This window comes from Electrophorus electricus, chromosome 3 (assembly GCF_041902795.1).
Source record: "Electrophorus electricus isolate QZ-2024a chromosome 3, ASM4190279v1, whole genome shotgun sequence".
In the NCBI taxonomy this organism is placed as follows: Eukaryota; Metazoa; Chordata; class Actinopteri; order Gymnotiformes; family Gymnotidae; genus Electrophorus; species Electrophorus electricus.
In genome coordinates this window covers 22,741,991-22,866,990 of record NC_137499.1, presented here as the reverse complement: position 1 = coordinate 22,866,990, position 125,000 = coordinate 22,741,991, and the positions used below count along the sequence as shown (strand labels likewise).

At 42.7% G+C, this 125,000-nt stretch overlaps 10 protein-coding genes and 1 long non-coding RNA gene across 16 annotated transcripts in view; 8 read left to right on the top strand and 3 right to left on the bottom strand.

Moving 5' to 3' along the window:
* Positions 1–10,407, top strand: part of usp43a (ubiquitin specific peptidase 43a) — a 34,178-nt gene extending 23,771 nt beyond the window's left edge. The window contains exons 7-15 of one of the 2 annotated variants that reach the window (XM_027021929.3): positions 513–675; positions 1,601–1,712; positions 2,699–2,802; positions 3,774–3,851; positions 3,990–4,119; positions 4,546–4,876; positions 5,284–5,442; positions 6,949–7,110; positions 7,439–10,407. In XM_027021929.3, the coding sequence (XP_026877730.2) occupies positions 513–675; positions 1,601–1,712; positions 2,699–2,802; positions 3,774–3,851; positions 3,990–4,119; positions 4,546–4,876; positions 5,284–5,442; positions 6,949–7,110; positions 7,439–8,388 (2,189 nt within the window). In that variant the 3' untranslated portion in view covers positions 8,389–10,407. The remainder of the gene's footprint in view (positions 1–512; positions 676–1,600; positions 1,713–2,698; positions 2,803–3,773; positions 3,852–3,989; positions 4,120–4,545; positions 4,877–5,283; positions 5,443–6,948; positions 7,111–7,438) is intronic. The other variant, XM_081710675.1, reaches the window with a different exon arrangement.
* Positions 10,408–14,584: 4,177 nt separating this feature from the next.
* grb2a (growth factor receptor-bound protein 2a) lies at positions 14,585–23,026 on the top strand. 3 transcript variants are annotated; one of them, XM_027021942.3, is made up of 6 exons: positions 14,593–14,782; positions 15,215–15,448; positions 20,719–20,816; positions 21,719–21,841; positions 22,209–22,377; positions 22,782–23,026. In XM_027021942.3, the coding sequence occupies exons 2-6, from the start codon at positions 15,371–15,373 to the stop codon at positions 22,965–22,967; spliced, it is 654 nt and encodes a 217-aa protein (XP_026877743.1). In that variant the 5' UTR covers positions 14,593–14,782; positions 15,215–15,370; the 3' UTR covers positions 22,968–23,026. The 3 variants fall into 3 exon arrangements, with proteins under 3 accessions (XP_081566798.1, XP_026877743.1, XP_081566799.1); XM_081710673.1 differs by having other exon boundaries at positions 15,199–15,448; XM_081710672.1 differs by having other exon boundaries at positions 14,585–15,448.
* A 2,918-nt stretch (positions 23,027–25,944) lies between these two features.
* mif4gda (MIF4G domain containing a) lies at positions 25,945–29,602 on the top strand. Its single transcript, XM_027021968.3, has 5 exons — positions 25,945–26,792; positions 26,958–27,067; positions 27,348–27,503; positions 27,663–27,755; positions 28,720–29,602. The coding sequence occupies exons 1-5, from the start codon at positions 26,714–26,716 to the stop codon at positions 28,945–28,947; spliced, it is 666 nt and encodes a 221-aa protein (XP_026877769.1). The 5' UTR covers positions 25,945–26,713; the 3' UTR covers positions 28,948–29,602.
* Positions 29,575–38,350, top strand: gga3a (golgi associated, gamma adaptin ear containing, ARF binding protein 3a). Its single transcript, XM_027021943.3, has 17 exons — positions 29,575–29,691; positions 30,253–30,337; positions 30,444–30,519; positions 30,613–30,711; positions 30,837–30,960; positions 31,056–31,159; positions 31,563–31,643; positions 31,848–31,985; positions 32,271–32,355; positions 32,538–32,648; positions 32,758–33,036; positions 33,149–33,231; positions 33,488–33,705; positions 34,127–34,380; positions 34,739–34,908; positions 35,733–35,843; positions 36,914–38,350. The coding sequence occupies exons 1-17, from the start codon at positions 29,652–29,654 to the stop codon at positions 37,022–37,024; spliced, it is 2,169 nt and encodes a 722-aa protein (XP_026877744.2). The 5' UTR covers positions 29,575–29,651; the 3' UTR covers positions 37,025–38,350.
* Positions 38,351–38,402: 52 nt separating this feature from the next.
* sumo2a (small ubiquitin like modifier 2a) lies at positions 38,403–40,543 on the top strand. Its single transcript, XM_027021946.3, has 4 exons — positions 38,403–38,511; positions 39,258–39,389; positions 39,833–39,904; positions 40,025–40,543. Exons 1-4 carry the CDS (start codon positions 38,491–38,493, stop codon positions 40,085–40,087), a joined length of 288 nt encoding a protein of 95 aa, XP_026877747.1. The 5' UTR covers positions 38,403–38,490; the 3' UTR covers positions 40,088–40,543.
* A 608-nt stretch (positions 40,544–41,151) lies between these two features.
* jpt1a (Jupiter microtubule associated homolog 1a) lies at positions 41,152–53,320 on the top strand. The gene is made up of 5 exons (XM_027021927.3): positions 41,152–41,393; positions 43,041–43,183; positions 51,192–51,301; positions 51,429–51,456; positions 52,579–53,320. Exons 1-5 carry the CDS (start codon positions 41,338–41,340, stop codon positions 52,716–52,718), a joined length of 477 nt encoding a protein of 158 aa, XP_026877728.2. The 5' UTR covers positions 41,152–41,337; the 3' UTR covers positions 52,719–53,320.
* Positions 53,321–57,584: 4,264 nt separating this feature from the next.
* zgc:174863 (uncharacterized) lies at positions 57,585–93,319 on the bottom strand. Of its 2 annotated transcripts, none has more exons than XM_081710668.1 (7): positions 93,094–93,319; positions 61,771–61,843; positions 61,277–61,591; positions 60,645–60,950; positions 59,658–59,783; positions 59,092–59,127; positions 57,585–58,590 (listed from the first exon to the last, which is right to left on the bottom strand). In XM_081710668.1, the coding sequence occupies exons 1-7, from the start codon at positions 93,316–93,318 to the stop codon at positions 58,484–58,486; spliced, it is 1,188 nt and encodes a 395-aa protein (XP_081566794.1). In that variant the 5' UTR covers position 93,319; the 3' UTR covers positions 57,585–58,483. The 2 variants fall into 2 exon arrangements, with proteins under 2 accessions (XP_081566794.1, XP_026877771.2); XM_027021970.3 differs by lacking the exon at positions 93,094–93,319 and adding an exon at positions 63,875–64,074.
* LOC145656959 (uncharacterized) lies at positions 69,240–72,910 on the bottom strand. The gene is made up of 2 exons (XM_081710669.1): positions 71,513–72,910; positions 69,240–70,900 (listed from the first exon to the last, which is right to left on the bottom strand). The coding sequence occupies exons 1-2, from the start codon at positions 71,626–71,628 to the stop codon at positions 70,000–70,002; spliced, it is 1,017 nt and encodes a 338-aa protein (XP_081566795.1). The 5' UTR covers positions 71,629–72,910; the 3' UTR covers positions 69,240–69,999.
* On the top strand, positions 74,471–81,750 carry LOC118242016 (uncharacterized). 2 transcript variants are annotated; one of them, XR_014122670.1, is made up of 6 exons: positions 74,471–74,485; positions 74,684–74,799; positions 76,772–76,953; positions 77,226–77,353; positions 79,036–79,582; positions 80,270–81,750. It is a non-coding gene; the product is annotated as an uncharacterized LOC118242016 (long non-coding RNA). The 2 variants fall into 2 exon arrangements; XR_014122669.1 differs by lacking the exon at positions 80,270–81,750 and having other exon boundaries at positions 79,036–79,663.
* LOC145656960 (uncharacterized) lies at positions 83,652–86,198 on the bottom strand. The gene has a single exon (XM_081710670.1). The coding sequence runs from the start codon at positions 85,857–85,859 to the stop codon at positions 84,963–84,965; it is 897 nt and encodes a 298-aa protein (XP_081566796.1). The 5' UTR covers positions 85,860–86,198; the 3' UTR covers positions 83,652–84,962.
* A 17,012-nt stretch (positions 93,320–110,331) lies between the features above and the next one.
* On the top strand, positions 110,332–114,094 carry LOC118242010 (uncharacterized). The gene is made up of 5 exons (XM_035530117.2): positions 110,332–110,422; positions 110,559–110,674; positions 111,237–111,554; positions 111,830–111,957; positions 113,399–114,094. Exons 2-5 carry the CDS (start codon positions 110,599–110,601, stop codon positions 113,543–113,545), a joined length of 669 nt encoding a protein of 222 aa, XP_035386010.1. The 5' UTR covers positions 110,332–110,422; positions 110,559–110,598; the 3' UTR covers positions 113,546–114,094.
* Positions 114,095–125,000: the final 10,906 nt, after the last annotated feature.

Sequence of the window (125,000 nt, the reverse complement as noted above, 5' to 3'; positions counted from 1 at the left end):
GCAGTGGAGGAGTGCTAGGCACCCTAGCCAACCTGCTCCAATGCGCCTCTCCTACTTGGGCAGGAAAGTGCAGGTCATGTGTCTGTGGAAGGATTTCACCACCAGGGGGCAGCAGTTACTGCCCCGTCTCCTCTCTGTGCCTCACGTCTGTGTGTGTGATGTGTGTGAGATATGTGTGTTCTGCCTGCCATGTACTGCGTTGCCAGTCATAAATCTCTCTGCAGGACCAAACATCCACCTTTGACTCAAAACGGAGATCATCGCTCAGTAACCGTTGCCAAGGAAACCTGCCGCCCCACTGTCTTGCAGACACAACCCTGCTCACTTTGTGAACAACAAGTCTGTGTTTCAGACAGGCTGCAGCACTCCCGCCCAGATTTGCCCCAACCCCTCGATATGTACCCTGGAGTTCTCCTTTTCTGACACACTGCAGAACGTCCCCCTGACACACACGTCCTCCGTGCTGGGCGACACAGTCATGGGTCTTGTGTATTTGCTGTTTGCTCTTTCAGGGTTCCATCACTCCCTCCCCTCTTCTCCATACACCACAGGGCCTGAAGGTCAAAGGTTACTAGCCTCCGGGACGCTGTCATCTGAGTTCCTGAACCAGGGCGGATCCTCCAGTGTCCTCATGCTCATCTGTAACACTGCAGGCAGTGGACAGCATGTGACTAGGTGATGGTTCAGAATGTGCTCACCAACACAGCACACACACACACAAAACCCAAAAGCTGTTACAGCGCACACACACGCCTGTTCACAGGCACAGCTCACTAAAGACATGGCAGACCTTGAACGTCGCTTGTCCCAGACTTTGTTGTACACACACCTTTGGTCGGTCGCAGAGGAACACGGCCGATCGAGGATGCACCTGTGATTCAGAAATGCTCCGTTCCAGAAGCCCTGCGGAAACGTTTCTCTGAGACAGACGGCTGGTGCTCCTCTGAAGCTCCTAGACATGTCAGGATGCACAGAGAGAGATGTGAGAGAATGTGGTGTGTGATGCCCCCTCATCAACTCCTCCCCCGGAGCCCACATGGCCTTTGTGTTTGTAATGTCGTTTCTGTGTGTGTGTGTCTTCCCTCATTACCACACCCCCATCCTGTTAGTTACTCTTCCGATCACCTGTTCCTTGTCGCAGCCCTTTTATGTACCTGTGTTGTCAGCAGTGTTTGTCGGTGTTTGATCCTGTGTTTTTCACACATTGTTTACTCTAGTATAGTTTGTCCTTGTTCTTCCTGTTTTTGTTTCGGTTTTGTTTCTGTTTTAATAAGCGAGCCGACGTGACGTCGTGCTGTAAGACTGGTGCCCGGTCCCTGTTTCATGTGGAATTCTCTCTGAAAGAAGAAAGCCAGTGTACAGAACAAGAGAAAGAAATGGTCATATAGATGGGCCAGATTATACTATATGTCTGATATGTGGGATTATATTGAGATTATTGGTTTAAGTGAAAAAAGGAAAGACTTTAAGGATAACAGATTAGATGTGGAATAACTAACTCTCTTCTTCCCTCCCCTGTCCTCCACCATCTCTCTCTGTCTCTCTCTCTCTCTCTCTCTCTCTCTCTCTCTCTCTCTCTCTCTCTCTCTCTCTCTCTCAGGTTTGGCCCTCCTTTCTTAATACAGGAGGTAAGGGGGGTGTCGTGGGCGGAGCTTCAGCAGAGTATTCTCAGCAAACTCTACTACTTGATGCTTAGTGGAACTCCGGCACAGGTGTACATACACACACACGAGAGGATTTAGAGCCAACCGCAAACATACACACACACACATACACATGCACGCACGCGCGCACGCACACGCACACACACACACACACACACACACACACACACACACACTTGAATGTAAAAATCGAAATGTAAATGCCTTGATTAACTATTTACTGTAGCCCAAACATTGCATGCTACACTGCATAGCATAATGGTTTCAGACTGTAACTTTGCATTGCTCCCAATTCCATATGGATGTTATTACAATGTCATGCTTCTTTGGCTGTTGCAGCTCACCTGCAACATGTTATGTTATCAGTGTTAGCTTGCATTCGTCAGACAGATTCAGTAACCACAACAAAGGGGAAAACACGGTTTGGTTTCTAGGGAAACTCTCTCTCTTTCACTCCTGAACCAGGCTTATGCCAGTGCTGTAGTCCATATTAAGCCATGCCCCCCAAAACAATGTCCTCCCAAAGTCATGGGAACCGGGAGCCCTGCCCCACAGCAACCCTGCCCATGTGAGCTCAGTTCGGCACCACCATGAGGTTGTGAGGTCTCTGCCACGCGGACCAAGCCGGTGGTTAGTGGAGGGTTCTACCCAGACGGGGCAGTGTCCAGTGTTCTGGAAAGTACATCCCCAGCGTCACACAGAAAAGCTTCGCCCCTCGCCTCCTCGTTGGAGGGCTTGTTAATACCCCTTTGTGCTCAGCTGGTGCTCCCCCTTACTGTTACTCCAGAGGTCTGATTCCCCACTGTGCGCCACAGGAAGACGAACTTCAATCTGTAGAAAAAAAACTGTAGGGGCCTATGTGTGTCAGAAACGAACACCACGGGCTGGGGAACGAACACCACGGGCTGGGGAATGAACACCACGGCAAACAGCACCGCATATGAAGAACTGGGGTGCCATTTATTTTGCATGCATAAATTCAAAGTTGTTTATGCTTCGTGCGTGTGTGTGCGTGCGTGTGTGTGTGTCCTCAGAACGCAGGCGTGCTCTTCCGGATACGCGTGGTTGGGGGATCGGCATCCTGCAGTTATCTGTCTCCTCACGACAACATGCCACTCTGCCACCCAGCTGTGGACAGGTGAGACTCCGCCCAAGCCCTCCCAGAGGGAGGGGCTACAGCTCATATCAGTGGAGATTAGTAGCATATTTACAGGCAGACCTATCATCCGTGTCACCACAATACAATCACTGCTGCGTTCTGCCATTCTGACACGCGTGTTTGAACACGTGTGTCCCAATGTTTGTCACGCTCCAGAAGCCAAAATAAATGCAGCTTTCCTTTGTCTCGTGCGTTATGGTGTCTGTTCTCTTCCATGGCAACCGCAACTGTGTGTGAGTGTGTGTGTGTGTGTGTGTGTGTGCATATGTGTGTGTGTCTGTTTTCTTAGCTTTCTCTGCTCCCAGCCACAATACACTGATAACATGTTACCGACTACAGACCCCAGAGCTGTAATTATCATTTCTACTATAATGGCTATTTTGGGATTTCAAATAGCACTTTATGGAAGAAATGGCCTTTGTACAGACAAATCCTACTTCTCTCTCTCTCTCTCTCTCTTTCCCTCCCTCTTTCCCCCCTCTCTCTTTCCCTCCCTCTTTCCCCCCTCTCTCTTTCCCTCTCTCCATCTCTCTCATTTTTTTGTCTCTCTGGTAGAGGTAGTTATTCAGCATGTGAAAAGCTGTTCTTGAAGTGTGTGGTGATTCAAATCTGTCAGCCCGTGAAAGTCGTACTGGGTGTTGTTTTGGAGATCCAGTCCTAATATCCTGGAGGAGATGGAAGCCCTGTGTCGTGACCCATAGCCTGTGTCACGTACCCTCACAGAAGTCACCTGACCCACAGACACTGCCCTCTTTCTGGGGCCAGCCCCTCTGCCTCCACTGGCCACAGACATAGTACCTCTGATCGCAGAATGACACCCAGTGGACACAGCGAGCATGCACGCCTCAAAAGTGAGGCGGGGTTCTCCAGGAGTCGAGGCAGAGGGGAGCGAGGCGGGGTTCTCCGGCTCCGCCCAGGCTGACCGCCCGCGGGCTCTTTTCCTGTTCCAGGGCGCTGAGGCTGTGTGGACCTGGGGGCTCTCTGCACATAAAACTTGTCATCGAATGGGACTCCAAAGTCAAAGAGCGGTGAGAGGCGGCCTCTCTCTCTCTCTCTCTCTCTCTCTCTCTCTCTCTCTTTCTCTCTCTTCCCCAGCTGTATCCACTGGAGGTGTAGACCAGGAATCATGTGGGCGTGTGTTTGTGTGTGTGTGTGTGTGTGTGTAGGTTGTTTGGCAGCATTCAGGAGGAGGTGGTGAAGGATGCAGACAGTGTTCGACAGCAGCAGCACAACCACCTGCAACAGCACAGCTGCACCCTGAACGAGTGTTTTCAGCTCTACACCAAAGAGGAGCAGGTACACACACACGCACACATACACACACACACAAACACACACACACACACAGTGCAGTCTGCAGTCTGACTCAACTGGCAGGCTCTACCCTAACCCTCATATATTCTGTATTTCTCCTAATCTGAGCTACATCCAGGATCCTACACTCCTCTTCCGTTACACACCTACACACTCCTCTGCCGTTACATTACACACCTACACACTCCTCTACCGTTACACACCTAGACTACTCTTCCTTTTACATTACAAAACTACACACTCACCTCCCGTTAAATATCTGCAGTCTCAGCTTCTGTGTTATATATTTGAAATACTCAAAGGTAATGACCTCTGTGCTTGTTCAGATGTGTAGGACACTTAACTTAAATGAGTGGGTATATCCGTGGATGTGTGCGTGTGCGTGCGTGCCTGCGCATGCGTGTGCAGCTAGCTCCAGACGATGCATGGCGCTGCCCCCACTGTAAGCAGCTCCAGCAGGGCGTGCTGAAGCTGAGTCTGTGGACTCTGCCCGACATCCTCATCCTACACTTGAAGCGTTTTCGCCAGGTGGCCGACAGGAGGAACAAACTGTCCACGCTGGTGCGCTTCCCGCCACACGGCCTCGATATGGCACCCCATGTGGCCAAACGCGCTCACAGCAGCCAGCACAGCCTGGACCCCTGGCCCGCCGCCTGGGAACACGGAGACACAGACTTCCTGTATGACCTGTACGCGGTGTGTAACCACCACGGGGGCATGCATGGAGGACACTACACAGGTAAACACGACAGACTGGATGCAGATGACTGCTTTCCACTGCACTCAGAATGGCTGGAGTGTGCTGAGGTGGAGGTGAAGTAGTGTAGATGCACCTCCACCACCTCACACACATCTCCATCAGCAGTGCCAAAGAGCAGCTCCTTCTGAGGCTTGCACGCTTGCTGTTTTAAAACTACGCATGTTTCTGTGACGAGGACAAAGCGTGGGAATTATGTTAATAATGACCTGACCTGAGCACATGGGTGATAGTTTGTGTGATGCCTCAAAAGCAGGTAAATTGGCAGTGTTTTTACCGAGAGTCACTGTGGGTGGTGTGCTATGCTTATACATTTTATATATATGTGTGTGTGTGTGTGTGTGTGTGTGTGTGTGTGTGTGTGTGTGTGTGTGTGTGTGTGTCCACAGCGTACTGCAGGAATTCTGTGGATGGTCAGTGGTACAGTTATGACGACAGCAGCGTGGATCTGGTGCCGGAGGAGGAGTTGTGCACACGGGGCGCCTACATCCTGTTCTACCAACGACGGAATGCCATCCCTCCCTGGTCTGCCAGCAGCTCTCTCAGGGGTCAGACAGCACAACAGCACAGTACAGCACAACACAGCTGTAACGACTTCCTTTAGGAACACGCGAGAGGCAGAATACATGCGCAGGGAGGCAGTTTATTAAATGAGGGAAACAATCACGGAGGGCAAAATCAGCAGAGGCAAAGGGGAAAACACAGAGGCGAGGTAACACATGAACGAGGCAGACGACAAGGCAAGGGTGACGACAGTAATAGCAGGCGTTATACTGACACGACGGACAAACCAGACTTACCAAAATAACCGACAACCTAGAAGACAAAACACAGGGTACAAATAACAAGGACAGTTAGGCAGTAAACCGACTCAGGTGAACAGCACAGCACAACACAACACAACAGGACAGTACAGCACAGCACAGAACAACACTACACAACAAACCATCACACAGCATAACACAACGCAACAGACCATCACACAGCACAGCACGACGCGGTGTAACACAATAGACTATCACACAACATAACACGATGCATCACAGCATAACAACACAGCATAACACAACAGACCATCACACAGCATAACATAATACAACACAACACTGCACAACAGAGATCCAAACACAACACAACACAACACATCAGACCACCACTTAACACAACACAACAGACCATCACACAACACAGCACAACATAACACATCACAACAAACACACAACCACACAATGTAACACAACAAAACACAGCAGACCACACAACACGAAAAAAACCACAATACAACACACCTTAAAGCAAAACTGCACAACATATCACAACACAGTATAACACACCATCACCCAACACAGCAGAATACACCACACCATGTCACAAAGTAATACACCACACCACACACAACATATCACAACACATTATAAGGTACCGTGCAGTAGGCAATAATGTTGTTGCCTGTGTGGGGGACTTGGGTTCTGCCCCCTGTCTGGGCAAATGCACCATTAAGAGTCCCTGAACTACACTCCTAACACTAGACTCCCAACACTAGATTTGCCTCTGTAACTTTACAATCGTATGTTACTCTTGGTAATACTATCTGCCAAATGCAGTATAATAATACAGTCAGAGTCCCAGGGCACTACCATAAAGGTGCTTCGTTTAACCTGCTGCTACTGTCAGCCAAAGAACCACACATTTATATATACAGTGCATATTATTATCACATATTATTAATTTATAATATTTTTTATTAACTGCAATGAATTATTCAGTATGTTGAGAAGTAATATGAAAAGTACAAGTAAGGAATAGTCAACATTACCCCCCATGCTAAAACTCTCATCCTTGTTATCCTTCTGCCACTCTACTGAACTGAGACCGTACTGAGACAGTACTGAGATCATACTGAGACTGTACTGGGACTACTGAGACCATGCTGAGATCATACTGAGACTGTACTGGGACTACCAAGACCATGCTGAGATCATACTGAGACTGTACTGGGACTACCAAGACCATGCTGAGATCATACTGAGGCTGTACTGTCAAAACGTGTGCAGGTTCGATCAGCTCGTCCATGTCGGAGCACTGGCTCGTGCGCCTGACCGAGGACAGTAAGAGAGGCAGCATGGCGTCTCACATCTCCTCCTCCTACCCCTCACCGATCCCCAACTTGCCCGAGCTGCCCATCTTCTACGAGGACGCTCCGAGGAACGACAGCGGTAAGCTTTGGGATTTTCCGTTGCAGCCTTTGGAAAATTCCCAGCTGTTCTGCCCTGACGGACAGACCAGCACTCTGGCTATAACATTATGTTGGGATTTTGCCATGTGCTAATCAGTTTTAGTAAAAATGTACAATATCAGTGTGAGTATGTGTATTTGTGTTGTTCTACCTATTTTGTGTGTATGTGTTAGTGTTGTTATCTGTTTTGTATGTGTATTAGTGTTGTGTTACCTGTTTTGTGTGTAAATGTTGTGTTATCTGTTTTGCCTGTGTATGTGTGTGCGTGCGTGTGTGTGATTGGCTCTAAATGGTCTCATGTCTGGCAGTATCGTTGGGAGGGTTCGACGTGCGGCCCGTGGTGCGAGTTCTGCAAGGCCGCAGCGCCAGTGTGAGAAGCCCCTCCAAAGCCAGAGACACTCTGAGGAAAGTTCTGCCCCTGAAGTGGAGCTTCAGCTTCAAAAGCCGCCACAAACCTGCTCCTCCTGCCCCCGCCCCCGCCCCTGCTCCGGCTGCTACTCCTGCCCCTGCCCAGCTGGTGGAGTACCTGGAGTCAGGCAGGAGGCCCCGGTGCACAAATGACAACATCATCACTTTGATGACATCATCTTTGAATAAGGAAGCCCCAGAGGGTCAGAAAGCAACCATCTCGGGAAGCGTCGGGCACCCCGACCCCCCGCAGGTCGCCGAGGGCCAGCGGCGTCCCGCGTCTGAGCCGGCCATGACTCAGAGGGGCAGTGGCAGTGGAAGCCTTCCCCGAGGGAGCACCAGGAAACCCAAACCGGACCAGCGGAGTTCCGGCCCAGGTGTCCCGGGTCTTAGGAACGGCTGGGCGGCTTTGGACCAGGTAGAGAGCAGTGGGGACGACCCGAAGGCTCAGGACAGCATTGCGGTGTACCTGAGGGGTGGCTTCGTCAGGAGAGACGAGGCCCGGGTGTCAGGCCAAGGCGAGCCAGGCCCGGACGCGGCCCGCAGGGCCAGGAGTCTGCCCCGGGCCTCCAAGAGGACTAACGGCATGGCTCGAACCGAGACCTGTCCAAGGGCGGAGCCGACCAATGGCAGGGTGGTTGGGGGCCGAGCTGGCAATATAAAACGCTCCCAGAGCTCCTCCAGCATCCCCCACAGGGCAGAGGGCGACCTGCGGCGCTCTGGCGTCTCCGGGCTGCCGCCCCAGAGTGTGGGCGCAGGGAGGAGTCCCTCCGCAGCCCTGCAGGGAGCACGCTACAGCAGCAGCGCCTCCCTGGGCAGGAGGAGAATCGTGCCTGAATCCAGCTTCTGACACTCTCCTGCCACACACACAGAATGCCTCATACCAAACACCCACCCACCTGACACGCTCGCTCCAGGCATGCTCGAACCACACGCCCTCACACCACACACACACAGACAACACTCACGTACGCGTGCATCAGCATGCCAAACATGGCAAACACACTCGCACGGATAATATTATACACACCCTTCAAAAACATACCAAAAACACATCAACACAGTGCTCTGAAGACACAACACGCACACAAATAAGAACATCACATGCTCTCACTGAACACTACACCACGACTGAATGAGAGAATGGCAGTGGCCGTGACGTGGCACAGACTTAAGGGAGCGTTTAGCTTTCAGACGTGTAGTGTTTCCAGAAGGCCAGAGTGACAGGGTACGATTACCATATATGTACAAAGAACAAACCAATAGATGAAGCTAAGAAGAGTTTTTTATAGTTGAGGTGAAGTTTGTTTTTGTTTTTTTGTAGCTGAGATGAAGTTTTGACACCTGAAGGTGGCTAAGGGAACTGCAGGGACCACCTGCAGCTCTGCTGAACTAGACATTTAACATGAGAATCTTTTCCTTAAAGGTGCAGTCCATATTAAGGTATTCTGACCTCTGACAGGACGAGATGAACACACTGACCACAGGAAGCCCGTACTTAACATTCATGCGCCACCCACGCTGCTAGATTGACAGAGTACTTCATAGGTTTGTAGAAATGCCTCCTTCTAATCAAAACCAGTGTCAAATGAGGTGAATGCAGAACAGGCCGAGCAGAGGAGCTCAGGCTGCGGACATGTGGAGTCTGTGGGCAGGTGTTTCTGGTGAGGGCTTCCCCGAATGTCTCAGTAAACGTTGGCAATGTCAAGGTGGATTCTCAGGGGAGGGGTAAGGCCAAAGGCGGCGTCCTCCTCTCTGTGCGTGGAGATTCCTCCATCGCCACGTAGAAACGCAATAAAGGGCGCAGCCCTCCCTGGTACAGGCAGGAGTGCAGCTGTGTTTTCATCAGTCTAATCGGTGTTTTGGTGTAATGAACGCAATAACAATTTGGATAGACATTACTGATTAAACATCAGATCCAGTTGAGTTTTATCAACTTTTATAGATGCCTGCATTCCTGTGATGTCACTTTTTTCATGTCCTTCAGAGTGGCCTTATTCTCAATGTGAAGGTAATCCAAATGACCTGATGGTGGTTGCGCACTTGGTACATGTATCCTAGTATTTTACTGTATTGAGCTGTAGTTTCTTGTTGCCTGATTCAGTTGCCTTGGGAAATATTGATGGATTATTCCAAACATGTTCACTTGCTTCTGAGAGTTCTGCTGTAATAAGTAAGGAGTTCTTTAGAACTCACTAGATTCTGTGCCAAGACGGGCTACCTTATCTACTGGGTTCATGGGGGTCACTGTTGTGAATGCTGAGGTTGAAGTATAAACTGTATTTCAGGGTAGTTGTAGTCTTTCGCCTTTGATGGTTTCTGAAATTTTGATATATATGCAAGATAATAATGTATTGCATGAAGAATGCAGATTTAGTAATGAAGCCTTTACTGATAGACATCACCACCACCTGACATCACCACCATCTCACATCACCACCAGCTGACATCACCACCAGTTTTTTTAAATGCTGAGCCCACAGGCAAATATTTCAGACTCTGGTCAGATGGGCTCTGGTGGGCTCAGTGAGTGCTAAAGCTGCTACAGTTCAGCCTCCTTCACTAACTGCACTTCACTGTGTCTGTCTGTTAGGTTTTGTAGAGCAGTATTTGTAGCTTAACTGGGTTAATCAGGATGCAAATATCTGTGTAATTAAAGGGCATTTTTATCCCTTTTTCCTTTTTGCAATTTTTGTTGATTCACAAGAAACGTTCTCAATGTTTACCAAAAGACACAGTTCTTTTACAAATATAGATGAAGGATTTATTATTATTCTTCTGTTTGGTTCCTTGGATTTGTTTCTTTTATATACAACTTTTATATGCAATTTGTAATGTCTTTGTAAATACTATATATATATATATATATATATATATATATATATATATATATATATATATATATATATATATATATAAAGGTTTTAAAGAAAGAATAGTATATTGATGATTGGTAAATGTCGATATTGAAGACAGCTAGCTAGATATAGAAATCAAAGAAATCAGAGATTTGAGAAATCAGCCACACACATGTTTACCTGTTCTGAAGATAAGATGGTTATATATGTTGGATATGACCATGTGTCTGGTAAAATGTTCAACTGTTTTATTTTTGTAAGCCTCTATTAAAGACACACTGTTGCCCACAACAATCTTTGTCTTTTCGGGAACAGTAAATGCCAAAACTTGCATAGTGCATTAAACATGGGTCACTACAGGTCACGGTGGGCTATAGTAGGTCACAGTTTCATAATCAAAATCAGTCCAGGAAACAGTACATCAGTCAGATAAGGCTCAGGTTCCAGATCAGTGACAGCACCCAGCATGCACAATAAAAAGGCAGATAAAAAGCTCAATTCAAACGCAGAGCTCAAAACAAGAGTGGTGATGCAAACCACAAATGCGCACAGAATTGCTCACGGAAAACGTTGGAGCAGGACTTTGCGGGGGATTTAAGACTGACTCAAATAGACTAACTGCTCAATGTGGGCGTCACCAGGATCCCATGTGACATGCACGTCGTATTAGGAGCTACTGTTCCTCGTATTAGGTATGTGCAGCTAAGAGAAAGTTATGCTAAGCTATAACAAACTTACAGGCTGTCACAACCTGCCACATACAGACCCACAGGGTACATATCCAGCCATGGTATTCATGAATCACCCACTAAAGGCAAGAAAAACCTTCCAGTCCAGTTCCTCCTCAAAGCAGTATAGAGAGGGCTGGATACTATATCCTGGCTGTGATAAGTAGGTGTTCATCTGCTTCGTTTTAAATCTTAACCATTGCAAGGAGCTGGCTGTCCCTGTAAAATGTCCCTACAACATTCTGTTCATCTGTGGCCTTTCTAATTATTTTGTGCTATTAAGGAATTCTTTTCTTTATGGCTTCATACTGCTGGGAGGGGGAAAGTTTCACATTTGACCTTCACCTTCCAATATTCCTCACTATGAAGCTGTTACAAATAAATGAATAATTCCACTGCTGATGGAGATTTGGCTTCTGGACACTGAAGAGGGATTTTCCTCAGGTCAAATATAGGCAAAACCTCATACATTGTACATATTAGAAGTATTTATTTTAAGTGTATTGACATATTTTAAGTGTATCAACAGCTTTATTTATAAAATTTAATATTTAATTAAAGTCAAATGAACACACTTAAAAGCCATATGTGATATAAAAATTCAGCATAAAATATCCTATATGTTCCAGCTATTTTAATTTGGGTGTAACGTTGCGGCCTGAGTGCCCAAGGGCGTGGTCAGGACGCACAGACTTCCTCAACATGGACGAACATTTATTGAAGTAAAACACAAGGGATGAAAGTGGCAATCACGTGTAAACACAAACAAACACTAACATTTAACACGATATTAAACAAACATAGTCATGACTGATACATATAGTTACAAACAACATGCTACATCAACATTAACACGTCAACAGTGACCAACACTTTGCACACTTGGACACAGGTTTATATATATTTAGATAAACAAGGTGCAGATGTGTGCAGGTGTGGTTACAAACAACCCTCCCACTGCATGTGGCGGGCCAAACCAAGTGACTGTGAGAGACGAGCGTTCCATGATATTGGGTGTCATGGTCGCCTCCTGCTCGAGTCCTCACCATGTCGCTGTGCTGGTGTTGTGTGTGTTTGTGTGTGCTACACACCACTCCCTTGTTAGTCAGCTGTGTGTTACACCTGTCGCTTGTTATTCATCACTAACGTGTATATTTAAGTGCTTGTCCTGTGTTTGACCCCATGCAAGCTGTTAGTAGATGTTCTATTGTGTTTCGAGTCCTGTTTAGTACTTATGACCTGTTGTCTTGTTTACATGTAGTGTCGCTGTTCGTGTTCTGTTTTCGGTTTTGTTATGTATAAGAATAAACGTCTGCGCGTGTTGCCATGGCCTGTCTTTGCATCCTGCCGCACCAACCCTACACTGGGGAGCAAAAAAAGGTTCAGATTTTGTTGCCCAGTGTTATTGAAACACATAAGAGTAGGTCAGCGAGGGCAATGAGGTGGAGCAGCTCCAGATCACGTTCACATCTCCAGTAAACACGTCCTTCATTTAGAAACACCAAGGCCCTCTGCAGATATCCATCAGACAGTCCCTCCTGTGGGCCGCTGTCAGGCTGGGGAGTCCTTCAAACGCATTTTCACAGTTTACCTATGAAAGTAAACCCCACATTTGAATAAGATCGCCTTTATGTGGGCATTATATTGTGAATATTAAAATGGATTCGAGGTCTTGCTGGATTGAGTAAAGTATTGGAGACTGCAGGCCAGCATAGTTATACAGGAGCAGAAACTATGTGATTTAAGTTTTCCTAGACCCAATTCTCTAACACACCAGATTCAGCTTGTGGGCTGTAAATTGCAGAGGTTTCCGTAGTGTATTGTGTTTTTATTGTGTCCACAGGAACACCGCTCAGTACAAAAATCCAAAGGGCAAAGGAAAAAATAAATAAAACCCATGCTTTTAAATGAAATTCAGAATAGGATCAAAAATTCTTGAGCAGATCATCAGTCATGAAGTATTTAAAACAGCAGAGGGTGCATAGATAAGTCTATCTTAAGGAATACAACTACGAATTTATTTCCAAAAATACAATTTAATATAGAATTATCACCTATAATTAGAGTCACAGCAGGTAAGATAATAGCTTATATCCTAAGGAGCATGTTGGGTTGTAGTGGATGCGCTCATATTTAATAATGCAATGCTGACACCTATAGCTGGAAAGGGGGAAGTGCGTTCGTCTGCCTTTTTAAAACGGAAAAAAAGAAAACGATATAGATAGGCCTAATAAACAAACAAAAAAAGCCTTTAAAAGAAAGCGCCTCCGCACTTTATTCAACGACTAATCATAAGTTGCTTGACTGTTTGTAAGATGCAAATCCGAATTTCACGTCGTTCTGAAACTCTTCATTCGTTAACACCGGGTGTCATGCTCATTACTCCAGTTAAAGGAAGCTGACAAAAACCCAACAGAAGATCACATAGGCCTACTGCCTAAACAAAAATTCTAATGAAACATAAAAACCTGTTTTTTTTGTCTTATTTACTATCTTTACTGAAATAAAAACGGTCTAATCTCCTATAAAACTGGATTCATGCAAAAAGAAAAAAAAAAGGAAAAAGGCTTTACAATTAGCCCTGGTGACATCTGACATCTGAATTTTGCTTGAGGTGAAAATGAAGCATAAAATAATCAGATTATTAAAATAGCCTTCTACAGGGACTTCTGGAATTTCATTAACGACTCCTGTGTCGGAGTAGTGGGCGTTTCGAAGGTTTGCTGGGCGTATCCAAAGGACAGTGTGTGTGTGTGTGTGTGTGTGTGTGTGTGTGTCTAAAGGTGCGGGTGTTGACAGGAGGAGAGTGCCAGCAGTAAGTGGAAGCACGCACGTAATTGCTGAGTGAGTTCGGGTGTCGTATCTGCCGTTCTCCTACAGAAGGACCTAGACTCTGTCCAGTCAGCAGCTGGAGGGCGTAACTAGAGCAGGTCCTAACAAGGACACATTTAACTGATGCCACAAGTCGCCATTACCTCTCCACTGTATTAGCAAAGCATATTATTTTTCCACTTAAGTCAGATCTTTTAATGACCTAATTAGTTTACAAAGTGAGACCAATCCAACATTTAAAAATCAGAACTTCACTGAGATACTGTATGAAGTTCTGTTCTTCAGGTTAATTAAAGGTAAAGAGTCCTTGGGCGCTGAAAGTGAATGTAAGATTCAACCGCGGTGTCGGAATTCGGCACAACATCGACAACCTTTTTGTATCATTATGTGACACCATAACTGACACCATTTTTGGCCCATGGGAGTAACCTTTCGGCACGCCCACATCCCCGCTTGTGACACCCACACTCCCCCTTTGTCACGCCCTCGCTCCCGTGCCACGCCCATATCCCCCTGTACCACGCCCGCACCCCAATTCTGGCACGCCCACGCCTCCCGTCTGCAGAGCCCTGTTCCTGGCGTGCAGTGGGAGTTGCGCAGACATGCCGCCTCTCTCCAGGGATCCAAAGAAAAGGAAGCGGAAGTGCGCGCAGTCTCCCTGTGCTGTGTCCGGAGCGCTCAGAGTCAGTAACGGCGATCACGGCTTGTGGATCCCTGCAGTCTTACCGCTGGCTGCTTTGGGTCGTCAAATGAAGACGTAGGCTACAATGAATCGTTTAATACTACTTCTGTGATGTTTTTGTTTTTGTAAAGTACAGACCAGTGGGTGAGTAACCCTTTTGGTTCGTTCACTAATTTAGCTGCCTAGTTAAAGTGACATTTTGATGAATTATCATTTTTCCCGGCTGATAAAGAGTAGTTATTTGCGAATGTATAAGCGTTTGCGATGAACGCGGTTCCCATGAATCGCTATTTGCTGCAAAGTTATATTTAAGTGCTGTGCCAAGAAAGGAGTGTATCGGTGTTAAGTGTGCATGTCGCAGCGGACACACACACACAGCCCGTCACGAAATGAGATCTGATGCTCACTCTGGAGTATTAACCGAGCAAGAGCTCTAACCCAGTCATACGGACCCCGAGTCCGCTTAAGACCCGCACTACACAGCGGACGCCAACCCGCACACCATCCACACACCGTATGTGTGGCTCTACGCCGCTGCGGGTGGTGCCATCTCGCTGTAGTGTCTTCTGTCCCCAGGATAAAGGCGGCTGGCCTCCCCGCGGATACGGACACTGGAGACCCGACCGGAACTGGAGGAATTCTCCCGGTCTGACGTTGCGTTCTACAAAGAGTGACATCATACGCAATCGCAGCGGGACCGTGCAGCGCTCGAGCGTCTGTGCCGCCTTGACCATGGAGGCGATTGCCAAATACGACTTCAACGCCACTGCGGACGACGAGTTAAGTTTCAAACGCGGAGAGACGCTGAAGGTAAGCTGAAGGCGACGCGCTTTTGCGTGTTGGAACTGCGCGGAATAAAGCACGTCGTGTCGTACGAGTAGACCGTAAGCTTTTGTGCTGTCATTAACGATTCCTACAGTTACCAAAGTGGAACCGTAGTTATCGATTATCAGTAACGTAAATACTAACTGTAGGCAGCTGTACCTACACACCGCACAGCCCAACAGTGTGCCCGTACGCGTAGTGACCAACTCCTGGCACATTTGCAGTCACTCGTGAATCTGACTCGGTTCTTCATCGACAGCACACCGCGTACTGAATTTGATTAACTTTATCTCGATATACCAGCCTCCTTAAGTGGTGCACACACTCAACATCTCTGTAGCCTACTGTAGAAATACTGCGACGAAACGCCCGTTTGCCGACACACTCAGCTTTAATCGAGGAGTGTTGTACCAGTGTCCCCGTGTGCGCGAAGGCCCTGTTTTCTGAATTAAACGCACGTTCTTGTACCCCCCATCCTCCAGCTCGCCTCATTTGGCCGAGACTCCTCTGCTGTTTGAGGCTTCAACGTCTGCCATAGTCTTCCACCCCTGATTGAATTTAGACTGCAGAAAGCTGCGTTGCTATTCCGTCCCCCCTGTTCTCAATGGTCCAGTCCGGTTTGAATCTTTAGTCTCCATAAAGGCTTTTAATTCGTCCCTTTATCGGATCGGTCTCCCTGAGGAGAACATGAGCTCTCCTCTCCTCCTCTGCACTGGGGGACCAGCTGGCATGGCTGCAAGAGCTGATTCAGAGAGGTGCTGTTATTTGGGCTGTGTTTCTGTACTCAGCCTCGTGAGGTGAAGGTGGGAGTGGAGGAGCAGGTGGGTGTGGGGATCCCTGCAGTGAGACCTCTGAGCTTGCAGTTCTGGAATATGTTCAAGCCTGACACCGCCCTGCACTCCACGCCAAACCGCCTTAATTGCGTTTCAGAAGGAAAGTGCTCGTTGGAGCTCCAGACCAGTCCCCGCGCTTCCATACCCATCTTCCGAGAGCATTCCTAGAGTCCTCAAACTTTCTTGGGCAGTTCTCTGAGACTCTAGTAGGAGCAGGAGGGTTCTGAGGTGCATGAGCTCAGTGGCTCTGCCAAGCTGGCGTTTGGGTGCAGAAGGAAAGGGCTTTATAGGGAAAGATTAGAACCTAGAGCTTGGCGACTAGCAGCGGAGAGCAGCATTAATGGATCTTCTCTCTTCTCATGCTCTCTTCCATATGACCGAAGCATTTTTCTTTGTGTGTTGTTACTGGTTCAGTGGTTACCCATTTTCACTCGCCGTGTTTGTTTATGCAAAACTGTAGATGTGTGTCTCTCTTTTTTTTTTCTTCCCTGTCTGCTGGTCTTTCAGCTGATTCCAAGCAGATTTCTAGCCATGAATTGAACCCCAGGTCCAGACACACAGCAAAGGTTGCAATGGATTATGAATTAACTTGAGAACTGTTCTTCAGTCCAAGATTACATTTGGATATTTGAGTTTTATTACGCATGTCAGACTGTCGTATCCTAAAGTTGTTCTCGTCCAATTCAGTTCACTGCAAGATAATTGCAAAAGTATTTGTAGCACATCACCACAAATTTACATTGGATGAATGTTAGGCTTCACTCAGAACGCAATCTTTCTCTAACTTCTGCCCGTCAGAGGGGTGCGTGGGATGGGGGATAGGGGGTGTGGAGGTAAGAAGGAAGTGGTTTGGGTGTGTTGTTTTAGCTCTGTGTTCAAGCCTGCTAAAGAAAACCACCAGTACCAAATTGTCCATGTGGTTGCAGGGAATGTCTGCGCACGCAGGCGCGTGTGCGCATGCACGTCTCAGTGCGGTGTGGGTGTGTTTAATGCGTGTGTGCGCGTGGAGGTGCACACACGTCTGTGTGGTGTGGGTGTGTTTAATGCAGGTGCGTGCATGCATGTAAGTGCGCAGCGCAAGTGTGTGTGTGATGCATGTAGCAGAGCACTGTGTAGCAAGCCTGGCAGACTACATTTCAAGTGCTGAACTGAATGTCTACTGAACTATTAGCCTGACTGAAATTTGTAAAATTCCTGTTAAATGAGCATCCAGAAATTGGGACGAGGCCGGAGAGCTTTGATTTTTTGTGGGTAAGCCCCTCCCTCTTCCTTAGGAAATACCTCTCAGACTGGAGCATGTCTCTGAAGAGGATCTGTGCCAGGTAGCGCTCTAATCACTGTGTGATGGCTCACCTCATTTGAGTGCTGCTTTGAACATTTCACTCTGAAACTCTACCAAACACCCCCACACACACACCACATGCATAGATACAGACAGAGAGAACAAAGTGAATGGTGAAGGTTTATCTCTGTCATGGTTTGGTGGGTTCCCTCGAATGTGCGCCCCGAGTTTCCACATTGGTGTTTCCTGCGTCCCAGAGTGTCGCGTTACTGGCCTACAGATGCGTGACTTTCATCAATTGGATGGGTTTCCTTTCCTGTTTATGCCTCTCTTAACTGGTTCCTGACTTCCAAACTGGTGTCCTTTAACTTAAGCACGCACTCCCACAGACCTTTGTCACATGTATATTAAGATGTGCCTACCATGTTTCTCCCGAGGTACCTGGAGAAAACGACACAGTTCAGGCCCAGAAAGTACCGCAAAGGCATGTCTCTGAGAGTCTCGCCGGTCCCCGAGAGAACAATGAGAAGAGGTGCAGCGTGGGTTGGTTCATTCTTTCCATTTCTGGCAGTAGGAAGACACCAATCAAGATATGACAGCTCAGATGTTACTAAACTAAGTATGTTAAATGTGTCTGTGTGTGTATGTGTGTGTGTATATATAGTGCTGTTTTAGAAGGGCCATCATTATTGGTTAAATGATGCTGGTATTGTAGCAACAGACAAACCTACTAGTTGAGTCAGCATGATGATTCATGTGTGATGATGGGGGCGGGGCTTGGAGTTGCCGTAGTTATGACTTTTCTGTGTTTTCATCCCGCATGACCTGATTCCTGATTGTTTTGGGGTTTTTTCCCCCTCATAGTGGCCTTGTTTTGTTTCAACATAGCTTGGGCAGGCAGACACTGACTAGTTTCCCACCGAGCGAAACACTCACGAGCCTCCAGCTCGCGGCTTTTCTGCAGATCGCCGGCTGACGCGTGCGACCGCGCCCTCCGCTGGGCGGAGCGTGGGCGAGTCGGACAGACCGTGCTGACGCGCCCCGCCGGTGGATCTCCACAGGAGAGAGAACAGAGAAGGGTGGGACAGGTTTGAGGGTTTGGTGGAGGGACACAGTGAGGCACTTTTGCTCCAACCGTGATCTCATCGCCGTCTCTCGTTATCGAGCAGGTGGACTGGAGTTAATCATGCTGCAAGGCTGCGGCTGGAGCTCATGATCAGCAGAGAAACACTAAACCTTTTACGGTGTTTACGAAACTGGCAATAGTACGTCATTATTCTGGTCTTCTTTGGTTATAAGTATAAGACTGTCATGCTGTCTTGGTTGCTAATGACCATTTAAATTTTTCCCTACAATATAATATCCCTTCAGTAATAACCCTACATGGTGATGTGAACACTCTTAGCAGGTTATTTTTTTTAAATTGTTAAATTTATTTATTTTTATATTTTCTATATTTTATTATTTATTTTTGTTCATTTATTTGTCTGACATTTGCCTTTGACGAGCCTGGTTGGAAAGTTTGCAGGTACCTGCACTTGTGTAATAGAAATTCCCCTCATTACCTTGGTGTATTTTCCAGGCCATTCAACTCACACACACACATATATATAACTCTGACCTCTCAACCTCGTCAGCATGTTTTTAATGGGGTTCCTTTTAAGCATGTGAAAGCCGGTGATCCTCAGCTGTGATTCCTTGGTTAGAAATGGCAAACTACTTTTCCCAGCAGCCTGTGGGACGGCCTAATGCCAGTGACGGTGCTTTGTTTATAATGCTGCCTTCACCAGTCATGATGAAGTGTTGCCAAGCTTCATTTTGATTGCCTCAACACATGTTTTTTTGTGTTCTGTTCAATTAATTAAGCTTCATGGCACATTTCTTACCCATTTGTAGCTGATGTGACTGGTATACTTCTAAAATGTATTTTTTATTTTTAAATAAATCCCCCAAACACTTCTCTTGCTCACTCTCTCTCATGCCTGTTCTCTCACTCTCCTTCAATTTGGTTCAGTCTCAGTTCAAATAGCTTTATTTGGTGTGAATTGTGATATGCAGCTATTGCCAAAGCACTGAACAGATATGCTTATATAACGAGTGGTAAAATGTCTTCCTGAAATCTTCTTTGCTGGAAAAGATGGTACTTCCTGCCTCTCTGCCCCCCCGGGACAGATTTTGCATATTTTGTCCATTTTCCTCTCCACCAACACATGGACCCTCTCATCACACGCAAAAAAACAAATAAACAAAAAAACCTGTACTTATGAGAGCATGCGACTTAATTATATAATGTACTTTGTACCAGTGTAGGGCTACTGTACACTGCCCCTCCACGGCTTGCTGCACTCGAGTGCTTGCCAACTTGGTTTGCTTATAATATCGTTGTGTTTGCCTTGCAAATGAGAAGAGATTAATGAGTGTTTGGAGCTGCACTAGGGAACAGGGTCAGGGACAACTTTCCAGAACAAATCCTTCCCTCTTCCTCCTTGGCTTAATGGTTTTTTTTGCATGCCGTGGCTTATAACGGTGGTTTTGGGTGAGCGAGGGCATGCCGACTAGCTGGCACAGTTACAGACAGTGCCTTCACAGGCGCTGTGCGGTATATTCCCATGCAACCCTAATGAAAGCCTGATGTTTCTTGTGATTGAACCAGATTCGGAAGGACAAGCGTATCTGGTGTCTGCTGTGAAGCCTTCGGGTCTTTGGGTGGGTTATTAGTGGCAGGCTTTCCAGTGTATGCGTGGTCATGGTCAGAGGAGTTTTTATGTACACAGGATGTTTGGGTTAAAGCAGAAATGAGGGCGATTTCCTGTGCGTTATTTATAGAACAGATTGCTTGGTTACGACACCACGACCATCCCTGCTGGCCCTAAAAAGCCAGGGGGGAAAAAGCAGAAAGTTTAGAGGGAGGTGCTAAACTGCAGCTTTGAGGGCGGAGCTAAAACGTTCTTTGTTGGGATAGGCTAAACTGCTATTTGCTGCGAGGGAGCGGCTCTGCTACAGACAGAAAATACTGTAAACACATGGACCTGTGGTGGGGAGTGATTAAAACCAACAGCTGGGAGCAATTCCTGACTGTAACTGTAAAAACCTCTGCAAATAAAACTAAAGCGCACAACTCTGCTCTCTTTGTACTCTAGGTGCTGAATGAAGAGTGCGACCAGAACTGGTATAAGGCTGAGCTGAACGGGAAGGAAGGGTTCATCCCCAAGAACTACATCGAGATGAGGCCACATCCGTAAGTGAGCTGCGCCTGGCGGGACCGTTGATTCGACGGGACTATGAACACAGCAGACCATAACGCTGAAGCCCAGCCTGCAGTCTTAAGCTCACTTTTTTTTTTTTCCCTGCTGCACCCAGTTTGTTCTGTTCCTTAAAGCACACTGAGTGTCTGATAGTCAGAGGTGAGAAAAGGGAGTCTGATTTTCCATTTAAATCTGGGCTTCCATCTACTTATGAGGCCCTCATCACATATCTTGCTTAAAAGTACTTTTGTGAAGTAGACACGTTATTATTATTAACATCAACATAAATGATAAAGCTTATTTAATAATTTAGTTAATTTTTATCAGGTTTTAATCTCTTTGCACCTCAGTGTTCGACTGTAACGGTTCCCAGGCTGCATCCACTTGGCTGTGCTGATATAGTTCCCACACCTTTTTTTTTTTTTTTTTTTTTTTTTTTTTTTTGGTTGTTTTGCGCTTTGTCTGTGGTGAGGGCGTAGTGTGAGGTCCAGCTCTGAGCTGCCTGCCTGTTTTCACACAGTGCCTGTTTTTGCAGCGTTAGATTTGCTAAAGACCTCTGTTAACAGCTAAACACACCGCACAGGTGTATAAAGGGTTCTGATCCTCACCCCATCAGAACTCGCCTAGCTCAGATGTGAAGAGGACTCCAGCTGTAATGCGACTGTGAGCATGCACGTGCATGTCACGCACTTTTACACTGCGTGTGCCACCGTGTTCTCCTTAACAAACAAACCATCGGGGCCCGGTTTGTCAAAATGGAGATCGAGATGTCTTTTGTGGGCCTTCGGATGGCTGATTTCAGCCTGCTTTACTGTATTTTGATGAGTGTCTGTGCCTGTGGCTCACTGTGACCTGTTTTATGTCCCATCCCCCCCACGCTCGTGCACACACACAGGTGGTTTTATGGGAAGATCCCGCGAGCGAAGGCCGAGGAGATGCTGAACAAACAGAGGCACGACGGTGCGTTTCTCATCAGAGAGAGTGAGAGCGCCCCGGGAGACTTCTCACTCTCCGTGAAGTAAGGCTCTCCGCTTCTGTCGGGTGTTAATTCGGTTCCGTTTTATTAAGCCGTATGTTGTTGCTGTTCAGCAGAAAGATCATTTAACGGTTCAATTAAATCAAGCATTTGTTCGGGCACTTCAATATGAGTAAAATGCTTGTGTAATGGCACAGAAATGGCTGCTGTTGCCAGTTCCCTGGTGCTGCTTTGAGTGCTGAAACTGGGCCAGCACTGTGAATTACTTTCCCAGCTTTCCACACGTGGCTGGAGACGCCACAGCAGTCGCACCGATTTGAGTTATTTGAATACAGTTTATTCTGAGCGCTCCAAAATCCTTCCCACCACGGTGGAGTGCTTAGTCCCGGAACGCGTGTCCTCTCCTCAGGTTCGGGAACGACGTCCAGCACTTCAAAGTGCTGCGTGATGGGGCGGGGAAATATTTCCTGTGGGTGGTGAAGTTTAACTCGCTCAACTCTCTGGTGGACTACCATCGCTCCACCTCGGTCTCCCGCAACCAGCCCATATTCCTGCGTGACATCGAGCAAGTGCCGCAGGTGAGTCCGGCCCATGCTGTAGTTGGAGATTCCGTCTTTCTCACTACTGTTAGCTGATAATAAAATTGGAAATCAGAACTCCTGTAGAACTGTTGTAAACCGATACCCAGGTGCTTACTGTTCCAAAGACTACCTTTACTTAGTGTTAAATTCTTTTACAGAATTCTTTTATGGAAATGAACAATTGTACATAAAAAAACACATTTTTTTCCCCCTGTGTTTTCCTAAAATTTGAAACGCTGACAAACAAATAAATTCAGAGAATTCCTTTTCCGACCAAGTTCCAAAGCTCCTATCAGTTTTATTATTCATTTTATTTTGTGATGAGTGTGCTTTGAATGTGGTCAGTCTGATGATACAGTGAGGAGGTTGATGTGTTACCAGGGCTCTGTGTGTTTCTGTAGCACTCCACGTACGTGCAGGCTCTGTTCGACTTCGACCCCCAGGAGGAGGGAGAGCTTGGCTTCAGACGTGGGGATTTCATCCAGGTGCTCGACAACTCGGACCCCAACTGGTGGAAGGGTGCTTGTCATGGTCAGACCGGCATGTTCCCCCGCAACTACGTCACTCCCGTTACTCAAAACATGTAACTCCAAGCCAACAAAAGAAATGAACGAAAAGCAACAACAAAAAAAAAAAAAAACAAGAACACAGTCAAGTGAACAGAATCTGCCTGTTAAAGCGCATGAGGACTTCCAGCTGGGTTGCCATAGAAACAGGGACCATGGAGAGAAGTAGAGGAGAAAAATGCCGGATTGGTGCCTTGAATGCTGATTGGCCAAGCGGGACGGAACTGTGCTCTGCTATTGGTGGGTGGTGGCAGTTGGCTGGAAGAGGAGCGAGCCTGCTGGTGTGGTGGGAAGTGTGGAAGCTCTGGTGCAGTCTCAAAAGACCTCTAACTGTGCTGCTTTCTACCTGCCTCTCACTGTTTCTGTGTCTCTCACAGTCAGCTACACTAAGCATGAAAAAGATCTTTTACAAATAAACAAATGTAAATTATTGTGAAGGGGGGGATGATGGACTATCTATAGCATTAAGGGGGAGAGAGGCCCAGAGTTGAGATTTGTGCGTGGTGTTGGGCCATCTGACTGAAACTCGGAGAGGGGGAGAGAGGGATATTTGCAGTGTTTTTTTTTGTTGTTTTTTTTTTTACGTCTTGCTGTGCGGTCTTGCAGTCTCTGTTTTCACACGAGTGAGGCGGAGCATCAGTAATAATATAATTTTCATTTTAGCGTATAGATCAGCACGTTTACTCCTCTTAAGATGTCATTAGAGGCAAAGATCGTCAAAATACCCAGTGATGTCGTGAGACCAGTGATGTCATGGGTTACTGAATTTACACTAGAAATTCTGGCTGTTTGAGTAGTGGGACATTAGTGTGAAACCTCAGTGAGGATTAGGAACATGCTGTGTGGTGTATGGTTTTTTGTTTTGTAGTTTACTGATCTCTGTTGAGCTCAGTTGAACAGTTCAGTAAAGCCACCAGTGGCAGGATCCACACAGTGACTAGCTACATTTGAGGGGTGCCCTAGTATGCAGGGATGTTTGTGAAAATGGCCAAATTCTCACTGCCTCTCAACCCCCAGCTGAGATTATCCGAATAATAATGATTTGCTCTTTTAAAGTTTCTGTGGGTGTGACGTTAGTCATTGTTTTTCATAGCGCCAACATCTTGGATCATTTTTTGCCAAGTAAATTCCAGTCCAGTTTTTTAACTTCATCCAGTAGCTGGTTTCATGTCTGTTTTTACCAGGCCCTTCCAGCTTCTCTGCTGATGACTGAAGAGGTTGGCAGTGATGCATTCTTATGCTGCTTAACCCTACAAGTCCTCCTGATTGGTGTTTTAGTAGGTGGAGTTAATTGGGGCTTAATTCAGTGGGCGGAGCTGCTGCTGCCTGCTGAGGTGGTGTCATTTGGCCCAGCTCTGTGCCTTTCCATCACCGCCTGTAAGTACTCTAAGTACTGGAGCACCTTGTAAGGCCATGAGCTCCAGGCTGGTGTTCTATATAGCCTTGGCCATGGACATGAAGATCTCCTATAGATCTTCTGTTTAAACTGTAAGCAGAGAAGAAAGGTTCAGATCTCCAACTGACAACTGACCACTAACCAAGAGGTTTCCTAAAATGTTTGGACGTGTAGTGGGACATTTTGCATATTTAAAAAATGGAACATTTTCAGATTAGATTTTTTACTTATTATTTGAATATATGAAATGTTTAGAGTTAGATGTTCTGTATGATGTATCAAGATGCGATTGAGGGCTGGAGACTTGTATATCAGTTTTAATTATTATTAATCATGGTTATCAATTAATTTGAATGACTGCTGCTGATTTAGCAATCTGCTGTTATCTTTTTATACAGCTGAAAGAAACGTTTTGTGGAGAAAACATTCTAACTTGTTCCGTTTCTTTTCACAACCAAGGACTAAGACCTTTGAACTTGACAATGTTCCATTTTGTCCGTCAAACCATGAAAAAAAATGGTAAATTTCTAATGTCACGAAATGGCCGTCACTGTATCCCCATGCCTTGTCGACTCATCGCAACTTTAGAACCTATGCTCTGATGGCAGATTGTACACAGGATGGAAGGAGTGTTTTCTCCTCTACTGTGAAGGAACCCACGGCCCGCTGAGGACCTTCGGGGGGTGGGGCTTGTAGCACTTGTCGAGCTACAACTCCATGTTTACTCGTGTCCCTTATTCAATAAGTCTGTTATGTAGTAGTCTAGCAGATCTGCAGTAAAGGCTGCCAGTGGTGACCTTGTTCGGGTTTTCGTCGTCCTGGTTCCAGCCCGCTCTGCTACTGTTTTGAAGTTGCGTTCTCATCTGGAAGCTTGTATCGTGTTGCTCTCGTTGGCCATGATTGATTTTGAGTGTGAAACCCACACCTTCGCCCATGGAGTCTGCAGACCAGAGCGCCGTGTCAGAATGCTGACGTCAGCGTCCCTGCCTCTCGTACTGAGCAAAGTGTATTGTGTTGATTTACCCATTTCCCCCCCCCATGAGTATAAAGTTCAATAAAAGGAAGGTGATTGTTTTTGTTTTTCTCTCAGCACTTCTGGGAGCGTCCACAGTTACACGGTACTGTTGTAACCGGTCAAACAAACTCGCATGGTACTACTGTAAAAGGTTGATGCTGAGCATGGTCTGTCTATGATGTAAAGCTAGAGATGGAAAAAATGCAGGAGCATGTTTATCTCTTTGAACTTGTTTGTTTCCTGGTCTGCTATGCTTTCCCCTAGTGACCTGTTTTGTATTTTCCTTCCAGTAAAGCAGTGTCATTCTTAAGTTTGATCTACTTAGTGTAAGGTTTTCATACCCATTGTAACTAATGTCTGTTCATTTTTTAACCGTGGCAAACTGGTGGTTTGACATAATTGCGTTGACATAATAAAACATATTTAAGTCACTCTTACATGGGTGCAACATAATGCAAACGTAAGCCAGGGTTGAGCTAGTGAGAGAATTCTGTTGGTACAAGTCCAGCCGAGAGAGTACAGACCAGAAAAGGGTGTGCCGTTTTTATAATATGTAATAGCATGCACTCAGATGGTGGTAGTGTAATAAACATGACTTTTCTGTATGCCTGCCATGCAAGCAAGCCTTATATAAATGCAGGTAGGTTTCTGGCTGGTGCAACATAGACTGACCTCTCAGCTATTGGTGGTCTATAGCCACGACCTGGAAAAAGACCATGAAATTTGCAAGAGCATTAGTGATGACTTGCATTTTAATAATAATAAAAATCCCATATCGCATCGCACTGAATATTAAAAAAAGAAATTCCTATCATAATCCGTTTGTTGCTTCCCCCTACTGGCAGTTAAAGACCTGTGGAGAAAGCAGCAGAAAATAGAAATAGAAATGGAAATGAACTAGAACTATCGCGCATGTGCACACCCATCCAACAGTGGCAACGTTAACCTATCTTATGAGCTAACGGTAGCTAACTATTCCGAGTGAGTTACTAGCTACATTATTTAGCTGTATGGTTGATTACACCTTTATGATATTAATGTACATGAGCACAGTGAACGTTTTTGTTATGGAACGCATAGGGTGCTGTGAGATGCTTTTATTTTAGCCCGTCCGCATTTACGGCCGGTTAGAAAACTAGGTTTGTGGGTTCATATTTACCCCAGAGAAGCTACCGTTAGCATTAGCATTATCTAGGAGAGGGTCTGAAGTACACAAATACTTTAGCCGAGTGCTGCTAACACTAGGCTGTGTTAAGTTTTTTTTTTTTAATGTAAGCCATAACTATTTTATCTGCGGTTGTTCGCGCCCCAAAGTTTGGGGTTCTAACTTGAATTGCGTCGCCTCTAGTAGCCAGCATGGAGAATATTTTGGAAGATTATAAAATCCAGGATTTCGACACAGAAACTCAGAATATTCTCAAAGCAGCACTGAGCGGTAAGTCTGATTTAGCTAGCTAGCTACGTCTGTGAAAAATATTGTGCTAGTGGCTGCCAAATATTTATTTAACTAACTTATACAACACTGATTCTTTGTGACAAAAACCCAGCTGATATTTTAACTAGCACACTGTGCTTTAAATGTGCTTTCTGCCCCTCACAGACCCTTCCACAGTGGACCTGGGGAAGCTTTCTGAAGCCATTGTGAATGAGTCGCTGAAAGATAGATCCTTGTGTAGAGATGCGGGTCACATCTGTTATGTCTTGGTACAGGTATGGCTTCTTCTGGCCCTTAGTTGTTCTGCATTCATGTGTGCCTTCAGCCTTCTGATCAGCCAGTAGTGACCAATTCTCCTCTGACTGTGTTCCTGTTAGTTAAGCCCAGGTGGTTGTCCACTGAAATGACCACAAAGTTTTGACAGCACACATTGCTAAATTCGTTTTCTCAGACGAAAAGTTTGCCCTCAACTTTAGCAAAGGTCCTTTCATTAAAGAAGTGTTATTTTCTTTAAATGATGTCCCTGGTGTGTGTTCCTAAATATCTGTGTCACAGACGGAGGCAAAGAAAGGCAACACAAGTGTGTTCCGGAGAAACCTGCTCACTCGACTTCAGCAGGAATTCATGGAGAGGGAACAGACACGTGCACGGTCCATTTCGGAGTGGGTCTGCGTTGTCATGTTCATCTGTAACATATTTGATTACCTTAAAGTAAGTCCTCTTCCACGGATTCCAAACTGGGTACCTTACCTGTGCACACACTACCTGGGTACCTAATTTTAGGCATGTGCAAGTTCAAAGCTAAATAGGTGGTGTTGTGTTTTGCATACATAGTAAGTTTTGGTGGTTTGAATTGTGTGTTTTGTGCAGGTTAACAATGCCCCCATTAGCGCACTGGTGGATCCAGTGTATGATTGCTTATTCCGACTGGCTCGGCCAGACGCTCTGATGAATGAAGATGAGGTGAGGCACTGGGAACGTGCTGTGTTCACTATGCTTGTCCCCCTCTCTCTGTACCCCACTCATGTCTCTTAACTCCTCCCTCACCTTGGACTTGCACCCCGCTGACCGCTGAAAGGGTTGACAGTAAGCCAGTGAGCTGGAGCAGGTGTGCTACAGCAGGGGAAAGCTCCTGGACTGGGGTGGAAAACCACTGCTCTGCTCCAAACCTGCTTCTCTCTCTACCCACCCCACCGTTGTCTACTTCTACACATGTTTCTGTACTCCTGTTTGCCTCTTTCCATATCTGTGTAACACAGACAGAGGAGATGTGTTCGTGTGAGTGAGCTGCATTCACTATTCCTGTCACCTAAGTTCACCTGTAAGTGTTCTTAATAACAGACACCTGCATGGTTCTAGTAATGTATTGGCTACTGTTAGTCAGAACAATTATTCAAGCCCATATTTTGGCCTCACCTTGACAAAGTAATATAAATTCACCACCTACTTTATTGATGTAGATGTACAGTTACAGAGTACAGCTCATCAGTTTCTATTTGTTAGCCATCGTCCAGCTCTTCATTAGCTACTATGGATGTACTCTCGGCCAAGGATTGACCCTCACTGCTGTGCCACTACTGTGTCAGTGAAGAGGCTGTAAGAATGGCCTACAGCCACCCCTGGTATGGTGGTCTACAGCTGATCAGCGATAAACAGTCTAGAAGGTGGCTGACACATTGTATATGGCAAATGACTGACTATGGTGTATAACTTTTTTTTAAATGCACCTACAAGATACATAAGCTAGTCTGTAAAAAGGGAACATTATATCTCCCAGTGGTTCTTAAGACTGTAAAGACACCTTTATGAGAACCCAAATTTAAGACTCTGAAATAGAACGCAAGTTAAACCTGTGTGTGTGTGTGTGCATGCATGCGCGTGTGTGTGTGTGTGTGTGTGTGTGTGTGTGTGTGCATGCATTTGCCAGGTGGACTGTCTGGCATTGCAGCTGCACCGTGTGGGTGAGCAGCTGGAGAAGCTGAACTTGCAGCGCATGGACGAGCTCTTCTGCCTGCTGCGTGACGGCTTCCTTCTGCAGGACGGCCTGAGCTCCATGAGTCGCCTTCTGCTTCTCGAGGTGCTGGAGTTCCGGGCCAGCGGCTGGGCCCTGAGTGCCTCTGCCCAGCGATACTACTACAGCGAGGTCGTGGACTGAGCCAGGCAGAGCGTCGCTCCGCTCCCGGTCGACCGATGCCCCACCTGCCAGCGTCCGGGGTCAGGCATCTCTCTCTGAGGCTGATGTGGACTGGTTGGACAGTGTGTGAAAAGTTTGGGTGTGAGGCCCAAGCACTTAAATAATATGGATACACGAGAGCCAGTTGCCCATGTGTGTCTGATCATCTGAGTTTGGAGGCAGAAATGTCATTCTGTTATATTCTCAGAGGACTGAGTTGCGTGAGACAGTGAGTAGAGCCTTAAAGACCAATTATATCTGGTTGTGGGAAACCAATTGATGCATTATATATTTTTTTTGTTTATTTATTATTTTTTCTGGTTATTTTATCTTCTTTTTTTATTTGACTGAACAGCAGTTTATTTTTGCTGTTGACTGGTTGGTTGTTTTATAATAATTTGAGGTTAATGTTTTCTCAATTTTAAGGAATCTTATTTTAATCTTTGTTTTAAATATTTTCGAGAATATACTCCAATTATATTCTGATCCTCACCAGCGTTGTGAAATGTCTTTTTAAATTGACTTTTGGACGTGTGGGTTAGATTTTTGTACAAAACCCTCTTGGTGTCTGGAGAATCACTTTCAAAATGTTTTGTACCCGTGATATTTGTAAAAATAAACGGATATTTAGTATTCAGTTTTGTTGGGTTATTTTGTAAAGTCTTCCCCTTTTCCGAGTGTCAAACATGGCGGATACGGAAGGCGAGTCATTAGAATCGTGGCTAAGTGAGTAACTGCAGATTTAGAAGCGTCACTTTTTGATAAATGTTTAACTATATTATACTCGCATAAGCATACATCTTTATTCCTGGAAAGGCTTAAGCACCGTGTCTGATAAGAGTCTGAGTGTCTTAAAGTCTTGTTACAGAGCAGTAGTGAAGTAGCGGACGCTAGTGTCAAGCTAACCTCCCCTAGCTGCCTTGTCCGGAGTACTGAGGCCTGGGAGCCGTTGCTCAGACTCCCTTCTTGTAAATAACTCTTAGTGATATTAAAAACTTCAAAGTCCTGCTGTTTTAATTTTGTAGCCAAATACTTCATCAACTTCAGCAAGATAGCAGGCTAGCTACGTTGGCTGCGATTCTTGCTAGCTAGCTGACTAACCGTACCATAAACACGTCCACTAAACCCACAAAACTTTTATTTTGCTCCTTTTTTTTATTCCACAACGCCCGCTGTTCGCCAAACTCGACATTAAAGTTATTAAAATATCGCGTAATATTTATTCATTGTTACAACGAGAATGACTATGATGGTAAGTAGCTGCTCTGATGTTTGGTTTCCGCCTAGACAAAGCCACAAACCCCTCCAACAGGCAGGAAGACTGGGAATATATCCTCGGGTTCTGTGATCAAGTCAACCAAGAGCTTGAAGGGTGCGGATCGAGTTTTCTGTAGTTTTATCAAGTGTATTCCTGTATATTTTGTTACTATACGAAGCTATAGAGTTTTAATTCTCATGTTGGAAAATTGTCTTTTCAGTCCACAGATATCAGTGAGGTTATTAGCACATAAAATCCAGTCACCACAAGAATGGGAGTCCTTACAAGCCCTGACGGTGACCTACTGTTTTGTTTTAATATGTAGATATTTATATGGGTAGTTTTATACTGATTAACATTTGTTTAACTCTGATTATCTGATACTGCAGGTCTTAGAAGCCTGCATGAAAAACTGTGGAAGAAGGTTTCATAATGAAGTTGGAAAATTTAGGTTTTTAAATGAATTGATCAAAGTCGTATCACCCAAGGTGAGCCTAGATGCTTATCTCCTTCTGTAGGCCATGTGATTCATTCATGAGGTAATGCTGCGTTACTCAACTGTGTGTGTTCGTGTGTTCGTTCGTTCATTCTTTTGTTCATTTGTCCTTTGCAGTACTTAGGAGACAGAGTATCAGAGAGTGTGAAAACAAAAGTAATAGAGATGCTTTTCATTTGGTCAGTTGCCCTACCTGATGAAGCAAAGATTACAGAGGCTTATCAGATGCTAAAGAGGCAAGGTATTTCATCACTACATAATCATAACATTTACTTAATTTTCATTTTACTGTAATTGCCATCACCTATATAAACTGTAATCTCTGAATTCCACTAGGTGTTGTGACGACAGACCCAGAGGTTTCTGCTGACAAAACTCTCATTGCCTGCCCACCGGAGAGGCCTCACAATCCCATCTTTGACAATGAAGAGAAGAGTAGAGTAAGGCTCAGATGTAAAGTTCCACCAGGATTAACAAGTTTCAGGAAAACATCCATTAGACGTGCTGCTTTTGCTTCCGTTCAGTGCTTGCTCTGTTCTGACACACCTCGGCTGTCTCATAAAGACCTTGATAATTAGCTGATGGGTCATATTAACTATGTTAAAATGGAAAAACCTTAAAGTCTTTAGTGTCCTGATCCTACAAGACAAGAATGGTATGACTCCATTTAAAGAAGTAGCTTAAAGAGCAAGTCTATTGTTCAGTCATTACCAGACATATAATGAATCTTTCATGAAGATTTTGGTTTCATGAAGATTATTTTTAACTGCTTGGTTTGGAATTCTGGGTGAAATGATTACTTTTTAAAATTATTTCTTTCTTTATTTTTTGTTTAATGTGTAGCGTCTTGCAGAACTGCTGAAAAGCAAGAAGCCAGAGGATCTACAAGAGGCCAACCGCCTCATCAAAAACATGGTGAAAGAGGTGAGGCCAGACATGCTGGATGAGATTTTGGATACGATAATGCACACAACCTGAAGACCAGAGGACTTTTCAAGCCTGTTCAAGTGCATCTTATAATTGCACCTGCATACATAGCATGGAGTAACAATCTAAATAAAACATTGTCATGATTAAAGTCCAAGATATTTAAGTGTACCTGGTTTAGTGCATGTGTGTCTTTTTCAGGATGAAGTGAGGGCACAGAAAGAGTCCCAGCGCACCAGTACTTTACTGGAGGTGAACACCAGTGTGAAACTCTTAAATGAAATGCTCACCCACTTTAACAGAGAGCAGGCCACCCTGGCAGACAGAGAGCTCCTGAAGGTGTGTAACTGGATTAAACGGGGTTTCCCTTAGCTCGTATTGGGGGGGGGGGGGGGGTGTCTGTGAGCCTTTTAGTTCTTGTAAGTAAAAATGTGATAAAACTGGGAAAGACCATAAATCAAGAGTGCAATGGGATTTAGAAGCACATTGTCTAAAAATGATGAGGGGGAAAAAAAAGAACGTTGCTTATTCACCTTTTGAGTTTTACTCTAAATATGAGTGTGTTTGTAGACATATGTGAATATTTATCCATTTATTTATTTCTGTTCTTTTTGGGGGGCGCAGGATCTGCACGATGACTGCGATAAGCTGAGAACAGCAGTGTTCAAGATGGCCACTGAGACGGAGGACGACGACGACGGTAGCTTAGGTAGAAATCTCTGAGCTACACCTGCCACAGTTTTACAACTGCCACTGTTCACATGGAGCTACGCTGTGAACAGCAACGTGCTAATTTATTGATCGCCTTTAAATAATGCCTTCTGCAGCGCTTTGCAAAATAACGCCTCTCAGGATGGGAGCGTCAAGTCGTTCCATCCTTCATGTCCCCAGGTGAAATTCTGCAGGCAAGTGACGACCTCTCACACGTTATTAGCACCTATAAGGCCGTAGTGGAAGGGCAGGATGTCCGTGCGGACACTTCTGGACGTTTGCCGTCAAAATGTAAACACTATGCAGCACTCCTCCTCTCCTCCTGGTCCATTTTCATCAGTGCCTCCTTTTCCTTTTAATTAAATTATTTCCATTTAATTCTTTGTTTGTTTGTGTTCAGGCACCAATAATGCGAATTCGTCAGAGATTTTGATAGATTTGACTGGGCTGAGCGTTCACAGTCCGCCGGATCCACCTTCGCCGGCCCCTCAAACCACACAGTCCATTCCTGCTGACCTCTTCCTGCCTGAGCCTGTCCTGGAAGCACCTCCTCTCTGCGCCTGGTTCTCCTCTGGACAGCCCGACTTGCGGAGCAGTGGGAAGGGCAACCCTAACCATCCAGTCGTGGACAGGACGCCGAACTGCATGTCTCTCATGGATGAAGAACTCCTTTGCCTAGGTAAAGTTAGATTTAGCAGTGAAATGTTTCTGTGAAGATGCTAACTCGTGAAATGACGGTATTACAAGGATGATGTCTACGAAACAGAGTTTTCATTGTTCATATGTTGTAGGTCTCTGTGATCCAGTCACGTCTTCAGTCAATCAGATGCAACGGAGAGAAGACAAACTGAGCAACCAGTGGACATCTTTACAGGTACGTCTGTCATGTCGTTAATACAATATTTACAGCAGTGTTTCCCACATCAGTCTTGCACTATACCTCTGTTCCCCAGTTTAATATTTTCCCTGCTCCAAAACAGGTTACACTAATGTTAGTGTGTTCAGTTTTTCAGTGTTCTATTAAAACAGGACCCAATTCACCAGCTTTCCCTTAATTACTTTCACTTAAAGACCTGGCATATAAAGTGAATTCTTAGTTTTTTTTTTCCTTCTTCCCCCTTTGCCATCAGAGCCCCAATCCAGTAATGGATCCTGTGGGTAGTGCACCTCCACTAGACCTCCTCCAGTCTGCTGACCCAGCTACCACCGGACCTACCTCACCGTTGGACTCCAGTTGCGCTCCGGCATCTTTCGAGGCAGCTGCGGCTCTGCCCCGTCCTAGCCATGCCTCGTCTGTCTCCAGCTCACTCCAAGACATGGCTCTGCTGGACCTGGGGAAGCCTGGCGGGTGGGCTGTAGTTTAGAAGCTGTCGTGAACATGGGGATAAGTGACAATGTGGCTTTCTCTTCTTCAGCCATTAGTCTGTTAAAAACAAAGGGTTAAACAACAGTTATAACCCTGTGATTGGATTGTGGCCTGTTAATCAGAACCTGTGTATGGGAGCATTGCACAATGGACTGTTCATGTATATAGCTGTTTTAAGAGGCTGGGTAACAGTGTGTCCTATAACTACCTTACTGCACGCTTTACTGTACTGTCATATCTGCTGATGTTTTAAATTAGCATTAGCATTAATTGTGAGTATTAAAAGCTTTTTTTCCCACCAACTCCCATGTAAGTTCAATGTAACAGTAACACTGGTGAGATTTGATTTCTGGATCTTTTGTAGTGTCCAAAGCTAAATCCTGTTATTTCTGCTTGATTACAGTGGTCTGTCAAGTCTGAGTGGGAGTGTACTGTGTATGGGTGGAGATAGCACCACCCTGTCCTCTTTACCCATTGGGGTGGCTGGCGCTCCTCCTGCACTGCCCTACAATAAGCTGCCGGACTCCACCGTTTGCCCAGACAGCCCTCTGCTCCAGCTCCTATCATCCCCTCTGCTTGCCAGGCAAGGAACTGCAAGCCCGCCGCCTGAACCCTCCCTGGCCAACGTCTTCGTCCCATTGGATGCCATTAGACCCAGTGAGTCCAAAGACAACAGGGTGACATAGCTTTGATTAGATTTGATTAGATGCGTGTACACAGAATCTCATAAAAAGGGGAAAACATAAATATGTCGCAACTGAAATTGGATTTGGATTATAAGAAAATCTGACAGTGCATATTAATGAATGTAGAATAATTTAAGAAAACCTTATAGTCTTTAGATAATAATACAACTAATTAGTATTGTTTTGAAAATGCTTATATTGCAATAGGGTACCTTGGAAATCTACAGATATTACATATGGCAGGTGTTTAAACATATTTTACTCTGTAATAAAACAACCATTATATTGGCACGTCTATGTGATTTAAATGACAAAGTGAATGTTCCCAGGTAGAGAGAGCCCTGTGACAGCCTACGATAAGGATGGCGTGTGCGTCATCCTCCACTTTGCCTCTGACTGTCCCCCTGGGCGACCTGATGTTCTGGTCATGGTGGTGTCCATGCTGAACACAGCACCTCTACTGGTGAAGAACGTGACACTACATGCAGCTGTGCCAAAAGTAGGTAAGGGCAGGAAGGGGGGTTTGCCAAGTCGTAGGATCATAACCCGTCACTCATCAATATTTATTGGACTGTTTACTATGAGCCTGTTGGTGACTGGTATACTACCTTATAGACCAGCCAGTGTTATGATGAAAACATTTCTGTGATGTGACATTTCTTTTGTCTTTTGTCTCTGCTTTGGTGCGCTTTAAAGTATCTGAGCTGAACTTCATGTGTGTGGTTGATGTACTCACCCAAGTAGGCTAGCACTGCTACCTGTAAGTGGGACACTGCATAGGTGTATTTGATTCGAAAGGTGATGGCAAACTGCCCTGTTAATCATACTGCACTTGACAACAGCCAGTTGTAATAATTTTTTTACCCTTATATCCAGTATATCATGATTTCTTTGAGGCTTAAACCAAAAAAAAAAATCACACTAATGCACCTTGGCCTCACTCTTCTTATATCACACTTAAATATGCCAACTCTGACTTGTCTGTTGGACTTGGCACTCTTTTGCGAGCGTGTTCAGCCATCCTGTGACATTACAGCAGCTTGTAAAGATGCAGTAGCTCCCTGCGATGTCTCAAAGGAAGTACGTTAGCCCTCTCCCTCCATCACTGGGCGTGACGGGCGGGGGGCGTTTACAGGATAGGAATTGGTAAATGATTACTTATGGAAAGTTGGATTAAAAAAAGGGGCATTAGCTTGCTGATTGTGAGAACTTTGTGTGTCATTTTTGCTTTAGTAACACGAGTGAGTAACACAAGTATTCCTGCTAACACTGATGCTGTGTTCAGTCACGTGTTCTTCATCTCTGTGGGTCTGTGATTGACAGTCTATGAGAGTGAAGCTGCAGCCACCCTCAGGCACAGAGATGGCACCCTTCAACCCCATACTGCCCCCTAGTGCCATTACACAAGTCATGCTGCTGGCCAACCCATTGAAGGTAAGCACAAAGTCCCAGGTGGGGAATTTTTCCAAAGTCCTGCATGTTACTGTTCTCAGTTGCTTTTGCTTACACCAAGAGGTTCAGTGAAGTTGGCCATGAATGCATTTCAAAGTACTTGAATATTTGTTAGTGTGAAACTCCAGACATTAAATCCAGTGCTTTTGGAGAATCTTCCTGACTGTGCCTGTAAAAAATAGAAAAATTGGAGCAATTTTTAGTTTGAAGTGCAAACTATTCAACATTCAGTCCTCCATTGATTTCTTGTTTGTGCATGCCTCCCCCCCATTTCTTATGTTTAGTCATTAAAGTGCTACAAAAATATTTTATTTAGATATATGTTCCCACACAGTATAATATAATATATTGGGAGGCAACAGGCTGAAGTGTTCTGAAACGAATACACATTTCTTCTACCTCATTGCTTTCACATTTTCCACATTCGTGGTTTTCCAGTAAAAAGATGTCCATGATTTTTACACCCTCTTATAGCTTATATATGGTAGCGCCAATAAACCTTCCTACCCTCATCTAGAGTTTCGATGATGTTCGAGACTTTGCATACCATTAGTTACGTGTCAGTAGTCACTTTGGTACAAGCTTCAATACTCTGTAGGTGACGAATCAGAGTGATTTGCAATCGCTATGATACCTCAGCATGAAATGTCCCATCCCCGCCTCGAGGACTACGGCACTTGTGTTTAATGAATACCTATGTTCTTATCTATCAGTGATTACAAACGAGATATTGAACTCTGGTGCTGTTGGAGTAGATATTGAACTCTGGTGCAGATGAGCCATTTGCAGATTAATGTCAGCTTGTGTGTGGTTGCAGATGCACAAAGCGCTTAAGACCAAAGTGCTAAAACTAGGCAGAGAACGTTTGTGGCAGCTGCTGGTCCAGACTGAGGATAATCTAGAACATCGGGGGGGGGGGGAAGATGTTCTATTTCTATTTCTAAGGGGAGAGAAGGTGTAAATGTGACCAGTTAAGATTCTTGTTGTCAGTATTAACTATATAATTTTGGATATTATACAGATGGGATAACAAACATGTATTTTGTTCTTAGGAGAAGGCGCGGATGAGGTACAAACTGATGTTTGTCCTCGGAGATCACCAATGCACTGAGACAGGTGAAGTGGATACGTTTCCCCCAGTGGATAGGTGGGGCCGGCTGTAGCTCCTTCTGACACACAGATCCCAAGGCTAGCTGCAAGAGATCCACTCTACTGCAGAGTCCAGATACATCCTAATCCAGATAATCCAGGCCTTCAGAAGAATCTGAGTATAGAGCCAGGCATGTTGGATTAGGGTTAGATTTCAAATGGGCAAGGCATTTGATCTGCAGGGGCAGGTCTTGGCTATGTTACGCGGAGCTGTCTTTAAGCTAATGCACCCAATGGCTGTCTGTAGAGGGGAGTGCTGCAGCCTAGTGTGTACTACAGGAAGTTTGCATCTGAAAGAGCCCTAAACCAAACTACAGTCAGATACATGGGGAAACCATAGCAATAACTTAAAAAAAGGTTAATTTGTCAAGTCAAGTTTATTTACATAGCACTTTTTATAACAGTTGAAGGAGCTTTGCAAATGTCTAAGCCCCCAGAGTCAAAGCCCCCATTGAGCAAGCCAAGGGTGACAGTGGTGATGAAAAACCCCCTAGAGTATGAGGAAGAAACCTTGGGAGGAACCAAGACTCAAGGGGGGGGGGGGGGGGTGAGACCTGTTTGTGTGATGGGATATTTGCTTCTGGAATTCATAAAATCATAAAACCAAGAAATTCAGGATTTATTTCAGTCCAGTGGCAAAACCATCAGATTGAATCACTTGAAAAAGCAATTTGTGAGTGTCATAGTGAAACCTCTGTCATGAACAAATGTGTCAATGTCTCATCTATGTAGATCATTAAGTTCTGTTAGCATTGATTAGTTAATATGAACATCTGTGATTTATGAATCCCGTTTCTCCTCAGATGTGGAAACTAATGAAGCAGTGTTGAGGATGAACTTGCTGCTTTTTTGCTCAAAATAATTCTGTTTAGAGCTAAATTAATTTTGGGGTTAAGTTAAATATTTATAATGGTATAGTATCTGGCCATTAACTTTGTACCAGCATGCTACCTTTTTAATTTGACCAAACAGTTCTTTAATTAATGCCTGCTGTTTGATTTCATTGTATTTATTTAATATATTTAGAAATGCATGTTCTGAAATTTATGCTGTTCAATTTGGTATTTTATTAGTTCTACAGCTATGTCCTGCAGTCCAGTGAATGACTGGAAACTTCCTGCAGTCTTTTTAGAGTTGGATTGTGTATGTTACAGTATTATCGTTTTTAATGTTATGTTAGGAGTAAATGAGTCAGGATTGCTGTTTGTACATGTTTTTATCGCCTCCACCGTTTTTGACAGTTTTAGAGCAGTTTTTTGTTTTAGACCATTACATTAATATATAATAACACTGCTTAGCTTTAGGCGCTTGATAGCAAAATAAAAGTCCTACTGAACGTCCATGCGCGTGTTCATTCAGCCCCTTCGGAGTTCACTCGCGCTTTAAACACAGGAACTCGCGACGGAACGCGGAAGCGCGTGAACCACGTCATTTCCGGTGGCGTTACGTAGCAGGTTTGTTGAGGGAGAAGACAACAGCGATGGCTGACGAGAAGCCCAAGGTGAGAAGCTGGAGGAAAATTGCCATCATATGTGCCATTGGCCCTCGTGACTGAGCCGTTCCGTCTTTATGAAGGCGTCGTGCTCTGCCTGGGTGTTTAGCAGCTCCTAAAGCCATGCGGCTCGCCCTGTTAGCTTGCTGGCTGGCTATCCTAGCAGGACTCGGGCCGGCTAACTCGCTAGCCGGATTACTTTTCTACAATTCCGATTTTAAATGAGCTGCATCAGCGATTAAGTTTTATTTGGTGCTCAAACGAGTTTGCAAATCGAAATATGTCATGCATGATTTTCTTTTCTTTTTGACCCAAATCCAGAGGGATTTGTTCGTAGTTCCCGGCTTTTGGTAATTGTTTCAACGTCTTGTGCGATTTGTGCGTGTGCTTATGAGCATTACTACTGCGGACGCCTCCTCCACCAGCTCGGTTGGCAGCTTCCTTGCAGTGATTGCCCGATTTTTTAACCTCTGATTGTGATGGGTGTTAATTTCCCGCTCCACAGATTCACCAAATCTCAGCTTCAGGGTCATTTTCATGTTTCTACGCAGCCAGTACAAAATCATTATTTGTTTAGGAACCATGACCTCAAGATTCTGAAATCTCTAATTACTGTTGTCAGATAATTCAGGCATTGAAAATTTCTGAGGATTCTGGAACTCTAGAGCTTGTGTATAATTACGGGAGACTTATTTACTGGCTTCTTCATGGAGACAGACTCTGACTCCTCACATTTATTTCTTCTTATTTTTTAGGAAGGCGTGAAGACTGAAAATAACGAGCACATAAATCTCAAAGTGGCTGGACAAGATGGCTCAGTGGTCCAGTTTAAAATCAAGCGGCATACCCCACTCAGCAAACTGATGAAGGCTTACTGTGAACGACAGGTAAGCGCGCCAGATCAGCGGCCCCATAGCCTCAGATTTATTTACCACTTTTTCTTTAGTGAACCTGAGTTGAGTGACATTTAATTATGGAACAGAATATCTTAGAAGATTGTCAGATAAAGCACTACTCAGAAGAGGTGGTTCACCTATTCCCAGCAAACCCCAACCCTGAACCAAGCCATCAGGAATACTGAATAGCTGGTATAATTGTGTTGGGAGATGGGATTAAACAATGTGCACTTTCACGGATCCCGGAAGGCTTGATGGCTCTACTAGATGCTGTACTGTGATGCTTCTAGGAAACCCCCATCACATTGTGGTGAGGTCTGAATTTCTCATATCGTGACATTAGATGAGCAAGACCTGTCTAATGTCTGATAAAGGTGATCACAGAACAAATGAAGAGTGACGCTAATGGCACACTGTTTTTGACCTTTTTACAGGGACTTACAATGAGGCAGATTCGCTTCCGATTTGATGGACAGCCAATCAATGAGACAGACACTCCTGCTCAGGTATGACCCGTCTGCTGCCGGATTCAGCGTCCAGACCCTACATCATGTTATACTGATGCTTATAGTGCTGACTCAGCATGTGTATTAAAGTGTGGAATGAGTCTTGTTTCCTTCTGACAGTTGGAAATGGAAGATGAAGACACGATTGATGTATTTCAGCAGCAGACGGGAGGTGTGATGTAAAGACGCTGTAGCTACCTCTCTCTCCCCCCTTCCACCCTCCCTGCTGGAATCCTGCGTGTGCTTACCAGCTAATCACCATGCCAAACAAGCACAGACTGAAATGCTTGCTAACAGTCTCAGATACAGACAGTGTTTACCACCCCCATATCTCTCAATCTTTCTTTCTTTTTCTTTATTATATAAACAGTCGAATCCTGCATTTCAAACTACGTGGACCTAAGACGAAGAAATGCTAAAATGCTGTCATTTGAAATGTTTTAAGTTTGTTTTTCAGGTAGTATGAATGATGCTCAAGGCAAAAGTACAGTTTTTTTTGTGTTACAACAGTTGGCTTTTGTATCTTTTATATATGTTGTAGTTCTCTTTTGTACCCAGTCAATTTTATTCGGTCACATTTACAATGTGAGGTGATGATGATAAAGTTTTGTGTTTAAATAAAACCCTTGTATAAAATTACCTGAGGCATAGTTGACTCTTAAATACCCAGGTTGTATCTTAATATGCTTTTTTGTTGTTGTTGTTGCAGATGTTTAAAAAAAAAACAGTTTTCATAGGGCATCACATCTGTCAGTCTTTTACAAGCTCACTGTTCTAGACAAGCTGCATCACCATGGTCCAAATGTGAGTCTGTACCTCACCTAGCACAGCAAGTACAGGAAGATTCTATCAACAAGATCCTGGATTCAACTTCCCGTGATATTCCCAGCACATATAATCTTGTAATGATAGATTTTTTTTGTCGCTCTCTCTCAATTTCTCTTTCTCTGAGATAGATATTTATTTATCTATCTATAAAATCTTACGTTTTGTTTTGGATAAGGCTGTATCCCAAGTATTATATCTCAAAATACGCCCATACTTCCAAACAGCTTATCTGTAATAAACATTATTCTATGAAGTGGTCAAAATGATGTTGAAAGGATGAAATTATGAACATGGTGGAGTAAACGTTCATTTTGCATAGCTGGAGTGAATCGACGTGCTTCTTCCGTCGGTCACGGTGCGAGAAAGGCTCCGATTCCAGCCAATCAGCAGCCAGGGAAAAGCCTCGCCGGTCGTCTCGAGCCTGCGGATGGAACGTTTCAAACCTCCAACGGCATCCTCAGCGCGAGGCGGAGCAGTGTGGCGGTTGAGTGTTAGTATGAAACCGTGAAGTCGGACGGCTAGCGTTAGGTTAGTGACAGGGATTGTTGTAAAACCTCCTGCTTCGTCTCAAGTAGCCGTTTTCATCCGAGATAAAACAATTTAAAATGACGACCACTACCACTTTTCAAGGCATGGATCCGGAAGCTAGGAGTAGCTCCAGGTAAAAAAACAAACAAACAAAAAAACCCGTCAAGTAGCTTCGAAGTGCTAACGTGCTAATAATGGGTGGACGCTGTAATTTACAAATACTCTAATATGTATTTCCGAATACAAACCGAGCGCCGTTGTCCAATTTAAGATTGTGAAGGGGTTCATTGTTAGTACCGCTGGCTGGCGAGATCTGACGGTGCGAGAACACTAAAATAAGCGTTCTGACTGAAAGACTGCAGTAGGCGGCCTATTTAAATCTAAATCAAACTCGACACATTTAAACGTTTACAAGTCACGTTAAAATACCGAACCATCGGTGAATTGCCCGCTAAAATCTCGTCCGTACTGGCCGAATGCTTTATTAGTTCTACTGTATCGCTTAATAGGCTTCCCATTGTCCACGCGCCACGCGCGCGGCTGTCTGCAGGATCCGCGTTTTCACGATTATGCACACAGCTCGCGAGCTGCCATCATCTAACGTTACGTTTCTGCATTTGGGAGCATCATAGGTCCGTGTCTCTGTAATGAGGACGTAAATATTTTACTCTGTCCAGGAGCTAAATGAATTAATGCGACTCCGTTTTTCAGGACGTTGCTGAATGCGACTACGCTGCGAGCGCGTGTAGTGTTGTGACTGGGTGGGGTTCAGCCTTTGTCGCAAGCTGGTATTTTACCAGTCATCATTGGGCTGGTGTATTACCAGTCATCATTGGGCTGGTGTATTACCAGTCATCATTGGGCTGGTGTATTACCAGTTATCATTGGGCTCATGTATTACCAGTCATCATTGGGCTGGTGTTATACCAGGCATCATTGGGCTGGTGTTATACCAGGCATCATTGGGCTGGTGTTATACCAGGCATCATTGGGCTGGTGTTATACCAGGCATCATTGGGCTGGTGTTATACCAGGCATCATTAGCCTGTCCTTGGCGTCCTAATGGCCGACCTTATTCAATAAAGGTACGGATCTGTAGCCACAACGGAACGCAACTGCATGTTTATCGACGTGCAGTCATTTGTCTGGTTGGTTAGACTTCATCGCGGTTTATCTCGCCAATCGCGCTGCGCGATGACAGGTGCGGTGACAGGTCATCTGTGTGGGTTTGCCCTGGCATTAAGTGTTTTAATCTGCTATGCTTACACTGTTTACATGCATGTATTTTTCTTCAAAGATAAAGTGTGTGTGTGTGTATATATATGTGTGTGTGTGTGTGTGTGTATATATATATATATATATAATATATAAAAAACGCTACAAAAGTATTTCCTTATAAGTCAGTGTTATTCTTATTTAAATATATTTATTTCAAATGTAAGTTGCTTTTTCAACAGATTTTGTAATTTATTATATTTATATTTTCTTTTATTTCACCTGTCTTTTCCACTTTTCTCCCAAGTTTGTCTTAGCCATTTTCCATTGTATTTGCTGTTCACTAATTTGCACCATGGCACCACAAGGCTGGGATACTGGACGCGTGACATTGTTGGGAAGACCCTGGGCTTTTCACTGCCAGCCATGGGACTGCATGCATTGCACATGTTTAGGTTTCCCATTTCTGCCAACCTGCCTGACTTAATTATTGAGTTAGAATTAGCTGAGTTGCTCTGACTCTCGGGACTGAATGCCTATGTGCCCCTGTGCGTCTCTATTCCAGAGTGCTTCGTCCACCAGGTGGGGGATCGAACATCTGCTTCGGTACAGATGAGGAGAAGCCCTCTACTCGCAAAAACAAAATGGCTTCCAGTATCTTTGCAGAACCCGAAGATCCTCATGCTCATAGAAGGAACAATCCACCAGGTAGGTGAACATGGAGTTAAACAGGTTCACAACCCTGCCCCTGGCGACCTGCTACCCTTGGAACCAACCTGTGCAGTATGTTCCGGTCCATGTGGTTCTGTCATGCTGGCAAGTGCTCTGATTGGCAGGAGAATTCAAAATCTGTCTGAAAGTCCCTCTTGCTTATTTGTTTGAAGTTTTGATCATTTCTAGATTTATAAATGCTAAAATTGGACTTGCTAACCATTTTAACATAACCCAGTCCTGGTATTGTACCATGAAAAATCTGATGTTAATTGCTATAAATAATGTACACATCACTCAGTTAAGGTATTCAGCCATAAATATCTTTTGACTTGGGCGTTAGCACATTGGCAGTTATAGTACTGATATCACTAAAGCATGTAAATTATATCTCTAACAGTTTTTTACTGCAAGCATCCCAGACATTCCCAAAAGACTGTGACCCTAAACCAGTTTTCTTCTATGATTCATAATTATACATGGAGGGAAGATGTCTCTAATGAAGTGGCCATTCAGTGTGTGTACACACACACACACACACACACACACACACACACACAAAATGGCCACTATTAGAGACATCTTCCCTTTCACAATTGGAGCTTCCCTGTATAAAAATTAGATGTGACCTTTGTAGCATAAAATCAGATGAGCAAGTATTCTGGGGGTCAGTTGCAGTGCAAATCCATATTAGAATAGGAAAACTGAATGATCTTGGTGATTTCAAACAAGGCATGGTCATCAGTGCTAGACTAACCAGGGCTAGAATCTCAAAAACTGCTAACCTCATGGGCTTGTCTCATGCAGCAGTACACAGTATACAAAAAAGAGTGTGATCGAGGGGGAAAAAATCTAGAAAAAGAGGGTCCTGTGGATGTAAACAACTCATTGACTAAAGGGTTCTGAGTAGCATCTTTCTTACGAAAATGCGGTGCAGAGTCAGGCAAACTGCAACCAAATACAACGTACGAACACACAACTCATTGTTCCATAGCATGGATGGGTTATAAAGGCAGACGACCATTGCTGTCTAAGGTAATCTGAAAGGCAAGACTGCAGTAGGTAAAAGAGTGCAAAAATTGGATCACTGTGCAGTGAAAAGACATCAGCTGATCAGATAAATAGAATTTCTGTTGCGCCATGCTGATGGCAGGGTCAGACATTGGTAGAAGCAGCATGAATCAATGAGCCCTTCCTGTCTGATGTCAACAGTTCAGGCCAAGGGAGGTGGAGAGTGGTGTGGGGAATGTTTTCTTGTCACTCCCTGGGTCCTCTGAATGGATGTTTGGACATTAGGACTTTTCTAAGCATTGTGGCCAACCAAGTCTATCCCTTCATGGCAGTTCACCATGCCACAAGTGTGGTATGGTCATAGATTGGTTCCAGGGACATACCGTGTTTCTCTTGCTTCCCTGGCCATCAAAGTCCCCAGATCTTAATCATATAGAGCATCTTTAGGAGAAGATAAAATGGGCTGTTTAGAGCACATCAGTACCTACATCAAATTTGCAGCATCTGTGAGCAGCTCTCCAGTCCGCATGGGGCAAGATTTCTACAGAACAATTTCAGCATCTAGTGGAATCTATGCCACAATTAATTGCTGCAATTCTGGAAGCCAAAGAAGGTCCAACACATTATTAAATGAGTGTCTCTAATAAAAGTGTCTGTGTGTGTGTGCGTGTGTCTGTGTGTGTGTGTATGACTGTATGAAAATATTATAATTTTTATTATATGTTATATATAATCTATATTATAGTATAATAAAAGAATTAAAAATACAGGGGTTAGCATGTAACCCAATTATGATGTGTTGACTCTTCTGATATAAACCTCTAATTATATCAGGTTATACAGAGTGAATAGACCCAACTTGGACATTTTGAGGACAATCTTCATGAATGTAACATCAAACCTGCACATTATTCAGTGTTACATGTCACATTACACATTATAGGCTACAGCATCTTGATTTTGTCCTCACTGGAAGTGTTTTTTTCCCTTTCACATTGATGACTATAACATGGGGCCTATCATTGCTGCAGTGATGTACTTGTATATGCAAAAAGTAGGCCACATAGCTTAATCAATACTCAATTGTTTTCTGTAAATGTAAGTATACACAGGATGTCAGATGTTCTGCTCTGAACCTTTGGGGTTTCTCACCCAGCCCACTCATTTCACTAGTAATAAACCTCTAAGAACCTACTTCCTTACAAGCTCCTAAAAGAGGTTGTCAGATAGGAGTCTCCCTTTGTCATTGTTTCACTGAATTAAGCCCATGACCTCTTCAGAAGGCTAAACAGTGAGGTCTGATATCCCAGACTCACATATCACTTACCGAACGTTAAGCTTAAACCCACATTGGCCTCCCTAGTGATTAAGGCTGTTCCCAGCCACACCACATTATTGTTAATGTGATCAGTACCACCAGTTATTTATGGACTTTATGCACTACAACAACAGCACAAACTGAATTAGCCTTCCTATATTTAGCCACTTTGCTGCCCCCATACTGCTACTCTGGCACTAAATCATAAAATCCATACCAGTTTAGGTGACTAAGGCCTTACCCAGCCCCACTGGTAGACTTCCCTACAAATCTGCCAGTACCTGTCTCTACTGTATATGACTGCCACCCAAAGTTACCAAATATGCATTTAAATTTAAATTCTTTTAGACTCTAACAAACTCATTTTGTGATATACATTAACACAATTAAATTCCTCAACTAAACTTGTTAGCAGTAGCTCCAGCAGGGGTCTCTTCTGTATAGAAGGCATCAATTTTCCTTATTTCAGAAAATATACCTAAAGGAACGCTTACCCTCCACATTAAGAAGGCTTATAGACCTACACTGCACATGGCATTCTTCTCTTTTGGCATAAGAATACCCTATGCTCTTTGCCACTACTTTGGGATAATCCCTTTCTATGCTATGAGCATCATCTTCCATAAAAGAAAACAACGTCAAATCAGTTGCGCTTTATGCATAAAAAACGGAACGCTTTTAGGCCCTGGTGCAGAACCAGCCTTGCACCATGTCTTGTATCTTACTCCACTTAGGTAGGCTAACATCCATTTGGCACTCATTGGTCACCCAATCAGGGAATTTCTGCTGACAGCTCCAACTCCTTTGCCCTATCCTTGTCAGAGTACATGCTATAGAAATACTCCTCTGAGTCCTTCCAAAGTTTTAGCCTTCCACATTTAACTTTACTAAATAAGGCCATTAAAAATGGGTTCCTAAAGAATGTTGCCTCCAGACCTCTGCTCTCCTCAATATCACCAACCTCAACTCTTTCTGGAATATATTAATGTCCCCTCTTTCCTCCTCACCTATGTACCTACCTGCTTTCTGAGTGACCTTAAACATCTGAATAAGTGTAACTGTCTCTGCCTGCACACTTGACTTCATTAGGCCTAGTGTCTTAAAGAGGGGATGAGCCCCACCTTTTGAGTCTTGGTTCCTCAAGGTTTCTTTCTCATGCTCTAGGGAGCTTTTCCTTGCCACTGTCACCCTTGGATTGCTCACTGGGGGCTTGGACATGGACATTTGTAAAGCTGCTTTGTGACCTCTGTTGTAAAAAGCGCTTTATAAATATTTTGACTTGACTTGCCTATCACTTGGGATTGCTACATCTATCACTACAGCACGCTTCTGCTGTTTGTCCACCATTAGCCATTACCATTTTTTCTGTCTGTATCTAGACATCCTACAGGATCTTAGCATGGTCACTCTCCACCACCTTTGGGGATGCATCCCACTTCAACATCGGAACATCCAGCCTGTGCTCGGCAAAGATGTTTCTGTACACTATGTCAGCCACTTTGGCATTCCATGTAAGGTCTGCCTGCTGGCATCTTGTAGCCCACTGTTATGTGCTGGATTTGTCTCAAGGACATCTTTGCACTGCAATGCATTTGGGGTCCTGCCTGGTAGATCCAAGACTCTATTAAGCTTTCAATCCAGTCTTTTACAGCCATTGATGGGATTTCTCCATATCAGCCATTTCCACTATTTGCTGGTGGTACATACCATGCAGGGGTTTATCCTCCATGATGGGTCCTGTTTCTCTTCATTCCCATCCTCCTCAGATTTCTGCTGTCTGAGGTACTCACTAAGCACTTTGTCACTTGGGGACATTATCCTGGTGTACTCCTGGATCTTGGTTGTTTAATTCTGGATATTGGCTCTGATGCTTACTAGTCCTTAGCCCCCCTTCTTCCGCTTAATGTACGGTCCAGAGTGTCTTGATGTCCCTTGCTTCTGTCTCTTCCTTAGGCCAGCTTTTTATGCCAGCAGGGTATCTGATTACTTTTAGTACATAGGTGTTGATGGCCTGGATCTCTTGTTCTTCCCGTTCTGCTGACTTCTCAGGACTTGTCTCACTATTTGTAGGTATTTGGCTATAACTGTTTTCTCTGTGGCCTCTTCATGATTCCCATTTACCTGTGGGACTCCAAAGTACATGTAGATTCCCTCAACATCTGTTCTGTTACCTTCTAGTAGTACAACCCCCTCTGTTCTAGCAACCTTATTTCTCCTAGTAACCATCTGACCACACTTTTCTCCAGTCCAAATGACACTCCAGTGTCATTGCTGTATATCCTGGTGAGATGGATTAGGGAGTTGATGTCACATTCACTTCTGGCCTACAGCTTGGTGTCATCCATGTAGAGGAGGTGGCTGATGGTCGTTCCATTCCGTAGCCAGTATCTGTAGCTCTTTGTCATGATTTCACTTAAGGGGTTCAAGTCTGTGCAGAACAGCAGCGTTGATGGCATCTGTCTGGTAAATCTCGCACTTGATGGTGACTCGTATTTGTTTTAAAGTTGGCCTCTAGAGTTATCTTCTACAGCCATTAAGCATTCCAGGATCCCATGTGTGGGGCACTGAATCAGGCTTTCTTTAGTCCATCAAGGTGGTGCACAGGTTGGTCTGTCTGTTTTAACCTAAAATATTGTATGTTTAGTCATATATCCGACAAATTATCTTTTCTCCAGCTCAGGAGACACCCCTGACACAGTGGCTTATAACTCTGCTGATTGAACTCTCAAAGTCAACAGGAACTGCTTACAATGATGAACATGCACAAACTTGGTCAGTTATTGAGCACATTTATGGAATTCTAAAAGGTCGTTGGATGTGTTTGGATGCAGCAAGTGGTACACTGTTGTACAAACCCTGTAAAATAATACCGACCTGCTGCGTCCTGCACAACATGGCAAATCCGGAGGACCCATTCCCACCTAAGCATAACATTCTGCCTTCCAATTTGCCAAACTCCAATGTGAGCATGCCAACTGAAGCGGTTATGCGACGGAAATTAATTGGATGTTTCTGAAATGACGTGTCTTCTACTCAAATGAAACATAAACACACCAGACAACGTTTTTTTTCACTATGCTGGATTTTCGATTTCATGGCATATTTCTCTGGTATTTATTTCTTTAAAATGATCATTTATGCACAACATTGCTTCATAAATGTTCTCTTGTTTCTCCAGACTGCTTCAGTCAGAATTTTGTTTCCTTCATAGGTGGCACCTCAGCATGGTGGGTTACCCGGTCCAGGCGGGTGAACTGTGGTAGTGGGGGAGGAAGATGCTACTTGTGGCGGGTCGTCTGAGAAATACATTTTAAAAATACAATGTAAAAAAAAAACCCCAAAACAAATGAATCCTTCAGTGAAAATGTTGTGTAGCAAAGAAGCCAAGTGACAGTTGTTCATTTTTGATAAATATATTCGTTTAAGCAAAGCATGCTATCTCTAATTTCCACTTGCAATTGTTTTGGAAAACCAAAAAACAGCATACATGTATATAAAACCTTGTGCAGTGAGCCAGCACGATCATTTTGGCTAAGCAAGGTGAAAATGGAACTAAACCTTTATTCTTAACTTACCATCAGATTTGTTTGGAAGTTCACCAGCTGCAGATCACTGTCACCACCAGGAATAATACCTCACAGAGGTTTCACCGGGAATGCTGGTGATTCCTTCATCTGCAGCAGACAGACTTGATGATGCGCGTGGATTATGGTAATTATATGCTAATTGTAAATAAATGTATACGTGTTCCCAATTTGTGAACATTTGGTATTCATGAACATGCACCCATTCTGATAATAAATCTGCTGTTTAAGCAGCATTTATGAAAGGTGGAGAGTGTTCAGGAAGGTCCATTTTACTCCATTTATTTGCAGTTTGCTCATGTTTTTATGAAGGTTTCATGAATGAAGCACATGAAGAGCTATTAGCTTCTTCTACCAGTAGGCACGGACCACATCAGGGCCTGGAGCTGTCCAGTTCTTCAAACTTGAGATATGTGCTAGTGTGATGGTTACTGGCTCATGTTCAGGGACGTTGCTGTGGTCTCCTCTCAGCTTCTCTAACCACTGGGCATTGTCGTTGTGTGATGCCTCCTTCTCCCATACACCTTCCAAGTATTATTCAGTGTCCGGCTATGGTGGGTTTGTTCTTATTCTATTACTTTGCCCCTGAGAGTACATTTTGGATGGCTCATGGGAGAACATCATGTTTGTTCTCCTGGCTTCTATTTCTCTTCTCTTCAGGCAGGCAGCCAGAGTTGTTGAGCTTTGCTTGGCAGTCTCCAAGGCCTCAGGTATGGACAGCTTGTTGTACTTCAACGGGTACCTTCATTGTGCCTTTCCGCATTTCTGGTAGCTGGCTAAATTCTCTTCCTGTTTCCCTTATCTTGGCCTCCAGTCTCCTTCTCCATGGAGGATACTGTTTTTTGATGTTCATCTTGTTGCCAAGCATCTCAAGTATCAATGTTGCTGTGGCGTATATCAGTTGTTTGGTCTCCGTGATGGTCACAGTAGTGGCAGCAGACTTTCCGGTACTTTACTTGGCCTTGGTAGTCTGTCTGTCTAACTACACACGCGCGCACACACGCACACACACACACACACACACACACACACACACACACACACACACACACACACACACACTCCTTCCTGGGTACCTGTGCTGTGCATAGTAGCAGAAGTACTGATATCCTGTGAACTGTGGTTCTGCTTGCAAGGTTTTCACAGGTGTAGGCTCAGATAGGCTTCTCCCTTTGTCTGTGTTTCACTGAATTAAACCCATTACACCTACAGGAGGTTCAGCAGTGATGTCTGATGTTCCAGACCAACCGCTATCCAAGCTCACTTTTAAACCACAGACCCATCACCTACTGAACCTTTTAAAATGTAAAGCCACGTTGACCACTGTTATGACTAAGGCTGTGCCCAGCCCTGCTGACACTGTTAATGTGTGCTCAGCACCTCCATATGGCCTTTATGCACTAAATCAACAGCACACATTGAATTAAGCTCCTTATGTTTATGCATTATTTTTGTGCTGTTTCCCGGGCATAAAGAGAAAGAAAAATGCAATGTTTTGGACACTGGTCCTTCATCAGCTGTGCAAGCAAAGTGCTATCTCAGAGTAGGATCTCTGTGATTGGACCAGGTGCAGAAACACAGAACTGCAAGTGATGAATTCATGCTTAATCCAACAAGGGGAAATACATGTGCTTCTTACCAACATAACAGCTGGTGCTGTTTTATGATTTGTAAAGCATATTTGAAAATTAAAGTATGTGAACCAAATATTAATGATGTTTGTGACCAGTCAGTGCTTAACATTCAGTGTTACTGTGTCTATGACCAACCTGCTGTTGGACTGCAGAGAGCAGCCTGCCCGGCTTTTAGCTTTTAGAGAGTCCTCAGTGTTAAGATGACCTTTTACCCTTATCCTAAACTACTTTCAGAATTGGAAGAAAAAACCCATTAGAATCCATCACTCAGAAAATCCATGTGCCAAAACAATTCATCCAGAAATTGTACAGCAGAACAAAAATCGCACAAAACATGACTGAGTGTTAATCGGTCATGAACTGGCCCTGCATCAGAGGCGGGTGTTAAATGACGACAGATCCTGAGTGCTGATTCTCTGCATGTCGTGTGTGTGTGTGTGTGTGTGTGTGTGTCTCAGGTGGGAAGCCCACAGGTGTGCTCTGTGGGGAACCATCAGCCCCGCTGAGGAGGTGTGCCACTCAACCTGTCGATCAGAGCAGTGCTGCAGCAGACGAGCCTTCATCTGTGGTAAGAAAGGAAGCCAATGCCTAGCTTCAGGAGCACATGGAATTGTTGTTCTGAATTGCCTGTCTGACCAGGTGCCTTTTGTTTTTTTTTCTTGTTACTTTTCTGTTTTGTTTGTTTTTCTTCACAGAATGGTGACAATGGCACAGTGAGTTCTGGTAAGTACCTAAGGGAGGTTTTGTGTAAGAAAATAGTTATTTGAGAGACTATGAAATTCTACAGTAAGCTAGAGTAAGTATGTACTTTGAAGTTGTTGGAATGAAACAGATGAAAAGGCTTTACGTAGTACACGTTGAGTTACATTTCTGGTTCTTGAACAGACAAACCAAGTTCATGCCCATAGATATGTAATACAATCAAATAAGTGACAGGGGGAGCACTTTTGCACCCACTGCTCAAGGAATAGACTTTTTAGATTTGAGGCAGCTCAAGGACCTGGACTTTAGCTCACTGTGTTGTACACATTCCCCTGCACATTCAGCCGAAATTCTTCACTTTTAGAAAACTTAGTCACTACTTCAAGAGAGCACTACTGGCACTCTGGTCACTCTAGTCATTTTTATGTGCTGGAAAAACATGATGCCGTATGTTTGCAGTCACAAATCAATGTTTACGTCATTATATTAAGCAAAAGGACTTTATCAAACTCTTACATGAGTCCACAAATGCAGGGCAAATTCCCTAGGAGCTCTACAATTACACTCACGTGATCTTCTCAGCTCTGTCTCTGGGCTGAAATATGAGTTCACTAACATCTTGTGAGGCTTTTGTGAACTAAGAATGAGTGATTCTTAGACTTTGTAGGCTCCTAATGTCACATAGACATTAACAAAATAGCCTCTTTATTTTAAAGTTGTAGTGATGTAAGATTGTAATGAATAGGCATATTAAGGCCTATTAAGAATTTCACTTTATACAGTTAATTTTTCCTCCAGTGTAGTCGGGCTGGGTTGGGGACAAAGAATACAACAGGGTATGGTCAGTGGAGCTGTGCATCAGTACATTGTGTGTTCATGTTTTCTAAAGGTCAAAATAGCGACATTTATCTTTGGGGAATGTAAAATAATAGGAAAAAAGTAAATTCTTAAAGTTCTGAAGAGCTTGCAGGGCTAATAAGGTTTGTTATGTATGGCAATAAAAGTATTATATAACTGATCTGAGAAGGGTATGTTAATCATTCCATAAATATTACCTTCTTATAAATGTTCCATGGGGTTTCTGAACTAATATTTCACTAAACAGTAAATAAAAATCTTATGAGTGAATTTTCTCCTATTCAGAGAGCACAGAGGATGTGGAGACCACCCAGGAGCAGACAGAGAAGGCCGTCCTTCCTGCCCCAGGCGAGGGATCTGCTGCTGGGGTTGCCTCTGGCCGCAGAAACCCCCCTGGGGGCAAATCCTCTCTTATCCTGGGCTGAAGATCTTCCTCTTCCTGCTCCAACATTCAGAGCCATGTTCACAAAGTATCTTGGAGCGCTGTTCCTGGGTCAGATTTGCCTTTGTAGTTCACCTTGACCAGAGCCTGTGTGGATGGGAGTGGAGGTGGGGAGAGGGTTCTGCAGCTGACTTGATCATTCAGATACTTTGTAAATACAGGCCTAAATCCTGGCTACAGTGTTACCTTGTTCCGTGTTTTTTTTCTTTCTCTTATTGCTATGAGAGCATTACTTGCTGCATTTGTGCAAGTGTGAGGAATTTCTCCACTTCCTTTCTCTCTTCCTTCTGATCTGTTATATTGGCTGGTGATATGCGCACAGATTAAACCTGATATGCATACTCAATTAATTGTTAAGCCCATAAAGGGGCTTCTTCCTTGAGAATTGAGTCCTGTACTGGGTTTCATCTGTATCTGCCATGTTTGTATTTCAAGCACGGTACAGTTGAACCTGTCGTTGCCCGACCCAGCTGTTGAAGGCATGAGGCTTGTTACTGTTTGTCCTGTCCCTAGGTGTAAATGATTTTACAGACATTTGTGTTATGAATTTATAATTACAATAAAATATTGTTATGAAACTGGTAACTGCATATGTCTAATAGAATTTTTGTTTGATGTAACGTAAACACACCTTGTGTTTTAGGTTGCAGAGATACAGAAGCTATGCATCAGCAGTCTTCAAAGTGAATCGGTCACATGTTCCGTTATGCTTGGTGATATGTTTACAGATAAAAGTTTTGAAGTGCATATTTTTGTTTTCCAAGTGTACACACATTCCAAATGAGCAGTAAAAATATGTATTCTGTAACTGAAATAAAACTAAAAACATATTTTAAATACAAGAACTACATAAAAACTATAATGTTAACTACAACACAAATGAAAACAAAACAGTTGCACAGAAAAAAAAGTTTTTGTATTTTAGCTAAGGCATTTATAATGGATTTATGAATTCTGTCAAAAACTTTAAATTGGGACAGTTCGGCAATGTGCCTTTATAAGAAGAAATGGTGAAACCAGTGATTATCTGCATACATTTAACAGTGGTTTACCTGATACCAGCAGAAATCGAGACTCCTGGGACCAGGCAACGTTTACCAATCTTCAATTTCCAATTTTGGTGAGCCGTGAGAAGTTGTAGACTCGGTTGCCTGTTGTTAGCTGACGAGAGCGGCACCCATGGTGGCCTACTGCTGCAGCCCATCTCCTTCCAGGTTCAATGTGCATTCAGAGATGCTCTTCTGCATACCTTGGTTGTAATGAGTTGTTATTTGAGTTTCTGTTGTCTTTCTATGTGTTTGAAACAGTTTAGCCATTATCCTCTGACCTCTGGCATCAACAAGGCATTTTCTTCCACAGAACTGCCGCTCAGTGGATATTTCGTCTTTTTCATAAACCCTCGAGATGGTTGTGCGTGAACATCCCAGGATGATTCGATTAAATGTGCATTAATGAGAAGTTGAACAGGTGTATCTAATAAACTGGCTGGTGAGTGTATATTTGTGCAAGCAAAACAGCCTCTACATATTACCATCTAATATATAAAACATTGTGGTCATCATGATCTCTAATATCTCTCTGTTCCAGGCTTCCAAATCCACAAAGTTATCTGGCTTGCTAGCAAACAGTCCCCTGATAACTTCATGCACAACTATGAAGTTAGACTTCAACTACGAGCATGGCTTTGGTTCTGCTTACTGCAGCAGTACATTGCTCCTGATGTCATTTCTGGTAGTCACAGCAGAGGAACCACGTGGGGTGAACTTGCGAAATTTGAGTTTGGCTGTAGGATTTGGCTGTAGGATTAATTTGTGTTTAAGGGTAATTTTTCCTTCCTAATTTTTTGGGAGTTCCTTTTTCCTTTTTTAAGGGAGTTTTTCCTAGCCACTGTCACCCTTGGCTTGCTCACGTTTGTAAAGCTGCTTTTTGACAACAGGTGTTGTATAAAGCGGTATATAAATACATTTGACTTTGGCTTAATTTTGGTTGAGGGCTAATTGATCATGGTATGGTTGTGGTTGGGTGTTATTTCCTTGATGGGGCAGTTGCTGTTAAGGGGTATTTGGGTGTTGTGGTTAATTTTGGTAGAGGAGTAGAAAGCTGTTAGGCTTATGGGGTAGGTTTTGAGGGTTGTTTTGCAGTGAGGGCAGTTTTAATTGAGTGCTAATTGGTCATGAGGTAGTTGTTTAGTTGGGGTATATTTGCTTGATGGGGTAATTGATATTAACTGGTATTTGCTATGGGGGTTAATTTGTTGTGGGATAGTAGCTTTTAGGCTGATAGAGTAGTTGTTGATGGGTATTTAGTAGTGGGGTAATTTTGATTGAGGGCCAATTGGCTGTGTATTAATTGAGGCTGAGGGGATGTTTATCTGCCCTAGTAGTTCTGGTTGAAGGGTAGAGAAGAGGGTCTGTACATATAAAATATGTAAATCGAATAATAATCAGAAGAAATAGAAGAACAGAATGTTTGCTTTTGGCAAGCCAAAATGATCAGGTGAACAAGACCAAAGTGTAGAAGTGAGTTTTGAAAAGGTCCTTCATCAAACTTGCACACCCGTGTTCAAAACGTCCTGTTTCTCTGAAAACATTCACTACAATTTTGAATCAATCTCTCTCTCTCTCTCTCTCTCTCACTTGCAAATTAATTAGATATTGCCCTGTTTGCCCAGTTTGTTGTTTAAAACAAGGGTGAAAAACATTAATATATATATTTAAAAAAACATGAACTATTTCTTATATATCCCTTTGGGGTTTTGCAGCTGTGGAAATACCCCAAAAAAAACAAGGAAATGACCCAGCTACTCCCACGTTTTTACAGCTGCCTGACAGTTATTTACATGGCAGGCAGAAAGCGTGGTCTGTAGAGTTCACATATTCTCCCTGTGTCTGCAATTCCTCCAGTGTCCTACGGTCCAGAAGTGTCCTGGTGGGGTGGTGGGGGTCTGAGCCTTGCTGCACCCCCCTGAAAGAACACGGAAAACCTCTTTTTCTCTTTTGCTTCATGGAAAATTACCAGGATTTTGGTATTGTGCACTACTTTGTCGACGTGTCCGTGAGGCACGTGGCTTGGCCGGCCACCTGCAGTAGGAGGACCTTCGTTTGTGGCCACGCCTGCACACATCTGCAGCTCGTTTGCCTGTGTGTATGTAAACCCAGGTCAGGGAATGCAGCGTCGTTGGTCATTGTCGATGTAACGTGTCAATGTATCGTTTAAATGTTAAATGGTATCGTCGTCGTTATTACATGTATTCCCGGTTATCGTGTCTGTTTATTGTTAACCGTTTCATGTTCCGTGTCTGTAATACGTGTGAGTGCCGTTTGTGTTTATATGTTTCCATTAAATGTTCGTCCCTGTCGAGGAAGTCTGTGCGTCCTGCTCCACGCACTTCGGCACTCGGGCCACAGTGCTATTCTTATCTCATGTGTTGTTTTTTTTTGTTGTTGTTGTTGTTTCTGGGCATTGAACATTCCCAGGATAGCGAATTCTACCTTCGTAATGTGGGTTTATGTTGGATTTGGTCTAAATGCATGTTGGTAAATCAGTACATGCCACGTATGTTTGCTCTCTCTGCTGAGCTGTACTAACTGATAGCACATTAACAGCTTTCATTAATTAGGATGCACCATCTTGACAACTGGCAAGGGTAATGTTTTTGTTTTTGTTTTTGTGGCATCTCAATTGTATTTTTACCATGGCAGAACAACTTTATCTCGACAATCTCATTAACTCATGACAATATTTATCTCATGATAATCACCAAAATGAATTGAGATCTTGAGAAAACAAGCTAAAGTAATTTTACAACTGGAAAACAGTAAATAAAATGTCCATTACCTTATAAGGTTTACATACAATTTTTCTATTTTATTTATTTATTTATTTTTATTTTCTTACAAGCAAAATTACTTGTCCTGTCCTGTTCCTCATATCACACACTCTCCATCTTGTCAAGTAGATCAGTCACCTGTAACGCTTTCTACATGCTTACACTTCGGTTTTCTCTCGGCTGTACTGTTATTCCTGAACCCATGTCAGCTGCTAGCAAGACTGGCTGATACAACGGGAAAAAAAACCTGGCTCAGCATTTATGTCTGGGCATTATTCTCATGTCATACGCTCCACTTGTCGCCATTGGTTACATCATTACCTATGCTTGCGATTTTGAGCACTTTCAACAACGTCCCTCCATTTGTGACGGGTAGCGCACATTATAGCAGCTGCATGAAACACTGTTGAAGAACAAATGCACGAATTTTGCAGGCTTTTATTTTGGCCTCAGTCTGAGAGAAATCTAAAAGTAAACATTACAGACACCATGCAGTAACTTGGTAAAACAAACCCACGACAAGCCCAGCTGTTAAAATCTGTGGGGAAAAGCCAAATCATTTGAATGATCTTAATCTCAAAATGCTCTGGGTTAAAATAGCTGATTATTAGGAAACGATAAACATGAGAGACCTACAAGAGTTGGGCTTAAATGTTTTGTCTGTGCTGTTTCACATGCCTCAGACCTTCAAACCTGACCCATTCTAAGCTTGAGTTTATTGAATATTTCTGTTCCTGAGCAAACTCCAAAACTTAATTAGCCCAAATCCAGCCCTAAAATGTAAATACAGGTTCTGTGATTGCATTCTACGTAGTTCAGTCTCTCCCACCCTGTAACATGCGTAAACGTTTAGTGCCTGTAATTTGAATACCAATTGTTAATGATTCATATGAGTTAACAATAATTACGGTAAATGGAAGCCATACTGCGTGTTTCAACCCGGAGATGGACTCCGTAAACCCTTACTGGAGTTTTTAGCAGGACGGAAAGGGAATGAGGAAAATCAAGAAACAAAGAATATCAAGAACAAGTTTTTTTTAAAAAATCTGGATTTATTTTGTAAAATAAAAACTTTGTGATTATAGACAGTAAGTAACAAAAATCATTTAAAAGTGACTAATGCATTCACTGCAGTTACATCGTACATGTTCCCAATGTAGCAACCACCAAAATTTATAATGACAAGCTGAGAACATTTCCTCTTTACAGTCTAGCAATGCAGACAGCGTGTTTCTAGTCTATACGCAATACAAAATTCCATCTGTCATCCATCTAAACAAGCAGATCATCAAGTGTGTTCCAAAAAAACCACCACAATGCACTTTTAGAGTGTTTAAAGTTTCTGTAAACTGCCAAGTTTTACTTCCAGAAATCAGCTATCCAGAAATGTTATCATGGTTCTTCACCGGCTATTCCCAGTATATTATATGCTTCCTTGTATTTCGCAAGCTGTTATGACTACACGAAAAATACCTCGTGAATACATTGCCACACATAACATGCCCTGCAATGTATTAAAAATGGCTGAACCCTTACTGGGTCATTGTGAAAGTCAGACTTGTATTCTTTTAGTTTTGTTTATGCTTGTTGGATCACATGAATGCCATTATCTGACATACTAACAACACAATAAATGCTGTAAATAAAGGTTACAGTTGCATTTAGCAATATCAATAATGCTGTCATCTTAAAAAAAAAAAAAATTGGAGTTCTCAGTCACATTCATTGTATGCACTCGATAGGGCTGACAGAGGCTCTATATTCACTATAAGTCCCGTTTTAGTTTGACTTCGGTTAAAATGTCGTCCAAAGCAGGCGAGATAAAACTGAGGCAATTATATGCCTAAAAAAAGTATACTCCAAAATATATAGAAATATGCCCATAAGACGTCTTCCAAAGTCATTTTATTATTTTGTGATTAGATATTTAGTTCACAGTGTAAATGATTTTTTCTTTGAAAATCTCTTAAATCTTCAGTAGCTTTAGTATCTGTCTTGCTCCGATTAATTCTTTTGTTGTTAGAACCTATGAAAAGAAGAAAAACAAGTGTCATCCCTTTGCTCACTGCCACATATGGCCGGCGCTGAGATCGATCTTGGGTGGGAGAACTACCCTGAGAGGACCCCAAGCCCCTCCCACAAACCTACCTGGAAGGGATTAGCAGTATAATTAAACAGACGCCGAGCGATATTTACAGTCACCAATCCGTGTGTAGGTTGATGCCTGTTTGTGATTTGTGCGACGTTTGTGATGTCCTAGCGCCAGGGCTGCTTCAATGGCAACGTATTTTATTTTACACTATATTTATTGTATTACAGCTCAGAGTAGATGAGAAAGAAGTAATAAATAAAAACAGGAAGTGAGAGATTTGAGTGAGATGGCAGATGATCTTATCACAAGAGAACTATCAGATAAATCCTGTCATAACTCGCGAAGGCAAACACTTGTTATGACAGCTGCCTGCACATTACCTGACAGCTTCACTGGACTAAACTATTTTGAGTTAAATATGTGCATAACAAATACCTTGTTCAGAGTCAGTGATGGCCACAGGAAAATGTTCTAGGGGGAAATAAAACAAAGGTTAATAAACAATCTATTATAGGATACGTTTAATTTGTGCTTAATTTCTATCTAATTTCTATCCCCATCGCTGGAAATTCAAGTGAATGAGAGTCAGGGTTGAAAAACAACTGTCAGCCATACTTGTGCTCTCCCACCCCCTGATATAGGGGTGTGGTACAATATAATGTGTTATACAGTTCACTGTTTTGATATGATCTAAATGATCTGCGATTAGTGCATATAACCCTCTGACCACAGCTGTGAACAGCTGTGCAGTAAACCATGGAGACAGCTGCTGTCTTCCATGGCTCCGGCTTTGGTGGCAGTAAACAAGCCAAGATGAGGCTTTGGAGAGTGTTGACTTTTTAAAACATTTTACTTTTCACTTCTGTGTTTTGTGGCTGGACTGCTGGGGTCTTTCTTCTCTATGTCTCACAACATCATGTTTTTAAGGAGCCAGGTATTGTGAGGAAGAAACGCTATCCTGCTTGACAGATGCCCTTCAGCTGAAAGTTACGGCTACTCACGACGAGCTCGTCTCCTGCACAAGAGGAGCATGAGCAGGAGCCCCACAATCAGAGAACCGATGACCACTGCGGCAGCAGCAACGTTCACTGTCTGGAAGTTAGATGGAGAATCATCTGGGATGCCGCCTTTAAGAGACCAAAATAAAGAAAAAAACAAACACAATTCTAACAAAGCTTTTCCAAATATATTGTTGTTATATTCGTTACCCAACACATAACATAAAGTTGCCATCCACCCATCAGGGCCCACGGCCTCACAGTCTCTGAAGCGATGGTGGTGTTGCGATGGTGTTGAGCGGTAAACCTAACATGGCGCTATCAAACACCTGGCTGCATTTTATCCTAGTCACATTACAGCCAGAGCTGTATAACCTGAATCACTGCATAAACATTGTCCTCTGTGGCCCTACTGGCTATAAGCAGCTGATGGCATGAAACCGACATAGATGCAATATCTTCTCTTACTTCACACACAATTTATTGTGAACTCTACCAGTGCAAATGCAAAGCTTTAAACCTAATAAACCTGTTCGTTCAGTATATTCAGCATATTTGATAAGGTCTACACTGACATTCAAGTTTAAATCTTCCTTGTACAATCAAACTATTTAATGACTGGTCTGAAATGAAAGACAAGCCTTTACTCCGGTCTTGCTGTTAAAAGAAAAAAGCAAACATGTTCTTCCTGTTTTTTTTATCAGTTTGTAATCTGACTGACCTGATGGTGTTGGGAATCTCACATACTGAGTTGCATAATCACACAATGAGTTTCAAAACTCCCTCTGTTCTGGTCAGTGACCACACCGTAACTGACCAGGGACCCATTTCCCAAAAGCAATCTCATGCTGATCTTTATGTTATGAATGCTTTTGGGAATGCTTTTGGGAATGCTTTTGCTCAGCTCATTCCACCACACAGACTAATCGCCAAACTGTTCACATAACAAGCACAGGAGAAACTCCAAAGCGAAGTGAATGAAGTAATTACCTTCCATCTTCATGTGAAACATGCTCTCTTCTTCCACCATGCCCTTGCTATTAAGAACCACGCACTTGAAAGGTATCCAGTTCACATCAATGTTGGTGAAAGACAGTTTGCTGGATAGGAGCAGGAGCTTGTCCTCGCCCTCTGTTCTCACCAATGTGGAACTAGATGTCCAGTTGGTGCCAGTGTGGTCAAACCAGTGAATGGTTCCAGCCGGGTAGCCGCCACTAGAGCTGCAGTACAGGTCAGCCTTCTGGCTGTTCTTAATTTCTTCTGGCACTGAACTAATGACTGGAATGTTAAATTTGGCTAGAGGCAAAATATACAAAACATACAGAGCCTTTTATAAGTATTTAGAATTTGTGTGTGTTTGTGTTTGTGTGTGTGTGTGTGTGTGTGTGTAAGAAATGTGCCTCAAAGTTTTAAACGATTCCATAGATTAAACTGGTGGAACTTCAATATGAGCATTTTACTCCATTAATCATATCAAACTGCCATTGCTGTGTCTAAGTAAAACAGAAAGTGATGGTATGTCAGCAGTACAGAACAATAGAGGACATTTTCCTCTGAGAGCCTGACACTTGCATGTTATCATCGATGTGGGAAAATGTGCTTTAAAAGAGGTCTATTCTTACCTGTGACAGTGAAGCCGAATGTTATATCTTGTACAACACCCCTGTCTGTTATAACCGTGTACTTATATTCACCTTCGTCAGAGACTGAAGTGTTGCTCAGAAGTAAGGATGGTTTATTTTGAACTGCAACTTTAAATCGAGGGTTTATAATTACACGTTTGTTTGGGGGAAATACAAAACATGCTTCATCTCCCTTCTTTAACAGCAAGGTGTGAATAGTAATATTAAAATCCCCAGAAGTCTTGAACGAGCAAGTGATGTGTGTGGTTTGACCAATGACTCCCACTGCAGACTGGCATTCCATGTCAATAATCTCTGTAGAAGGAGAAGAAGTAACACCTCAAATGCACCACAACCAGACTATAAAAAAACAAAACCAATTAAACTGTCATGAAATGAATGTTGCTTAGAATTACACCAAGGAAATATGTCCTGTCACAAATCCTCAATTTTTCAACAATCAGAACAGCTGATGACACCGCATAACAACTTACTGTCAGATGAGTTTCCGAAACATATGGATGACAACATCAGAAGACACAGGAACATCACAGAACCCATATTATTCTAGAATAAGTTAACAAATGAAAGTTAATTAGTTGAGTTTTAAAACATTTGTAAAACTCCTCCTTTCCACTTAACATATCTATATATATCCTCAAACCACGTGCCTTCTCCACCCACTCTGTCTCACACGCAGCGAAAAAAGAACACAACTTTTTTCCTCACCTACATCCCACACCTACACCCACAGATGAAAATCATGCGAATCAGATGCAAATCTAGGCTGCGATAAAGTTTAACACCCTATGACTCCTGAAGCAGCGTGTGACCCCTGAAGATAATGTATCCAACACCGTTGAAGGTTAGAATGTCGACGGCTAGAGAAAGTTAGCGGCTGTCCTATCTATCTAACTTGTGCCAAACCTGAAAGTGGATATCAGCACAGTGACTTGGCTCTAGTGTCTTGTTCAAGAGCTCAGTTTTATTCTTTCTATTCTGTAAATGGGGAATTACTCATATGAACCACTGTGAATGCCCCATGGACCAAAATAACAGAGAACAAACAAGAGAGCGAAATCACAGTTCAATGATTGTACTGCAGCGAGTTTCAGAATTGCCTTATTTTCTCTCCATCAGAGATATAATTTGGTAATATTCCAGTGAAAAGGACTGAAAAGATACTATGCCTGTATTTCTATTGTGTGTCACTATGTTGCTTTTTGTGACAGTAAACAAGAGCAGGTCTATTAGTTAGAAAAGTTCACAACTGATTTTATTGCCTGAATTAGTTAAATGACTGAAACGAATAATGACTGAACCGAACATTTGGCACTGCCATTAACTGTACTGTTCCCATTTTCACATGATTCACATTTGCTGAACCTTTTGTGAAAAATGCTCATATAATCACATGCTGCACCATGTACTCATTTTGAAATCACTGGCATTCAATTTCATCAACTCAAATCATCACAGCCCAAACCCAATTACATATAGTTCCACAGGTGGAAACACGGTCAATGGTCAAAACGATCAGAACCTCAGAATAGACAGAAAAAAATGGTCCTGGGTCAGTTCACATATTTTGCAACAGTGGATCCAAGAAGTAAGAGGACACAGGAAAGGAAGAGGAAGTGTAATTGAAAGAGGACGGGCAAGAAAACAGTTTCTAATTAGTTTCAGATAACTCTAGCTGACTGTGGCCGTGTCTGTGGGATGTCACTGAGGGAAGATGAGTCTGAACTGCTTCATAGTGGCCTACGTAACATACTGCTGCCTATTGTAACTCGGGAGTGCTGTACTCTGCACTATACAGCACACACATGTCCTGAGGGTGCTTACTCCATAGTATCGTATGCTGTCTGAAATGCATATAACATACAGTTAATGCGGAATTTCGGTATGTCCCTATTATAATATGGATGGTTATCCCATCAGGTCCAAGAGACGACCACCTAAAGGAGGCAGAAGATGGCTATTTTCTGAAGACCAAGAGATGGAAATCAATATGGTCATAGCTGACATGACCAAATGACATGCTGCCTATTCTTCTGCTGGCTTTCCTGAATGGTCTGTGAGATCATGTGTACTGGGGCCAGAGGGACCCTGCACAACGAGAGCAGCCATGCAGGGTTGGCATATGAACAATGTCAGTTTCCATCAAACTGCTGTGTGTTGTGACTCAACCCACAACCCACAACTCATAACACAACCCAAGAATCAGCCATATATTTCTCCCTTGTATATAATTTCAAAGTGTAAAAATGTTTTGTAAATAAATAAATAAATAAATAAATAAATTAAAAAAAAAAAAAAAAAAAAAAAATATATATATATATATATATATATATATATATATATATATATATATATATATATATATATATATATATATATATATAAATAAACATGTTTCTGCAATGAGTAATAGAAGGCGCAACTAGTTTTCCATTACTGCGGCAGGGTTTGCCTTGTTAACGACAGCAGTAAAGTCCAATTTAACGTAAACGGCTATGAAAGATGAGATCGAATTAATTAGCTACAGAAGGATTCAAAACAGAAATTACCGAAGAAATGTTACGTCTCACTACTTACACAAAGGTGTTGAGCTGGGAGACAGACGAGCAAGCAGATTCGTAGACAAGCGCGTTACACGACTGGGCAATACTTTCGGTTTACCTATGACTAGTGCAGGCTCTGTCTGCTGTCTCACCCGTAGTGTTCTCCCGCAGAAAATGCTTTACTAATCCGATAGGAGTACCCACCTCCAGTCAAGAAGGAACAGAATCACACATAACTCATTACTTATTACGAGGGTACTGTGTTAGAGCAGGAGTTCGACACACCTCTCTAGGAGAGGGTTGTACAGATCATTATATATGTGTACTTATTATATTTGCCTGTGTATCTTAGCACTCACACAAGAGCTAACGTTATGTACAACAAAACCAAACCTTTACACATTTATTAGGACACATTATTACAAACATTAAAAATCTATTGAAAACACCTTTTGGGATAAAAAATCAACTTCACATACACGAGCAGAAATCTACCACTATTATACCGAGAACGTTGTTCTTCAACGTTAATACAACATTAATTAATATGCGATATTCTGCAGCTTCATCAAAAGGAACGTTATCACCAAGGCAGCGTGTCAACATTTTCCACTGTGTGCTAAATGGGCATTTTACGCCGGTTGCTGCTAGGAGGCATGGGACCATTTTAGAGGAAGCAGTCTTTTGCCTGGAGCACAGTCTGTGCATGAAGCCACATACTTGGCCACGTCCTTGTGCATGGCAGGCCACCAATATCTTGCGCTTAAAAATTGTGTCGTGCGCATTGATCCCAGATGTCCCATTCCAACTGAGGTGTGAGGTCTCCACGATATTTAAATGGAACATATAGCCAGTTCAGTGGACAGTGAGGATGAGGGTTAGCGGTTTCTCACGCTGCGGTCTACGTCCCAGGTAACCGTGGCCAAGAAGCATGAGGAAGAGAGAACCGGCTCCTGACTGGATGACTACATGTGACACGAATAACAAATCTGCAGAAGAAGAGAGACCACTGAGCCTGCCTAGAGTAGTAAATCGCCTGTAGACGTTAGCGAATCCTAAGAAGCGTTGTAACTCCCGGCGTGTCTGGGGTTGTAACTCCCGGCGTGTCATTGGCCAGCCTGCCAATGTTTCTACCTTGCCCGGCTGCATGCGTATGCTACCCTCTCGTATGATGTACCCCAAAAAACTCACCTCTCTGCAGTGAAATTCACATTTCTCCAGTTTGCAATATAACTGGTTACTTAAAAGGGTACGGAGAACAGCGCAGACGTTACACACGTTGGTCTAAGGAGGAGGAATAGATCAGGATGTCATCAATATAAGCAACCACTGATCTACCCAGAAACTCCCTTAAGACCTCCTTTTATGTACGCTTGAAATATTGAGGGGGCTGTAGCCAAACCATACGGCAGGACCAAATACTCGTAATGACTGGAGGGTGACCGGTTTTCCATGAGTCTCCTTCCCTGATCCTTATGAGATTGTAGGCACTGAGTAGGTCTAATCGAGTGAAATACCAGGCTCCCCTCAGCTTCTCAAGTGTAGTAGGCACAAGGAGAAAAGGACTGGGATATTCGATCAGCAGTTCATTAAGTCCTCTGTAGTCCTCACACGGCCTCAATCCTCCATCATCCAAGCCGGCGATGTGGAGGGGCGTATATAACCCGGCGCTGAAGCCTCCATGATATACTGCTCCATGACACAGGTACCCCTCCTTGCTTCAGGTTTATAGCACAGTCCCACTCCCGATGGGGGGCCGGGGGCAGGGGGGTGAGGTGTGTAGCCCTTGCTGGACTAAACACTTCAGCCAGGTCTTCGTACTCCCGAGGGATGGTGAAGTCCTTGTTAGTGTCAGGGCCTTCAATCGAGGTGGACTGGAGAAGCACAGCCCTATGAGGGATGCATTCCTTACTGCAGGAAAGCGCCCACTCGAGGGTGTGGTTCTCGGACCACAGCAGGTGATGGTTGTGTTTACATAGACAAGGAAGATTTAATTTAATGGGGTGAGAGAGAGAAGGGAGCAAATAAAAGGAAAATTTGCTCTACGTGATCCCCATTTGTTTCAAGGTGAACACGGGGAGTGACATGGGTGATAAAACCAGAGCCCACAGGACCCCCGTCAAGTGCTTTTACACTCAAGGCAGGGAGATCGCTTTTATCCCCGGCCTCTTTTCAAAGCTCTGGTGGTGATATTACTGAGGCATTGCCCGAGGCTGTGCACCATAGAGTGTATCTCTCTAATCTCCTGCCTCTGCTGCTCACGTGCAGCCATCTGAGCAGTGAGCAAGTTTGCCCAGTCAGGGCTGCTCGCTGCGCTCCCTGACGGTTGGGCATTCTGTGACGGCGGCGGCACAGACGGAGCAGGAGACGTGGCTGCAAGAAGGTGATCTTTATTATCCCTGACAGAATGAAACAGAATGAAAACAAAAGCTGAATGGACTTGGCATAGCTCTCCAGTCTCATTACTTCAAGGCGTAGTCCGCTGTGGGATGAAATAGCGAGGGAGAGAAACAAGGAACAGGTGAGCGGGATTAGTAAGTAGGTGGTTGGGAGCGGAGGGGCCTTCCCTCTGGAAGCCACATGAACTAATCTGCATCATGCATAAAATCGTGTCGTAAATAACATTAGTTTCCCTTGTAGGTAGCAAATATCCTACCAGCAATATTTGGATCTCTAGACATTTCTAATGTTTGTGTTAATAGTGTGATTGCTAATATTACTAATATTTTTCTGAACAAAACTCGATGCACACTGTACCTTTTATCTGAGCGTATTAGACCTGCAACTAATGATAGTCATTATTAGTCTGTTTTAATGCCACTTTGTGTTGTTATATTGGGTTGGTTGCTGAAACTGAGTATCTCATAAACAGCCTCACCTTGAATATTTTTCCTATTTTGAGTGACATTGGTTGGTGTAACGTCGAGCGGTAAGGAGGTGGACACGTGTGGAGAGGAGCAAGATTTAATAGGAGCAAATCCAAAACCAGAGTCATTTAGGGAGTCCAGGGTCATAGAGCCAACTTGGAGAGCGCGGGGAAACATGATTAAACAAAACAAACACACGAAGGCACACGGGAAAGCAGGCTATAACTAAGGCAAGGGGTACAAAGAAACAACTAAAACGAAACACATTCACAAATTCAATAATCCAGTCACGACCAAGGGTTTAAATACATGAACTAGAAACGAGGGACAGGTGTAAGCAATCAAACAATGTGAGGACAAAACGAAACTATGGAACAGAACTAAACACAAGACTGGGAAAACACGGAAGATGGAAGGGACTGATCGTGACAGTAACCCCCCCCCCCCCCAAGTGCGCAACACTGGGGTGTGCAAAAACAAGAAACACCAAAACCAAAACAAGACAAGGACAAGACACCAACAGGAATAGAATGGGAAAGGTGCAGAGCAGAGACAGGACCCAGACGAGACACAGGAGCAGACACAGAAACCAAAGCAACGGGAGTGACAGGCAAAGAAGTAACAGCAGCAGCGGACACGGAAGCGGGAGCAGAAACAGATCCCACAACAGAAACCAAATGAGGACGAAAAAGGTGCCAGGAGGGAGGCTGAGGAGAAACAACAAAAGACATCAAACGACGAGGTACAACCGGAGGCACAAAAAGAGGAAGAAAACAAAAACGCAATAGACCTGGCCAGGGACAAAGGAATAGGAACCAAAACAGACAGGGAAACCGGAATGGGCACAGAAACGGGCACAGGAACAGACAACACAACAGGAGCAAAAACAAAACCAGGCAACGGAGAAGGCAGCAGCGGAGACACAAAAGACACAGACCGAGGCAACACAGGCGGGAACCCACAGGAGGAGGCAGTAGAAGACACTGGCCGGGGCGGGACGTGCGGGAACCCAGGGGCGGAGGCAGCAGGAGGGCTTCGAGGAACTATGGCATCCACTATGCTGGGAACGGGAACAGGACCGGGATCAGGACGGGCGGCGTCTCTCACGTTGGGAACAGGACCATACTGGGTGGCTTGTGGGACAGCCACAGATACTGGTGGGGTGACCCTTGTGGTGGAATTTTGAACAAACAGCAAGTCAGACGTGATTAAAAGAGTAATTTAATAAATAAAATAGAACATACAAAACACAGCTGTGTGAGAGCTAATGCTCTAAAGCGAAAGCTCTAAAGGGGTAGACTGACTCTGCTCCTTATATCTAAACTTCACATCCTGGAAGGGATGGTCTGTCATCCTGTTTACCCATTTCCTGATCCTTATCGCGATAAACACTCTTGCACACAAAGGGTACGGAGAACAGCGCAGACGTTACACACGTTGGTCTAAGGAGGAGGAATAGATCAGGATGTCATCAATATAAGCAACCACTGATCTACCCAGAAACTCCCTTAAGACCTCCTTTTATGTACGCTTGAAATATTGAGGGGGCTGTAGCCAAACCATACGGCAGGACCAAATACTCGTAATGACTGGAGGGTGACCGGTTTTCCATGAGTCTCCTTCCCTGATCCTTATGAGATTGTAGGCACTGAGTAGGTCTAATCGAGTGAAATACCAGGCTCCCCTCAGCTTCTCAAGTGTAGTAGGCACAAGGAGAAAAGGACTGGGATATTCGATCAGCAGTTCATTAAGTCCTCTGTAGTCCTCACACGGCCTCAATCCTCCATCATCCAAGCCGGCGATGTGGAGGGGCGTATATAACCCGGCGCTGAAGCCTCCATGATATACTGCTCCATGACACAGGTACCCCTCCTTGCTTCAGGTTTATAGCACAGTCCCACTCCCGATGGGGGGCCGGGGGCAGGGGGGTGAGGTGTGTAGCCCTTGCTGGACTAAACACTTCAGCCAGGTCTTCGTACTCCCGAGGGATGGTGAAGTCCTTGTTAGTGTCAGGGCCTTCAATCGAGGTGGACTGGAGAAGCACAGCCCTATGAGGGATGCATTCCTTACTGCAGGAAAGCGCCCACTCGAGGGTGTGGTTCTCGGACCACAGCAGGTGATGGTTGTGTTTACATAGACAAGGAAGATTTAATTTAATGGGGTGAGAGAGAGAAGGGAGCAAATAAAAGGAAAATTTGCTCTACGTGATCCCCATTTGTTTCAAGGTGAACACGGGGAGTGACATGGGTGATAAAACCAGAGCCCACAGGACCCCCGTCAAGTGCTTTTACACTCAAGGCAGGGAGATCGCTTTTATCCCCGGCCTCTTTTCAAAGCTCTGGTGGTGATATTACTGAGGCATTGCCCGAGGCTGTGCACCATAGAGTGTATCTCTCTAATCTCCTGCCTCTGCTGCTCACGTGCAGCCATCTGAGCAGTGAGCAAGTTTGCCCAGTCAGGGCTGCTCGCTGCGCTCCCTGACGGTTGGGCATTCTGTGACGGCGGCGGCACAGACGGAGCAGGAGACGTGGCTGCAAGAAGGTGATCTTTATTATCCCTGACAGAATGAAACAGAATGAAAACAAAAGCTGAATGGACTTGGCATAGCTCTCCAGTCTCATTACTTCAAGGCGTAGTCCGCTGTGGGATGAAATAGCGAGGGAGAGAAACAAGGAACAGGTGAGCGGGATTAGTAAGTAGGTGGTTGGGAGCGGAGGGGCCTTCCCTCTGGAAGCCACATGAACTAATCTGCATCATGCATAAAATCGTGTCGTAAATAACATTAGTTTCCCTTGTAGGTAGCAAATATCCTACCAGCAATATTTGGATCTCTAGACATTTCTAATGTTTGTGTTAATAGTGTGATTGCTAATATTACTAATATTTTTCTGAACAAAACTCGATGCACACTGTACCTTTTATCTGAGCGTATTAGACCTGCAACTAATGATAGTCATTATTAGTCTGTTTTAATGCCACTTTGTGTTGTTATATTGGGTTGGTTGCTGAAACTGAGTATCTCATAAACAGCCTCACCTTGAATATTTTTCCTATTTTGAGTGACATTGGTTGGTGTAACGTCGAGCGGTAAGGAGGTGGACACGTGTGGAGAGGAGCAAGATTTAATAGGAGCAAATCCAAAACCAGAGTCATTTAGGGAGTCCAGGGTCATAGAGCCAACTTGGAGAGCGCGGGGAAACATGATTAAACAAAACAAACACACGAAGGCACACGGGAAAGCAGGCTATAACTAAGGCAAGGGGTACAAAGAAACAACTAAAACGAAACACATTCACAAATTCAATAATCCAGTCACGACCAAGGGTTTAAATACATGAACTAGAAACGAGGGACAGGTGTAAGCAATCAAACAATGTGAGGACAAAACGAAACTATGGAACAGAACTAAACACAAGACTGGGAAAACACGGAAGATGGAAGGGACTGATCGTGACAGTAACCCCCCCCCCCCCCAAGTGCGCAACACTGGGGTGTGCAAAAACAAGAAACACCAAAACCAAAACAAGACAAGGACAAGACACCAACAGGAATAGAATGGGAAAGGTGCAGAGCAGAGACAGGACCCAGACGAGACACAGGAGCAGACACAGAAACCAAAGCAACGGGAGTGACAGGCAAAGAAGTAACAGCAGCAGCGGACACGGAAGCGGGAGCAGAAACAGATCCCACAACAGAAACCAAATGAGGACGAAAAAGGTGCCAGGAGGGAGGCTGAGGAGAAACAACAAAAGACATCAAACGACGAGGTACAACCGGAGGCACAAAAAGAGGAAGAAAACAAAAACGCAATAGACCTGGCCAGGGACAAAGGAATAGGAACCAAAACAGACAGGGAAACCGGAATGGGCACAGAAACGGGCACAGGAACAGACAACACAACAGGAGCAAAAACAAAACCAGGCAACGGAGAAGGCAGCAGCGGAGACACAAAAGACACAGACCGAGGCAACACAGGCGGGAACCCACAGGAGGAGGCAGTAGAAGACACTGGCCGGGGCGGGACGTGCGGGAACCCAGGGGCGGAGGCAGCAGGAGGGCTTCGAGGAACTATGGCATCCACTATGCTGGGAACGGGAACAGGACCGGGATCAGGACGGGCGGCGTCTCTCACGTTGGGAACAGGACCATACTGGGTGGCTTGTGGGACAGCCACAGATACTGGTGGGGTGACCCTTGTGGTGGAATTTTGAACAAACAGCAAGTCAGACGTGATTAAAAGAGTAATTTAATAAATAAAATAGAACATACAAAACACAGCTGTGTGAGAGCTAATGCTCTAAAGCGAAAGCTCTAAAGGGGTAGACTGACTCTGCTCCTTATATCTAAACTTCACATCCTGGAAGGGATGGTCTGTCATCCTGTTTACCCATTTCCTGATCCTTATCGCGATAAACACTCTTGCACATACCAGGATGCTCTGTTCCACCAGGACGGACACAGTTTGCTAGTTCCTCTTTATCAGTATTAGTCGCACGACACATGCAAGATCACGAAGCAGCCGATTCAGCAGTTGTTTTGTACACACAATATACAGAGACAGAGTGTGCAGACTAAACTATTCATACAGGATTATATAATAAAAGGATTAACATGATTATATATGAATCACATGATAATACATGATCGAATAATATTTTCCATCACACCCTGGAGGAACACACAGACACAGAACCCTCTTGGCGGTTCCCAGAGTGCACACGGGCTATGGGGAGCTCACATTTGCGCTTGAGCACCAACCGAGTGCCTAGAAACGGGTTATCTGCACATTCACTCTGCCTACTCACGTCTTGCGCTGCACAGTTGCCTTCAGAACAGTTTTGAGTTCTGCTTTTGCACATAAGATTTTGGGTTTTTTTACATTTTGTTTCCCAACTTTTCGGATTCCCCCTGTTGGACCCATCTGTTGGTCTGGCTTATTCTTTTCACCTCCTTCCTGCTTATTGATTTTGCCTTGGTATTATAGACTTTGTACCTTAAAGTCAGATTAATTTTACACCTGCGATTGGTTCTTCTCTCTCACACACCTCACGGAAGCCTTTGCTGGTAATGGAGCCAGTAGGTTCCTGTAGCCATCCTGAGCCTATCATGACCCTGGGACAGTTATTCAAGCAACACACATAGCTGCTGATTACACCATGGACCTTTGCTTGCTTTAGATAAAAGCATTTTGGCAGTCAGTAGCAGATGCCATTATGCCCAGTGGACAGACTGTCCCACAGTCATTTAAGGCTAGATGGGCAGTGGTAGCTCAGTGTTTAAGGTGCTCGACTAGAAAGCAGAAAGCTCCTGAGAAAGGCCCTTAACCCTCAACTTGCTAAAAAAAAATTGTAAGTTGCTTTGGATAAAAGTGTAAGATGAATGTAGATTTGTCATTACAGAGTGGCCAATTCATGTCACTTCCTGTCCCTGGTCCCACATAGTGAAAAACTGTCACTGCTTTTCCCCCTCATAAGGTAACACTCCCATCTTCACTGTTGCAGACCTGCTTTTCTAGAAAAGTTAGGTTTAAAGCCTCTGCTACCTCCTATCTTTGCAACTGCTGAGCACCTGTTCCATATATGCCGTTTCCAAGGACATTTGTAGTGGAATTTATTCCCTAATCCCCAGTTTAGGAAGGACATACACCATGCTTGAGTGAGCAAAGGCTTTTCTATTCAACAAGATCGGGGATCCAAGCTGCAATAAGTCACAGCAAGCAGCACTTCTTCACCACACGGACAGTACATGCTTCTTTTTAGAAACACATACTGATGTCACCACTCTCTAGTTCCCCATTTTGTCAGACACACTCATTTCTTCAATTCATTTTGCACAATACCTATAAAGCTTAACTTTTTTTTCTATTTGTTTTTGCCTTTTCTTTCCTTTTTCTGTGAAATTCCCTTTCGTCTGTTTAAATATTATGGAATTTTGTCCTTTTCTTCCTTTTCCTGTTCCTCTTTTTTAACATTTTCCTAGAAACTCCCTTTCGTTTGTTCACAGCCTGGGAGAGATTAATGTTTAAATAATATGGAATTTTTCAGGGCAGTGTCCTGCATCCAGTACTGATTCTGTTTGTGTATTCTTCATGTCCCTTTTGAACGGAAAATCTTTTACTAGAGTGAAGTTGCCAGAGGAAGGTGGAGGCACATTGTTCTTGTTCGTCCAGGATCCAGAGAAACAAACTGGCTACCTTCACATTGACAAGAGACCTGAAAAAATATTGGAAAGCCCTTGAGAGTGGTGGCTGTGTTGGTAGCGTGATGAGAATGGACATGGACGAGAGAGAAGTGTAGGCCTGCACTTCTGCACTTCTGCCCAGTGCCGGGGTTAAACACACAGACAAGATTTGCTTCCTAAATATGGCAACGATCTGTATTTTGAAATATAAATCTTACACATGCATAAATACTGACTGAAGTGGATTTAAAGACCTGCTGGCATGTGCAACAACTGATTCTCACACTAAATGTGGTATTCTTCTTATATATCACAGTTATCAACACTATCAGTGTTTAACCTCTTCAGTATTGCTTCTAATGTGACTTTTACAAAGGCAAAGTGAATGGCTTAATGGAGTCACCTGTAAATGTCACATCAGACTGAACGCTGTTTGTATGCAGGGATATAAATCGCCAGATTTTACTAGGGAAACTCCGCTTGTTTTATTTCTCCAGCGCTCGACCAAATCTATCGAACTGTGAGGTAGAGAGCTGCACAGGGTTGAATTTCTGTCTCCACTCCATCCCACGTGCTTCCACACTTTCCGCACCCCATACTCAAGTTACCCAACACCATTCCCTCCACATTCCCAAGTACATTATCCCCATCCACGTGCACCACCAGTTTTCACTACTCTCCTGATATGTCATTTATTTATTGTACAAATGATTTTTTACACTTGGGTTGGTTTTATATTCATTATAACTACATAAATCTACATTCTTATATGATATAGAAAAACACAAATATAATTAATACTTTTCTAATGAATGGACCGCCACCTTAGAATCCGCGTTCTGCCTAGTAACAGATGACTCGAGAGTTGCTAATGTCAGAACCCCCTCCTCCTCGACTCTTCCTCATGTCTGTGTGACATCTTGGTGTGTGTTCGTGAGTGTGTGTGTGTGTGTGTGTGTCTGTCTCCTCATCGCCACGCCCCTCCCTTGTTTATCGGTCATTTGTCACGGCCGTCCGAAATTCTCGTCCTTGTTAGTGTGTGTATTGAAGGTCCTGTTGTGTGTTTAACCCAGTGTGTGCGGCTATGTTCAGCGTCCTTACTGTGGTTAGAGTGCGTTATTCGCTTGTCACAGTTTCTAGTTTTGCTTTCGCTCTGTGTTGTGCTTCGTGTTTTGCTTTCGTTTTTTGTTAAGTGTTAAAATATACGTCTGTTTCTGTTTGAACTCAGATATGCTTCAATCCTATGAAATGAAAGAGAACATGTCTTGTGCTGTATCACATGTGCAAATACAGGAAATTTCACATCTGCTGACCTTGTGATCTGAAGAGTTTTTTTTACTATGCATAAATATTTATGTCTAATGTTTAATGAATCTGATGCGTGTTCGTGTTCACAATTTCATGCATAAAAATCAGATGGTGTCCTATTTCTACAGAGATGGAACATTTACCCCAAAGCCACCATATAATGGCAGATTAGACTCAAACAAAAACTTGCCCAACTTCACTTTGTCCATCCACAATGTGACAGTGAGAGACTCCGGTGTTTACTGGTGTACATTTAACAACGAGGAAACAGAAAGTTTAAGCAAGGACAGGTATCTGTTAGTAGATAAATGTTTTTATCATCATAAGTAAAAACCATGGATGCATTGAAAATTTAAGTTTTTCTGAAAGCTGTGTACAGTTTTTTGGAAAGACGTATGCAGTTCTGTGCAGGTCTGTGATGGATGTAAAAAAGTGTCTTTGTTGTGACACTGAATGTCCTTTGACTATATAAGGTTTCCTGTTTATAGATAGCAGTACTGCTGAAAGGTCATGCATGTAGCAGATGTGATGGCGTCCTCTTGCACGCACATGCTGATTCTACACGTTCTACTCTACGGCTTTGTCTTCACGAGCTCCTCCGCAGGTAGGTCTCCTTTAGGCGTATCTTTTAAAACAATCTTAGTAGACACTTCACCTGTGACAGGTAGTACTATATCCCTCATATAAGAGAACTGCCATTATGCATTGAGTTGAACATTTGTGTGGTCATTTTTAAGCTTTTCAGAAAGTAACGCAAGTGGTGTGTTGTTTTAGTAAGAAGGCTGTGCAGTTTGAAAATACTGGTCCAACTGACTCCCAGTATAACAGACTGATGCTGGGAACTCAGAAGGTCCAGTCATAAAATCCAAGAATGTTTTGGATGAGAACCCTCTGTGTTACCACTCATGATAAACAGCTTGTCATGTAATTACAATGATAATATTAAACAATATACTATATATATAATATTTAACACTTTTACTGTAATTTCACAAGCTTGTTTGTTTTTAGCATTAATTCTAATAACAGAATAACTGTAGACTAATAATGCAACACAAAAACAGTGATGTACACATTAGGTATGCTGATTTAAAACATACCCTTGACATAATTTTCCAAGATGACACTCTTTGCATATGTGTTTTAATCACAGGTCTTAATCACGTTAACCATGTTAAAAAATAATCCATTATTATTATTAACATCTAATCAGATGAAAGTTTAACCAAATGATGTAAAAAATCTAAAGGCCACAGGCATTAGCAAAAACATGAAAAGCAAATAATGATTTATGAGCTAAATCTCTTTTATCAGAAGTCCATAAGGACGAATTGCACTTTCCACAATGTTTTTCTCCAGCTGCGGGTCAGCATCATGTGGTATTTCTATGAGTCAGTAGTCTTTGCGTTGACAGACTTTCCTTATTTCTGGATTAATTCTGTTTTGCAAGATGACCTTGTACCTCTGCCTTGTCTTAGTTTTATATGTTTTTGCATAGTATTGTTCTGCCTCAGATATATCTGGAGTTGAGTAGATTCCATGGCCATATTTTGCACGCTGACCAGCTTTGTAGTGTGAGGCAATGATTTTTTCAGTGGCCTCCTTGCTGGTGCCATGGTAGGAGACTGGCCACTCTCCAGGATCAGACTGGTTCCTCCATCCACCCGGCCCCAACCACTTATTCCCATCTTCGTACTTATCCAGAACCTTTAGGGCACATCGGTACCATCCACACGGGCGTGTGTATATTTCACTTCCACGATAGGCCTCAGCTCTTTTAGCTGGCAGTTTCCTAAAATCATAATCATACTTTGGCTCAAAAAACTTTGGCTCAAATTCACAAACAGTTCCTTCTGTGGTCCATACCAGTCACTGTCAAATGAATCATTATTATCAGCAGAAGTGGTAGAGGGATCAGACTTGGTCTGATCTGCAGAATCAGGCTCATAAGCAGTCTCAGAAATGGTCAAGTCCTTAAAAGAAGACTTGGTTACCTCTTGTGATAGAATTTCATATTTCATAATCAGTTCTGTTACCGTGAGCCGGTGTGTTCTCATCACCATATCGTTCAGCACTCTTGAGATGAAGTTGTGTAAGGTCAGTTCTTCAGGTGTGCCGCTGCCTGTGAATTCACTGAGTGGCCTCACAATGGCACCAGTGAGAGCAGAGAGAGAACCGAGGAGAACGTCTTGGTTCATCCTGATAACTTGCCGCTTGATAGTTCAAAGATAAATGATGTCTTCGGTTCAGTCTGAGATTAACAGTGACAAGCACCATGTATTTATAGTGCTCGAGTGTGTTGAGAAGGAGACGTGTACTGGAAAAAAAAGCATTTTTGCTGAACTCAGCTATGCTTCAATCCTATGAAATGAAAGAGAACATGTCTTGTGCTGTATCACGTGCAAATACAGAAAATTTCAGATCTGCTGACCTTGTGATCTGAAGAGTTTTTTTTACTATGCATAAATATTTATGTCTAATGTTTAATGAATCTGATGCTGAACTGCTGCTACAGGTGACGGAGTGCGTGTTCACAAATTCATGCATAAAAATCAGACGGTGTCCTATTTCTACAGAGATGGAACGTTTACCCCAAAGCCACCATATAATGGAAGATTAGACTCAAACAAAAACTTGTCCAACTTCACTTTGTCCATCCACAATGTGACAGTGAGAGACTCCGGTGTTTACTGGTGTACATTTAACAAAGAAGAAACAGAAAGTTTAAGCAAGGAGAGGTATCTGTTAGTAGTGTCAGGTAAGCATCCTCCTCCTACATGTATTTACAACCAGAGGTCCTCCTCCAGATTACATTAGAAAAGCAATATTTTGATTCTGATCTGTCAGAATTTTAATTTATCTGAAATTTTTAGTTCAAGCTTTTGTTAACACTTAGTATCAAGTGCTTCAAATTGTAAACGCTGATAAGTTTGCATTGGTTGTTTGAATAAAGGTAGTGGCCAGTCTTTTAGAGTGTACTAAGCAACACAGTCTGCTCTGGCTCAACTCACCCGCTTGTTTTCTACCAAGGAAAGGAAATCCGGTGTCCTGAGGGACAGGGACACTTGAATCAGACACTCATCCTTGTGTGTGTGATTACAGCCATCTCTGTGTTCCTGTCAATCATCACCATCATTCTGCTCAGTGGGATTCCAAAGGTGTGTGTTTTGTCTGCACATATGCCACTACAAACGGATGGGACCTGAGTACATACACACACACCTACATATATACACTCACATGCAGCAGTAGACACTCATGATTCATGCATACATATACATTCATACGTTTCTGGCTGTCAAATAGTGAGAAAATTTGTAATGTGTGAAATTCTGGGAATGTCCCAGACAGATTAGCTTTTTTTTTTTTTCCATTTTATTGAGAATAGAAACAGTTACATACAGTTTTCTTGATACACAGAAAGAAATGTATAAATATACCTACAATTTATTTAGTATGAATGTTAAAATGTAAGTAAATATTTTTCTAAAGGTGCTATTGATATGAAATTCTCACCAGATGTCGGTAACAACCCATCCAGTCCACATATGCAAAGAAATCAAACCATAGATGTCCATAAATTAAGTTTTGTGTATTAATGAGAAAACGTATTGAAAATGCTAACTTAAATTTATTTAATACTTTGTACAAAAGCCTTTGTTGGTGATGACAGCTTCAAGACGCCTCCTGTATGGAGAAACTAGTTGCATGCATTGTTCAGGTGTGATTTCCACACAAACACTCTTAAAATCCTGAAGGTTCCGTGGGCTCCTTCTATGAACTCTTGAGCTTTAGTTCCTTCCATATATTTTCAGTTGGATTCAGGTCTGGGCCATTCTAACAGCTTTATTTTCTTTCTCTGAAACCAGAACTTCAAACTTTAAACGTGCTTCAACATGCTTTTAATTCAGCAATGGAGTCTTGCGTGGTGAGCGTGCATACAGGCCATGGAGGTTGAGTGCATTACTTACTGTTTTCTTTGAAACAATTGTACCTGCTGATTCCAGGTCTTTCTGTAGCTCTCCAGAGGTGGTCCTTGGCTCTTGGACAACTCTTCTGATAATTCTTTTCACTCCTCTGTCTGCAGGGAGCACCTGGTCGTGGCCAGTTTATGGTGAAATGATGTTCTTTCCACTTCCGGATTATGGCCCCAACAGTGCTCACTGGAACGTTTAGTAGTTCAGAAATTCTTCTGTAACCAATGCCATCAGTATGTTTTGCAACAATAAGGCTGCGAAGGTCTTGAGAAAGCTCACTGGTTTTACCCATCATGAGATTTTCTTATGTGGCACCTTGGTAATGAGACACCTTTTTATAGGCCATCAGTTGAACCAGCTGATATTAATTTCAGTGGCAGGATTGCTTTCTAATTACTGATAGATTTCAGCTGGTGTCATGACTTTCCATAGATTTTTGCAGCTCTCTTTCTTCATGCGTTCAATACATTTTCTCTGTGTCGTTTCTCATTATTACACATAACTTAATTTATGGACATTTATGGTTTGATTTCTTTGCGTGTGTGGATTGGATGGGTTGTTATCGACATCTGGTGAGAAGTTCATGTCAATAGCACCTTTAGAAATATATTTACTTAGAAAATTGGTGACGTGTTCAATACTTATTTCACCTGCTATATAGAGTAAGTTTAGATGTTTTTCTGTCATGTGTAGAGTGGTTGTAGATATTTTAACAATAACGTATTGAGCAGGTTTAGATGTTTTTGGTCTATTGTGTAGAGTGGTTGTAGATGTTTTAACTGTAACATATAGAGCAGGTTTCGATGTTTTTATCATATTCATGTGTTTCGGCTGAAGTTGGTTTCTGGGCCTTGTTTTTTCAGGTCAAGCGATGTTGTGAGCGTAGGAACTACACCTCTACTCAACAGCCTTCTGACTCTGGATCCACACATGTTCAGTAGCCTTTGAACTCTGAGTACGAGGTCATGCGTGCCCACCAGTCATACAAGCTAGATCTGCTTATCAACCCAGCATACGAGTCCACCAACTGTACCAGATAAAGCGTGACAACCGCAGAACTTCAAAACCAGTGGCAAACATGTCACAAAGCCTGTGGTTACCTGTGATGATGAACTTTGTCTTAGACTCAGAGAACATAGTGCGGCATCTCTAAACACCTATAAACTGACTGTGAAATTGAAACTAGAACTGATCAGAGCTTGTTGAAGGAGGGTCTTTCTCAAACTCAAGCACGCTTTACAAATATCACTTTTTTTTCTTCTTCTCCCAAAACCAAGCTCAGGCCAAACACAGGCCGCAGGTTGACATGACACACTCAGGATGATCCACTACCCATTTATCTCCTAGCTAACTCTTGAGTATTAGCTAATCGCAAACTAATCATCTTGCTTCTGGTATAGACAGTGTCAGGTAAGCATCCTCCTCCTACATGTGTTTACAACCAGAGGTCCTCCTCCAGATTACATTAATAAAAAGTTGTGTTTGAACAAATCTCTGTGACAGACAATTTTCTTTATGCAGGAAAAGAACAATATACAAATAAACCCAGAGAGGGAAAAGTCTGAGCTAATTGTTATCTAGATTCTTAGTGCTTTTTGAAGAGATTTGAAGAAAAAAAAAAGTTAATTTATTTATTGATAATGGTTCTGTTCCAAAATCACAGTGTTTATTGTCAGATCTATGCTAAGACTTTTAGAAAACAGACTCTGAAATGAATGTGTTTCTTATTATTCTGGGAAGTGTTATTCACTGGGTTCTGTTGTAAATGTTTAAATATAGAGTGCATCTTTAAGCTAATGTGAAGATCAGGTGTACATATTTTACTACAGCATATAAAGAAGGTGTTGATTTTTTTTAAGCATAAAATATACTACATACACTATGTATGAGATAAAACCTTTTTAAAAACCTGTTAAATGAAGCAAGGTGGCAAACCTGAATGGCACACTATCGACATGCCATTTAGTCTGGAGATATGTGGTTCTGAATGCAGGTGTAGATGTTTTAACCATAATGTGTAGAGTAGGAGTAGATGTTTTTGTTTTATCATCTTCTTGTGTTGTGGACCAAGTTGTTTGCTGTGCCTTATTTTTCCAGATAAAGAATGGTGAGCGTGGAAAATACCCCCCCACTCAACAGCCCTCGGACTCAGAATACCCACGCAGCCTGTAAAGTCTGAGTATGAGGTCATACGTGATTACTGGCCATAGGAATCACAGCCATTCATCAACCCAGCATAAAAATCCACCGGAAAATACACAGACACCGCAACGCACTGTTTTTACTGAAATATAAGAACCCCATATCCAGTGTGTCAACAGGGCTGTGATTAGCGGTGATGAGGATGAGCTGTTGGCATGAATATATCTGGACTTCTTCTCTGACTCCATTGCAGACCAGCAATTCTGCAGCTTGATTTTAAAAAGAAAAGCATTTTTTTCTAGAGCTTGCTGTTGGTTGGTCTAGAATTAATATTTCAGCAGCTAATATTCTCAAAATTCACAGCTAAAGTAATTCATTTTGATGAATTTTCATCAACATTTTTTTTTGCTTCACAAACGTGCAGTAATCTATTTTGCATGTTGTATGGAGTGCAACAATAATCTTTGCTTTTTTCATGACAGCTAATATTATCTAAATTCACAGCCAAAATAAACATTTAGTCCTCTTTTGCCGAACCAGTCCCTGTACTGTGAAGGCTGAGAGGGCATAGTGATGCTTTTGTGTATATACATAAACCTGCTGGCGAGAACTTGGTTCTACCCATAGGAGTGTCACAAGGGGAAATGAACAGTACAAAACTATGCACTTCTGTGCAGCACTTTATTTATTATCAGTGCATTGTCCACTATTCGTCCACTGCCGGCCAGCCCTGGGTCTGCAGACGGGTCTTTGGCCAGTGTACTCAGAACACGCAAGTGACCTCTTGCGACGTGCCAAGTTGAGTTCTTAACATTGCCTGGGAAAGACCTCCCCCTATTGACAGAATAAGGATAATTACATTTATCCATAATATTTTACCGTGTACCACTTTCCAGTTTACATGCTAATCAGGTCATGCAGCTGTACGAGTAGCACTCGTTTAGATAGAGTTAATCTTTTTGTTCTGAAACTCTGGAAACCCAAGGCAGGAGCGCTACGTGTGGTGGGTATATTTGTTAATCCTGAAATGGTGTACTGTTAAGCCCTGATTTTGTGTTAAATTCCTGATTTACACGCTGAGAAAAGTCATTTAGAGGTTAAGTTCTAAATAAGCATAATGACATATTAGTCCCTTGGTAGTACCCAGCACAAGCAAGCCCTCTTATTCACTTGGTTCAGTCTTCAGAGTCTCCAGCTCTGATACTGCTCCAACAGGTGCTGCACTTCCTGCACAACACATCCTATACCAGACTTGTACAAGACATGCAACAACACACTGTAATGTCTTCCAAAAGTAGAGTCTATACTGACCCTTCTTGTAGATGGCTTTAGTGTTACATTTCCAATCTTATTTTCTGTTGACCGTTGTTTCTCTTAATGTTTTGTGTATGAGAAGATATAGCTGTGAATCAATTGTGGACTAAATAAATGAGCAAATACAACACAGAGTTGTCTGAATCTTGTTGGGCAAAGTGTGTCAGATCCCTTTTTAGCCTATCAGTGATTTTGGCTAAATTCACTAATTTACACACGTTCATACAAACACCCCCTCGGTTGCGCGAACTGTGATCTGTCCGTCACGTAGTCAGTAATCCAGGAAGGTATCTTCCTTGTGAAGGTATCTACCTGCATCCTTGGAGCTTCTCACGCAGCAGTGAATCCTGGGTTTTGTTGAAGGCACTGGAGAACTCAAAGAACGTGATCCTCAGAGTGCTGTCCTCTTTATCCAGGCAAGAGAGGCCTCACTGACACAGGTAGATGATGGCATCTTCAACTCCAACATTGGGGTCGAAGACAAAGTGCAATGGGTCCATAGAGGTGTGCACCTGAGGTGTAAGATGATCCAAAACTAGTCTCTCCAGGACTTTCATGAGGTTTGTTGTGCAGATGGTCTACAGTCATTTACAGCAGATAGAGAAGACTCATTAGGTAACAGAATAAGACAGGATGTCTTGAACTGAGTACTTGAGCCCTTTTCCGTCACAGGCTGAAGTTAGAGGCAGTGTAGGATCTCACCTAGCTGGTCTGCGCAGGTATCCTGGGGCTGATACTATCGAGCAGTGGTACAGGAAAAAGTCTGCATCTTTCAAGAAGACCATGATTTTTATGCAGGACAATGCTCCATCGCATGCATCGAAGTACTCCACTGCGTGGCTATCCTTAATGTCACGGAACGCTCGCCTCCCGCGAGTCATGTGGTTTAGCGAGCCAGGTGCAGTAGGAGGACTTTTGTTTGTGGCCACGCCTGCACACACCTGTACTTCGTTTTGTCTGTGTGTATTTAAACTCACGTCAGGGTGTGCGGCGCAGTTGGTCGTTGTCGGCGTAATGTTTGAATGTAACGTTTTTGTGTTGATGTATTCTTGTGTATCGAGTTTGTTTAACGTCAATCGTTTCATGTTCATCGTTTGTAATACGTGTGAGTGCTGCTGTCGTTTATGTTAATAAATGTTCGTCCCTGTCGAGGACGTCTGTGCGTCCTGCCCCTCGCTCTGCGGCACTCGGGCCACCACGCGTTACACTTAAAGATGAAAGAATAAATGGCATGGCACCCTTCCTCACCTGACCTAAACCCTATAGAGAACTTGCGGGCCATTCTTAAATGGGAGTTCTATGGTGAAGGAAAACAGTACAGCTCTCTGAACAGTGTCTGGGAGGCGATGGTTGCTGCTGCATAAAAAGTTTATTGTCGACAGATTAAGAAACTGACGGACTCCATGAATGGAAGGCTTAGGACTGTTACTGAAAAGAAGGTTGGCTATATTGGGCACTGATTTTTATAAAAAAAAAAAAAAATTATGTCAGAATTGTTTATTTGTAAATTGAGTTGTTTGTTTATTATTCTCACTTTAACAGATGAAAATAAACAAGTGAGATGGGGAAATCTGCTGAAATGTCTCCATTTATGTTAACAATCTGGTAGCGACCGGCTAGATGAGATTTAAACCAGTAAAAGGCTATTCCCCTAACCCCAACAACATTTTTGAGCCAATCTAGTAAAATATTGTGATCTATAGTATCAAATGCTGCACTCAGATCAACTAATATAAGCAAAGAGACATAACCCTGGTCAGAAGACCACAACAGGTCATTAACTACTGTAATTACTGGTGTCTTTGTATTATAACAAGGCATAAACCTTGACTGAATGGCTTCATGTGTCTGGTTTAGGTATGAGCATAGCCGCAGAGACGGGAACAGACTCGAGCTCTAGGTCTGAAAGTGCTTCTGCACAGTGCACTGCTACAGGAACTGTCTCACAGAGATCAGAGGCATGAGGTCACAAAGCACACAGACAAGAATGAGATGAAAATAACTCAAGCACAGAGGTTTCACATCAGAGTGACATATTCACCAAAAATATTACTTTTTTATCATCATAAGTAAAAACCATGGGTGCATTGAAAATGTAAGTTTTTCTGAAAGCTGTGTACAGTTTTTCGGAAAGATGTATGCAGTTCTGTGCAGGTCTATGCAGGAACGTTTACCCCAAAGCCACCATATAATGGCAGATTAGACTCAAACAAAAACTTGTCCAACTTCACTTTGTCCATCCACAATGTGACAGTGAGAGACTCCGGTGTTTACTGGTGTACATTTAACAAAGAAGAAACAGAAAGTTTAAGCAAGGAGAGGTATCTGTTAGTAGATAAATGTTTTTATCATCATAAGTAAAAACCATGGGTGCATTGAAAATGTAAGTTTTTCTGAAAGCTGTGTACAATTTTTTGGAAAGACGTATGCAGTTCTGTGCAGGTCTGTGATGGATGTAAAAAAGTGTCTTTGTTGTGACACTGAATGTCCTTTGACTATATAAGGTTTCCTGTTTATAGATAGCAGTACTGCTGAAAGGTCATGCATGTAGCAGATGTGATGGCGTCCTCTTGCACACACATGCTGATTCTACACGTTCTACTCTACGGCTTTGTCTTCACGAGCTCCTCCGCAGGTAGGTCTCCTTTAGGCGTATCTTTTAAAACAATCTTAGTAGACACTTCACCTGTGACAGGTAGTACTATATCCCTCATATAAGAGAACTGCCATTATGCATTGAGTTTAACATTTGTGTGGTCATTTTTAAGCTTTTCAGAAAGTAACGCAAGTGGTGTGTTGTTTTAGTAAGAAGGCTGTGCAGTTTGAAAATACTGGTCCATCTGACTCCCAGTATAACAGACTGATGCTGGGAACTCAGAAGGTCCAGTCATAAAATCCAAGAATGTTTTGGATGAGAAATCTGAACCCTCTGTGTTACCACTCATGATAAACAGCTTGTCGTGTAATTACAATGATAATATTAAACAATATACTATATATATAATATTTAACACTTTTACTGTAATTTCACAAGCTTGTTTGTTTTTAGCATTAATTCTAATAACAGAATAACTGTAGACTAATAATGCAACACAAAAACAGTGATGTACACATTAGGTAAGCTGATTTAAAACATACCCTTGACATAATTTTCCAAGATGACACTCTTTGCATATGTGTTTTAATCACAGGTCTTAATCACGTTAACCATGTTAAAAAATAATCCATTATTATTATTAACATCTAATCAGATGAAAGTTTAACCAAATGATGTAAAAAATCTAAAGGCCACAGGCATTAGCAAAAACATGAAAAGCGGATAATGATTTATGAGCTAAATCTCTTTTATCAGAAGTCCATAAGGACGAATTGCACTTTCCACAATGTTTTTCTCCAGCTGCGGGTTAGCATCATGTGGTATTTCTATGAGCCAGTAGTCTTTGCGTTGACAGACTTTCCTTATTTCTGGATTAATTCTGTTTTGCAAGATGACCTTGTACCTCTGCCTTGTCTTAGTTTTATACGTTTTTGCATAGTATTGTTCTGCCTCAGATATATCTGGAGTTGAGTAGATTCCATGGCCATATTTTGCACGCTGACCAGCTTTGTAGTGTGAGGCAATGATTTTTTCAGTGGCCTCCTTGCTGGTGCCATGGTAGGAGACTGGCCACTCTCCAGGATCAGACTGGTTCCTCCATCCACCCGGCCCCAACCACTTATTCCCATCTTCGTACTTATCCAGAACCTTTAGGGCACATCGGTACCATCCACACGGGCGTGTGTATATTTCACCTCCACGATAGGCCTCAGCTCTTTTAGCTGGCAGTTTCCTAAAATCATAATCATACCTTGGCTCAAAGATCTCTGCCATATTCACAAACAGTTCCTTCTGTGGTCCATACCAGTCACTGTCAAATGAATCATTATTATCAGCAGAAGTGGTAGAGGGATCAGACTTGGTCTGATCTGCTGAATCAGGCTGATCAGTATCAGAAATGGTCAAGTCCTTAAAAGAAGACTTGGTTACCTCTTGTGATAGAATTTCATATTTCATAATCAGTTCTGTTACCGTGAGCCGGTGTGTTCTCATCACCATATCGTTCAGCACTCTTGAGATGAAGTTGTGTAAGGTCAGTTCTTCAGGTGTGCCGCTGCCTGTGAATTCACTGAGTGGCCTCACAATGGCACCAGTGAGAGCAGAGAGAGCACCGAGGAGAACGTCTTGGTTCATCCTGATAACTTGCCGCTTGATAGTTCAAAGATAAATGATGTCTTCGGTTCAGTCTGAGATTAACAGTGACAAGCACCATGTATTTATAGTGCTCGAGCGTTTTGAGAAGGAGATGTGTACTGGAAAAAAAGCGTTTTTGCTGAACTCAGCTATGCTTCAATCCTATGAAATGAAAGAGAACATGTCTTGTGCTGTATCACGTGCAAATACAGGAAATTTCACATCTGCTGACCTTGTGATCTAAAGAGTTTTTTTTTACTATGCATAAATATTTATGTCTAATGTTTAATGAATCTGATGCTGAACTGCTGCTACAGGTGTTAAACCCTCCATATTGGTCGAACATGTACCAGAATTCCTCATTTCTTAATTAATTTTATGCAACCCCCTTTTTCTTAAGAACAAAATGTTTGGAGGATAATAAAGTTCCTGTTATTCAGTCTCAGCTGTGACCTTAGGCATCATTAGTAGTAGACTGTGATTGGATTTGTGGATGTTGGTTATTGGCTTGTTGTGTACATGCACACTAAAATAAAAAAAAGGGGGGGGGGGGGGTATAAATTATACCTTGTATCTGCCCTTGGCTGTAAGAACCACATTATTGCATTGTTTAAGGGTTTCCAACAACCTACTCATTAAATGATTGCCCTGAGTGACTGTTTGCTACTCATACAACCACTGGAATCTCAGCGTGCAGTAACCTTCATGTCAAGTTCTGGTCAGCTTGCCACATTTTGTTTCCTCTCTGAAATACCCACACTCATTTAATTTATAATATACCACAAACATTTAACATTTCCTCTATTTGTTTGTGCATTTCCTTTCCATTTTTCTGGAAATTCCCTCTTGACAATTCACATAATGGGAGAATCTTTAAATATTATGAAAATTTGTCTTTTTCTTCCTTTTCCTGTTCCTCTTTTTTAACATTTTCCTAGAAACTCCCTTTCGTTTGTTCACAGCCTGGGAGAGATTAATGTTTAAATAATATGGAATTTTTCAGGGCAGTGTCCTGCATCCAGTACTGATTCTGTTTGTGTATTCTTCATGTCCCTTTTGAACGGAAAATCTTTTACTAGAGTGAAGTTGCCAGAGGAAGGTGGAGGCACATTGTTCTTGTTCGTCCAGGATCCAGAGAAACAAACTGGCTACCTTCACATTGACAAGAGACCTGAAAAAATATTGGAAAGCCCTTGAGAGTGGTGGCTGTGTTGGTAGCGTGATGAGAATGGACATGGACGAGAGAGAAGTGTAGGCCTGCACTTCTGCACTTCTGCCCAGTGCCGGGGTTAAACACACAGACAAGATTTGCTTCCTAAATATGGCAACGATCTGTATTTTGAAATATAAATCTTACACATGCATAAATACTGACTGAAGTGGATTTAAAGACCTGCTGGCATGTGCAACAACTGATTCTCACACTAAATGTGGTATTCTTCTTATATATCACAGTTATCAACACTATCAGTGTTTAACCTCTTCAGTATTGCTTCTAATGTGACTTTTACAAAGGCAAAGTGAATGGCTTAATGGAGTCACCTGTAAATGTCACATCAGACTGAACGCTGTTTGTATGCAGGGATATAAATCGCCAGATTTTACTAGGGAAACTCCGCTTGTTTTATTTCTCCAGCGCTCGACCAAATCTATCGAACTGTGAGGTAGAGAGCTGCACAGGGTTGAATTTCTGTCTCCACTCCATCCCACGTGCTTCCACACTTTCCGCACCCCATACTCAAGTTACCCAACACCATTCCCTCCACATTCCCAAGTACATTATCCCCATCCACGTGCACCACCAGTTTTCACTACTCTCCTGATATGTCATTTATTTATTGTACAAATGATTTTTTACACTTGGGTTGGTTTTATATTCATTATAACTACATAAATCTACATGCTTATATGATATAGAAAAACACAAATATAATTAATACTTTTCTAATGAATGGACCGCCACCTTAGAATCCGCGTTCTGCCTAGTAACAGATGACTCGAGAGTTGCTGTCAGAACCCCCTCCTCCTCGACTCTTCCTCATGTCTGTGTGACATCTTGGTGTGTGTTCGTGAGTGTGTGTGTGTGTGTGTGTGTGTGTGTGTGTGTCTGTCTCCTCATCGCCACGCCCCTCCCTTGTTTACCGGTCATTTGTCACGGCCGTTCGAAATTCTCGTCCTTGTTAGTGTGTGTATTGAAGGTCCTGTTGTGTGTTTAACCCAGTGTGTGCGGCTATGTTCAGCGTCCTTACTGTGGTTAGAGTGCGTTATTCGCTTGTCACGGTTTCTAGTTTTGCTTTCGTTTTTTGTTAAGTGGCAAAATATACGTCTGTTTCTGTTTGAACGACAGCTCGTCTCTGCATCTTGTCTCGTCTCCCAATGTCACAAGCTTAAATTATTCACATATCAGACAGTTACAACTGTCTTAATGCACCATTTCCGTTATATTGTCAGTAACTTATGCCCATGTCACCCCCACCTACATCCGCCACTGCATTTATAAAATAAACTGATTATTTCTAAATGAACAAACATACAGCCAACACAGGTAATCTGATTCAGCCAATGGTTTCAGCTTTCACCTCCTTTTAGCTAGAGCGCTTTTCTCTTTATTTGGTAACTTTAGCGATATCATAATGGATCATTCTTACGTCATAAACGTCCACGTTCCATTCAGAGATGTGTTTACGTAGACTGGCTTGTGCGCCATAGTTAGAATTGTTATCCCAAGAGCCGAATATCGTGCCTTGTGTTTAACACAGAATGGCGTTGTAACCGTTACTGTGCTCGTGTGTGTATACGCATGTTGCACTAGAAACTCAGAGCACCAGAGCACCAATAATCAAGCAATCCCATATTACCAGCAAAAGAAAATCTCTCACTCTGATTAGTGGTTCGGAATAAGGCAAATGGAACCATCAATGAATAATATTTGTCTTACATGTGGCTAATAAAGTATTTTCTCTAGAGTTAAACTCATATACACACGCACTACCAGATGAGTAACCAGACGTGGTGTAATCTGGTATGGTCCTGTATGTAAAAATCAAATCAAAATTTATTTCTATAATGCTTTTTTACAACAGACATTCTCACAAAGCAGCTTTACAAATGTCTGAGTCCAAGCCCCCGGTGAGCAGACCAAGGGTGACAATGGCAAGGAAAAACTCCCTAGAGCATGAGGAGGAAACCTGGAGATGAACCAAGACTCAAAGGTGGGGGCCATCCTCCTCTGGCTGACAATAGTCACCACAATATGTGTGGAATGTGGCAGATGTGATGGCGTCCTCTTGCACACATGCTGATTCTACACGTTAACAGACTGATGCTGGAAACTCAGAAGGTCCAGTCATAAAATCCAAGAATGTTTTGGATGAGAAATCTGAACCCTCTGTGTTACCACTCATGATAAACAGCTTGTCGTGTAATTACAATGATAATATTAAACAATATACTATATATATAATATTTAACACTTTTACTGTAATTTCACAAGCTTGTTTGTTTTTAGCATTAATTCTAATAACAGAATAACTGTAGACACCACAGGGGTAACAATTGTACTGTTGTTGATTTAAGTACAATTTTATTCAAGTTCATCAGTTCTCACTGATATGTATTTGACATAAATGTATTTAAATCTTCCCTTTCTCTTTCAGAAGAGAGGACCTTGTTTGTGTCTGTTGGTGAGGTGGCTACTATACAGTGTGGCCCCAGACATGAGCCACAGGTGTCCTATTTGATGTTCTATTTCTACAGTGAGGGAACGTTTACCCCATTTTTACTGTAATTTCACAAGCTTGTTTGTTTTTAGTATTAATTATAATAACAAAATAACAGAATAGTGACTGCATGCAAAGTCACTAATAATGCAACACAAAAACAGTGATGTACACATTAGGTATGCTGATTTAAAACATACCCTTGACATAATTTTCCAAGATGACACTCTTTGCATGTGTTTTAATCACAGGTCTTAATCACGTTAACCATGTTAAAAAATAATCCATTATTATTATTAACATCTAATCAGATGAAAGTTTAACCAAATGATGTAAAAAATCTAAAGGCCACAGGCATTAGCAAAAACATGAAAAGCAGATAATGATTTATGAGCTAAATCTCTTTTATCAGAAGTCCATAAGGACGAATTGCACTTTCCACAATGTTTTTCTCCAGCTGCGGGTCAGCATCATGTGGTATTTCTATGAGCCAGTAGTCTTTGCGTTGACAGACTTTCCTTATTTCTGGATTAATTCTGTTTTGCAAGATGACCTTGTACCTCTGCCTTGTCTTAGTTTTATATGTTTTTGCATAGTATTGTTCTGCCTCAGATATATCTGGAGTTGAGTATATTCCATGGCCATATTTTGCACGCTGACCAGCTTTGTAGTGTGAGGCAATGATTTTTTCAGTGGCCTCCTTGCTGGTGCCATGGTAGGAGACTGGCCACTCTCCAGGATCAGACTGGTTCCTCCATCCACCCGGCCCCAACCACTTATTCCCATCTTCGTACTTATCCAGAACCTTTAGGGCACATCGGTACCATCCACACGGGCGTGTGTATATTTCACCTCCACGATAGGCCTCAGCTCTGTTAGCTGGCAGATTCCTAAAATCATAATCATACCTTGGCTCAAAGAACTCTGCCATATTCACAAACAGTTCCTTCTGTGGTCCATACCAGTCACTGTCAAATGAATCATTATTATCAGCAGAAGTGGTAGAGGGATCAGACTTGGTCTGATCTGCAGAATCAGGCTGATAAGCAGTATCAGAAATGGTCAAGTCCTTAAAAGAAGACTTGGTTACCTCTTGTGATAGAATTTCATATTTCATAATCAGTTCTGTTACCGTGAGCCGGTGTGTTCTCATCACCATATCGTTCAGCACTCTTGAGATGAAGTTGTGTAGGGTCAGTTCTTCAGGCGTGCCGCTGCCTGTGAATTCACTGAGTGGCCTCACAATGGCACCAGTGAGAGCAGAGAGAGCACCGAGGAGAACGTCTTGGTTCATCCTGATAACTTGCCGCTTGATAGTTCAAAGATAAATGATGTCTTCGGTTCAGTCTGAGATTAACAGTGACAAGCACCATGTATTTATAGTGCTCGAGCGTTTTGACGTGTACTGGAAAAAAAGCGTTTTTGCTGAACTCAGCTATGCTTCAATCTCTTTCAAAATGAAAGAGAACATGTCTTGTGCTGTATCACATGTGCAAATACAGGAAATTTCACATCTGCTGACCTTGTGATCTGAAGAGTTTTTTTTTTTACTATGCATAAATATTTATGTCTAATGTTTAATGAATCTGATGCTGAACTGCTGCTACAGGTGACGGAGTGCGTGTTCACAAATTCATGCATAAAAATCAGATGGTGTCCTATTTCTACAGAGATGGATCGTTTACCCCAAAGCCACCATATAATGGAAGATTAGACTCAAAACAAAAACTTGTCCAACTTCACTTTGTCCATCCACAATGTGACAGTGAGAGACTCCGGTGTATACTGGTGTACATTTAACAACGAGGAAACAGAAAGTTTAAGCAAGGAGACGTATCTGTTAGTAGTGTCAGGTAAGCATCCTCCCCCTACATGTATTTACAACCAGAGGTCCTCCTCCAGATTACATTAATAGAAAGTTGTGTGTTTGAACAAATCTCTGTGACAGACAATTTTCTTCATGCAGGAAAAGAACAATATACAAATAAACCCAGAGAGGGAAAAGTCTGAGCTAATAGTTATCTAGATTCTTAGTGCTTTTTGAAGAGATTTGAAGAAAAAAAAAAAGTTAATTTATTTATTGATAATGGTTCTGTTCCAAAATCACAGTGTTTATTGTCAGATCTATGCTAAGACTTTTAGAAAACAGACTCTGAAATGAAGGTGTTTCTTATTATTCTGGGAAATGTTATTCACTGGGTTCTGTTGTAAATGTTTGAATATAGAGTGCATCTTTAAGCTAATGTGAAGATCAGGTGTACATATTTTACTACAGCATATAAAGAAGGTGCTGATTTTTTTAAGCATAAAATATACTACTCACACTATGTATGAGATAAAACCTTTTTAAAAACCTGTTAAATGAAGCAAGGTGGCTACTGTGAAGGCTGAGAGGGCATAGTGCTGCTTTTGTGTATATACATAAACCTGCTGGCGAGAACATGGTTCTACCCATAGGAGTGTCACAAGGGGAAATGAACAGTACAAAACTATTCACTTCTGTGCAGCACTTTATCTATTATCAGTGCATTGTCCACTATTCGTCCACTGCCGGCCAGCCTTGGGTCTGCAGACGGGTCTTTGGCCAGTGTACTCAGAACACGCAAGTGACCTCTTGTGACGTGCCAAGTAGAGTTCTAAACATTGCCTGGGAAAGAGCTCCCCCTATTGACAGAATAAGGATAATTACGTTTATCCATCATATTTTACCATGTACCACTTTCCAGTTTACATGCTAATGCAGCTGTACGAGTAGCACTCGTTTAGATAGAGTTAATCTTTTTGTTCTGAAACTCTGGAAACCCAAGGCAGGAGCGCTACGTGTGGTGGGTATATTTGTTAATCCTGAAATGGTGTACTGTTAAGCCCTGATTTTGTGTTAAATTCCTGATTTACACGCTGAGAAAAGTCATTTAGAGGTTAAGTTCTAAATAAGCATAATGACATATTAGTCCCTTGGTAGTACCCAGCACAAGCAAGCCCTCTTATTCACTTGGTTCAGTCTTCAGAGTCTCCAGCTCTGATACTGCTCCAACAGGTGCTGCACTTCCTGCACAACACATCCTATACCAGACTTGTACAAGACATGCAACAACACACTGTAATGTCTTCCAAAAGTAGAGTCTATACTGACCCTTCTTGTAGATGGCTTTAGTGTTACATTTCCAATCCAGCCTGCTGTCAAGGTTTAAGAAGGTTTAAGAATGTTTAAGAAGAGGTGGCTGTTACCACACAATGCCACAAATCTACCCGTTCCCTGTACTTGGTCTCCAGGCTACCCCTGACCCACCCCACCACCTCAAAATCATCTGAAAATTCCTACAAGTGCAAGGATGCAAGATGGCGCCGGTGAAGTCGGCTGCCGTCACGACTGCTCCGTCCACACCTGGCACTTTTTTCGCTCTTTTTGCTCTTCCCGCTACCCCTGATTTCTCCGCAGCCCTTCTCTACACACCACGGCGCGTATCTCGTACAGCAGAGACGCCCTTATTTCTCTTAATCTACATAGCACTCACCTCAAGCCGTCTGTAACCCCGGACCCAAGATGGCCGACGGAGATCCTGAGGGAAAACAAAACGCGGCACGAGGAAAAAGCCTCGAGGGAAGCGAGCCGGCGTCAGGAACAGGCTGAGGGCTGGGGCACACCGAGCTCCCTTACCTAGCATCCTGCTAGCCAATGTCCAGTCTCTGGATAACAAGCTCGATGACCTCCGGGCCAGGATAAAGCTCCAGAGGGACATTCGGGACTGCAATCTCCTCTGCTTCACCAAGTCGTGGCTGAACCCAGCGGTACCAAACCACGCTATCCAGCCGGCCGAGTTCTTCTCGGTTCACCGCATGGACAGGACGGCAGATTCGGGGAAGTCGAGAGGCGGCGGAGTGTGTGTAATGGTAAACAACAGCTGGTGTAAAAATGCCAATGTTGTTACTCTCACACGCTCCTGCTCACCCAACCTGGAGCTGCTCGTCCTCAAGCTTCGTCCATTCTACCTTCCCCGGGAGTTCACTTCGGTCATCATCAACACCGTGTACATCCCACCTCAGGCTAACATGGACACTGCACTGTGTGAACTTCATGAGGCTCTCACACAGTTTCAGACACAGCACCGGGACGCTGCACTTTTTGTGCTTGGGGATTTCAACAGCGCTAACCTCAAGCGTGCAGTGCCCAACCTTTACCAGCACGTAACCTTCCCCACCAGGGGAAATAGGACACTAGACCACTGCTACACCCCATACAAGGACAGTTACAAGGCACTAGCTCATCCACCGTTTGGTAAGTCGGACCACGCCGCCATCTTCCTCCTACCAAAATATAAACAAAGGCTGAAACGGAAAGCTCCGGTTCAGAGGGAGGTCGTGCGCTGGACAGACCAATCGGTGGCCGCTCTGGATGACGCAGCCTGGGACATGTTCCGGCGCAGCACTGATGATGTCAGCGAGTTTACGGAGGCAGTAGTAGGGTTTATTGGGAAACTGGTGGACGACACGATCCCAAGAATCACCATAAAGAAGTTTTCCAACCAGAAGCCCTGGGTGGACAGAACCATCCGCGAGGCACTGAACTCTCGCACTGCTGCCTACAATGCGGGGATCATCAGCGGGAACATGGACGAGTACAAGTCTGCAGCATACGGAGTGCGCAGGGCGGTGAGGGAGGCGAAGCGGCGCTACGGGAAGAAACTATAGACACAGTTCCAGCAGAGTGGCTCTAGATCCCTGTGGCAGGGACTACGGACGATCACGGACTACAGGAGCCCACCCTCCGGACTGATGAGTGCGGATGAGTCTCTGGCGAACGAGCTGAATACATTTTTCGCTCGCTTCGAGGCTACATCTAACAGCGCCAATGTTAACGGCGCTAGTGCTAACAGCACTAATGCTAACAGCGCTAGTCCAAATGGCACTATCGGCGCAGCCAATGGCACGGGGCCCACCATAGAACAGCGCCCTCTCATCATCACCGAGAGTGACGTGAGGAGAGTGTTTAAAAGGGTGAATACCAGGAAGGCGTTGGGACCAGACGGTATCTGCGGGAGGGTCCTCAAAGCCTGCGCAGATCAACTAGCCCCGGTATTCACCGACATCTTCAATCTCTCCTTGACGCTCGGTATCGTCCCGTCCATCTTCAAGCGCTCCACCATCGTCCCCGTCCCGAAGAAACCTCGACCCTCCGACCTCAATGACTACCGTCATGTCACCCTCACATCAGTCGTGATGAAGTGCTTTGAAAAGCTAGTCAGAGTCTTCATCACATCTTCACTGCCAGCCTCCATGGACCCACTGCAGTTTGCATACCGCCGCAACCGCTCCACTGACGATGCAATTGCACATCTGCTCCACACTACACTGACTCACTTGGACGAAGGGAGGGGAAATTATGTTAAAATGCTATTTGTCGACTACAGTTCAGCATTTAACACTATCATCCCCTCCCTACTCACTACTAAGTTGGGGGATCTAGGACTGCATACATCCTTGTGCGACTGGATCTCCAACTTCCTAACAGACAGACCACAATCAGTACGGGTGGGCAACTGCGCCTCATCCACCCTCACCCTCAGCACTGGCGCTCCTCAGGGTTGTGTCCTAAGCCCCTTGCTCTACTCACTGTACACCTATGACTGCACAGCCACTTCCAGCTCCATTATCATTGTCAAGTTTGTTGACGACACCGTTGTCATGGGTCTGATCTCGGACAACGACGAGAGGGCCTACCTGGAGGAGATTAAACACCTGGAAAACTGGTGCCAGGAAAATAATCTCCTCCTAAACGTCAGTAAGACAAAGGAGCTGATCGTGGATTGCAGCAAGAAGCAGGAGCGGCACTACCAACCTGTGAGGATCAGTGGAACCACGGTGGATAGAGTAGATAGTTTCAGGTACCTTGGTGTTCACATCTCACAGGACCTGTCCTGGTCCCGCCATACCAACTCCCTGGCAAAGAAGGCTCGTCAGCGTCTTTACCACCTCAGACGCCTAAGAGACTTCAGACTGCCCTCCAAAGTACTGCGGAACTTCTACACCTGCACTATCGAGAGCATCCTCACCGGGAACATCACAGTCTGGTTTGGGAATAGCACCAAGCAGGACAGACAAGCACTCCAAAGAGTAGTGCGTTCAGCAGAGCGCATCACTCACACAGAACTTCCTGACCTGCAGACCATCTACTGCAAGCGGTGCCAGACCAAGGCCAGGAGAATTGTGAAGGACCCCACCCATCCCAACAATAGACTCTTCTCTCTGTTGAGGTCAGGGAGGCGCTTTCGCTCCCTGAAGACCAAGACAGAGAGGCTGAAGAGGAGCTTCTTCCCACAGGCCATTCAGGCCCTGAATCAGGGAAACTGATAAACTGTGGGGACCACCACCACCATGTAACATTTATATATATATATATATATATATATATATATATATATATATATATATATATATATATATATATACACACATATACAGTTTTTATATTCAATTACCTTGTTACACAACAACTGTAGATATATTTTGTACATACATAGAATATATATATTTATCTTGCATATATATATTTCACATATAGAGAATATCTATATTTCTCTATGCACCCCTGTTTTCTTTTCCTCAGTTTGGACAGAGCACTCTCCACCATTTCACAGCGAGTTATACTGTGTATGACTATGTATGTCACGAATAAAGCAAACTTGAAACTTGAAACTTGAAGTGACAGGATTCCTAGTTATATTGAAAGCCTGAAGTGTAAGTGTGAAAAGGAAAGGTGACCCTGCCATGCTCCTGTGCTGCTAAGCACCTTGTAAGAGCCAGGTATGTGTAAATTTATTGTTACTTCAATTACGGTCAGAGTATGTCATGGGGTGACATGATAATAATGAATAATTATTCACTTGTGCAACTGCCTGTTGTGTGCTAGAGAGAGGTTACATTAAGGACTCTTATTTTCTGTTGACCGTTGTTTTTCTTAATGTTTTGTGTATGTGAAGATGGAGCTGTGAATCAATTGTGGACTAAATAAATGAGCAAATACAACACAGAGTTGTCAGAATCTTGTTGGGCAAAGTGTGTCAGATCCCTTTTTAGCCTATCAGTGATTTTGGCTAAATTCACTAATTTACACACGTTCATACAAACACCCCCTCGGTTGCACGAACTGTGATCTGTCCGTCACGTAGTCAGTAATCCAGGAGGCTGTGAAGGTATCTACCCGCATCCTTTGGAGCTTCTCACGCAGCAGTGAATCCTGGGTTTTGTTGAAGGCACTGGAGAACTCAAAGAACGTGATCCTCAGAGTGCTGTCCTCTTTATCCAGGCAAGAGAGGCCTCACTGACACAGGTAGATGATGGCATCTTCAACTCCAACATTGGGGTCGAAGACAAAGTGCAATGGGTCCATAGAGGTGTGCACCTGAGGTGTAAGATGATCCAAAACTAGTCTCTCCAGGACTTTCATGAGGTTTGTTGTGCAGATGGTCTACAGTCATTTACAGCAGATAGAGAAGACTCATTAGGTAACAGAATAAGACAGGATGTCTTGAACTGAGTACTTGAGCCCTTTTCCGTCACAGGCTGAAGTTAGAGGCAGTGTAGGATCTCACCTAGCTGGTCTGCGCAGGTATCCTGGGGCTGATACTATCGAGCAGTGGTACAGGAAAAAGTCTGCATCTTTCAAGAAGACCATGATTTTTATGCAGGACAATGCTCCATCGCATGCATCGAAGTACTCCACTGCGTGGCTATCCTTAATGTCACGGAACGCTCGCCTCCCGCGAGTCATGTGGTTTAGCGAGCCAGGTGCAGTAGGAGGACTTTTGTTTGTGGCCACGCCTGCACACACCTGTACTTCGTTTTGTCTGTGTGTATTTAAACTCACGTCAGGGTGTGCGGCGCAGTTGGTCGTTGTCGGCGTAATGTTTGAATGTAACGTTTTTGTGTTGATGTATTCTTGTGTATCGAGTTTGTTTAACGTCAATCGTTTCATGTTCATCGTTTGTAATACGTGTGAGTGCTGCTGTCGTTTATGTTAATAAATGTTCGTCCCTGTCGAGGACGTCTGTGCGTCCTGCCCCTCGCTCTGCGGCACTCGGGCCACCACGCGTTACACTTAAAGATGAAAGAATAAATGGCATGGCACCCTTCCTCACCTGACCTAAACCCTATAGAGAACTTGCGGGCCATTCTTAAATGGGAGTTCTATGGTGAAGGAAAACAGTACAGCTCTCTGAACAGTGTCTGGGAGGCGATGGTTGCTGCTGCATAAAAAGTTTATTGTCGACAGATTAAGAAACTGACAGACTCCATGAATGGAAGGCTTAGGACTTACTGAAAAGAAGGTTGGCTATATTGGGCACTGATTTTTATTTAAAAAAAAAAAAATTAATGTCAGAATTGTTTATTTGTAAATTGAGTTGTTTGTTTATTATTCTCACTTTAACAGATGAAAATAAACAAGTGAGATGGGGAAATCTGCTGAAAAGTCTCCATTTAGGTTAAAAATCTGGTAGCGACCGGCTAGATGAGATTTAAACCAGTAAAGAGCTATTCCCATAACCCCAAAAACATTTTCGAGTCAATCTAGTAAAATATTGTGATCTATAGTATCAAATGCTGCACTCCGATCAACGAATATAAGCAAAGAGACATAACCCTGGTCAGAAGACCACAACAGGTCATTAACTACTGTAATTATTGCTGTCTCTGTTGTGATGGAAAATGATACGAAACTATGTATTATGTGATTCATATAAAATCACACTGATCCTTTTGTTCGTAAATTAATAATGCTGTTTGCACATTTGTATCCACCTGTTGCTGATTAAGTTGAACATGTATCAGGAACTGTTAACATCAAGGTCAACTTGACACACAACCCACACTGTTTGGAGTCAGTTTGGGTTGGTTTGTGGAAAAAACCAAGCCGAGAGCTGATTGGCTTATAGCCACAGCAACAAAGGAAAGAAGAGATGCTTAAGAAAAGATGATTGGTTAAAGACAGCACAGGAGTAGTATAACTAGCCACGGTTTTGTATACTCGGGGCTCCCTACCTGAGGAGAGTCAAACATTTATTTTATTCTTTTTCTTATTAAATTACTCTCTTAATCATGTCTGACTTGCTGTTTGTTCAAAATTCCACAACACTGTACTATAACGAGGCATAAATCTTGACTGAATGGCTTCATGTGTCTGGTTTAGGTATGAGCATAACCACAGAGACGGGAACAGACTCGAGCTCTAGGTCTGAAAGTGCTTCTGCACAGTGCACTGCTACAGGAACTGTCTCACAGAGATCAGAGGCATGAGGTCACAAAGCACACAGACAAGAATGAGATGAAAATAACAAGCACAGAGGTTTCACATCAGAGTGACATATTCACCAAAAATGTTACTTTTTTATCATCATAAGTGAAAACCATGGGTGCATTGAAAATGTAAGTTTTTCTGAAAGCTGTGTAGTTTTTTGGAAAGATGTATGCAGTTCTGTGCAGGTCTGTGATGGATGTAAAAAAGTGTCTTTGTTGTGACACTGAATGTCCTTTGACTATATAAGGTTTCCTGTTTATAGATAGCAGTACTGCTGAAAGGTCATGCATGTAGCAGATGTGATGGCGTCCTCTTGCACGCACATGCTGATTCTACACGTTCTACTCTACGGCTTTGTCTTCACGAGCTCCTCCGCAGGTAGGTCTCCTTTAGGCGTATCTTTTAAAACAATCTTAGTAGACACTTCACCTGTGACAGGTAGTACTATATCCCTCATATAAGAGAAGTGCCATTATGCATTGAGTTTAACATTTGTGTGGTCATTTTTAAGCTTTTCAGAAAGTAACGCAAGTGGTGTGTTGTTTTAGTAAGAAGGCTGTGCAGTTTGAAAATACTGGTCCATCTGACTCCCAGTATAACAGACTAATGCTGGGAACTCAGAAGGTCCAGTCATAAAATCCAAGAATGTTTTGGATGAGAAATCTGAACCCTCTGTGTTACCACTCATGATAAACAGCTTGTCGTGTAATTACAATGATAATATTAAACAATATACTATGTATATAATATTTAACACTTTTACTGTAATTTCATAAGCTTGTTTGTTTTTAGCATTAATTCTAATAACAGAATAACTGTAGACACCACAGGGGTAACAATTCTACTGTTGTTGATTTAAGTACAATTTTATTCAAGTACATCAATTCTCACTGATATGTATTTGACATAAATGTATTTAAATCTTCCCTTTCTCTTTCAGAAGAGAGCACCTTGTTTGTGTCAGTGTCTGTTGGTGAGGTGGCTACTATACAGTGCAGCCCCAGACATGAGCCACAGGACGGAGTGCGTGTTCACAAATTCATGCATAAAAATCAGACGGTGTCCTATTTCTACAAAGATGGAACGTTTACCCCAAAGCCACCATATAATGGCAGATTAGACTCAAACAAAAACTTGTCCAACTTCACTTTGTCCATCCACAATGTGACAGTGAGAGACTCCGCTGTTTACTGGTGTACATTTAACAAAGAGGAAACAGAAAGTTTAAGCAAGGAGAGGTATCTGTTAGTAGTGTCAGGTAAGCATCCTCCTCCTATAAGTATCTACAACCAGAGGTCCTCCTCCAGATTACATTAATAGAAAAGCAATATTTTGATTCTGATCTGTCAGAATTTTAATTTATCTGAAACTTTTAGTTCAAGCTTTTGTTAACACTTAGTATCAAGTGCTTCAAATTGCAAACGCTGATAAGTTTGCATGGGTTGTTTGAATAAAGGTAGTGGCCAGTCTTTTAGAGTGTACTAAGCAACACAGTCTGCTCTGGCTCAACTCACCCGCTTGTTTTCTACCAAGGAAAGGAAATCCAGTGTCCTGAGGGACAGGGACACTTGAATCAGACACTCATCCTTGTGTGTGTGATTACAGCCGTCTCTGTGTTCCTGTCAATCATCACCATCATTCTGCTCAGTGGGATTCCAAAGGTGTGTGTTTTGCCTGCACATATGCCATTACAAACGGATGGGACCTGAGTACATACACACACACCTACATATATACACTCACATGCAGCAGTAGACACTCATGGTTCATGCATACATATACATTCATATGTTTCTGGTTGTCAAATAGTGAGAAAATTTGTAATGTGTGAAGTTCTGGGAATGTCCCAGACAGATTAACTATTTTTTTTTCCATTTTATTGAGAATGGAAACAGTTACATACAGTTTTCTTGATACAGAGAAAGAAATGTATAAATATACCTACAATTTATTTAGTATGAATGTTAAAAAGGAAACACTATATATGAGTATGCACGATAAAACATTAAATGAAGCGAAGTGGCAAACCTGAATGGCACACTATTGACATGCCATTTAGTCTGGTGATATGTGGTTCTGAATACAGCCTATGTATAGCTGGTTTAACTATAATGTATAGCAGGTGAAATAAGTATTGAACACGTCACCAATTTTCTAAGTGAATATTTTTCTAAACGTGCTATTGATATGAAATTTTCACCAGATGTCGGTAACAACCCATCCAGTCCACACATGCAAAGAAATCAAACCATAGATGTCCATAAATTAAGTTATGTGTATTAATGAGAAAACGTATTGAACATGCTAACTTAAATTCATTTAATACTTTGTACAAAAGCCTTTGTTGGTGATGACAGCTTCAAGACGCCTCCTGTAAGGAGAAACTAGTTGCATGCATTGTTCAGGTGTGATTTTGGCCCATTCTTCCACACAAACACTCTTCAAATCCTGAAGGTTCCGTGGGCTCCTTCTATGAACTCTGAGCTTTAGTTCCTTCCATGTATTTTCAGTTGGATTCAGGTCAGGTGATTGGCTGGGCCATTCTTGAGAAAGCTCACTGGTTTTACCCATCATGAGATTTTTCTTATGTGGCACCTTGGTAATGAGACACCTTTTTATAGGCCATCAGTTGAACCAGCTGATATTAATTTCAGTGGCAGGATTGCTTTCTAATTACTGATAGATTTCAGCTGGTGTCATGACTTTCCATGGATTTTTGCAGCTCTCTTTCTTCATGCATTCAATACATTTTCTCTGTGTCGTTTCTCATTATTACACATAACTTAATTTATGGACATTTATGGTTTGATTTCTTTGCGTGTGTGGATTGGATGGGTTGTTATCGACATCTGGTGAGAATTTCATGTCAATAGCACCTTTAGAAATATATTTACTTAGAAAATTGGTAACATGTTCAATACTTATTTCACCTGCTATATAGAGTAAGTTTAAATGTTTTTCTGTCATGTGTAGAGTGGTTGTAGATATTTTAACAATAACGTATTGAGCAGGTTTAGATGTTTTTGGTCTGATGTGTAGAGTGGTTGTAGATGTTTTAACTGTAACATATAGAGCAGGTTTCGATGTTTTTATCATATTCATGTGTTTCGGCTGAAGTTGGTTTCTGGGCCTTGTTTTTTCAGGTCAAGCGATGTTGTGAGCGTAGGAACTACACCTCTACTCAACAGCCTTCTGACTCTGGATCCACACATGTTCAGCAGCCTTTAAACTCTGAGTACGAGGTCATGCGCGCCCACCAGCCATACAAGCTAGATCTGCTTATCAACCCAGCATACGAGTCCACCAACAAATACACTGTTCCAAATAAAGCGTGACAACCGCAGAACTTCAAAACCAGTGGCCAACATGTCACAAAGCCTGTGGTTACCTGTGATGATAAACTTTGTCTTAGACTCAGAGAACATAGTGCGGCATCTCTAAACACCTATAAACTGACTGTGAAATTGAAACTAGGACTGATCAGAGCTTGTTGAAGGAGGGTCTTTCTCAAACTCAAGCACGCTTTACAAATATCACTTTTTTTCTTCTTCTCCCAAAACCAAGCTCAGACCAAACACAGGCCCCAGGTTGACATGACACACTCAGGATGACCCACTCCCCATTTATCTCCTAGCTAACTCTTCAGTATTAGCTAATCTCAAACTAATCATCTTGCTTCTGGTATAGACAGACATTTTCACAATGAAAGAAGCATAAATAAAACAGAATATTCTTAAGTGAAATTAATTTTAAAAATTAAAAGTGAAATCAATTAAAAATGCAACACTTGCTGTACATTTGCTTCATACATTGACATTTCTTAAATAAACACTTGGATTTGTTTGGGTTTTGTATCTGCGTTACTTTTACGCCACACATGCCACTATCCACTTAAAAAAAAAGTGTTTAATATCTACTGGACCACCTTAAGTTACCACAAATTAGTTTCACCTTCATATTACAGCTGCTCATGAAGAAATGTAGTGCAGCTTGTGAAGAAGACGAAACGTTCGCTACTGAAGCCGCTTAGACTTGTGGTTGACATATTCTATCTCTCTATCGCTCTCTTTTTCGTTCTGTTTGTTTGTGTGTGTGTGTGTTTGTTTGTTTGTATGTATGCACAACAGTCACCAAAGTAAAACACAAACACTTTGGGTAATTGAGGCAGAAAAAACTCCTTCTTTCTGTTCTGGATGACTTAACTACAGTGCCAGACCAGATATTGGACAGTAATTGAATGTAGTGAAATGTAAGAATATAAAAATAGATTCATGTGAAACATTTTATTGAAAACATCAAAGGACCTTGGTTTCCATGATTAGCAACGGTGTTAACATGTTTCTTTAAAGTCTATCTGGAGTCCTGCCTTGGCTCGGGTTAAAATTTATGGTGATTGCTTGGCGAAGCGGAGCAGTCTACCAGGGTTCACGCACCAAAGCTGTACGTGGTTTGACAACTGGTTGTTGCGTCTGCAATCATCCATTTCCTGTTTGTTTGAGATCTTAGTAAGATGTAACCAGCTGACATGTCTGCATCAGGTATGCATGTATAGCTGCTGGTATCCTGCAAACAAAACTTGCCTCTTCATCTGTGATTACGTCGGACTAAGCGGCAAATGGCTTGAAAGCAAAAATGATTTTCATTTCCTTTGTTACCTTACAAAAAAGCTTTAAAAAGGTGTATAAAAAAGTGGTTAATTATCACAAATATCTTACTTTGTCTTTTTCGCCACCATTAAGGCTATGCGTCTGCCCGCCCAAAGAAACACAGACTGTGCCATCAAGTTGGTAGGAGACTCTTACTCTCCCCCATGCCAGATCCTCTGTCTCAGGTGGAGAACCAGATCACAGGGCAGTAGATGCAGAAGGCTGCAGGCCAGGGCTACATCTGCCCTCCGTCAAGTCTGGACTACAGAGATCCGAATACCGTCAGAGTGAAGTACCTGCTCCCCCTGCCTCTGGTCCCAGCTGCGCTGGAGCAGGAGAGAGGGGCATAGTGCCTCACCAAAGAGTCCTGCACAGCACCTACAGTCTGACAGGCATCAGGGGAGGGCATGGATGCAGGCATGTAAGGCCCATAGCCGAGCCACTGCCCCCTCTGTCTTGCAGGAGTTCGTTAACAAGGTCTGAGAGATACTGAGAAGTACTTTGTAAGTAGTTGTCAACACTACCATTAAACCTTACCCCGTGTGCATGTTTGGTTTCCATAGGCTCATTCATTTGGCTGTTAAACAGTTGATGACAATAAAACGGTCAAGAATAACACATTTATGAAAACTGCCATTGAGAAGTGGCAAGGTGCCACAGCTGAAGGACATGCAGAAAAAAAGAACCAAATGCGAGTCTCCAACTGCAGCATTTAATGAAAATGAATGAGCACGCTGTCATGTTAAATCAAGCCACAATGTGTCAAAGAAACCTTTATGCAGTTTATGGCTATATTGTCCTTTCAATTGAAATTTAAAGCCAATCAGAAAATTCTCCGTGAACCGACACTAATTCAACATGCACACTTGACCAAGCATCACTGACTGGGACCAACTAGAGCCAATGATGCAGAACACACAGCACAAAGTACGGCTCACAGTTGGTCATTTTTGGGACATTTGGGCTTACCACAGATGACAGAAAAACATTCTTTTTTCTTAATTAACAACAACATCAACAACAAGAAAAAAAATTCTAGACCCAGAGTACTTTAGTGTGGGCATAAGAGCATAGCGCCGATGGCGAGTCAGGAGTCTTCGTGTGTAGGTAAGTAGTCATGGCCATCCGGTACAGATTGGAGTAATTGGGATCATTCACGTTTGGCACACGTCCCCAGCACTTTCTGAAATGCTGATTTTACAGATGTAACGAGGGACAGGACACGCGCCGAGGGGAGGGGGTGCGTTCACCAGTGGGTGCCATGCCAGGACTGCGCCAGATTACAAATGAAACTCTCTAAAGCTGCCTGATGAAAAAGAAACGAACTCGGTTTGTTAAAATACAGCCTTTGCTGTTATCTGGAACACAGACTATCAGCATGTTTTCCATGGGAATGCATTAGGAATATGGGCATGCAGATACAAGCCTGGATAATGGAAATTACTGTACATGATCACATGACTGGGGGTCAAACAGCATCTCTGTGGTGTTGCTGACATTTAATATGGGGCACTGGGCAGTTTTCTTTCCTACTGATATTATGACGTAGCAGAATCTTTATACAGTGAACTTAATAAAGCAGTGTCATTAGATAATTTGATAATGCGGTTGCGTGGATGAGTGCTGATGTGCCCGTCTGAAAGGAGAGTAAAGAGGATGAACGAGCTTGGGGACACCTGATCATTTTACACTAAAAGGATGCTGCTAACTTTTACTGAGTGAGACTTGACAGGACAGTGTGGTGTCATTTCATAATAAAAGGCTGAATGCTCATCTGCTTCAGTTTCTTCAACAAAAAAGGGGGAACAACTAAAGAGTATTAATGCAGAAAGAGTAAAAGTGCATATTTAAGAGAATATTAAACCAGAAATAAAAAATCAACAAAAAGCATACTCAACAGCCTTCTGACTCTGGATCCACACATGTTCAGCAGCCTTTAAACTCTGAGTACAAGGTCATGCGCGCCCACCAGCCAAAAAATTGGTGACGTGTTCAATACTTATTTCACCTGCTATATAGAGTAAGTTTAGATGTTTTTCTGTCATGTGTAGAGTGGTTGTAGATATTTTAACAATAACGTATTGAGCAGGTTTAGATGTTTTTGGTCTGATGTGTAGAGTGGTTGTAGATGTTTTAACTGTAACATATAGAGCAGGTTTCGATGTTTTTATCATATTCATGTGTTTCGGCTGAAGTTGGTTTCTGGGCCTTGTTTTTTCAGGTCAAGTGATGTTGTGAGCGTAGGAACTACACCTCTACTCAACAACCTTCTGACTCTGGATCCACACATGTTCAGTAGCCTTTGAACTCTGAGTACGAGGTCATGCGCGCCCACCAGCCATACAAGCTAGATCTGCTTATCAACCCAGCATACGAGTCCACCAACAAATACACTGTTCCAAATAAAGCGTGACAACCGCAGAACTTCAAAACCAGTGGCCAACATCTCACAAAGCCTGTGGTTACCTGTGATGATGAACTTTGTCTTAGACTCAGAGAACATAGTGCGGAATCTCTAAACACCTATAAACTGACTGTGAAATTGAAACTAGGACTGATCAGAGCTTGTTGAAGGAGGGTCTTTCTCAAACTCAAGCACGCTTTACAAATATCACTTTTTTTTCTTCTTCTCCCAAAACCAAGCTCAGGCCAAATACAGGCCGCAGGTTGACATAACACACTCAGGATGACCCACTACCCATTTATCTCCTAGTTAACTCTTGAGTATTAGCTAATCGCAAACTAATCATCTTGCTTCTGGTATAGACAGTGTCAGGTAAGCATCCTCCTCCTACATGTATTTACAACCAGAGGTCCTCCTCCAGATTACATTAATAGAAAGTTGTGTGTTTGAACAAATCTCTGTGACAGACAATTTTCTTCATGCAGGAAAAGAACAATATACAAATAAACCCAGAGAGGGAAAAGTCTGAGCTAATAGTTATCTAGATTCTTAGTGCTTTTTGAAGAGATTTGAAGAAAAAAAAAAGTTAATTTATTTATTGATAATGGTTCTGTTCCAAAATCACAGTGTTTATTTTCAAATCTATGCTAAGACTTTTAGAAAACAGACTCTGAAATGAAGGTGTTTCTTATTATTCTGGGAAATGTTATTCACTGGGTTCTGTTGTAAATGTTTAAATATAGAGTGCATCTTTAAGCTAATGTGAAGATCAGGTGTACATATTTTACTACAGCATATAAAGAAGGTGTTGATTTTTTTTAAGCATAAAATATACTACATACACTATGTATGAGATAAAACCTTTTTAAAAACCTGTTAAATGAAGCAAGGTGGCAAACCTGAATGGCACACTATCGACATGCCATTTAGTCTGGAGATATGTGGTTCTGAATGCAGGTGTAGATATTTTAACCATAATGTGTAGAGTAGGAGTAGATGTTTTTGTTTTATCATCTTCTTGTGTCGTGGACCAAGTTGTTTGCTGTGCCTTATTTTTCCAGATAAAGAATGGTGAGCGTGGAAAATACCCCCCCACTCAACAGCCCTCGGACTCAGAATACCCACGCAGCCTGTAAAGTCTGAGTATGAGGTCATACGTGATTACTGGCCATAGGAATCACAGCCATTCATCAACCCAGCATAGAAATCCACCGGAAAATACACAGACACCGCAACGCACTGTTTTTACTGAAATATAAGAACCACATATCCAGTGTGTCAACAGGGCTGTGATTAGCGGTGATGAGGATGAGCTGTTGGCATGAATATATCTGAACTTCTTCTCTGACTCCATTGCAGACCAGCAATTCTGCAGCTTGATTTTAAAAAGAAAAGCACTTTTTTCTAGAGCTTGCTGTTGGTTGGTCTAGAATTAATATTTCAGCAGCTAATATTCACAAAATTCACAGCTAAAGTAATTTATTTTGATGAATTTTCATCAACAATTTTTTTGGCTTCACAAACGTGCAGTAATCTATTTTGCATGTTGTATGGAGTGCAACAATAATCTTTGCTTTTTTCATGACAGCTAATATTATCTAAATTGACAGCCAAAATAAACATTTAGTCCTCTTTTCCAGAACCAGTCCCTGTACTGTGAAGGCTGAGAGGGCATAGTGCTGCTTTTGTGTATATACATAAATCTGCTGGCGAGAACTTGGTTCTACCCATAGGAGTGTCACAAGGGGAAATGAACAGTACAAAACTATGCACTTCTGTGCAGCACTTTATCTATTATCAGTGCATTGTCCACTATTCGTCCACTGCCGGCCAGCCCTGGGTCTGCAGACGGGTCTTTGGCCAGTGTACTCAGAACACGCAAGTGACCTCTTGTGACGTGCCAAGTTGAGTTCTTAACATTGCCTGGGAAAGAGCTCCCCCTATTGACAGAATAAGGATAATTGCGTTTATCCATCATATTTTACCATGTACCACTTTCCAGTTTACATGCTAATCAGGTCATGCAGCTGTACGAGTAGCACTCGTTTAGATAGAGTTAATCTTTTTGTTCTGAAACTCTGGAAACCCAAGGCAGGAGCTCTACGTGTGGTGGGTATATTTCTTAATCCTGAAATGGTGTACTGTTAAACCCTGATTTTGTGTTAAATTCCTGATTTACACGCTGAGAAAAGTCATTTAGAGGTTAAGTTCTAAATAAGCATAATGACATATTAGTCCCTTGGTAGTACCCAGCACAAACAAGCCCTCTTATTCACTTGGTTCAGTCTTCAGATTCTCCAGCTCTGATACTGCTAAAACAGGTGCTGCACTTCCTGCACAACACATCCTATACCAGACTTGTACAAGACATGCAACAACACACTGTAATGTCTTCCAAAAGTAGAGTCTATACTGACCCTTCTTGTAGATGGCTTTAGTGTTACATTTCCAATCTTATTTTCTGTTGACCGTTGTTTCTCTTAATGTTTTGTGTATGAGAAGATATAGCTGTGAATCAATTGTGGACTAAATAAATGAGCAAATACAACACAGAGTTGTCTGAATCTTGTTGGGCAAAGTGTGTCAGATCCCTTTTTAGCCTATCAGTGATTTTGGCTAAATTCACTAATTTACACACGTTCATACAAACACCCCCTCGGTTGCGCGAACTGTGATCTGTCCGTCACGTAGTCAGTAATCCAGGAGGCTGTGAAGGTATCTACCTGCATCCTTGGAGCTTCTCACGCAGCAGTGAATCCTGGGTTTTGTTGAAGGCACTGGAGAACTCAAAGAACGTGATCCTCAGAGTGCTGTCCTCTTTATCCAGGCAAGAGAGGCCTCACTGACACAGGTAGATGATGGCATCTTCAATTCCAACATTGGGGTCGAAGACAAAGTGCAATGGGTCCATAGAGGTGTGCACCTGAGGTGTAAGATGATCCAAAACTAGTCTCTCCAGGACTTTCATGAGGTTTGTTGTGCAGATGGTCTACAGTCATTTACAGCAGATAGAGAAGACTCATTAGGTACCAGAATAAGACAGGATGTCTTGAACTGAGTACTTGAGCCCTTTTCCGGCACAGGCTGAAGTTAGAGACAGTGTAGGATCTCACCTAGCTGGTCTGCGCAGGTATCCTGGGGCTGATACTATCGAGCAGTGGTACAGGAAAAAGTCTGCATCTTTCAAGAAGACCATGATTTTTATGCAGGACAATGCTCCATCGCATGCATCGAAGTACTCCACTGCGTGGCTATCCTTAATGTCACGGAACGCTCGCCTCCCGCGAGTCACGTGGTTTAGCCAGCCAGGTGCAGTAGGAGGACTTTTGTTTGTGGCCACGCCTGCACACACCTGTACTTCGTTTTGTCTGTGTGTATTTAAACTCACGTCAGGGTGTGCGGTACAGTTGGTCGTTGTCGGCGTAATGTCGGAATGTAACGTGTTTGTGTTGATGTATTCTTGCGTATCGAGTTTGTTTAACGTCAATCGTTTCATGTTCATCGTTTGTAATACGTGTGAGTGCTGCTGTCGTTTATGTTAATAAATGTTCGTCCCTGTCGAGGAAGTCTGTGCGTCCTGCCCCTCGCTCTGCGGCACTCGGGCCACCACGCGTTACACTTAAAGATGAAAGAATAAATGGCATGGCACCCTTCCTCACCTGACCTAAACCCGATAGAGAACTTGCGGGCCATTCTTAAATGGGAGTTCTATGGTGAAGGAAAACAGTACAGCTCTCTGAACAGTGTCTGGGAGGCGATGGTTGCTGCTGCATAAAAAGTTTATTGTCGACAGATTAAGAAACTGACAGACTCCATGAATGGAAGGCTTAGGACTTACTGAAAAGAAGGTTGGCTATATTGGGCACTGATTTTTATTAAAAAAAAAAAAATTAATGTCAGAATTGTTTATTTGTAAATTGAGTTGTTTGTTTATTATTCTCACTTTAACAGATGAAAATAAACAAGTGAGATGGGGAAATCTGCTGAAAAGTCTCCATTTAGGTTAAAAATCTGGTAGCGACCGGCTAGATGAGATTTAAACCAGTAAAGAGCTATTCCCATAACCCCAATAACATTTTCGAGTCAATCTAGTAAAATATTGTGATCTATAGTATCAAATGCTGCACTCCGATCAACTAATATAAGCAAAGAGACATAACCCTGGTCAGAAGACCACAACAGATCATTAACTACTGTAATTATTGCTGTCTCTGTACTATAACGAGGCATAAATCTTGACTGAATGGCTTCATGTGTCTGGTTTAGGTATGAGCATAGCCGCAGAGACGGGAACAGACTCGAGCTCTAGGTCTGAAAGTGCTTCTGCACAGTGCACTGCTACAGGAACTGTCTCACAGAGATCAGAGGCATGAGGTCACAAAGCACAGACAAGAATGAGATGAAAATAACTCAAGCACAGAGGTTTCACATCAGAGTGACATATTCACCAAAAATGTTACTTTTTTATCATCATAAGTGAAAACCATGGGTGCATTGAAAATGTAAGTTTTTCTGAAAGCTGTGTACAGTTTTTTGGAAAGATGTATGCAGTTCTGTGCAGGTCTGTGATGGATGTAAAAAAGTGTCTTTGTTGTGACACTGAATGTCCTTTGACTATATAAGGTTTCCTGTTTATAGATAGCAGTACTTCTGAAAGGTCCTGCATGTAGCAGATGTGATGGCGTCCTCTTGCACGCACATGCTGATTCTACACGTTCTACTCTACGGCTTTGTCTTCACGAGCTCCTCCGCAGGTAGGTCTCCTTTAGGCGTATCTTTTAAAACAATCTTAGTAGACACTTCACCTGTGACAGGTAGTACTATATCCCTCATATAAGAGAACTGCCATTATGCATTGAGTTGAACATTTGTGTGGTCATTTTTAAGCTTTTCAGAAAGTAACGCAAGTGGTGTGTTGTTTTAGTAAGAAGGCTGTGCAGTTTGAAAATACTGGTCCATCTGACTCCCAGTATAACAGACTAATGCTGGGAACTCAGAAGGTCCAGTCATAAAATCGATGAATGTTTTGGATGAGAAATCTGAACCCTCTGTGTTACCACTCATGATAAACAGCTTGTCGTGTAATTACAATGATAATATTAAACAATATACTATGTATATAATATTTAACACTTTTACTGTAATTTCATAAGCTTGTTTGTTTTTAGCATTAATTCTAATAACAGAATAACTGTAGACACCACAGGGGTAACAATTCTACTGTTGTTGATTTAAGTACAATTTTATTCAAGTACATCAATTCTCACTGATATGTATTTGACATAAATGTATTTAAATCTTCCCTTTCTCTTTCAGAAGAGAGCACCTTGTTTGTGTCAGTGTCTGTTGGTGAGGTGGCTACTATACAGTGCAGCCCCAGACATGAGCCACAGGACGGAGTGCGTGTTCACAAATTCATGCATAAAAATCAGGCGGTGTCCTATTTCTACAGAGATGGAACATTTACCCCAAAGCCACCATATAATGGCAGATTAGACTCAAATAAAAACTTGTCCAACTTCACTTTGTCCATCCACAATGTGACAGTGAGAGACTCCGGTGTTTACTGGTGTACATTTAACAAAGAGGAAACAGAAAGTTTAAGCAAGGAGAGGTATCTGTTAGTAGTGTCAGGTAAGCATCCTCCTCCTACATGTATTTACAACCAGAGGTCCTCCTCCAGATTACATTAATAGAAAAGCAATATTTTGATTCTGATCTGTCAGAATTTTAATTTATCTGAAATTTTTAGTTCAAGCTTTTGTTAACACTTAGTATCAAGTGCTTCAAATTGCAAACGCTGATAAGTTTGCGTGGGTTGTTTGAATAAAGGTAGTGGCCAGTCTTTTAGAGTGTACTAAGCAACACAGTCTGCTCTGGCTCAACTCACCCGCTTGTTTTCTACCAAGGAAAGGAAATCCGGTGTCCTGAGCGACAGGGACACTTGAATCACACACTCATCCTTGTGTGTGTGATTACAGCCGTCTCTGTGTTCCTGTCAATCATCACCATTATTCTGCTCAGTGGGATTCCAAAGGTGTGTGTTTTGCCTGCACATATGCCATTACAAACGCATGGGACCTGAGTACATACACACACACCTACATATATACACTCACATGCAGCAGTAGACACTCATGATTCATGCATACATATACATTCATACGTTTCTGGCTGTCAAATAGTGAGAAAATTTGTAATGTGTGAAGTTCTGGGAATGTCCCAGACAGATTAACTTTTTTTTTTTTTCCATTTTATTGAGAATGGAAACAGTTACATACAGTTTTCTTGATACAGAGAAAGAAATGTATAAATATACCTACAATTTATTTAGTATGAATGTTAAAAAGGAAACACTATATATGAGTATGCACGATAAAAGGTTAAATGAAGCGAAGTGGCAAACCTGAATGGCACACTATTGACATGCCATTTAGTCTGGTGATATGTGGTTCTGAATACAGCCTATGTATAGCTGGTTTAACTATAATGTATAGCAGGTGAAATAAGTATTGAACACGTCACCAATTTTCTAAGTAAATATTTTTCTAAAGGTGCTATTGATATGAAATTCTCACCAAATGTCGGTAACAACCCATCCAGTCCACCCATGCAAAGAAATCAAACCATAGATGTCCATAAATTAAGTTTTGTGTATTAATGAGAAAACGTATTGAAAATGCTAACTTAAATTTATTTAATACTTTGTACAAAAGCCTTTGTTGGTGATGACAGCTTCAAGACGCCTCCTGTATGGAGAAACTAGTTGCATGCATTGTTCAGGTGTGATTTTGGCCTATTCTTCTACACAAACACTCTTCAAATCCTGAAGGTTCCGTGGGCTCCTTCTATGAACTCTTGAGCTTTATTTCCTTCCACATATTTCCAGCTCACTGGTTTTACCCATCATGAGATTTTCTTATGTGGCACCTTGGTAACGAGACACCTTTTTATAGGCCATCAGTTGAACCAGCTGATATTAATTTCAGTGGCAGGATTGCTTTCTAATTACTGATAGATTTCAGCTGGTGTCATGACTTTCCATGGATTTTTGCAGCTCTCTTTCTTCATGCATTCAATACATTTTCTCTGTGTCGTTTCTCATTATTACACATAACTTAATTTATGGACATTTATGGTTTGATTTCTTTGCATTTGTGGATTGGATGGGTTGTTATCGACATCTGGTGAGAATTTCATGTCAATAGCACCTTTAGAAATATATTTACTTAGAAAATTGGTAACATGTTCAATACTTATTTCACCTGCTATATAGAGTAAGTTTAGATGTTTTTCTGTCATGTGTAGAGTGGTTGTAGATATTTTAACAATAACGTATTGAGCAGGTTTAGATGTTTTTGGTCTATTGTGTAGAGTGGTTGTAGATGTTTTAACTGTAACATATAGAGCAGGTTTCGATATTTTTATCATATTCATGTGTTTCGGCTGAAGTTGGTTTCTGGGCCTTGTTTTTTCAGGTCAAGCGATGTTGTGAGCGTAGGAACTACACCTCTACTCAACAGCCTTCTGACTCTGGATCCACACATGTTCAGCAACCTTTGAACTCTGAGTACGAGGTCATGCACGCCCACCAGCCCTACAAGCTAGATCTGCCCAGCATATGAGTCCACCAACAAATACACTGTACCAGATAAAGTGTGACAACCGCAGAACTTCAAAACCAGTAGCCAACATGTCGCAAAGCCTGTGGTTACCTGTGATGATGAACTTTGTCTTAGACTCAGAGAACATAGTGCGGCATCTCTAAACACCTATAAACTGACTGTGAAATTGAAACTAGAACTGATCAGAGCTTGTTGAAGGAGGGTCTTTCTCAAACTCAAGCACGCTTTACAAATATCACTTTTTTTCTTCTTCTCCCAAAACCAAGCTCAGACCAAACACAGGCCCCAGGTTGACATGACACACTCAGGATGACCCACTCCCCATTTATCTCCTAGCTAACTCTTCAGTATTAGCTAATCTCAAACTAATCATCTTGCTTCTGGTATAGACAGACATTTTCACAATGAAAGAAGCATAAATAAAACAGAATATTCTTAAGTGAAATTAATTTTAAAAATTAAAAGTGAAATCAATTAAAAATGCAACACTTGCTGTACATTTGCTTCATACATTGACATTTCTTAAATAAACACTTGGATTTGTTTGGGTTTTGTATCTGCGTTACTTTTACGCCACACATGCCACTAACCACTTAAAAAAAAAGTGTTTAATATCTACTGGACCACCTTAAGTTACCACAAATTAGTTTCACCTTCATATTACAGCTGCTCATGAAGAAATGTAGTGCAGCTTGTGAAGAAGACGAAACGTTCGCTACTGAAGCCGCTTAGACTTGTGGTTGACATATTCTATCTCTCTATCGCTCTCTTTTTCGTTCTGTTTGTTTGTGTGTGTGTGTGTTTGTTTGTTTGTATGTATGCACAACAGTCACCAAAGTAAAACACAAACACTTTGGGTAATTGAGGCAGAAAAAACTCCTTCTTTCTGTTCTGGATGACTTAACTACAGTGCCAGACCAGATATTGGACAGTAATTGAATGTAGTGAAATGTAAGAATATAAAAATAGATTCATGTGAAACATTTTATTGAAAACATCAAAGGACCTTGGTTTCCATGATTAGCAACGGTGTTAACATGTTTCTTTAAAGTCTATCTGGAGTCCTGCCTTGGCTCGGGTTAAAATTTATGGTGATTGCTTGGCGAAGCGGAGCAGTCTACCAGGGTTCACGCACCAAAGCTGTACGTGGTTTGACAACTGGTTGTTGCGTCTGCAATCATCCATTTCCTGTTTGTTTGAGATCTTAGTAAGATGTAACCAGCTGACATGTCTGCATCAGGTATGCATGTATAGCTGCTGGTATCCTGCAAACAAAACTTGCCTCTTCATCTGTGATTACGTCGGACTAAGCGGCAAATGGCTTGAAAGCAAAAATGATTTTCATTTCCTTTGTTACCTTACAAAAAAGCTTTAAAAAGGTGTATAAAAAAGTGGTTAATTATCACAAATATCTTACTTTGTCTTTTTCGCCACCATTAAGGCTATGCGTCTGCCCGCCCAAAGAAACACAGACTGTGCCATCAAGTTGGTAGGAGACTCTTACTCTCCCCCATGCCAGATCCTCTGTCTCAGGTGGAGAACCAGATCACAGGGCAGTAGATGCAGAAGGCTGCAGGCCAGGGCTACATCTGCCCTCCGTCAAGTCTGGACTACAGAGATCCGAATACCGTCAGAGTGAAGTACCTGCTCCCCCTGCCTCTGGTCCCAGCTGCGCTGGAGCAGGAGAGAGGGGCATAGTGCCTCACCAAAGAGTCCTGCACAGTACCTACAGTCTGACAGGCATCAGGGGAGGGCATGGATGCAGGCATGTAAGGCCCATAGCCGAGCCACTGCCCCCTCTGTCTTGCAGGAGTTCGTTAACAAGGTCTGAGAGATACTGAGAAGTACTTTGTAAGTAGTTGTCAACACTACCATTAAACCTTACCCCGTGTGCATGTTTGGTTTCCATAGGCTCATTCATTTGGCTGTTAAACAGTTGATGACAATAAAACGGTCAAGAATAACACATTTATGAAAACTGCCATTGAGAAGTGGCAAGGTGCCACAGCTGAAGGACATGCAGAAAAAAAGAACCAAATGCGAGTCTCCAACTGCAGCATTTAATGAAAATGAATGAGCACGCTGTCATGTTAAATCAAGCCACAATGTGTCAAAGAAACCTTTATGCAGTTTATGGCTATATTGTCCTTTCAATTGAAATTTAAAGCCAATCAGAAAATTCTCCGTGAACCGACACTAATTCAACATGCACACTTGACCAAGCATCACTGACTGGGACCAACTAGAGCCAATGATGCAGAACACACAGCACAAAGTACGGCTCACAGTTGGTCATTTTTGGGACATTTGGGCTTACCACAGATGACAGAAAAACATTCTTTTTTCTTAATTAACAACAACATCAACAACAAGAAAAAAAATTCTAGACCCAGAGTACTTTAGTGTGGGCATAAGAGCATAGCGCCGATGGCGAGTCAGGAGTCTTCGTGTGTAGGTAAGTAGTCATGGCCATCCGGTACAGATTGGAGTAATTGGGATCATTCACGTTTGGCACACGTCCCCAGCACTTTCTGAAATGCTGATTTTACAGATGTAACGAGGGACAGGACACGCGCCGAGGGGAGGGGGTGCGTTCACCAGTGGGTGCCATGCCAGGACTGCGCCAGATTACAAATGAAACTCTCTAAAGCTGCCTGATGAAAAAGAAACGAACTCGGTTTGTTAAAATACAGCCTTTGCTGTTATCTGGAACACAGACTATCAGCATGTTTTCCATGGGAATGCATTAGGAATATGGGCATGCAGATACAAGCCTGGATAATGGAAATTACTGTACATGATCACATGACTGGGGGTCAAACAGCATCTCTGTGGTGTTGCTGACATTTAATATGGGGCACTGGGCAGTTTTCTTTCCTACTGATATTATGACGTAGCAGAATCTTTATACAGTGAACTTAATAAAGCAGTGTCATTAGATAATTTGATAATGCGGTTGCGTGGATGAGTGCTGATGTGCCCGTCTGAAAGGAGAGTAAAGAGGATGAACGAGCTTGGGGACACCTGATCATTTTACACTAAAAGGATGCTGCTAACTTTTACTGAGTGAGACTTGACAGGACAGTGTGGTGTCATTTCATAATAAAAGGCTGAATGCTCATCTGCTTCAGTTTCTTCAACAAAAAAGGGGGAACAACTAAAGAGTATTAATGCAGAAAGAGTAAAAGTGCATATTTAAGAGAATATTAAACCAGAAATAAAAAATCAACAAAAAGCAAACTTGCATAAGCCTTGGAGTTTTCTAGATGCTTCATAATGAAGTATGTAATGGTGTTAATGATTCTAGCAAAATGGATCAGGTCCAGTTGTGAATTTACCTTTGTTTTTAGTGAAGACACATATTTATTTATTTATAGACATTTCATCACAAGAGAAGTTAAAGCTACAGGTCTATAATTGTTTTTCTTATAGACTGGCTTGATAACAGTTTTTAAAACATCATAATAGGTACAGTATGTGAGTTTAGTACAGTCAATAAACTTCAGAGTACCAACTGTAGCAAATTACAAATTACAGTTGACTGTAAAATATATCGCAGCCATTTGTCAACAGTTATAGAGGTGGTGTATATAAATAAAGTGATGTGGAGTCAGTCTGTGACTTTGGTGATTTCCACACATCCTCCCCCTCTGAACTTCCCATCTCCTAGTTTGGTTCACAGAATCCAAGGGTTTAAGCAAGCACTTAAGCAACTAACCTAAATTTCAGTGTTGAATAAATGAGATACAATGACTCAGGAGATGAACAACTGTGATTAAAGCCACTTCATAATACCGTAGATGGGTTCATTATCAAATTAATTAATTAACTTGTGCAGCAACGAGTTAGACACGTGACTTTGTTACAGAGAAAGTTTCGTAGAGCTGATTCTGCCATTCTGATTTTTACAGGAAATGATATTAAACTAAATTAAATTGGGGTTGCAATATTTTAATGTCCCAACCAGCAGCACAGTTTCAGCTATTCAACCATGAAAGCTTTTGGAATTACAAAGCAAGCAATGAAGCGGTCTAACACGTTTGCTGGGTGAGCAGTAGAGTCCAGGATGTTGTTTTTTTTTAATTAACCTGGATTGCAGTTCTGTTATCCAGGATTGTCTAACGCAACTACACCAGTCCAGATGAAGAACAAGTACTAAGTTCTCTGTCATTTTTAAAGCAGTGGATCTGAAGTGAGATCTTATAGCGTGTTATGTGTGTAATGACCACTTTTTTATGAGTGAAATGACCAAATTTTTTTTTAAGTGTTTTTACAACACTTTGAGTCATGAAGGTGCAGCTGCTTATATAATCATAATGTTTCTGTTCATCTGTCATTGTGCATAATAATCAGTGTAGACTATTATGTTGTTAGAGCCACAGTTACACATTGTAGGGCGGCCATGGTCCCATGGTGTGGTGTACATTCACCAGAAAGGTTAATATATGCATGTTGAGTCATACCAGTCTGAGCCATTTTTAGGCCGTTTTGAAGGACACTCACTCTGTATAAAACACGCTTTATGAAATCCTGCTGTAAATGGGGTCTGATGTATTGGTACTGGTTTTGGGACAATATAACATTGTGAAAATATAATCCGTTACTCAGTCCGTCACTGAAATAGTAAAATGAACATAACAAATTCTGATCAAGTACTTTTCACTGGGGTCACATGGACATTGTATACCTTGTCTTCTGTCTTCTACTATGTATGAAAGTGATGCAAAACTGGTTTGAAAATATTAGGTGTTCACACTGCTTAAAAAACCCAACTGTGTGAAAGGAAAAATCATTGTATTCTGGCCACTTCCACTGTGCTGTGTGAATGTGGTCTATGGCTCTGGTTGCAAGCTTCTACATCTCCCTAGAGGGTAGACACACCGCAGTGGTATACACACCGCATTGGTCTTTCAGCTGTAGCACACCTGATCTACCACACTGACTCATGGAGGGTTTGCCTATTCATTGTTGAATGTTATACAGGTAAAACAAACAGTTTTGCAGTGCCTGAGATCTATAGAACAGGGAATGGAGGAGCACACAAGGAAACATCCCAGTAATTAATGTTACCCATCAAGAACCGTGATGTCTGCACATATTTAACCAAGCAGTGCATTCCTGATACCACTAATTACACGTTTAAACAGAGCACGCATTTTTACGTGGCCTTTCAGGATTGCTCTGTTGTTTTATTGCATTCAGAGTCCAGAGGTATTTGTTACATGATCCATTTTCACTGGATGACAAGTCACATAACTCAGAGACGTTGTGACCACTGAACCTGCTGACGCTAACATTCACTCTTTGTACCTCTTCATCCTAACCATTCTCTCTCCAAATGTGAGGCTCGTACTGATCATCTGGTGGATCATGCTGACAGTCCCTTAGCTTTTGCTCATTAGTCACAGTTAATTGATCCGTTTCGAGAGCTTCTTGTGCACTCTTTTGTCACACCTACATAAACAGTCTAACGGAGCTGTGGAAAACCCTTTAAGGCCAGACAAGGTCTTTCTCAAACTCACATCTTGCCACTCTCCTTCTGAATGAAAAGAAAAAGACATCACCATATGTTATGGAGGGATTTTCTTTATTTATATAAAAGAATTAATGTCTTCCTATAAAACTGAAATTTGGGACCTGATTGACGTAGGTAGAAATTAAGAGGATATTAAGAAAATGGGCAATAAGTATGAATGTTTTGGGAGGAATCTGTTTTACGTTGCCGAAAACCACTGCTGAGGTTCCCCTCCTCTAACTATTATCTGTGCCTGTGTGTGTGTGTGTGTGTGTGTGTGTGTGTGTGTGTGTGTGTGTGTGTGTGTTGGGGTAAATTCAGTGGGAAGTTTGCAAAGTTGAAGGAGCGACTCAGACCCTGAATTTGTTATGTCAACCGTGTGCTTCTGCTCCAGGACTTGTGTTTTTCTTGGATCATATGTGAACACAGAATACTCCTCTCTCTCTCTCTCTCTCTCTCTCTCTCTCTCTCTCTCTCTCTCTCTCTCTCTCGCTGCCTGTCTCTCTCACATTTTATTCAGAGCTCACAGACTAAGCAAAAGGAATATTCTGAATTAAAATCTTTCTATATAGTGTTTATCCATTGAATACTCGCTCAACTATAAGTTCATTGTTATGTCTTATGTTCACTCTGTCACTGTAGCATTTAATCATGTTCTGACAGTGGGAACTCACTCGTGCCTACTGGGCAGGACAGATGGAGGGTTAAATAAGTGCAGCTCACCCCTCCCATGCTGAAACATTCGACAGAGTAATGGCTCCAAGTTAAATTTCAAATTAATTTTCAAATGAGTCAATTTATGCTTTAAACTCAATTCTATGCTACGTTGCATTACTTTAATTCAAAAGATCCATTATACTAGTTGAGTTCAGTTCATCTTTATTTTCCATTGTAGCTATTTCAGATACATACACTGGAAGTGTGGTACTCACTCAGAAACATATGAAAAGTATAAGAAACAGATACAGAAACAGATATATGCTACCATACACACCCATCCACACACTAGGCTGCTAATAATAATAAAACATTTCAAATTCATACAACACTAGGATAAAAATATTATAGTGTCTTTTCATTTTCGGTTTAATAGACATATATAATTTCCCAGTGCCCAGGGAGTAAAGTTCTTTGCTGGATGGTGTTTATTTTTGTTTAAATTGTGAACGTGGGCCTACGTGAGGACGCACAGCAGCCATAATCCTCTGTGCTGCTCACAGCTCTGTTTTCAGCTTTCCAACCATAACAGTTAAAATTTCCATCTCAAACTGCAACAGAATTACAATCAAAATGAAAGACAGACTGTACAGCACTAATGTCCAAGCTATTTAAAGACACCTTTCTATTCCTCTGGCATATATATTAACCTATAAGATCATTCATTTTTCTCAGGGAATAGTAATGAGGGTGCAGCTATCAGTAGAGCATGCACGCGCACGCACACACACACACACACACACACACACACACACACACACACACACACACACATACACACACACACACACACACACACACACATGCACGCGCACACAAACACACCTAAAAATGATTTAGAAAAGTAGATTAATATCTAGTGTTCCTGGGCAACAAAAGTTATACAAGTACACAAAGTATATTTTGAATACTTATATTGAAAGTAATCTATTAAAAATACACCAAGTACCAATTCCCCTGAGTTCTACTCACTGTAACTGTATCCTCCTCTGAGAGCCGAGGAGGATACCTGTACCTTTCTTCTGCCGGTACAATGGCAGCCTCAGACTCGGATTCCAACATGCCTTATTCACACAGCATCTCAGGGCTTCCACGTACACCACACAGCCGGCCGACCCCCGACAGCTTGGCCAGAGAGCCTGCCCGTGACTCCAGACATCCGAGGAAGCAGCACATGCCATCCTAATGGATCACTTTTACAAGATTCAGTGAGCAGTAGTGAAGCACAACTCCATGGCGAGAGTTGTAATCGGAACCCTCTGAGCCCTTCCGAAAGAGTGGGATTTCGTTCATTCTTACACAACGTGGGAGTTTACACAGAAAGTCTTTTTTTTAGGCCCATGTCTTGCAGGAAGTGATTCATGGGTTGCATGTTCCACTCACATGAGCTGGTGTGTTACTCCTGCTTGAGGTCACATCACCAAGCTCACATTGTAGAGCCACTTAGAACGAGCAACAGCAGAGTTCTGCAAACCCAGAGCATCTTTCGGTCCCACCAATACCGAGTCACAAACCCCTTAAACCCCCGTTCCAAAACAGCTGCCTTTTGCACTTATGCAGGAGAAAAACAGCTGTTTATTTACCATCGCTAATGAGTCACATTAGTTGTTGTTTTCTGGGAGTACCTGTCATCTTCACTCAGGGCCACCATCCTGGACTCTCTCTCTCTCTCTCTCTCTCTCTCTCTCTCTCTCTCTATATATATATATATATATATATATATATATATATATATATATATATATATATATATAATCTTCTTCAGATATATATATATCTGAAGAAGATTCTAGGTGAGAAACTGCAGTGTACTGTAGTAAGAGATGTAGAGACATTCAAAACTGTAATAAAGTGCACAGAGTTTCCAGAGAAACAGAGCATTTTGGGTAGAGGTGTAATCAAAGTGCTTCCTTTTGTATTTCTTTCCTTTTTTCCCTTCCTGTTTATTTGCGTGTCTCCCACTCTGAGCTTAGGAAGCCACCGAGATGGCTGAGATGGACGGAAGCCACCATCGTACGTGCACTTGTGCAGCAGGTGAAAATTGGAGCCAGAGGATGTGCAGAGGCTCTAGGCGTATCTCCACGCCAGCCCAGCACCTTCTCTTTTTATATCAGAAGCAAACAACAAAAGAACACCTTTTTTATACATTATGCATTAGTGATCCATCATTGTAACCTGTGTGCTAGCTAACGCTAACACTAGGAGCTGGCCAGTCAGCACAGCCAGTGGGAATCAGCTCATTTACATGGTAATGGTTGGGGTTAAATGTTGTACTGCTGCCAGACACTAGAGGGCGTCAGACACATAGTGGCTTCACTTTCTTCCTGAATGACCTCTTTCATGATGGTGATCACACAGAGATAGAGGGCTTACAAAAGAAAAAACCCATATATATATATATATATATATATATATATATATATATATAGTGGTCTACAGAATATATATATATATATGTATATAGTGGTCTACAGAAACTCTTAGAATACATGGCATATGGCATTTATTCAGAAGCTTTTGCCCAGTTGAATCATGTTTTGCCCCAGGCATGCGCTGCAGGGGGTCGGAGTTAGAGGTTTGGGACAGACTGCTACCTCATATGAGTTTATATTCGCTATATCCAAAGTCTATATCGAGAGTTGGTCTAAAAGTAAGCAGTGAACAATGGCAGGAAAATGTTATTCCATGGATGTTGGATGCTCTCTCTCTCTCTCTCTCTCTCGCTTTCTCTCTCTCTCTCTCTCTCTCTCTCTCTTTTAAAATGTTTTTTATTTTTGCATTTAATTTCATTCATATGCCCGAGACACTGCTTGATCTGGGCTTAGGACGTAAGATGACTCCTGTCAGTGTCAGAAAAAGCAGGCTGAAAGTGAATTGGCCTCCTGGTGGATGCCAGCTGCACCTGTTAGACACACCGCAGTCAAGGCACATGTGCACATGCACATTAAACTCATATGAGTGCAGCAGGGTGTTCTAAAGTCAGGAGACCGCAGCTAATTAGCTCAGAGCCTGGACAACACGGCAAGTGGTTAGTCCCTTGGCCCATAACCGTCGGTCACTTGTTCGTGTTCTTAAGCTATCTGCCGACCAGGTGTCAGCAGTCTCTTCATAGACGTCTTAAACAGTTCTGAATGTTTGTAAGTTCTGAGATAACCAAGAACTGGTTATCAACTATGAAGAAGAAAGAGGACAGACCATAACCAGACTTTAATTTTGGCAGGTCTGCTGCTGAGCAGACCACCATTTTCAAATATCCAGGGACTTTTTCTGTGGACTTTATGTAGCCCACAGACCCTTCCTTAGCAACAGTACATTTACTTCTAAAGGAGACTCAGTGAAGCAAGGCACTCTTTCAGAACCTTTAACAGCCTGTTCAGACCACCCAGACTGCTGGTGTATGGTGAGCTCAGCCCAGTGTAACACTAGGTCACCTATTAAAACCCTGTGTGAGAGAAAGCTGTACCCACATACACCAGCCCAGGACTCTCCAATTCATTGCCATCTGGAAAATGGTATAACAGCACCCAGTTCAATACCAACACCTAAAGGACAGAATCCACCCACAAGCCATCAGACGTCTCAGAGCTCAGGACGAATGACTAACTGTTTGCCCATCCACAAATTTGTTTGACCTGGACTGGAATTTGCACTGTCAATTTAGAACTCGTCTATCATCTTATACACGTCACAGTTTAAATTCTAGTTGCACTGTTTATTTTCAGTATTACAGAATTGTCTTTTTATCGCTTGACTGTCATGGGTGATACTGTTTCACTCGTGACACTGCAACCCAGGGAAATGCTACTTAACTTCAGTTTTATATACATGTGCAGTGGATATGACAAAGTGGATGATAACTTTGATAAACCTGCTGTAAGCAATTTATATTAGGAACACTTAAGTGTCTTTACATACTCATAGCTATCACTAAAACAGCTGCTCTGAGACAAAAAGGCTTGGTCTAACAGCAACTATAAATTTCAACCCAGTCCAGCTGTATTAACCATTAGCCATGATTTTATGAAATCTTTTTACAAGAAGGTTCTTACATGAATCTTCAGTTCTTTTGTGTGTGCATGCAGAACATAGACAGGTTAAGCATTACGTGTGTGTAGATGTGCAGAAAGGGGCTTTAGAGAAAATGTTGGATGGAAGGTGTGGGGTTAAAAGAAAGGTTTGGTCTAGCACTGGCACATGGCTCATCGCAGCTTTAACTAAGACTGTATTTGCTTACAATGTCTTTTAAAATGAAAATGACAGGAGCCTATGAATGAATCCAATCCTGTTTGCAATCGTTATCTAAGCCAAAGCTTTTGGAGATCGGCTGGAAAAAGAGAAAAATAACGGCAATGGATTGCCTGCACAGTTAATAGTTATGTAACCTGTGAGGTCAGGCCACGTCTAGCGCTGTGTTTTTGACAGTCGGTGCTCTCATATTTACAGCAGCTGATGCAGCCAGAACAGGCGAAGGCAATGCCAAGCTCCACGTGAGCATGAGTGTGTGTGTGTGTGTTGCTTTTACAGGACTACACAGACCACAGATTTAGACATCAGAACTTTGGCACATACACACACACACACACACACACACACATATACAACTTCTGCATGTGGTGTGGAAAGAAGTTCTGACTGTTCTGGGGCCCATTCTGCTGTTTAGTGCATAATAGAGAATAGACTTATGACTAACCCTAACCCCTAAACCCTAAACTCTAACCCCTAACCCTAACCCTAACCCTAACCCTAACCCTAAACCCTAAAACCTAACCCCTAACCCTAACCCTAAACCCTAAACCCTAACCCCTAACCCTAACCCTAACCCTAACCTCTAAACCCTAAACTCTAACCCCTAACCCTAACCCTAAACCCAAAAACCCTAAACCCTAAACCCTAACCCTAACCCTAAACCCTAAACTCTAACCCCTAACCCTAACCCTAAACCCAAAAACCCAAACGCTAAACCCAAACCCTAAACCCTAAACTCTAACCCTAAACCCTAAACCCTAACCCTAACCCTAACCCTAATCCCTAAACCCTAAACTCTAATCCCTAACCCTAACCCTAACCCTAAACCCTAAACTCTAACCCCTAACCCTAACCCTAAACCCAAAAACCCAAACGCTAAACCCAAACCCTAAACCCTAAACCCTAACCATAACCCTAAACCCTAAACTCTAACCCCTTACCCTAACCCTAAACCCAAAAACCCAAACGCTAAACCCA

What these genes read in the sequence shown, in the direction of transcription:
- jpt1a (XM_027021927.3), top strand. Translation starts at nt 41,338, where the DNA reads ATGACGACCACTACCACTTTTCAAGGCATGGATCCGGAAGCTAGGAGT. An exon ending in GAAGCTAGGAGTAGCTCCAG is followed by an intron (nt 41,394 to 43,040) that starts GTAAAAAAACAA and finishes TCTCTATTCCAG; the next exon opens with AGTGCTTCGTCCACCAGGTG. An exon ending in CAATGGCACAGTGAGTTCTG is followed by an intron (nt 51,457 to 52,578) that starts GTAAGTACCTAA and finishes TCTCCTATTCAG; the next exon opens with AGAGCACAGAGGATGTGGAG.
- LOC118242010 (XM_035530117.2), top strand. Translation starts at nt 110,599, where the DNA reads ATGGCGTCCTCTTGCACGCACATGCTGATTCTACACGTTCTACTCTAC. An exon ending in CTTCACGAGCTCCTCCGCAG is followed by an intron (nt 110,675 to 111,236) that starts GTAGGTCTCCTT and finishes TTTCTCTTTCAG; the next exon opens with AAGAGAGCACCTTGTTTGTG. An exon ending in TGCTCAGTGGGATTCCAAAG is followed by an intron (nt 111,958 to 113,398) that starts GTGTGTGTTTTG and finishes TTGTTTTTTCAG; the next exon opens with GTCAAGCGATGTTGTGAGCG.
- mif4gda (XM_027021968.3), top strand. Translation starts at nt 26,714, where the DNA reads ATGGAGAATATTTTGGAAGATTATAAAATCCAGGATTTCGACACAGAA. An exon ending in ACATATTTGATTACCTTAAA is followed by an intron (nt 27,504 to 27,662) that starts GTAAGTCCTCTT and finishes TGTTTTGTGCAG; the next exon opens with GTTAACAATGCCCCCATTAG. An exon ending in CTCTGATGAATGAAGATGAG is followed by an intron (nt 27,756 to 28,719) that starts GTGAGGCACTGG and finishes TGCATTTGCCAG; the next exon opens with GTGGACTGTCTGGCATTGCA.
- gga3a (XM_027021943.3), top strand. Translation starts at nt 29,652, where the DNA reads ATGGCGGATACGGAAGGCGAGTCATTAGAATCGTGGCTAA. An exon ending in ACCAGTGGACATCTTTACAG is followed by an intron (nt 33,232 to 33,487) that starts GTACGTCTGTCA and finishes CTTTGCCATCAG; the next exon opens with AGCCCCAATCCAGTAATGGA. An exon ending in TACATGCAGCTGTGCCAAAA is followed by an intron (nt 34,909 to 35,732) that starts GTAGGTAAGGGC and finishes TGTGATTGACAG; the next exon opens with TCTATGAGAGTGAAGCTGCA.
- sumo2a (XM_027021946.3), top strand. Translation starts at nt 38,491, where the DNA reads ATGGCTGACGAGAAGCCCAAG. An exon ending in AGGCTTACTGTGAACGACAG is followed by an intron (nt 39,390 to 39,832) that starts GTAAGCGCGCCA and finishes ACCTTTTTACAG; the next exon opens with GGACTTACAATGAGGCAGAT. An exon ending in AGACAGACACTCCTGCTCAG is followed by an intron (nt 39,905 to 40,024) that starts GTATGACCCGTC and finishes TCCTTCTGACAG; the next exon opens with TTGGAAATGGAAGATGAAGA.
- LOC145656960 (XM_081710670.1), bottom strand. Translation starts at nt 85,859, where the DNA reads ATGAACCAAGACGTTCTCCTCGGTGCTCTCTCTGCTCTCACTGGTGCC.
- zgc:174863 (XM_081710668.1), bottom strand. Translation starts at nt 93,318, where the DNA reads ATGTCCCTCTGGAGCTTTATCCTGGCCCGGAGGTCATCGAGCTTGTTA. An exon ending in TTTCGGAAACTCATCTGACA is followed by an intron (nt 61,592 to 61,770) that starts GTAAGTTGTTAT and finishes CTCCTTCTACAG; the next exon opens with AGATTATTGACATGGAATGC. An exon ending in GTGCAGGAGACGAGCTCGTC is followed by an intron (nt 59,128 to 59,657) that starts GTGAGTAGCCGT and finishes ATTTCCCCCTAG; the next exon opens with AACATTTTCCTGTGGCCATC.
- LOC145656959 (XM_081710669.1), bottom strand. Translation starts at nt 71,628, where the DNA reads ATGGGTCCAACAGGGGGAATCCGAAAAGTTGGGAAACAAAATGTAAAA. An exon ending in GCAACTGTGCAGCGCAAGAC is followed by an intron (nt 70,901 to 71,512) that starts GTGAGTAGGCAG and finishes TTCCACCACAAG; the next exon opens with GGTCACCCCACCAGTATCTG.
- grb2a (XM_081710672.1), top strand. Translation starts at nt 15,155, where the DNA reads ATGTGTGGCTCTACGCCGCTGCGGGTGGTGCCATCTCGCTGTAGTGTC. An exon ending in AACGCGGAGAGACGCTGAAG is followed by an intron (nt 15,449 to 20,718) that starts GTAAGCTGAAGG and finishes TTTGTACTCTAG; the next exon opens with GTGCTGAATGAAGAGTGCGA. An exon ending in ACATCGAGCAAGTGCCGCAG is followed by an intron (nt 22,378 to 22,781) that starts GTGAGTCCGGCC and finishes GTGTTTCTGTAG; the next exon opens with CACTCCACGTACGTGCAGGC.